General features: G+C 37.7%; 3 protein-coding genes across 4 annotated transcripts; 2 read left to right on the top strand and 1 right to left on the bottom strand.

The window, feature by feature from the left end:
* The first annotated feature begins 30,907 nt into the window (after window positions 1-30,907).
* On the top strand, window positions 30,908-60,782 carry LOC115429900 (sec-independent protein translocase protein TatB). Of its 2 annotated transcripts, XM_030149713.1 has the most exons (10): window positions 30,908-31,051; window positions 31,615-31,782; window positions 33,267-33,392; window positions 34,789-34,827; window positions 34,932-35,011; window positions 35,098-35,194; window positions 35,299-35,385; window positions 39,278-39,646; window positions 41,631-41,715; window positions 60,225-60,782. In XM_030149713.1, exons 1-9 carry the CDS (start codon window positions 31,018-31,020, stop codon window positions 41,681-41,683), a joined length of 1,053 nt encoding a protein of 350 aa, XP_030005573.1. In that variant the 5' UTR covers window positions 30,908-31,017; the 3' UTR covers window positions 41,684-41,715; window positions 60,225-60,782. The 2 variants fall into 2 exon arrangements, with proteins under 2 accessions (XP_030005573.1, XP_030005583.1); XM_030149723.1 differs by lacking the exon at window positions 41,631-41,715.
* Window positions 60,783-69,144: 8,362 nt separating this feature from the next.
* On the top strand, window positions 69,145-123,890 carry frem3 (Fras1 related extracellular matrix 3). The gene is made up of 24 exons (XM_030140714.1): window positions 69,145-74,167; window positions 74,892-74,981; window positions 91,969-92,115; window positions 94,848-95,078; window positions 95,776-95,901; window positions 96,897-97,148; window positions 105,527-105,676; window positions 105,757-105,966; window positions 106,964-107,161; window positions 107,257-107,421; window positions 109,588-109,770; window positions 109,865-109,995; window positions 111,313-111,471; window positions 112,319-112,622; window positions 113,424-113,555; window positions 114,265-114,596; window positions 115,418-115,610; window positions 115,710-115,814; window positions 117,057-117,184; window positions 117,792-117,926; window positions 120,374-120,500; window positions 120,591-120,778; window positions 120,873-121,019; window positions 122,219-123,890. The coding sequence occupies exons 1-24, from the start codon at window positions 69,145-69,147 to the stop codon at window positions 122,798-122,800; spliced, it is 9,438 nt and encodes a 3,145-aa protein (XP_029996574.1). The 3' UTR covers window positions 122,801-123,890.
* On the bottom strand, window positions 123,784-140,824 carry smarca5 (SNF2 related chromatin remodeling ATPase 5). Its single transcript, XM_030140724.1, has 24 exons — window positions 140,557-140,824; window positions 139,834-139,968; window positions 139,577-139,743; window positions 139,092-139,192; window positions 138,872-138,972; window positions 138,589-138,768; window positions 137,313-137,468; window positions 137,063-137,194; window positions 136,816-136,884; window positions 136,607-136,716; window positions 136,276-136,502; window positions 134,983-135,104; window positions 133,533-133,685; window positions 133,279-133,411; window positions 132,989-133,137; window positions 132,520-132,642; window positions 132,309-132,416; window positions 129,447-129,560; window positions 129,195-129,317; window positions 128,959-129,091; window positions 128,748-128,866; window positions 125,583-125,795; window positions 125,370-125,480; window positions 123,784-124,185 (listed from the first exon to the last, which is right to left on the bottom strand). The coding sequence occupies exons 1-24, from the start codon at window positions 140,626-140,628 to the stop codon at window positions 124,120-124,122; spliced, it is 3,117 nt and encodes a 1,038-aa protein (XP_029996584.1). The 5' UTR covers window positions 140,629-140,824; the 3' UTR covers window positions 123,784-124,119.
* Between the last annotated feature and the right edge of the window lie 3,355 nt (window positions 140,825-144,179).

Genomic DNA, 144,179 nt, shown 5'->3' with positions numbered 1-144,179 from the left:
ATAAGAGTTTAATTTTAGAGCTGATATCTATCCATTTTCCATGTTTTCTTGATAATAACCAAAATCACTTCATTTCTTACATCAATATCTATGACATTGTACTGACAAAAACAGTGCTTTTAGGCATTCCATGTTTTCTTTTCTGTCTGTTTTAGTCACATGATACACACAGGAGTTAGTACTTGCTTTTTGATGACTGTTAATGGTCTGTTTCTGATAATAACTTCTGAATTTACTCTGTTTTCATGTAGTAAATGTAGTAAATTCAGTATAGGAAAATACATTATTTACAGTGAAAAATGCAAAATACAGAGGATAATATTGTCATAAATGGTGAAAACTCACTTAAAAAAGATTAAATAGAGAGAAATATTCATCTGGGAACTGACACACTAGTACCACTGGGCCTTAATGAGTTAATTAACCCATAAAGATCCAAACACCCACCATCGAACAAAATCTAAACTGTTTAATACCTGTGGATCCACTAATTCTATCAATCCATGTAAATACTAGGTGTAAAATACAGTTTGTCATCTTGTCATGGTCATCAGATATGACCCATTTGGACGTTCAGAGGCTCCGTAGTGAACGTGGAAACACCATCATCTTCTACAACATTAGTCGCTTTTCCGTTGACCCTCAAATTGTGCAAATAAAACTTGCGCATAAAAATTTACCTGATGGAAAAATGACAATTTCGCCAGAAGTCTCATTTTTCAATTAAAAGTTTTTGCACTGGCAAGAGGTGGTTTTTTGGGCGTAGTGCAAATGGTATATCATGCAAAACTGCAATGGAAAGACCGTTTTTAGCAACGAGTCAGGTGAATTAAAAAAAATGGATGTTGACGTACGTTACAACAAGCGAAGAAGAAGAAGAAACTTGTTGTGGTATGAGTGGACACACCAGGAAACCCATTCATTTTCTAATTTAGTACGATAGAGGGGTAATATATAATAATAATAATGAATACATATCTGTAAATCAACACCATATTTACATTCATCACCATGTTTATGGAATGACTTCTCGTATCATCTCGCGATAATAAATAAACAAATTATCGCATTTGTGATTTAATAGAAAACTGACATTACGCACTTCTGTTTTTTCAACATTTAGTAAATATCGGTAAAGTTTTGCGCAGATGTCCAATGGAAAAGCGACTATTGATTCACCAGTAAAATCCATGGAGTTGGATCAATGACAGTGGATGGAGACACTTGTTTTTATATTGAGTTGTTGATATCTTTGCTGAAAAAGTCACTTTTTCTTCAGTTATCTCTGTTTTTGATGTAATAACCCTCAACTTTAATCCTAGTTTTTATCAACATCTATATCACAGGTGTCAAACATGCGGCCCGGGGGCCAAATCTGGCCCGCCAAAGGTTCCATTCTGGCCTGCAGGATAAAAAAGCAAAACTTAACCTGAACAGTCCAGGTTGTCCAAATCATTTTGGTTCAGGTTCCACATACAGACCAAAGTGATCTCCAGTAAAAATAACAACACAATAACCCATAAATAATGACAACTACAATTTTTTTGTGAAAAATTATGTGGAAAAAATTTAAGTGAAAAAAATAAGATTACACTGTGAAAATATTTACATTTACAAAGCTATTTTTTCCACAATAAAATGCAAATAAATACATACATAAAAACAAAGATGAACAACCCGAAATGTGCAATTTTAACAATATTCTGCCTGTTACTAAATGTTTTGTGCATTTATGGATCCACTGTGATCTGGAGTTGTGTTAATAATAAGAGATGTAATATTGTAGAAACTGTTCAAATTTTAGTTCCAAACTCCAAACTTTGAACAATATTCTGCCTGTTACCAAATGTTTATGTAACACTGTGTGTAAATGTACATGTATAAATAATAAGTCAAGGTATAATATTGTTAAAATTGCACTAATTTTTCAAATGAAATTCCTGTTTTTTCAGGTTATTCACATCTTTTTTGTAAAATGTAAATATTTTCATAATTTAACTGGGGTTTTTTGTACTAAAACAAAAAGAAAAACTTGGATTTGTCATTATTTATAGGTTATTAAGTCATTATTTTACTGGTCTGGCCCGCTTGAGATCAAATTGGGCTAAATATGGCCCCTGAACCAAAATGACTTTGACACCCCTGATCTACATAGTCAGTGAGTTAAATATAGGAAAATACCTGGTTTTCACTTTAAAACAAATGCAAAATACAGAGGATAATATTATAATAAATGGTGATAAAACACTTAAGAAAGGTTAAATACAGACAAAAATTCATCTTTTAATTGCTACAGAAGTAACAATGAGTCTTTATGGGTTCAAGTCATTTCCATACCATTATTTCCTTGTCATTTTCCAGATGTTTATCGCTTTTACAGACATGAATATACATCCATGAAACAAGAAATCTACAAAAGCATAACTAAATTATAATAAAGTATTATGTGTGTAGTAATGGAAAGAATTATGTTGAGGATAAGCACTTTAATACTTGTCATTGTATCAGTAAAGCATGACGGGAGTCCAGTGTTCTATATAAGTAGAGTTTTGATAAATAATATAAATGATAATGAATGACGTGCGTTTTAGATCCAGGACACATGTGGAAAGATCTGGTTTCAGTCGTCTGATGGTCGTACATGTCGACTGTGTATTTTTAAGCGCACATATCAACCCTGATGGCAGTAAGTCAGAGCGCATTGTGTGGTTGTACTCCAGTTAAGAGAAAATCCAGTGGCAGTGACAGGCATAACTTCCACTTAATGATGGATTAAAAGGCTTCAAATGGTAGCTGGAGTTCTTTGGTAATGTTAGGCCTGGTGCGCTACAGCTTTAATCTACTGCACTTGTGGTTTTCTTTAGAAAAGGCCATCCCCTTCTTTGGCACTGGGCATGGATATTTCTTCTTCACTGATCATGTTTGGATCACATTTCATTTGAAGTCTCCCAGAGCTGTTTTTTGGTAGAATACAGATGCAATAAGAAAGGCTTACTGTCAATGCAGCTTAAAGGAATTTACTCCTCTGCTTATATGTTTTTTTTATAGTCATGTATATTGATGCTTCTATGACACTGGGTTCATTTTGGTGCCTGACACTTTGCCAGCTTTTTATTTTTTATTTTTTGACTTACATTTTATTGTTTAATTTTGGAAATTTTACAACACAAACATTTAGAACATAGTGTCAGTTGTCGTCCTGTACATTGTCCACTTTTTCCATCAATCTTTCCATGTTGCTTGTTGTCGTCTTATGATATAAGTAAGTCTCTCCATGTTGTGAATTTCTTCCACAATGTCTCTCCAGTTATTTAGGGTGGGGTGGGGGTTCTCTTTACATAATTTCCATGTGATGGCTTTTTTAGACGCTACCAAGAGGATTTTAATCAAATATTTATCCTTACTTGGTATGTACTTTGCCAGCTTTTTAGACCCAATAATAAGACAAATTTAGACATATTTCCCCCCCAGGATGTACCTAATGATGACCTCAAATAAATGCAAAAAAAAGTATACTTTTGCTCTGAGCCATACAAAAATTAATGAATTTAATAGTAAAATATTGGGGCCTAAAACAGGACCAAAATTGGGACACGAAAAGCTATTGATCTAGAACATGGCTATAAATGGTCCTATATACTGCTATAAATAAAGACATTGTGTTAAATTTGACAATCCTAGTGGTTTTTCTAATCCAGAAATGTAGGTTTTTCATGAATCTCAGTCTCATTCCAGGTTTCGTGTGTAACCCATTGTGTCCACTGGTGTTACATGCAGAACCTGCCCATTTAAACACAAATAAATCGAGAGTGATTTTGCAACAGCGGTTATTTTTGTGAAACACTCTGCCTTGCATAATTAGTTAGATTCCCAAAATGTACCTGTGAGAGAATAAAAAGTCATTTTTACCATGTTACATGTGGGTTTTTGTATAAAAAATAATATAAAAAATATATAAAAATATGTTTCATCTGAAAAATAGTCTTTTGACTTATGAGTCTTATGAGTAATCAGGAAAGCAAACGTCAAAGAGTGTGTGATTTGCTGAATGCCCTCGTCACACCAAAGGAGATTTCAAAAATAGTTGGAGTGTCCATAAAGACTGTTTATAATGGAGAGAAGAGAATGACTATGAGCAAAACTATTACGAGAAAGTCTGGAAGATACTATTAAAGAAGAATGGGAGAAGTTGTCACCTGAATATTGGAGGAACACTTGCGCAAGTTTCAGGAAGCGTGTGAAGGCAGTTATTGAGAAAGAAGGAGGACACATAGAATAAAAACATTTTCTATTATGTACATTTTCTTGTGGCAAATAAATTCTCATGACTTTCAATAAACTAATTGGTCATACACTGTCTTTCAATCCCTGCCTCAAAATATTGTAAATTTTGCTTCACCACCCTGTATATATTTTTAAATAGGCCCAAAGTGCTTCATAACATTAGTCTAGATGTGATTTGAATTTTTAGCCCCATGTTCTGTTTTTATGTACCAGTTTCATAGAAGCACTCAGATGTACTGTATATCTAATACACTGTATGTATATCTAACTCTGTAAAATATTAGCTTTATAAGGTCTTCTCAAACAATCAGCTTTTTTCTTTTGAATATGCTCTAATTTTGGTTTAAAGTCCATAAAATCAATTTATTAAACACAAGGCTTCAATATTCATACCACAGTGTTAAGTGTTCGCTCTGTTATTTGCTCATGCAGAGTGAAAATATGCTGCTTTAATGATGTCAATTTTCCATTTTATTTGTCACAGCTGAGCGGATCCAAATATATTAGCAACGACTATTTTGCTAATATTTTGCAGGGAAAATCAATCAAAGTTGTTAGTGACAACATACTGAATACACTCCCCAGCCAAAAAAAAAAAAAAAAAAAACGTCGCACATGCAATATTTCATTGCACTACCTTTGGTTTTATTACAGGAGACATTCACTGGATTTAAATGAGCAAATAGTTCAGATCCTTCCATGGGTGAGTGCTGCAGTGGTTAACTAGAAAAGCACTCGGAGAGCGCAGACCTCCACCAAGGCAGATCAGTGCCCCCCCCCGATCACCATCAAAATGTAATGATTTGTTCCTTGTGCCAGTATCAACATTTCCTGAAATTTTCATCCAAATCCGTCCTAACTTTTTTAATTATCTTGCACATGGACGGACAGACATACAAACAGACAGACAGACCAACGCCGGCAAAAACATAACCTCCTTGGCGGAGGTAATAATGTGTCAGCTGTAACAGGTTATTTAACTCTAACTGATGCAGTAGGTGTCCTCTCATGTCTTTAGTGTGAAAAAGACTGGACAATGCCAGGACTGATCAGGTTTGTGACAGAATGGTTCAGGGAGAATGAAACATCATTTTCACACATGGATTAGCCTCCGTAAAGTCCAGACTCTAATCTGGGATGTGATGAAGATTTGATGCAGGGGTCCGATTCTAGATCATCAATAATCAGAAATGAATGCAACTATGGATGAAAAAAATATGATGAACCTTAATGTGACACTACAGAAGCATTATGTGGCAAAAAAGATGTCACAGTGAACATCTCCTGTAATCAAATACTGCATGTGTGACTTTTTTTTTGGGCCGGTCAGTGTATAATACCTATTATTTTTGAACAAACTCTTTAATGTGCCCTCATGAATACAGTTAATGAACTTGAGCAGACGTTCTTGTCTGCATGATCTATGCATGTGGAGGACAGAAATGTGTTAAACTTAATGTTAAGGAAGAAGCTGGTGGTCCGTCTGATTGATGCGTTTCTGAATTTAGGCTAAACATATATTTTTCAGAAATCCCCAATACAAACAAAATCAATCACTCGCTGTCACACAAACACCAGTGAAGTGGAACTCTATGATTACACGCTTCTCTTATCTGTGTCCATACGTGACCTATTTTTTTTAAAGGTCATGAATATTCTTTTTACACTAAATAGTGTTACAATCTGTCTTCCTCTTCTGGCCGTATATTTCATTATGGAAATGATGTCAGATTCCACTATTACTGCCATATGCCATATGAGAGCTATCACTTGTGAATGAAAGACCTACCTCTGCCTGTAGCCAGCGGCACATCTGTGCACCTTCTGTGGTGGGCTCTGCCTGTGGTGGGCTTTGCTTGTGCGTGTGGATATAAGCAAGCAGATACACGAAACACACACACACACACACACACACACACACAGTCACAGGTGGGCCCCCAATGTGATAGCAACAACAAACACGTTTTACTGTTTAATGAACAAACTCCATCCCGTGTCAGAGCATATTCCCAGCCACTGATCACATGAACCACATGTACAGACCTAAAGTATTAAGGGTGCCTCAGAGCTGATGGCTGAGCTAATGACCTGATGGATGGTGTGCAATGTGTGTTACAGTAAATGACAATGAGGTCGTACCCTCTAATTTTCATTTTGTACCCCACACAGAGCCAGATCCTACAACACTCACTTTCTCATTCTCTCTCACAAACCCTTGTTTCCATCACTTGTAGGGACATTACACAGATTAAAGAATAAAATACGTAAAAATTACAGGGCTTAATTCAGTGGTTTCCAACCTTTTTTTGGCTCGTGACCCCATTTTAACATCACAAATTTCTGGCAACCCCAGACATTCAAAACAGAGACTTTTTTTTTTTTTTTGCTAAAATTAATTTGTTTTTGATCATGTAATAGTTTGCTATACTATGTTACAAATAAACTTTAATTTTAGATGACATTTAGTCTATATAATGTATATTATTATGGACGGAGGCAGAAAAGCCAGGTGTAGATTACTGCACAAAGTGAGAATTTTATTTTCCTTGGTCAGGATATGTACAGTCAGTCCAGCTTGGATTTACAAGGCTGACAATTAATACTGAACAAACAAGAACTCAAACAAACTATGAATTATGAAAGAGCTGCAGCATCTGAAACCGACCACAATGAACATTTGACAGATAAACAGAACCACAGTGCTTCAGTTTCAGCTTCAGTTTGTCATGTCTTTTGTGGATTGTCTCTGTAAACTCACCAGATATTTTTTTATTAGCAGTTTTTTTTTTTTTTTTCATCAATTAATTGAAATTTCAGGTGATCCCATTTGATTTCCAGGCGACCCAATGTAGGGTTCCGACCCCAAGGTTGAAAAGCACTGGAAAAATTTTTTTAGATGTTGTTTCATGAGATCAAATGTTTTCATCAACTTGAGAGAAATCCTCCTCTTTTTTCAGTCTATCAGTTTCATATAGTCATCAGACGGTGTTGTCACTACCTGATCTGTACCAGAAATCAAATCTCTTTCACAGCGATAATATGTTTCATCATATTCCACTTGATGAAATAGAAGCCTGTAATGATTTCACATTAACTAAATCCATGTTGTTTTTTTTTAAGTCTGTAATATGTGATGCTAATGAAACAGAGGGTTATATTCACTTTGTTCATCAATTCCATTTCCTTTACTGTCATACAGTGCATAGAGCTGGAGCCACAAATGACGAAGCTCTGAAGCTTCGGGTTTTTAAAATACCTTGAAATTTTTAATACTTTCCTTCTAAATCTGACTCACTGCTTTTAGCATAATGACCACCATTAGCCTCTGATAGCCTGTTAATGACAGTTAATAGATTGTTTGAAAAAAGAAGTCAATATATTTTATTTTTGAAAATGGTAAAAACAAAGGTATCCCATTTTTATTCGCCGTTACAAGTTACAGGATATATTCTTCTATTCACTGGTTAAAACAAATTGTATTTCCCATACATACTGAGTGGTGACAGTCTTCTGTGTTGGAAAACACAATAAACACAGGATAAAACTCAAACTAAATTATATGGTGTCACAGAATCATATACTTCTAATTAATACATAACATCGGTAAAGCAACACATTCATCTAGTAGAGAGCGAAGTTATTGATATTTAACCGATGTTTAATGCTGAACTAATGTGTACGTTAGCATAGTATTAAGGGTTGAAAACCTAACGTTAGTGTGTGTTCATGTGTTTATTGTCTGTGAGCGTGCATTGGTAAAGAACATTTGTTTTAGGAATTACAAAGAAATGAAAACCTATTTTTAAAATATTATATCCTCTTAATTTTTTATGATATAATCTAAACATATGTGAGGCTTTAAAACTAACTCACCATTACCATAGGCTGACTCATCTAATGTTCAGATACCATTTGACATCATGTTAGGCTACGTTCAGACAGCAGGTCTTAATGCACAATTCAGATTTTTTGGTGAAATCTGATTTTATTGTGTGCTCGTTCATATTACACATTAAATGCGACTTCTATCAGTTTTGAGTATGAACTGAATGTGACCCTGAAGTGACCCACATGCGCAAAAGAGGTCCTGACGTAATACGTGACCACGCAGGCACGCACTGTGTTTAGGGAAGTAAATGTGTTTTTCCCACCACGTCTCCCGGGATGCAGAATTATGACCTTTGTCGCATTTCAATGATGTAAAGGTCACATAAACGCAAACTGGCCTTTCAACTTGAAGTCGCATTGCAAAATATCGAATATGTATCAGATTTAGGACCACATATGAAAGTGGCCTGGGTCGGATTTGAAAAAATTAGACTTGTGCTGTTCAAACTGTCTTTAACAGATCAGATACAGGTCACAATTGCCTGCAGTCTGAACGTAGCCTTAGTTACCATTACCTGAGCTGTTTTATTAGGATGAAATAACACATAAATAAAACTTTAACACACTATACTTTAAGTAAATCTCATCTTTTTTCTGCATGTTTTCCCTGTCAAATACTTTTCATCTGCAACAGAGAAGAAAACAAGAACTTCCTTGACCCCACGCAACTTCCAAAAACTACATCTTGTGCTATTGTTTTGATTGAGAGACCCCCAGAAACACTGCGCATTTAACCTAACCCTAACTCAAGTCTTCAACCCAACATTTAATGATTTACTGTATGAGGTCCAGCATTGTGGTCCCCACAAAGTTGTCAGACCCCACACCATGAATGGGGACCCAACAAATGCAGAAAATATGCCCCCCACCCACATACACACTTGCCTCCTTAAGGTTTGTATTTGCTCAGGAGTTACTGGAATAGGCCACACTGAAGTCTGGAAGCAGAAAGACATCCAGCCTCACAGCCTGCAGGTCTCACAGTTCCACTGATTAACCTGATGAAGACCAAAGGCTCCAATCACTGTGTGTGCACATACAGTTTGTGTGTGGGCACTGCTGTGTGTGTGTGTGTGTGTGTGTGTGTGTGCGTGTGTGTGTGTGTGTGTGTGTGTGTGAACATGCTTGCGTGTGTCACCAGATGACCACACACACTGTTTGGATGAACTGTTATCATTTGCACATTAGACTCTTGAAAATACTCCAACATCTATTTTGTCCTTCCCTTCTTCTTCATGCTAATCCCACACAAGAAGGCCCACATCAAGGATCTATCAAGTGAAGACAGATACCAGTTGGTATGATCTACAGCTTAGGTGGTACGGTGCAGATGATGGGATGCTGAAAGCACTGGACTCCTTCCAGTGTGTCTGAATCTAAAAACAGCTGGTTGGTAAATGTTCGCTGACAGAAACAGACGTATCCTACACACAACTCTCTCACTTCCAACTTCAGGGCAGCAACCATTGAATACTTTCAAGAGTGATTGTTCTATCTGTTCTTTTTACTGTAAAGTACTGTTTAAAAATCTATAAACACTGGAAAATGAGCACACAGATTACAGCTTTAACTTGCTTTCTTTTTATGAATTGATGACATCTGATTGTATGAAATCAATATATTTTTGTATCACTACATAAATGATTAAAATTGTAATATGTCAGTAGTCGCTTTTCTATTGGACATCTACGCAAAACTTTCCCGATATTTACTAAATGTCGAAAAAACAGAAATGCACAATGTCGGTTTTTCCATTAAATGATTTAATTTTTTATTGCGAGATGACACGAGAAGTCATTCCATAAACATGGTGAGGAATGTAAATATGGTGTTGATTTACAGATATATTCATTGTTATTATATATTACCCCTCTATCTCAGACTAAATTAAAAAATGATTGGATTTCCTGGTGTGTCCACACATACTGCGACATGTTTCTTCTTCTTCTTTGCTTGTTGTAACGTACGTCAACATCCGTTTTTTTAATTCACCTGACTGTACTTGTGATAAAATGTCTTTCCGTTGCAGTTTTGCGTGATATACCATTTGCGCTACGCCCAAAAAACCACCTCTTGCCAGCGCAAAAAACTTTTAATCAAAAAATGAGACTTTTGGCGAAAGTGTCGTTTTTCCATTAGGTAAATTTTTATGCGCAAGTTATATTTGCACAATTTGAGGGTCAACGGAAAAGCGACTATTGTTTGGTGCCTGTCAAAGTGTTAGATTTACAAGACAAATACTTTAATTCAATTCAGATTAAAGACAAATCATCCAGCAGCAGTTTTGATCACAATAATTAATCAGGTAAATGGCTTACTACTTCTACTTCAGGACAAGGAGTTTCGCTTTGATAAATATTGTTGTTAATTTAGTACATGGAGTCTTTAGACAGACAGTACTTTGAGTAAATTTTTCTAATTATGACATTTTGTGTACCAATACAATTCCAAAAGTCATCACGAAACTACAATTTTGTGTTAAACAGTAGTAAAAATTGTAACAGCTCTGCATCCTCTGGCTGACACCACTGTTTACTGCCTATCTGTATAATTCCACTATGCTGCTGACTAACTGGAAACCAATTTTAGACTCGTGTTTACCACACACTAACATTTCCTCTACAGCTTTTTACAATATTGCGCCAGCACTTTCCTTGGCATGTACATTGCATTTTTCTGCCTGCAGGCAACACCTTCCTTTCCCTATTCCCATGCCTAATATGTATTTATATAGGGGTTTCTAATGTTTCACCTCCTCATCAAACAAGATAACAGTGCCAATACTCTAAGCCTTTTAGATTCATCAGCCACACCGGCATCAGCTGAGTGATAAATCCACCCAATAGTGTGTGGGTGGTACAGGCTGTGTTCTCTGGGTGGTCATATTTGTGAATTGCAAAGTCCAATAAAGGTGTGTGTGTATAATTTGCAGGGCATTTTCATCCAGTCTGAAACAGATGAACACACAATGTCCTGAGGTAAGCAGCAGTTGCAGCATTAGATGTTACATTTACAGATTTAACCCATAAAGACCCAGTGTTACTTTAGTGGCAGCTTCCAAATGAATGTTTCTCTCTATTTAACCTATTGTAAAGGGGTCATAGTTTTGCTAAACCCACTTTTATTAGTCTTTGGTTCATTTATTTGTGTATTTGGACCCTAATAGTTCATAAAGTTTGAATTTGAACCCTCCAGGTACTGCAAAGTTATCTTTATATTAATTCCAGCAAAAATTGAGTGGATTTTTACCCCCTGTTTTAATTCCTGCTTAATTTGTTACGTTTTCTAACTAGTTACGTCATGACATTTGCACATTTAAGGGCAAAACTTGTGACAAACATTTCTCTGAGTACGACATAATTGTTTGTCAGCAGCAGCGGTTGTAGTCCATAGTGAAAATATGTCCAAACTTCGAGCCGATTACCTAAAATGTTCACTTGCTGGTTGAACGGGACAGAGCAGCACAGCCAACAACCTGGAGGGGGTGGGGTCATGTGCATTTAAAGGGCCAGCGCTCAAAATGACCTTTCTGGTGTCATTACTCAGAAATAGGGTTGAAAATGGACCTGTGGAGTTGAATTAATGAAGTATTTCAGACCCAAGCATAGCATTTACAGTTTATGTAGACCACAGGGAAATGTTTTAAAATTCATATCATTCCTTTAAGTGAATTATCACCATTTATTATAACTAGTGTGGTGACCCATGGGGAACCAGACGTTCTAGATCCTCTGTTACAGTTTATTCCTTTACTTTCTTTACTTTCTTGGTAAATTCCACGGGCATTTTCAGTTCAGTAACCTCTCAGCTGGCATGTCTGTGTCTGCACATGAAATTGGACACCATGGCAACGTGGCCCTATTGTGTATATGTTGCTAGGTAACCCACTTCAATGATGATTCTATGATTCTGCGCATAGCAACATGATTGGCCACTGGGAGGCTATTGTATTCCAAAATGACTAATATCTCCCAAAATATTGGTCCTATCAACTTGCAGTTTTCACTAGTCTCTTCCTTGAACAAAAACACATAAGTATGCCAAACTGCAGCAGTCAGCTCTTTCTGGATTTTTTGTGATGCCTGAGACACACAGACAGAGTCCACTTCCCTTTTATTATATAGGATATTATCCTCTGTATTTTGTATGTTTCACTCTAAATCATGTATTTTTCTACATTTAACCCTTTCATGCATAAATTATGAAAAAAAAGTATCTATTTTTCTTTTTTAGATTGATTTTATTTCTCATAATTTGGCTAAAGCGGAAATGCATTTAGAAAAAATATGGTTTTATTCAGAAGATATTTAACCTCCTGAGACCCAGGAAAGGACAACTTTGGGCTTTTTTTAATTCAGTAATTGCAGATATTGGAAACATGATGGAACAGTTTTTTCAGATGCATTTTTAAACATGTTTATGAAATATCCTTTGCAGTAGACATTTTTTTTCTTTTGTCTAAAGCTGTGAAACTTGTCCAATGGTGGACAGTAAGCCCATGTCTGGGTCTGAGGAGGTTCACTTTAGCAGATCCCAGATCAGTCCACATTCTCCAACTCAGATGATCCTTTAGTTCATTGTATGTCTGAGGGTCTACACAGACTGAACCCATGTGGTTTGGACTATATTACCTTTAGAACCCTTTGGAATGTCAGTTCAACTATGGGTCCACAAATGAGGACATCATGCATGAAATGGTTAATTTAGATGTTTGTGTAAACTCAAAGTAAAGTCAAAGGTTATTATATCAAAACAGAAAAGAAAAGCGGACTTTTTCAGCAAAATATATAATTAATTGAGCATAAACCAAGCAACCAAACCAACTAATCCGTCCACTCTCATTGATCCAACTCCATGGGTTTTACTGGTGAATCAATGTTGTAGAAGATGACGGTGTTTCCATGTTCACTTCTTAGCCTCTGACTGTCCAAATGGGTCATATCTGATGACCATGAAAAGATGATAAACTGCATTTTACACCAATTATTTACATGTTTTAATAGGATTCATGGATCGACAGGTATTAAACATTTTAGATCAGTAGATGGTTTTGGACACCAGAGGCTGTTTGGGTCTTTATGAGTTAATTATGTACCCCCTGTTGTAGAGTGGTGAAAATGCTGCAGACAACATGCCCATTGTTTCACTGAAGGTTTTCTCAGGATATGAGGGCTCCACTGGTGTCACTGTATGTAACTGCCTTATGGATCAGAGGGAAGTGAGTGACAGAGGGCAGAGGGGAAGAAAGAAAAGAGCGAATGAGTGTTCTGGCTTCTTGACCTCTTAGCATAAGAAGTCTTCTAAGTTCAAACTCCAGTGATTACAAGCTGAGCTGGTATTTAAAGTGGCCCTACTCCCCCCTCCTCGCCTCCCTCCTTCTTCTTCTTCTTCTTCTTCTCCTCCTCCTCCTTCCATCCATTCACTGCAGGCTCGTGTGAGCTGTGTGTGCATGTGTGACAATATCTACAAATTGAATATAAGAGTACATACCACATGAACCTGTGTGTGAGGGTTTAGTGGAGTAGGTGGGCAGGGTCAGGGGTTGCTTTGTGGGGTTCTGGAGCCTCTCCATTGTTCAGGCTAGAGGAGCCAAAGGGGGGGGCTGAAGGGCCAGGGAGTATTGATGCTGAAGGTATTGCCTGCTCAGGGTAGGGGGTTAGCAATAGATGTGTGTGTCTTTAAGTGTGTGTGGAACCCACAAGGGGCGGGAAAGGGAAAGTAATTACAGATGATATAGGACCAAAGGGAGGAAATTGATTAAAGAAAATGGGTGACCAGGAAGTTAGCAGGGATCTTTGTTTCCCCTTCAATTAAACTGAAATGTCTCAGTGGTCTCCCTCTTTAAGCTGCATATGGTGAAACAGGACAGGAGGAGAAAGGGCTGAGAGTGAGGGGGGTAGTGGTGGTGTGTTGGGGGGGGGTTGGAGAGGTGATGTTGATGGATGAACTCCCAGGACTCTGTGTGGACACTGACACCCATGATAGACTGCACCGCATTCACTGTAACCATTTTAAAATGACACTGACTAGTGAGTGTTCGCTAAGGATTTAACAACACATTCACCAAAGGAAAACGTATGCAAATGTTTAATCTCAAGATTTCTCAACAAAAAGAACATATTTAGAAAGTCAGTGGGGTATCAGTTTTAATGGCTCATGGTGGTTTTGGTGTTTTGAGGGAATAGACTGAGGCAGTAATAAGTAAATGTAGGGATAATAGCAGGATTTGGTTTAACCCCTAAAGACCCCGGTGCTACATTTGTGTCAGTTCCCTAATGTATTTTTCTCTATATTGAACCTTTCTTAACCCTGTCATGCATGAACTATGAGAACCTTAAACAATTTTTTTTTTCCTGAGTGTTTTTATTCCTCTTTAGGCATGAAGAAAACAATGTGATTGAATTTTTTTTTTTTTTTTTTTAAATCAACCTGTTTTTCATGGAGTTACAAAAATGTCCACTCAGCTACACCATGAATTTTATTCTTGAAGCAAAGAAACATGTATTTAAAACCCAATATCATAAAGTGATATGAAAACAGTGAAATGAAACCATGTTTAATGCAGCTAATCTGATGTTTTCTCACATTTTAACATATTCTAATACTAGTTATTACTCACTTCATGGAGATAATATGCAAAAAATAAATATTAACGATTGATTTCCACTCAAGAACCAATCAAGAACAGCAAAGTTACAATAATGGTATGAATTGCAGTTTATGAAATGATGTATAAGTGTCCACTGTGTTGGTTGATATGGAACTAAAACAACAAAACTCATGAATATACAAGATTAAAGCTGTAGAGTAACTGTCCACTGTAGTGACAACTATGCATGAAAGGGTTAATTGATTTATCACCATTTATTGTAATATTATCCTCTTTATTTTGTCTTTTTCCAATGAAAAGCTTGTATTTTCCTGTATTTAATTCACTGATCATGTAGATGTTCATAAAAGTTCAGGTTTAGGTTGAGGGTTTGTCACGAAGGGGAAATGAGGACTCAAATGCACAGTACTGAAGGGAAAAAATAACAAGTTTATTTAACAAAAAATGAAAACCAGACAACGAAAAACCTAATACAAAAACTAAAGTAGAGTCCATAGGAAAAAACATACAAAACCTGAGTCAGAGTCCGTGGATGAATATGATCAAATGTCCGGGCTATGGAAAGGAGTGAGGAGTAATGGACCAGCGCTGCATGGCTGCAAACCAAAGCCTTAAATAGGCTGAAGGTAATTGGCTGCAGCCATGCAGCGCCAGCAGGTGAATCTGATGATGAAAATGAAAAGGTGGAGCTGAGGGTCGCACAGGCACAGGTCCATAACCAAAAGGGAGGAGCAAAGAGTCACAAGCACAGATCCTGACAGGACCCCCCCCTCAAGGGACGGCATCCTGACGTCCCCAGAGAAGCGAAAAAGCCCCCACGAAGACCAGGGCATCCTGGAATATAGAAGGGATCCTGGCAAAGGGGCACGAAGAACCACAGGGCAGACGGGCTGAAGCACCTCCCGGTGGGATGGCGTGAAGAGCCTCCGGGCAGACTGGCTGAAGAACCTCAGGGTGAACAGGCTGACGCACCTCCCGGTGAAACGGCGTGAAGAGCCTCCGGGCAAAGAGGGTGAAGCACCTCCCAGTGAAACGGCGTGAAAAGCCTCTGGGCGGACTGGCTGCAGAACCTCAGGGCGAAGAGGGTGAAGCACCTCCCAGTGAAACGGCGTGAAGAGCCTCTGGGCGGACTGGCTGCAGAACCTCAGGGCGAACAGGCTGAAGCACCTCCCGGTGAAGCGGCATGAAGCGCCTCCGGGAAGACTGCTGAAGCACCTCAGGGCAGACTTCCGGACCAGGACGTGGAAAACCTCCAGACCAGGACGTGAGAAACCCTCCGAAACAGGTCAGAAAACCCCCTGGTTCGTGGATCTCCAGGGCTGTGGCAGACAGGACTCTAGCTGGGTTTAGGACATTGACTGGAACTGAATATGACTGGACTAGTGACTCTAACTGAGACAAGACTGACCGGACAAAGACTGGACTACAGACATCGACTGGAATTGGACTGAGACTGGACAGACAGGACTCTGGCTGACTGAGACTGGACAGACAGGACTATGGACTCGGAGACTGGACAGACAGGACTATGGACTCGGAGACTGGACAGACAGGACTATGGACTCGGAGACTGGACAGACAGGACTATGGACTCGGAGACTGGACAGACAGGACTATGGACTCGGAGACTGGACAGACAGGGGAACGGAGACTGGACAGACAGGGGAACGGAGACTGGACAGACAGGGGAACGGAGACTGGACAGACAGGGGAACGGAGACTGGACAGACAGGGGAACGGAGACTGGACAGACAGGGGAACGGAGACTGGACAGACAGGGGAACGGAGACTGGACTGACAGGGGAACGGAGACTGGACTGACAGGGGAACGGAGAGGGAGACACAAAGAGCGAGGCCGAGACGGGGAGACACAAAGAGCGAGGCCGAGACGGGGCTTCAGGAACGCTGCCGGACGGAACCGGACTTCAGGAACGCTGCCGGACGGAACCGGACTTCAGGAACAGACAGGAACAGGCTTTAAAAAACGCTGCGCGAACAGACAGAATCAGATTGCAGGAACGCTGCACGGACAAACTGAATCAGGCTTCAGAAAACGCTGCGCGGCCGGAACCGGACTTCAAGGAGGGGAAACTACCAGACGGCGTACTAGCCTCCAGGTAGTACTGAAAAATACACAGAAAGACAAATACACACGGAGAAATACACACGGAGAAATACACACGGAGAAATACACACGGAGAAATACACACGGAGAAATACACTCAGAAAACGGCACACACGGACAGAGAGAGACAGGGAGGAACGAATAAAACAAGCAGAACAAACAAACTAACATGAACAGGCAGATCAGAGCTAATAAACTCACTCAAACCATTAGACACACGAAGGAAAAGACACAAGAGAAGAACCCGGACCCCACGAAGGCCCAGGTCCCCACATGGAACAGGACACTGGAAACACGAGGCAGGAAACAGACGAGAGACAGAAACGCACCGAAAAAAACAACACGGGAGGAGAGCCCGGACTCAACATGGTCCGGGACCCCACATGACATGGGAACGCCGGTAATACAAGGCAGGAAACAAACAGAGGACAGATACACCGGGAGAACAAACCGGGGTATGCACCCGACGGATCCGGGACCTCCAGAACCAACCGGCACGGAGGAGACCGAGCCGCCAGAGCTGAGGACAAAGGTAAGTCTCAGAAAAGCCGGATATGGGGCAGGGAAGCGCGGAGCGACGGTACAAGGGGAGAACTAAGGAAAGACAAACGAAACCAGGGATGAAAAAACTAAAAACACGAAAAAACGAAAAAACGGGTCCCTTCAGTACCGGCTGAGTCCAGGTATGGCTGGTCCATTCTGTCACGAAGGGGAAATGAGGACTCAAATGCACAGTACTGAAGGGAAAAAATAACAAGTTTATTTAACAAAAAATGAAAACCAGACAACGAAAAACCTAATACAAAAACTAAAGTAGAGTCCATAGGAAAAAACATACAAAACCTGAGTCAGAGTCCGTGGATGAATATGATCAAATGTCCGGGCTATGGAAAGGAGTGAGGAGTAATGGACCAGCGCTGCATGGCTGCAAACCAAAGCCTTAAATAGGCTGAAGGTAATTGGCTGCAGCCATGCAGCGCCAGCAGGTGAATCTGATGATGAAAATGAAAAGGTGGAGCTGAGGGTCGCACAGGCACAGGTCCATAACCAAAAGGGAGGAGCAAAGAGTCACAAGCACAGATCCTGACAGGGTTTTTACATTAGAAACAGAGAAAACTGAAGAAAAAGTGACTTTTTCAAGCGAACATAAACCAAGTGTCATCATTTATCAAAACCCATGGGTTTTACTGGTGAATCAATGTTGAAGAAGATGATGGTGTTTCCACGGTAACTACGGAGCCTCTGAACATCCAAATGGGTCATATCTGATGACCATGAAAAGACGACAAACTGCATTTTAAACCAATTATTTACATGTAATGACAGGATTAGTGGATCAACAGATATTAAACAGTTTAGATCAGTGGATGGTTTTGGTCGCCAGTGGCTGTTTGGGTTTTTATGGGTCAATGACTCAGAGTGGTTTTGGTGTTTTAAGGGAATAATAAGTAAATGTAGGGAACGATAGCAGTGTTTGGTTTAACACAGAAACAATAAGCAAAGATGTGATAGAAAAAATGACTCAGACAAAGCCATATTCTTTTCCTAACCCTAACCAAAGTACTTTTACTGACTAAAACTTGACAGATGTGAACTCTGCTCTCATCCACCCAAACATAACATTAGATTTAATTTGTTTTTTTAACTTTTATTCTGATGGTTAGATATAAAAACTCTTTTTGTTAATATTTGCTGATAACTAATATTTGGAAATACTACCACATATCTACAGAAGCAGCAGAACCATACGACAGCATATTAGGGCCATATAAGAACATAAAAACACTTGTCACTATGAGAATAAAGTCGTAAAATATTGAGATAAAACCCGTAATTTTATGAGAAAAAAGAATCCCAAAAGTCATAATATTATGAGAATTATCTCGATATTTTATGACTTTATTCCCATAGTGACAAGTGGTTTTTTTTTTTTTTTAAGAACTCATCTGAAACAGGAAATTAAGTCCAACTGTAAAATTCTTCCTTTTATTCATTCATGTTCTGGGTGTTGGAGCCTTTAACATCTACCTATGGGTGAAAATTCTTAATTGCCACATCCATTTCATCATGTTTCTTTGCTTTTATCAGAGTTATACACTACGTTTATTTCCATACTGTAAGGAATTATTTATGTTATATGCTTACATTTCATGGCTTTGCATTTTTCCTGAGTTGTGAAGAAAATCTGGTTGGCTAAGTTGGAGCCCAGTTGTCTTATAGTTTAAGTTTCTCATGCACAAAACACAAAAAATAAGACAAACACTGCAGTAAATGTAACTACATTTTAAGAGAAGAATCATTTAATGGGTGTGTCCTTTTGTAAAACCAAAGAACTTACTTTTGTATTGTATTGGTTATATTTTTTTTAATAATGAAAAAAAAAAAAAAAAAATCCAGTATCACACTTTCTGCCTGGAGATGACATTGTGAATTAGCATGGGATTATGGGAATTGTTGTTTACATGAGCATTACCAGTGACTGGACTTGAGTAGACATCACTTTTGCAGATGTGGTAATGTTTATGCACATCATATTTAGAGATTATATTCGCACTAAATCATTCGATTTCATTAAATATTCCCTTCACATCCTGTTAAATGTCACAATAAATGGATATGAGGCGACTAAATACAACAGTTCATTACATCGGAGAAAATGACAGGGACATAGTTGGAAACATTTCATATGATGTAAGTATTCTATCAAGAAACAACAGTCTGTCCTTTCTATATTTTATTGAAGAAATGTTATATATTATAGCATTAAATATTCATGCTGAAATCAGTTCATGCTCTTATTTCTCATTGCAGTTTCGACATCTGTATCATAAACAGTGTTGACACAAAAATGCACTTATTTAGCATTAAGTTCAAAACTAATATACAGTATGTGTGTAATTAGAGGCATGTGGAAAAAAAATACATAAAAATCCAGCTGCTGCTTCAGTGTATCCTCAACCAAACCTTCAGCTCATCACTCTCTAACCCTCTCATTTACTGTTGCCTCTCTGTTACTTGCTTGGCAAATGTGAGTATACAGTATGAATAGTTTTACAAGGCCAACAGGGGAGGGTATGTGTGTCTGTGTGTGAGGGTGGGTGGAGGGGGGTGGGGGTTGGTGCAGGGGGTGGTGGGGGGGCTTAAAGAAAGAGAAAACAGGTTGTCACTGTGGTTGAACAGCAAAATAGCATTTTCTCCCTCGGGCTCAGCCTCCACAGATGTTTCATTCAGGCCCCATGGCAGGGCCACTCTAAAAAGTGCTCCAGCCCCGACACAATTCAGCCCCTTTGTGCGCTGAAGGAGAGAAGCTCAGCCCACTGTTTACTGCTCATCCACCCCCCAACCCTTCTTGTCTAACCCCCCTCCTCATGTTAGCAGGCGGAACAATTGGGGAGGGCCTTGCCCAGAGCTGGGGCGGTGTGGCAGGTCAACAGAATGGGCTGTGAATCCTGTGCCTCTGAATCCTCTGGGTGGGTGGTCCGCCTCTCTCCCCTCTCTGTCTCTCACAAACAGAGAAACACACTCTCCTCATTTCCCCACTCCTCGTTTCTCCTCTCTTCATTTCTTCTCTCCTTTCCTCTCATCTTCCTCTGCTTCTCTTCAATCCTCCTCCTCTCCTCTCTCCTCCCCTCCTCTCTTCTCCTCCTCACCTTCCTCCTCTCTCTCTCTCTCCTCTCTCTCTCCTCCCTCCTGCTCTTCCCCTCCTCCTCTCTCTCTCTCTCTCTCCTCCCTCCTCCTCTTCCCCTCTTCCTCTCTCTCCTCCCTCCTCTCTTCTCCTCCTCTCCTTCTCTCTTCCCCTCTTCTCTTCTCCTCCTCACCTTCCCTCCTCTCTTCTCCTCCTCCTCTTCTCTCCTCCCCTCCTCTCTTCTCCTCCTCTCCTTCTCTTCTCCTCCTCCTCTCTCTCCTCCCTCCTCTCTTCCCCTCTTCTCTCCTCCTCCTCACCTTCCCTCCTCTCTTCTCCTACTCCTCTCCTCCTCTCTTCTCTCCTCCTCCTCACCTTCCCTCCTCCCTCTTCTCTCCTCCTCCTCACCTTCCCTCCTCTCTCCTCCTCCTCCTCCTCCTCCTCCCTCTTCTCTCCTCCTCCTCACCTTCCCTCCTCTCTTCTCCTCCTCCTCCTCCTTTTCCTCTCCTCCTCCTCACCTTCCCTCCTCTCTTCTCCTCCTCCTCCTCCTTTTCCTCCCCTCCTCTCTTCTCCTCCTCCTCCTTTTCCTCCCCTCTTCTCCTCCCTTCCCCTCCACCTCCACCTCCTCCTCCACAAGGCCTGGACTCTGCGATGTGGTTCCATGTGTCCCAGAGGAGGCCGATCAGGGCTCTTTCTTCCAGATTAGCGCACTCACGGTTTCTCGTCACAGTGAACGGGGTCCTGGTCAGGCCAGTGTGCGAGGAGGGGCTTGGGGTGGTCCACGTGGATCCTGCCAGTGACTGGGTGGCAGTTAACACTAATCCTGCTGCTGATTACCACTGGCATGGGGAAATAAACGGTAATAAATGAACCTACAAGGCTGAGCACACATAGCCTTACAACTCCACCCACACATGACACGGAAGCACTTGTACAATAACCCTGCACTGTCAAAAACAAACACAAATTGAAGATACCACTGTCTTTACCAGCTTACAGTAAGACCTCCAACAGCCACCATAGTGCAAACACACATGACGTCTTTTCATGTTGTCCACAGTGTTATGTTTAGAAATCTTCATCACCCCTAACACTGCATCTATCTATAATAACGACTTGTGCATCTCACAAAGGCTTTGTTTCATATTTCCTTTCTTATACATCAGACAGAGAATAATGACACTAAGGTTTAACAATCTGACCTTCAGCGAGAGAAGAGCACAACTGCACCGTGAAGGTCTGTCGTCTTTCCCCTTAGTTACAGCGACATCTAGTGAGCAGCAGATAATACTGACAACAGTGGACGGCTTGGACTAGACTGGCCTACAGGCAAAATCCTTCCAGATTAAAAGAAGTGAAACTTTACCAAACTTGAGTCACAAATAAAGAAAAATTAGGTCAAAAGTAGTTGTCAGCTATAGTTTCAAGATCAATCAATCAATCAAATTTTATTTCCATAGCACCAAATCATAACAAAAGTTATCTCATCACACTTTACATATATCCAAACCAGACTCTCAAGCCAGTTTACGGAATCCAACAGATCAAATGTTTCGGTCAAAATGAAAAAGTTTTTTACTCAACAGGAGTGTTTATCTCTGAGCTACTAGTTCTACTTCAAAACACTGTCTGTACATTACAATATATTCACCTATCAAAGTAGTATAGTGTAAAACCTATAAATAATAAATCTTTTATGTAAATATACATGTATATATTGTATGTAATGAAACTTTATCTTATGTTCTGAAAAAAAAGTCAACCAGCCCTAAAGTCCTATGTCTTCAAATTCATCTTGTCAAAAAATATTTAACTAAACAGATCATTTAAAAAAAAAAAAAAAAACATACATGCATATGAGCAACTACGAATACATATATATGTAAAAGTACCAGTTCAGTAAAAATACTCCATCATAAACAAAAGTCCTGCAGGAGAATCTCCAGTTTTGCAGTGCAACATATATTTATCTCTACTGTTTCTTGGTTGATTGACATGCTTGTTTTTTTATTCTGTATACATATTTATACTTTTTTCTTTTCTTTTAAACTGTTTTGCACTATGCACCACAAGAGAGTTGTCTCTTTTAATTTCGTTGTGCATATGTGTAATGAAAATAGAGGCATTCTATTCTATTCTATTCTAAGTTTTCCCTGATTACTATTATTGATTATATTACATTTTTTCTTGCTTCCTGAGGCACATTTTTGGAAATTAATTCAATTCCCATTCATCCTATTTCTGATTTCCAAAAACCTAAATGTAAATGCATAACTATTCATCTACTCAAATTTTAAATTTTTAGGTAAAAACCACATTCTCCTCTCCAAACCAGCAAAACCAATCTCCTGCTTTCCGATCAGCACACAAATAATGGTGAGATTTGCAATCAAAACATCCTGAATTAAAGTGAAATAAACTAAAACTGAACGAAAAAGTAAACTGTGCAAGAGTACCGAACAAATATGTAAATCGTGAGTGTAGAATGCAGGACAGTGAAATAATATTCCATGTATTTACAGATGAAACAAACACATTTACTCTGCCTCAGCATCCTGTCTGTGGTTGGGAATAGACCACAGATTCTCATCATGGAGTCCATCTCTCCATGTAAATGATCTACATACAGTGTTTTCCTCTGAATGTCTGGATTATAGAGACTACCATGAAGCAGATTTGGCTGCATCCTGTCCACCTTCCCACTTTGACACTGAATATACAAGAACATGTGACACTGAGTTACATGAATGTCATCAAGAACTGTTTCAGTCCTGGCCTCCTCTTCCTCCTCTTTCTCCACCTTCAGGATGTTCCGGGTATAAAATAAGTAAGATGACAAATGTCTCCCTTATCTGGAGCATGGGTCTCAAACGTGCGGCCTGGGGGCCAAATGTGGCCCGCCAAGGTTCCAATCTGGCCCGTGGGATGTTTTTGTGAAGTCAAAAATTCCACATTCTTGAACTGAATCAAGCAAAAAAAAAAAAAAAAAATTAGCTTGAATTAAGGAAAAAACGTTGAATTAAGCAAAAAAAAAAAACAAACAAACCTTCAATTAAGTAAAAAAAAAAAAAAAATTTAATTAAGCCAAAAAAATCTTAAATTTAGCAAAAAATCTTGAATTAAGCAAAAAAAAATCTTGAATTAACAACTTCAATTTTTTTCTTTGTTTTAGTGTAAAAAATAACATTAAATTATGAAAATATTTACATTTACAAACTATCCTTTAACAATAAAAGATGAATAACCTGAACAAATATGAACAACCTGAAATGTCTAAAGAAAATTAAGCACAATGTTAACAATTTTCTGCCTGTTCCTCTGTGTTTAGTGTCTTTGTAGATCCAATCCATAATGCACATATGGAAATGATAAGTTGAGGCATAATATTGTTAAAATTGCACTTATTTTTCTTAAGGAATTTCTTTTTTTTCAGGTTATTCACATCTTTTTGTTTGTATAGTTTATAAAAGTAAGTATTTTCATAATTGTTTTTTTTTTTCTTAACACTAAAACAAACACAAAAATTTGGAGTTGCCATAATTTATAGGTTATTATGTTATTATTTTACTGGTCCAGCCCACTGGAGATCAAATCGGGCTGAATGTGGCCCCTGAAAGAAAATGAGTTTAAGACCCCTGATCTAGAGGGAGTATTTCCGTGTATGATTTATGTGATAATTGTGTTTGAGTTGTTATGGCTTGAGTTAATCATTTTGAGAGCCAGAGGTTTTTTAAGGAATACATGGTGCAGGCAGTGATAAATGAAAGGCTTATATTCAGAGTTTTAGACCAAAAGTTCAATAAATAAATGGGAAACAGGAGAACAGTGTTTGGAATTTAATGCAATGTATCTGTCATTTGGGGGCGGCTAATGGTTTGGGATATTTAGCTAATACAACCAGTAACAGTCTAAATCCAGAGAATTAGCCGAGCAAATGTACACCAATTTAGCCCTAACATCCAGACCACTGACAGGAGAAGTGGTAATAACATATTTCACTGGGTTGGATATACACTGAGTAAAAATAGAAACACCACATATGACACTTCACATTTTTAATGGCATTAGGTTCATTCATTCATTCATTTTCTGAACCTGCTTTATAGTCTCTAGGGTCGCGGGGGTCGCTATCACAGCTACTTATGGGTGAAGGTGGTGTACACCCTGGACGTGTCACCAGTTCATTGCAGAGCTGACATATAGAGACGAACAATCACCAGTCGCTTTTCCATTGACCCTCAAATTGTGCAAATATAACTTGCGCATAAAAATGTACCTAATGGAAAATGATAATTTCACAAAAAGTCTCATTTTTTGATTAAAAGTTTTTGCGCCGGCAAGAGGTGGTTTTTCAGACGTAGCGCAAATGGTATATCACGCAAAACTGCAATGGAAAGACCTTTTTTTGCAACTAGAGTCAGGTGAATTAAAAAAACAGATGTTGACATACGTTACAACAAGTGAAGAAGAAGAAGAAACATGTCGCGGTATGTGTGGACACACCAGGAAACCCAATCATTTTTTAATTTAGTACAAGATAGAGGGGTAATATATAATAATAATGACTATATCTGCAAATCAACACCATATTTACGTTCATCGCCATGTTTATGGAATGACTTCTCGTGTCATCTTGCGATAATAAATAAACAAATCATGGCATTTGTGATTTAATGGAAAAACCGACATTACACACTTCTGTTTTTTTGACATTTAGTAAATATTGGTAAAGTTTTGCGCAGATGTCCAATGGAAAAGCAACTAGTGTCACATTCACGCCTACAGGCAATTTAGATTAACTGATTAACCTACAGGGGTTGGACAAAATAATGGAAACACCTTCACCTCAAGATGATAATGCCCCAATCCATACAGCTAGAATTGTTAAAGAATGGCATGAGGAACATTCTAATGAAGTTGAGCATCTCGTATGGCCGGCACAGTCCCCAGACCTCAACATTATTGAGCATTTATGATCAGTTTTAGAGATCCAAGTAAGACGTCGATTTCCACCGCCATCGTCTCTAAAAGAGTTGGAGGGTATTCTAACTGAAGAATGGCTTAAAATTCCTTTGGAAACAATTCACAAGTTGTATGAATCAATACCTCGGACAATTGAGGCTGTAATTGCCGCAAAAGGCGGACCTACACCATATTAAATTATATTTTGTTGATTTTTTAAGGTGTTTCCATTATTTTGTCCAACCCCTGTATCAGTGCATGTCTTTGGATGGTGGGAGTACCAGCAGAAAACATGCAAACTCCACACAGAAAGGTCCCACCTCCATCGACTGGTGGTGGAATCAAACCCACGACCTTCATGGCGTGAGGCACGAGCGCTATCCACTGCATTAGGTGTCGAAGAATATACTAAATCACACACAGTTTATCTTGTTGATCAGTGTGGTCCATCAGAACACGATAGTGGCATCTGGCATTCAGGGACCTTCATGTGGACACGGTGGGGGTCGGTTGAAAGAAATCACCCCTCGATATCCAGTGTGTCCACCACTGCCTTCCAACAGAGCGACACATCATCTTCTCATCAAGGTGACAAGGTTGTCAAGTGTGGCCTGTGGAATGTTACTCCACTTCCCTTCGAGGGCATCATATCTGCATCAAACATGTCAGTGGCACGTTCTGTCGTGATTTGCGACTTCTGTGTCATAGTGACATCTGATGGAACGTGACACTTTGAGGTGTCCTTTCATTGTCCCCAGTATAAGAAGTACCTGAGCACTGTTAACGCTGTTTGAGCGGCATCTGGACATGTCGCACTTGTGTTGTGGGTGGAATCACTAGACCACTGAGCAAGTGCTCATTCACAGAAATGGACCCAAAGTTTATTTACAAATCAAGAGAATTAACCTTGTTTTACAATAATAAGACATCATGAGCTCATTTTGGGTTGTGCGTCTTGTGTTACACAAATACTAAACATAGGGTGTCTATATTTTTACTCAGTGCATTAGGCAGCAGGTGAACATTTAGTCCTTGAAGATGATTTGTTGGAACAGGAAAAATGAGCAATATAAGGAACTGAGTGACTTAGACCAGGTCCATATTGTAACAGTGATGACTGGGTCAGAGCATTTCTACAACTGCAGGTCTCGTTGGGTGTTCCTGATTTGCAGTGGTTAGTATTGACTAGAAATGGACTAAAGAAGGACATCCCAATCTCAGGACCATTGATCATCAGTGGGAGGTGTTGGACAAATAAATCTGATGCATGGATTTGACCATCACAATTTCTGTTCAGATCCCTACTCTTGCCCATTTTAATAATAATAATGGATTAGATTTATATAGCGCTTTTCTATGGCAGACTGACGGAGGCGTGGCTGCCAATCTGCGCCTATGGTCCCTCCAGCCACCACTGAACATTCACACACATTCATACACCAGTGTGAGTAGCAGCACTGGAGGCAAGGGGGGTAAAGTGTCTTGCCCAAGGACACAACACCACATGGACAGAGCAGGATTCAAACCACCAGCCCTTTGGTTATTGGACGACCCGCTCTACCATCTGAGCCATGGCCGCCCCAACATCTTGTTGTTTCTAACACATCACCTTCCAGGTCTACCTGTTACTTGCTGCCTAATAAATCCCATCCACTGAAAGGTCCCACTGTATTGAGATAATCAACACTAATACCACTCTGCCTGTCAGTGGTCATAATGACTGACTTTTATATTCTAGCCATGGATGACAGATTTGTGAGAAAATACAGGAAGGTACAGTTTGGAGTTTGTTCCTTGGTAAAAACTCATTCTAAATTATCACTATATATGTGGAAAATTACATGATAGTCAAGTTAAGTTGCACTATTACAACCCTGTTACTGCAGACACTTTAAACATAACCGTCAAAAGGTGGCACTATTTCACTATACGAGGGCTGTTCAATAAGATCATGGCCTCACCCAGAAATACTGGTTGTTATAAAACAGGATGTTACATTCTTTCGTGATGGGATAGTGATGCTTGAACATCGATGGACCAAGTGCATTGCTGTAAATGGAGATTATGTTGAAAAATAAAATATAAATTATCAGTCTGTGTTGTTCTGTTCTGGGTGAGGCCATGAACTTATTGAACGGCCCTCGTATGTGGGAATAGCTCCTTGTCGTTTACTTTTGTGACAGAGAGGGTAAAGTCATTAGTGATGTGATCTCTCTTAATCATAAATTATACATTTTGCATTTTCATTAAAGAGTTTTTTTGTTAATTACTAAAAACACAAGTTCCTTAGTCAATGTGTGCCTCCTGGAAATGACATGATATGTGATTCATTCATGGAAGAAGCAAACAGTCAGTAATCTGAGTATCATTATGGATGAATGGAAATATTTCTTGCCTTGCTTTGGAAAACACAAAACACACATTTTTGGGAAATACTGTAACATGCAAGATGGTGGACAGAGTAATAATGAACTATAACCTTCCTTTTCTTCAAGTGATGTGTATTTTCAAATCGCTTCAAAAAGATTAATCATGTTTAAGCAAATGTGAGCCTGATGCTATGCTAATATCTGTCTCTTCTAACAGATGTCATGAGCTGATACACACTTAACAACACAATACAAACCACAGCAGGTTGATATTTTATATAACATTAATCTATTGAATCATTTCTAATGGATTTCTGATGGTTGAGTTTACTGTAATAGCATTTATCTTATTAATCTGACTTCAGTATCAGTTATGGAAAGAAATACTGAACAAAAAACAAATAGGAACCTCCCAAATCTGTGTAAAATCTTCATCTTGAAAGTAACTGATAAATGTAATGGATTATTAAGCACTGTACAGTTTCTATGTCTAAAATGTATTGCAGTGGAAGCATACATAATATTACATTATACAATTAATATACAAGTGGTATAGAAGTACCTCAAATTCATATAGTACAGTTTGTCTTTATAATAATGCCATGATGATTTTTTTCCTATTAATAACTCCTGATGTCAGATTAAGCCATAAAGACCCAAACTGCCAAAAGCATTTACTGATCTAAACTGTTTAGTACCAAAAGCATTTACTGATCTAAACTGTTTAGTACCTGTTCATCCACTAATCCCATCAATACATGTAAATAATTGAGATAAAATGCAGTTTCTCAGCTTTAACCCTATAAAGCCTGAACCATCAAATCATTGACAGAAAAGTTCTTTGAAACTGGAGCCTTTATTGGTCCTTCTGAACAACCCCCCCAAAATGTTTTTTCAAATATCACTTTCCATGTATGAGTTTCAATTTTGTATCATATTTGATACATTGGGTCTCAATGCTCAAATATTATTTTCAAACAAACCAAAACATAATTTAACACAAACATGTCTAACAAATTGGTAATTCCTTTTCAAAACTGGCAAAGTTCTGCCTCCTTCCATATTAATGACAATCTTGTAGTGTCCCTAGAAAGGCCTCTTGTTTTTGATTGATGTTTTTTATTTCTAATATGAATGTGAAAAAGGAAGAACAATTAATAAACAAACAAAACATTTAAGCATAAGACATATAATACATATTCAAAAAAGAGTGAGAAGAAGTATGACTTATAAACTCCCACTCCTTCTCCTTAAATAATGAATAACAATAATAAACTTCCTAGTCTAAACATATCTATACTCTAATGCCTGATATTTACTGTTAAATAATTTTGTTTCTGGCTTTATATTATTACAAACAAATATAATATAATTTACATAAACACATAATACAATAACACATATGTATGTACATACATATACGTACACAGATAAACACACATAAACATGCATGTACATGCTGGTGAATGAATTCCTCCCCCCTGGTGGATTATCCTTGTATTATATATATCTAATTATATACATCAGGTTTTTCAAGACAAAAATATCACACTGATCATGTAGAGGGCTTCAAAACGTATGTATCAAATACGATACGTTTGGCCTTATAGGGTTAAATCATAATCAGATATGACCCATTTGGACATTTAGAGGCTCTGTAGTGACTATGGAAACACTGTCATCTTCTTCTTCAACATTGATTCACCAGTAAAACCCATGGAGTTTGATCAATAACAGTGGACTGACACATTTGTTTTTACATTCAGCTTTTTTATATTTTTGCTGAAAAAGTCTCTTTTTCTTCAATTTTTTTCTGTTTCTGATATAATCACCTTTAAATTTACTTTAAGTTTTCATGAATATCTACATGATCACTAAATTAAATATAGGAAAATACATGATTTTAAAAAAAAAAATACATGATTAAAAAAAATGCAACATACAGAGGATGATATTATTATAAATGGTGATAAATCACTTAAAAAGTGTCTGAGTTCTTTTGAGTCAAGGTTAAAGACTCACCTGCTCACTGCTGCCTTTGACTAAAAGGCTTATTACTTTTGAAATCTTATATTCTCTTTCGAAACTCTGCACTGCAACTCTTACTTTAATACGTGTGTGTTTTTATATTTTTGGATTGTATGTGTTGTTTTCTTGCTTGCTGTTTTTAATCACCTTTTACATGTTTCTTTTATAATGTTTAAATGCATTTCTTTTTCCCTGTCGTTATATTTCAATGTCCTGTGTGAAGTACCTTGAATCGCCTTGTTGCTGAAATGCGCTATACAAATTTTTTTTTAAATTTTTATTTATTTAACCTTTATTTAATCAGGAAAAAGATCCCATTGAGATTAACAACCTCTTTTTCAAGGGAGTCCTGGCCAAGAGACAGCATGAAACACAACACATAGTTACAACATACAATTACCTCATACAGTTACAACAAACAATAATTTACAGGACAATTCAACCTATGAAAAACACGTGCAAGTCATTGAGTTGTTCTCCAGCACTTTGAGTTTGGATTTAAAAGCATTCAGGGAGATCAGTTCAGACAGTTTCCAGTCTTTTAGCAATATATTCCATGTGGACGGGGCAGAGTACACAAATGCCACAAATGCCAATCCCTGCTCTGTACGGGCAAATGGCACAAAAGGAACAAATGCTAAACTTGCTTTGCCTAAAAATGGTTAAATACAGAGAAAAATGCATTTGGACTCTGCCATAAAAGTAGCACTGGGTCTTTATGGGTTAATAGGGTCTACATCTACTTTCTTGTTATGGAGTATTTATGTGTAACTAAAGAGTCTGAATACTTCTTCTATCTTCACCCAGTGCTTTCAGATGTACAGTGAATTAAACAGTAAACATCTCTGTCTGAATTTAGAGAGGTAAAGTTTTCGTGCAACAAGAGGTGAGTCTGAAGCAACGTATCAACTGTGCGTTTCCTCTCTCTCTGGGTGTTAGGGCAACACTGTTGTGGTCGGAGGCGTTGATCCTCTTTTTGGTTCCTTCAGAGCCATGCAACACTTTGAATTATTAAGAGAGAAGAGCGTAACATCTTAAGAGAGCTTTGACAATACAGAGCTTGAAGTTATTTTTTTTTTTTTTTTTTAGCTTTTTCCAAACTGCTCCGGCTACCAAACATAGACCTACAATGCCATCTATGAGCCCTTCATTCTTTATCTTGGGTAAGGTTTGTTTATGTATAACAATATAATGCATCTTATCATGTGTGAATCATCAAGCTAAAAGTGAAAAACAAAAACAAAGACAAAAAAAAAACACTAAATTGTGTTGACAGTCTTTCTGAATGTTGTCTATTTTTTGCTCAAATATTTAAAAAAAAATGATAGCAGTGGATGAAATTATGTTTCTCACATTATAGTTAGGTGAACAGGACCACACCCTTAGTATACATTACATGTTTCCTTAATGGTTTACAGTAGATTGTGTGAGTATTTTCATGTATTTCTTATAATTAATGTCTTTCTTTTATTCTGTGAATGGATTTTAAAATCGCGTTTTATCTCTGATGATTTTAATGTCTTTTTTCCCTTTTATGATTTTAATAGAATTTCAGTATCTTGTGATGTTTTTATGCCTTTGTAAAGCACTTTGACTTACCCTGTGTATAAATAGTGCTATACAAATAAACTTGCCTTGCCATGTAAATGTCATCAAAGTTAATTCTTTAAAGTCATTTTTGTATTTTCTTTGTATAATATTGCGAACCTTGTGTTATTTCCTACAGGTGTGGTTATTGCTTCTGTTCTAGCACAAGAATCAACCACTCTTCCAGATGTTACAACTGTTCCAACAGATATTAACAATAAAACCACCAGCTATATGACCTCAAACACCACCACGAATGAGACCGACATCATGAGCACCACTGGAAGTGACACAACACAGCCAACAAGTGAGACTTAACCCATTAACACCTAAATAACCACAGATGACCACTGATCTAAAACAGTTAGTAACTTTAGACCCATTAACCCTTTCATGCATAATGGTTACTCCAGTGGACAGTTATTTTACAGCTGTTCTCTTGTATACTTTATTTCATGTATATTTTTTATGTATATTATATTTTTATATTTTGTTGTTTTAGTTTCATTTCAGCCAACACTGTGGACGCTTATGCATCATCCCTAACACTGACATTTATACCATTACTGTAACTTTCCTGTTCTTGATAAACCTGCTCTGCACTAACATGTTTGAGTGTAAATCAACTGTTAATTGTTAGACTGTAAATAACACTTTGTTTGTTTGGTTTTTTTTGCATATTATCTCCATGAAGTGAGTAATAATTAGTATTACAATATGTTAAAATGTGAGAAAACATCAGATTAGCAGCATTAAACATGTTTTTATTTCATTGTTTTCATATCATTTTCTGATATTGCGTTTGAAATACTTGTTTCTTTGCTTCAAGAATATAATGCATGGTGTAACATGGACATTTTTGTAAATCCATGAAAAAAACACAACTCAATTGTATTGTTTTTTTTTTTTATGCCTAAGGAAGAATAAAAACACTCAAAAAAAAAAAAAAAAAAAAAAAACCAAAAACTCAACTAAGGTTCTCATAATTAATGCATGAAAGGGTTAAAATGATCAATATATGGAAATAATTGGTGTAAAATACAGTTCGTCGTCTTTTCATGGTCATCAGATATGACCCATTTGGATGTTCAGAGGCTCCGTAGTGAACGTGGAAACACTGTCATCTACAACATTAATTCACCAGTAAAACACATGGCGTTTGATAAATGATAGTGAATGGAGACACCTGTTTTTAAATTCAGTTAATGATGTTTTTTACTGATAAAGTCACGTTTGTTTCACTTTTCTCTGCTTTTGATATAATAATCCTCAAATGTAATCTCAGCATGATGATTGAAGTCCATGATCAGTAAATTAAATACAGGAAAATACCTGATTTTCATTGAAAAAAAGCCTAATACAGAAGATATTATTATAATAAATGGTGATAAATCACTTAAGAAACAGACTGATCTCATGAAATCGTGTTGTATGTCATGCCAGTTTTTACGGCATTTGACGTGCTATACGTACACCTTTTCATCCTCTTGTGTGCTATTCAACGCCATTTGATCTCCGGTTTACATATCCCTAACCGCTAACCCTAACCATTAATTGCGTGGTATTTTACGCGGAAAGCTTATAATGTGTATAGATAACACGCCAATTCAAAGTAGCTTGTTATCTGATGCAATTCATGATATCATGTTGTAAGAAAAAATAGAGGGAAAAATTGATTTGGGAACAGCCGCAGAAGTAGCACTGGGTCTTAATGGATTTAATGTATGTTGGACTGTCCAATAGAATGCCCTCTTTGCTTTCTGGTGGAAATAACATACTTCACTCATTTAGGAGATAGCACCACTGAAGATGTAACTTTGACCACCATGATAGAGCCCACCATGCCCCCCGTCACACCTGAAGTCTCCACCTATCAGACCACAATGACTACCACCACCACATCAACAAAGGCAACCAGTGAGTTAAGACCATGAATATACCCTAATGTGAAGTAAAAACCATAAGCTGATTCAGATTGGAACCAGTTAAAGCTGAAAGCAGTTTTCTAATCATCTTCTTAACACTGTAGACACTGACATCAAATATGTCTTTTTAGCAGGTTTGTCCTTTCAGGTAAAAATGATAAACCCATTTGCACTGAAAAAAAGGAATATCTGACTTGGATAAACTGACTTGAATTTGGAATATTTATCTTGAAAGATCATTTTTGAGATGTATTTACTTATTGAGATTTAATCTTGTGAAGATTATTTGGCTTGTTCCAAAAATTTTCATCTTGAGCTACCCCACATAGATATTGCAACTAATCTTAAGCGATATGTAGAACAAAACAAGCCCCATTGTTGGGGGATGAGTATGGCAGACACAGCAACTGTTTCAAGACATTTTTACTTCCTTTATGCAGTTTGGCCTAAACATACAGCCGCGGAAAAAAATATTAGACCATCAAAAGTCATCAAAAACAATGGTTATGCAATCAAGTACTAACTCCTGTGTGTATCATGTGACTAAAACAGGAAAGAAAACATGGAATGTCTAAAAGCACTGTTTTTGTCAGCACAATGACATAGATATTGAAGTAAGAACTGAAGTGATTTTGGTTATTATCAAGAAAACATGGAAAATGGCTAGATATCAGCTCTGAAATTAAACTCTTATGAGCTATTTTTGTTGTTATCATTATATTTGCCCAAACACACATACCTTTAGTTGTACCAGGCATTAAAATGAACAAGAATGTGCAGAAAACAAGGGGTGGTGTAATAATTTTTTCTGTGACTGTATATATATATTGAGTCATTACATCTTTATAAGACCATATAGACAGACAGACAGACAGACAGACAGACAGACAGACAGACAGACAGACAGACAGATAGATAGACAGACAGATAGATAGATAGATAGATAGATAGATAGATAGATAGATAGATAGATAGATAGATAGATAGATAGATAGATAGATAGATAGATAGATAGATAGATAGATAGATAGATAGATAAAAAATCTTTCTATGAAGACTTCAAACAAGTATATTCTGATTAAAATAAAAAATTTTAGCTTTTTATTATCCTTAGATAATATTTTCTTATTTTAAGAGAACTTGATAAGTGTAATTTTCTTACTGCACTGGCAGATAATTTTACTTGAAATAAGACATTTTAACTCAATAATGAGTTTAATTTTCTTATATTTGTACAGGCCTTTTTTTGCAGTGCATCTGAAGGAGAAAAAAATAAAAATCAGTCTCATTTATACATGATAGACAATACCATATACTGTCCAACAGAATGTAAAAACTGTAAAGATTCAGTAACAAGTTATGACAATATATAACTTTAACCCTTACAGGTCTGGCTCCGAAAACAAAATCTCAGTCAGGTCTCACAGGTGAGCTCAGACAACTGTCTCTGATCTATCGCGTTTCCAGTGATATTATTTTTCAAGTGTGAAGAATGTCTCTCTATAAAACTCTCCTGTTTTTCACCCTAAAGGCGCCATCATCCTCATAGTGATCATCTTAGTAGCTATCTGTTCTTTACTGGCATGCTACTTGGCAAAGAGGAGAGGAAGGGTGAGTTGTCTTCGCTGCTGAACGCACCGTTCTGTGGCATCGTGGGACTAATGTTTGTCTTTCTTTGTATGTTCTTCTTCCTACAGCGTTACTCTGTTGACTTCTCCTCCAGACCTGATGAAGCCAACATCCCCCTCAGTACCGTGGAGCCTGAGGCGTCTGTTGGTGCTGCAGCTCAAAACGGTCAGTTACACTGTTTCAGCCTCCAACAAAACAGCAGACGTTCTAAATTTAAACCAAATCTCAACTGTCTGGTTGTACATCCGAATACTTGTTGATTTTTGCAGGGCTGCAGACCTTTGAAAGTACAGATATCAGTACAAAAGAAGCCCAAGAGCCTGAGGAAAAAGCTGAAGTACAAGAGGAGCAGAAAAGTAAGAATACCACTGAAACTAGGTTTAATCCATTTGTGTGTACTTCTTGGGTATTGCAGCTGACTCCTAAATAACTGGAAGGGCAGGGTACTCATTTTAGCTGTGAATTTTGCGGGCTAATTGTGTTTGATTTTCCTTCCTCTTTTGTGAGATCAGTTAAACTGAGTAAACGGAAGTGCTGTTCATGAAACATTGCTACACTATTTTGACACTTTATACAGTGTGATCACGTTAATCTCCAGATTTCTGCAGACACATTTAACTCTGTTTACAAGTTTCGTCCAAATTTGACATTACTGAATGGTTGATTTATTCCAGGAGTCAAACAACAAGCTGCAACAGATCAATAAATAATTGTCAGAGGTCCTGTGAATTTCGGAAGAACAAAGTCATACACAGCCCCATGTAAGACTTCAGAAATGATTTACATGGATCATACAACATTTTAAGACTTCCAGTGAAACCATTAAACTGTATGTAATGATACACAACTGGCAAAAGAAATTAGAAGTGTAGTCTGCAGTACTCAACATGACCACTTGATGGAAATGGAGGCCAAGTTAGTAAAACATGAGCACCAAGTTAGTAAAACATGAGCATCATGAGGACTTAAGAGCAGCTTATATGTTGTATATATGTTGTCATTGTGCCATGAAGTATCAGTGAAGGAGACCCTCTGTATTTAACAGCTGATCAAAATATTAGTTAGCTAGTTTATTTAGTCATATATGCATTTCAAAATAACAGAAGAAGAGAGAAATAATACAATTTGACTGAAAAAGGCTCAGGCAGAAGTAAAGTGTGTTAATAGATGCCTACTCTACAGCTTAAGCTACACAAAACATGGTGTCAAGTAGAAAAAAAACAAAAAAAACAAAAACATACATAGATATATATAGATTTTTTTTCCAATTACAGCCATTACTCTCAAATATAGATGCATATAATGCTTTTTTGAACATAACAAAGGAAGTACATTGCTTGAGTTTTAAATTAGTACTACTCCACAGTTGAACCCCTTAAAAAGAAGTAACATCTTTTAACTTCTTTTTTAGCCTTTTGTAACATAAATTTGCATCCATCTCTCAACTCATATTTACCTTCAGACACTAAAAAAACTTGTGCACACAATCTGGTAGTGGTTTGTTTTTTGCTTTAAACATGTTTTGCCTTGTTCTACAGGGTGTCCCATAAGTCTCCATACATAGGAGACATAATACATATGGTTCTAACATGTATTTCTTTATAGTTCTTCTTTATAGTTCTTCAGCAGTGGAGGACACGCATTGAAATGTGTTCCCGACAAAATGGCAGTCATATAGAGCATATTATATAAATAAAAATGGTTTATGTCAAGAAACGTTTATTTTTCCTATGTATGGAGACTTAAGGGACACCCTGTATAATAAACCAAGTCTCTAAACTTCAAAACATGAGAATTTAAAAATAATGGATTAGTACGATCATAATATCCCACTTTATTTATGATATGTAGGGCTTGTTTTTGTTGTAAAACAATTTTATCAGTTGTGGTTTTAAACTTTGACAAAGGTTTATTCATTTGGCAGTTTGATTGTTTACATTTGCCAAAAGAATGACAAAACTAAGAGCCCAATGATTTCAAAGGAAAACAATATGTAAATCACAATACTTTAGTCAAATTAATTATATAGGTTGCGTTACATGAGTTACCTAAGTTATATTTTGAAAATGATTCTTATTTGCTGTATATCTGTGGTCATTTCACTATATATACATAAAAGTGTTTTGGTTTAACTTCGAGGTGTTCCCAGGGTGATTTACAAAGCTGCTGTCACGTCTGGGCCTGACTCTGCCCATGGGCCACATTTGACCCTCAGCTCACAAAATGCCCCCCCCCCAAAACAAAAGGGAAAAAGTGGAAGAAACCTGAATAAGATTGTTGCTTTTCCCAGAGCACAGATATCTAATTGGTGTAGGTACATCTACTGCAAGTGAAGACATCCTACTCAACTGTTTTTGCAGAAAAATAGTCCACATTTCTCTTTAAATCTTTATGTTGATATACAGTTAATTTTATTTCACTTGGACGTCTTTGTGCATCACAAGTTCAACCAACTTGAATGTTTTTGACTTGTTTACTTCAGTGACTCAAAGGTGCAGGATGAGATAAGTGCTGAAGAAATTGTTACTGTTGAGTCATTGTGGAGAGTAGAGTCAAAGCATCGCTGTATATGGTTAATATAAGCTTCATCAAGCAACAATAAAACATTAATAACCATTAACTAATGGTTGATCTATGTTTTTTGTAGAGACAGTTGATACTTTTTATTTTTACCCAGCTGAGATGTAGAAATGTAGATCAAAGAAAGAAATATAACACTGACACCAGAGCATAGTGGGAGTTTTTAAATGATTTCTTGCAATTTGAAAGAATAAATGTATAATTTCATGGTTTCAGGGGGTTAACTAAGTTTTAATTGTTTTGTTTCCCTAATTGTCATCCTCTGTTTGAGAACATGCAATTCATAGTTCACATACTTCACCAAAGCTAAACAGCAGTGACTTGACTTTTTTTTAACTCCTTATTTTGCCATAGTTTATTCACTGAGATGTTCATTCCTGAATGAAGCCGAGTTACAGAGTAAAAGGAGAATAAAATTAAGCTTGAAAACTTTTTCATCTGAAAAAAGTTCACTTTTAGACACTGCAGCATATCAATAGGTGATTTTTTTGTGTTAATTTTAACAAATTCTCTCAGTTAATAATCGTGAATGTGTTGTTAACACAAAGATGTGTGAACATACTGTATGTAATAGCAGGACACAACCTTCGGCTGGGTACATTGGGTTAAAAATAGACATAAAACCTTGTCAGTACTATTTTATTCACTATGGACACAATATGTGTAGAGAGCTACACACACAGTAGTTTTATTAAATGTTCTGCAGGTTCCGTCAGTGTGTGCTCCATCCATATCTGTGGAAAATAAACTTCAGAGGACAAGACAACAACTTTTTGGTACCAAGTTATGTCATAGATGTCAGTCTCTTAAAGCGTTCTTATCGTAAAACCACAAACTTTACATTTCCTGGTTATTGTAATATAAATCAACCCGAATTGATAGATTATGTTAATTTCTCAGCTGATACAAGGTTTTTACATGTTTTCCACCAGGTAAGCCTTTCTTTAAATTGAATAACTATTCACACCTTTTTACAAACTCTAACTATAGATCACTTTTCCAGTTTTCTAAACTGATATTTAGGACATGCGTTGACCTATGACAAAGAGTCTCGACATCCTCATAAACCAAACGCTGATTTTCTGAAGGCTGGAATGACGCCTGAGGAGCCATCGTAGTCATGGCAGAATTATGTCTAGAGCGTTCACCTTCCCCTCGGCTTTCCCTCCACCTAACCCCAGGTCAGATAATGATGGGGCCGCCCTGCTTTCCCACAGCCTCCAACAGCTGCATGGCTGTGGCTCATTAGGAACTGGTCAGTAATCAGTCGCCTCATTACCAGCACTGTGGCCCCCTCAAATGCCTTTGGCCAAGATACCCCCCCTCACTGTCAGAAAGAACAAAACTACTTCATGCTATAGGAGTGGAAACATTATTATTGTGTGGCAGCGCAAAAACAGTGAATTTGCAATGTCACTGAAGTTTAGATACTGAAGAGATAAATGTCTCAACAACATTGTGTAATTCATTTATTTCATCAGTTTGAACTTCCTACTGAGTCCTCATGACATGAGTGACTGACTAATATTTTCCAATATGACTCAACAGTCTTTAGTCAGTTTTTACCTCAACAAATTATGCCATGGTTGTAATAAGGTATATGAATTATTAACAACTAACACTCTTGTGAACCACTACAAATGCACTGTTGTTTGTTCTGTTTCACAGCTGAGGCCAATAAACCTACTGTTGAACCCAACGCTGAGTCTGCAGCTCCAGCCCCATCAGCAGCTCCGGCCCCATCAGCAGCTCCGGCCCCATCGGCAGCTCCGGCCCCATCGGCAGATCCAGCCCCATCGGCAGATCCAGCTCCATCGGCAGATCCTGCTCCATCGGCAGATCCTGCTCCATCGGCAGATCCAGCTCCATCGGCAGACGCCCCGGAGAACAAACCCAAAGAGGACGTCATGAAGCAGAGCACTGCTGCACCTGTGGAGGAGCAAACTGATGATGAAGGGTCCGTCTCCAACAAGACCTCAGTGGAATCCCTGAAGGAAACAAACGAGAACAACAGCAACAACATTGACTTGAACAAAGGTTGGTTAAAAAAAACAAAAGTCCCTAGAAAACGTTGACATTCATATTATCTGTATTTACGTCACTCACCAAAGTCACCACCAAATACAAATATGTCATCCCATATTAACCCATAAACACCCAGTGCTACTTTTGTGGTGGTTTGCAAATAATTTTTTCTTTATATTTACCCTTTCTTAAGTGATTTATCACCATTTACTGAAATATTATGCTTTATATTTTGTGTTTTTTCTGTAAAAATCTGGTAATTTTTATATTTAATTCATTGATCATGTAGATGTTCATAAAAGCTCAGAGTAAATTCAAAGGTTATTATATCAGAAACAGAGAAAAGTGAAGAAAAAGTGACTTTTTCAAAAAAATATATCTTCAACTGAACATAAAAGCAAGTGTGTTCATCTACTGTCATCTATCAAACTCCATGGGTTTTACTGGTGACGGTGTTTCCACGGTAACTACAGAGCCTCTGAACGTCCAAATGGGCCATATCTGATGACCATGAAAAGATGACAAACTGTATTTTACAGCAATTATTTACATGTATCAATAGGATTAGTGGACAGGTATTAAACATTTTTGATGGGTAGGTGATTTTGTTCAGCAGTGGCTGTTTGGGTCTTCATGGGTTATTGGTTAACTAGTTCTAACTTAGTGCAATATTTCTCATTTCAACACATTTTCCTCTATGACAAAAAAAGAGAACCTGCAAATATGTTGTTGTAATATTTTCTTAATCACACCTCACAGCAAAGGAACGGCACACTGCATGAAGTGGAAAACACATTATTTGTAAACCAATCATTTCCACAGCCAAACAAAAAACATACATGATTCATAGTAAAAGTATCAGTGTCTGTGTTTGTCTGCATGTAGAATTAAATTGTATAAATTAATGATGTAATCTCAGGAAGCTACAACTGACAAAAGTAATAATTGGGGTGTTTGTGGTACATATGTTGGGTTTTCATCCAAAACATGACAAATGTGACACTTTATTGCTCTGAGAACATGTATTTTTTTATGTTTATTTAAACCCTCAAAGATCCAAAGAATTGCCAGAAACCAAAAGCATTTCTGATATAAAATGTTTAATAACTTTTAAACCATTAATTCTACCAATACACTTTAACAATTCAGTTAAAATGCCGTTTCTCAGCTTTTCAACATCAGATGTCCTTTTTTTATTATTTTACTTTAAGAGGCTCCATAATGTACATGCAAACTGTCATTTCCTGCAACACTGATTCACCAGTGAAACCCATGTGGTTTATGGTTGTAGACACTTGTTTAGTTTAGCTAATGACATATTTTGCTGAAAAAGTCACTTCTTCTTCACTTTCCTCTGTTTACTATAAAATAATTACATTGAATATAGGAAAACACGATTTTCACCGAAAAATACAAAATGGAGAGGACAGTATAATCAATGGTGATAAATAGATGAAAAATTTTAAATGTTAATGTAAAATATGTCAGTTCCTCACTACAGTATTATAATTTATGGTCACTAACACACATACAGTCACGGAAAAAATTATTAGACCATCAAAAGTCATCAAAAATAATGGTTATGCAATTAAGTCCTAACTCCTGTGTGTATCATGTGACTAAAACAGACAGAAAAGAAAACATGGAATGCCTAAAAGTACTGTTTTTGTCAGTACAATGTCATAGCTATTGATGTAAGAACTGAAGTGATTTTGGTTATTATCAAGAAAACATGGAAAATGGATAGATATCAGCTCTGAAATTAAATTCCTATGAGCTACTTTTGTTGTTATCATTATATTTGTCCAAAAAAATGTACCTTTATTTGTACCAGACATTAAAATGAACAAGAAATTGAAGAAAACAAAGGTGGTCTAATAATTTTTTTCGTGACTGTAACATCACCGCTGGAGGATAATGTTTTTTCCATTTTTACCACATTATTCATATTTGCTCTCCACCCACAGTTTCTTCTCACCTTCTTGTCTCTTAACAGATTTGCAAATGAGCACCTTTTTCTGGGAAGTTTCCCTTGACAGTATAGTGTGAAATGTACTTTGTTCCTGATCTTCACAACCATGGTATGTAAGACCAAAACTGCAGCTGCTGTACACCTCAGATGATACAACCAGTCTGCACAAGGACTGGGGGTACTGTGGGATGAAATCACATCGATCAAGATATTAAATTGTGCATGTCTGCATAGTAAATAAATTACATTTATTACCTAACAATCAGTAATTCATTAACCCATAAAGACCCAAACAACCACTGACGACCAAAATCATCAACCAATATAAAACGTTTAATACCTGTTGATCCACTAATCCTAACAATCCATGTCAATAATTGGTGTAAAATACAGTTTGTCATCTTTTCATGGTCATCAGATATGACCCATTTGGACGTTCAGAGGCTCCGTAGTTACCATGGAAACACCGTCATCTTCTACAACATTGATTCACCAGTAAAACCCATGGAGTTGGATCAATGACAGGGGATGGACACATTTGTTTTTATGTTCAGTTAATGATATATTTTGATGAAAAAGTCTATTTTTCTTCATTTTTCTCTGTTTCTGATATTATGACAGTTAACTTTAACCTGAGCTTTTATCAACATCTACATGATCAGTAAATGAAATATGAGAAATTACCTGATTTATATTGAAGAAACACAAAATACAAAATATAGTATAATAATAAATGGTGATAAATCACTTAAGAAAGGTTAAATAGAGAGAGAAATTCATTTGGGAACTGCCACAAAACTCGCACTGGGTCTGCATGGGTTAATGTGCCTCATATTAGTTTGATCTCCCCTCTCTGTGGTAATCTTAATTGGAAATTAACCCTGTAAAGCCTGAACCATTAAATCATTGACAGAAAATTCCAGTTCTTTGAAAGCCTTTACTGGTCTTTCTGAATAACCCCAATTTTTTTTTTTTAAATATCAATTTCCATGTTTCAATTTTGTATCATATTTGATACGTTGGGTCTCACTGCTCAAATATTATTATTTTTGAACAAACAAAAACATAACACAAAAAGTCTAACAAATAGGTAATTCCTTTTCAAAATTGGCAAAGTTCTGCCTCCTTCCTCATTAATTTAATCTTGCAGTGTCACTTGAAAGGCCTCTAGTGAATGAATTCCTCCCCCTGGTGGATTATGTGTGTATTGCATGTATCTAAATGTATACATCAGGTTTTTTAAGAAAAAAAATATCACATTGATCATGTAGAGGGCTTCAAAACTCATGTATCAAATATGATACGTTTGTCATTATAGGGTTAACATTAATTGTGTTTTATCCAGTTAACAGAAAAGATCTTTGTTCTTTTGTGTATTGTAAGCAGCAGAAATATATCTTACACACACCGATTCACTTTTTTTTTTTCACACGAGTAGTAACACAGACCCTCTCTGTCTAATCATCATGTACTTCAGGATGCACAGCCCACATCTGCACCTGCACTCCTTCTCTCTTCCCCTCTACTCAAAAAAAAAAAAAAAACACTCATGACCGGAGCCTGAGGCCTGTGGAATTCACACTGCTCTTAACAGCTGATGATAAGCTCACATCTGAGACACAAACCGCTCAGATACTCTGTGTTACCAGTCATGGATCATTTCCCATGTTTCAACAACACCAGCTTCAGCTTCCCAGCCTTTTCTGTCCCCTCTTTATCTATTCAACCCCATGCCTGGTCACATAGTGAGTGAATGCGGACAATGTTTAGGGATGTAATGTAATAAGGATGTGACTGTAAAACTAGTCACTTTTCCATTGGACATCTGCGCAAAACTTTATCAATATTTACGAAATGTCAAAAAAACAGAAGTGTATAATGTCGGTTTTTCCATTAAATCACAAATGCAATGATTTATTTATTTATTATTGCGAGATGACATGAGAGGTCATTCCATAAACATGGTGATGAACGTAAATATGGTGTTGATTTACAGATATATTCATTATTATTATATATTACCCCTCTATCTCATACTAAATTAAAAAATGATTGGGTTTCCTGGTGTGTCCACTCATACCCACATGTTTCTTCTTCTTCTTCGCTTCTTGTAACGTCCGTCAACACCCGTTTTTTTAATTCACCTGACACTAGTTGCAAAAAAAGGTCTTTCCATTGCAGTTTTGAGTGATATGCCATTTGCGCTATGCCCGAAAAACCACTTCTTGCCAGCGCAAAAACTTTTAATCGAAAAATTAGACTTTTGGTGAAATTGTCATTTTTCCATCAGGTAAATTTTGATGTGCAAGTTATATTTGTGCAATTTGAGGGTCAATGGAAAAGCGACTGCTGATTGACTATCAGAAAATTGTGAAAATATATGAATATAAAAGCCACACACCTGAAGATGATGGAAGTGATGTCACCATATCTGTGTCTGTCCATGATGTGTTCAGAGTCACTGAGGATATCTCTGCAGCTTCAAAATGACCACACAAGCAGCTGAACCAGATTTTCACTTTTTAAATACTCTTTCATCTTGCTCTTAACCAAAAATCGCTCTGGTGTTGCTGACATGTATCACATGTGTTGAAAGATGCAGTCCGTTGAGCTGTTTCACAAAAAAACAAAATTTTTCTTTACTTCCTTTAACACAAACTGCAATTTTCTTGACTTGTTAAGTTATGTTTTAAACTAACATATGTGCAAATGGTCCTACAATTTCCAAAAAGCATTTGTTTCCCTACTGATTGCCCTACATATTTTTCTGAAGTTGAGATGCGTGAGGAACACAGGAAGTGATGAAACTGTCAAAAAAAAGAAGAACCATTTTAATTGTAAATTTGTAAAACTGTCAACGGACTTGGGCTTGTTTTATTAAAGCATTTTTGAGTGAATGACTGAATGAAACAGTTTTGAGACTAATGGAGTTGTTTTTTTATTATGGAAATCAGTACAAAATATATTTGTACTGAACATACATGGATGGATGGATGGATGAATGGATGGATGGATGGATGGATGGACGAATTGACAGATGGATGGAAGGACAGATGGACAGATGGATGGATGGATGGATGGATGGACAGACTGAAGGATGGATGATGATGGATGGATAGATGGATGGATGGACAGACAGACGGACAGATGGATGGATGGAAGAATGGATGGACCAATGGATGGAAGGAAGGACAGATGAATAGATGGATGGATGGACAGACGGAGGAATAAATGGATGGATGAATAGATGAATGGAAGGAAGGAAGGACGGATGGATGAACAGACTGATGGATGGATGGATGGATGGAAGGATGGATGGATGGATGAACGAATGAACGGACGGACGGACAGACGGAGAAATGGATGGATGGACAAATGGATGGACAGATGGATGGATGGACAGACAGAGGAATGGAAGGACAGATGGACAGATGGATGGATGGACAGACTGAAGGATGGATGGATGGAAGGACAGATGGATGGATGAGGGACGGATGGATGGACAGACTGAAGGATGGATGGATGGATGGATGGACAGACAGACGGACAGATGGATGGATGGAAGAATGGATGGACTGATGGATGGAAGGACGGACAGATGAATAGATGGATGGATGGACAGACAGAGGAATAAATGGATGGATGAATAGATGGATGGAAGGAAGGACGGATGGATGAACGGATGGATGGACAGAGGGGTGGATGGAAGGATGGATGGATGGATGAATGAACGAACGGACGGACGGACAGACAGAGAAATGGATGGATGGACAGGTGGATGGATGGACAGATGATGGATGGATGGATGGATGAATGGATGGATGAATGGATGGATGGATGGACGAACAAACGGATGGACAGACGGAGAAATGGATGGATGGACAGATGGATGGATGGACAGACAGAGGAATGGATGGATGGATGGATGGACAGATCCAAATCCAAAAGTCCTCCAAACACTGCAGGTGGACTGATAACTGATTTGAGACTCCATATTTATTTCCATGGTTTATCAGTGACATAAATCCACCCGGTCCCTCACAGACTCATAAACTGTGACTTGCAGAAGTTCAAACCCAGACTCCAATATACACCAATGAGCTCCAGTTGTAAAATCCTGAGGAACACAATAGGAAAACAGGAAATAAAAAAGTGAACTCTTCACTTATTCCCACCTGGTTTAGGTTGTGATGAACAAGCTGGAACTGAAATTGAAAGGAACCGTGCAGCTCTGAGCTGGACAAGAGGTGGCGGGTCATAAACTAAACCGGCGTAATTAGACCTGGGACTTCACTGTGTTATTTTCTAGTCAGAGCTCGGCTTTCATGTTTGATGGTTAATGTTGGAGGAAACCGTCTGTAACGCCTGCGATGTATTTCATGGTGAGGAGGAGGCAAGTGAAGGAGAGGAGAGTGACAGAGTAAGAGTTAACCCATAAACACCCAGAACTACTTCTGTGGCACTTAAAAATATACAGGGTGGGGAAGCAAAATTTATAATGAACATTTAGTTGTTTTTTCTCAGCAGGCACTACGTCAATTGTTTTGAAACCAAACATATATTGATGTCATAATCATACCTAACACTATTATCCATACCTTTTCAGAAACTTTTGCCCATATGAGTAATCAGGAAAGCAAACGTCAAAGAATATGTGATTTGCTGAATGCACTCGTCACACCAAAGGAGATTTTGCGATAAATCTGTCATTTCTGCGGTTCAGAACAGCATCGACAGTGAAGATCTTTTCATCTGAAAAGATCGTTACAAAGGAGGACTTTTTCTTGAACCATGTAATAATTTTCTTGCACCTTTCCAATCTCTTTTCCTTCATAGCTGTTGTCAACAAGTGTTTTGGTGTTCTTGTGTAAAATTTTAACTTCAAATCATATTTTACTGCATTTCTAACGGTCTTGTTGTCTACCTCAAGCTCAATTGCCATTTTTCTCATGGATTTGGTTGGATCCTTTAGGATTTTGGATTTGAGAGCTTTAATAAAAGCTTTGGTACGTTTTTTGTTGCTTCCTCCACTTCCGGACTTTCTGGTAATAGTTTTGTTCATAGTCATTCTCTTCTTTCCATTATAAACAGTTTTTATGGACACTCCAACGATTTTTGAAATCTCCTTTGGTGTGACGAGTGCATTCAGCAAATCACACATTCTTTGACGTTTGCTTTCCTGATTACTCATATGGGCAAAAGTTTCTGAAAAGGTATGGATAATAGTGTTAGGTATGATTATGACATCAATATATGTTTGGTTTCAAAACAACTGACGTAGTGCCTGCTGAGAAAAAACAAGTAAATGTTCATTGTAAATTTTGCTTCCCCACCCTGTACATGTTTCTCTCTATTTAGCTATTCTTAAGTGATATTACCACCATTTATTATAATATTATCCTCTGCATTTTGCATTATTTAACTGAAAATTAGGTATTTTCCTACATTTAATTCACTAATCATGGTTTGTTGTTCAATGTATACACACATTTGACATAACATCCAAGCTCTTTATTCTAAACATTCTAATGATACACTGCAAAAAAAATAAAGGAATATCTGACTTAGATAAACTGACTTGAATTTAGAATATTTATCTTGAAAGATCATTTTTTAGATTTATCTACTTATTGAGAGTTAATCTTGTTAAGATTAATTGAATTGTTCCAAGAATTTTCATCTTGAGCTACCCCTAATTGTAGATATTACAATTAATTTTAGGCAATATTTATAACAAAACAAGCTCCATTGTTGGGGGATGAGTATGGAGGATCACAGCAACTGCTTACCCTCAAGACATTTTTACTTATTTTATGCAGTTTTGTCTATAAGTACATATCTATTGTCATTACATCTTCATAAGATCAGATAGATAGATAGATAGATAGATAGATAGATAGATAGATAGATAGATAGATAGATAGATAGATAGATAGATAGATAGATAGATAGATAGATAGATAGAGATACCATAGATTAAAAAAAAAAATCTTACTATGAGGACTTGAAACAAGTATGTTCTGCTTAAAATAAGAATTTTATCATTCTATAATCCTTAAACGATATTTTCTTTTTTTAAGAAAACTTGATAAGTGCAATTTTCTTACTGCGCTGGCAGATCATATGACTTGAAATAAGACATTTTAACCCAATAATGAGTTTAATTTTCTTATTTTCTACAGGCCTTTTTTTGCAGTGTACTCTTAGGTCATGCTTAATATTTTAACCCTTTCCTGCATGAAATATGAGAACCTTAGTCAGTATAATTTTTTTTTCTAGTGTGTTTTCATTCCTCTTTAGGCATGAAAAAAACAATGCAATTGAAATTTTTTTATGAACTTATTTTTCATGGAGTTAAAAAAATGTCCACTCAGCTGGAATTTTTTTAACTCCATGAAAATGTAAATAATTAGGGTGAAATGCAGTTTTTCATCTTTTCACGGTCATCAGATATGACCCATTTGGACGTTCAGAGGCTCCGTAGTTACCGTGGAAACACCGTCATCTTCTACAACATTGATTCACCAGTAAAACCCATGGAGTTGGATCAATGACAGTGGATGGAGAAATTTGATTAATGATAGATTTGCTGGAAAAAAATCCCTTTTTTTTCTGTTTTTGCTGTTTCTGATTAAATAACCTTTGAATTTACTCTAAGCTTCAGTGAACATCAACATGATCAACAGACTAAATTTAATAAAATACCTACTTTACACTGAAAAACTGCTAAATACAGGGGATAATATAATAATAAATGGTGATAAATACTTAAGAAAGGTTAATAGAGAGAAAAAATCACTTTGGAAGTACCATCAAAGAAGCGCTGGGTCTTTATGGGTTAAATATTAAAAACATTTTATTTCCTAGCCTTTACATGCATGGATTCATGCAGATATTATGCAGGTACTGTTATAGAAGTTCAGGTTAAATTACACTGTAGAATAGCTGGCCACTGTAGTGACCACTACGCATGAAAGGGTTAAAGTAGAAATGCTACATAATAGTTCCTTTGAGATTTTACATACTGCTTTTTTTTTTCTTTTTACTTTTCAGCTTTTCAATCCTTTTCCCCCTCAGTAAACATCATAATTTGTTTGGGCTGTATCACAGGTGTAAATGCATATTTGTGGTGAGTAGGAAGACAATGACACATGTGGTGAATGCAGGATCTTTATCTCTGTAATAACAGTGAGGAGAAGCTTCCTGCTTGAGAGGTTTGATGTGGTTCCCCTCAGACTGGCAGATCCGACATTACATCTGGGCAGCTTTACAGGAGGGAGGGACTGACGGAAAACACAGACACCGACACTCCCCACAAACTGTGAGGAGAAAACAGGTGGTGCAGGCTGGTTCTGCCCCTTCCTCCTTTACATTTTAGTCACAAACTGACAAGTTTTGGCCAAGAAAGTGAAAGATGACAAAATGGAGCAGGTATACGTAGGGAACATTTAGGTGTTTTTTTTATATTAATATCAATTCAAAAACATGTTGTCTTTCATAGAAATTTAATATAAATAAGATTATATTAATATTAACCCATAAAGACCCAGTGCTACTTTTTAGGCTGTTCCCAAATCATTTTTTCTCTCTAACCTTTCTTAAGCAATTTATCACCATTTATTGTAATACTATCCTCTGTATTTTGCGTTTCTTCAATAAAAATCAGGTATTTTCCTATATTTAATTCACTGATCATGTACGTGTTCATAAGAGCTCAGATCAACCCTTTCATGCATAGTGGTCACTATAGTGGACAGATATTCTCCAGCTGTTCTCTTGTATATTCATGGGTTTAGTTGCTTTAGTTCCATGTCCTCCTGTGACCAAGCAATGCATTTTTGTCCTCTGTAGGGGACTAAAGTTTGACAGTTTTAATAATAATTTAAAAAAAATGCTGCTCATTGCTGAGGACATTCCATTAAAAAATAAATAAATGAATATGATTTTAAAAATGTATCTGAAAAAACTGTTGCATTATGCAGTTTCCAATTAAGATGACTGTTTAATGTAAAAAAAAAAAAAAAAAGCTAAAGATTTTCATTTTACTGGATCTCAAGGGATATGAACCAACACAGTGGACACTCATGCATCATCTACACTAACATTCAGACCATTAATGTAACTTTGCTGTTCTTGATAAACCTGATATGCACTAACATTTTTGAATGTAAATCAACTGCTAATTTTCTCAAACAAAAAGGTTTTTTTTTTGCGAATTATCTCCATAACCAGTATTAGAATATGACAAAAAGTGAGAAAACATCAGATTAGCCGCATTAAAAATGTTATTTCATAGTTTTCACACAGTATATCACTTTATGATGATGGGTTTTAAATATATGTGTCTTTGCTTCAAAAATTTAACACATGCCGTCTAGCTGAGTGGACATTTTTGTAACTCCATGAAAAATAGATTCATAAAAAAATTTAATCACACTGTTTTTTTCATGCCTAAAGAAGAATAAAAACACTCAGGAAAAAAATCTTGATTAAGGTTCTCATAACTCATGCATGAAAGGGTTAAAGTTAATTCTCAATTAACTTTTATTTCTGGCCAAAATTCTACAGCACTACTTTTAGGTAGTCAAAATAAGAAAAAAAATCCACCATTTTAGGTTTAGGGTTTAAAACACACGTTCAAAAAAAAAAAAAAAAAAAAAAAAAAAAAGGAAAAAAAATGTAATATTCCGGCAGCTGTGGTGCCAAAAAAATACTGTTAAATAATGGAAAATACCCATCTCATAAAAATACGGTAATTTTCCATAATTAAAATACAGTGTTTTGCCCTAACTTTACATGAGATTTTGCTTTTTTTTTTTACTTTTTAATGTTTAATAAAGAATATTTACATGTATTAAAACAATCAAATTACCTATATATATATATATATATATATATATATATATATATATATATATATATATATATATATATATATATATATATATATATACACATATATATATATATAAATAATTTTCAATGAGACTAAGTTGTACAATCGACTGATAAAAACTGTATTTGGACAGTTTATCAGTGCTTATACATGTAATACATTCACAAAAAAAACATTTATTCAACATTTTTGTTGTGAAACCTCCTGTAAATACACAAGATATTTGTCAATTAACAAGCAAGTCTTGTTAAACTTACGGAACAAATCATTCTTTTGCAGTTAATTGTCAGTAATTTTATCTTGTTTTATTTATTTATTTTTTTTACAGTATTAAACTATAAATTAACAGTTTAATCTCATAAATAGAAAATAGATATTTGTGAAATTACGATACATTTTCAAATGTATTTTAACTGTATTTTTCTGTGAAAAAAGAAAAAAATTCTTTTAAAAAATGGAAATTTTATGATTATTCACAGTTACAGTTTTTTCTGTTATTTAACATTTGACGTGTAAAATCACAGTCTATTTTTGTAATTTCATTGATATTTTCCTGTATCTTAAAAATAAAGGAAAAATCTGTAAAATAAACAGTGAAAATTCTGTTAAATTACAGATTTTTTTTTTTACAGTGTAGTCAGATAAGAATCAAACAAATGTCAGATATGAGCGGCCTAAATGACCTGGGTTTGACAGTTACAGAAGTCACACATAATTTTGCCACTACAGTGATGAAATGATGTCAAATTTTTTGGGAAACCCTGTATAACGTTCACCCCCCCCCTCCTTCCCTGCCGCAAAATTATTTTCAGGTGGGGTGGGGGCACCACGAGGCTCATGATGACGTAAGGGGGCGTTTGTTCAAAAAAGGTTGAGAATCACTGGTTTAAAGGGTTACATTTTTCATGTTGACTTTAGGGGGTTCCACTCTTTCTAACACCCTGTAGATGTAAAAGAAGACACTGTGGCCCAAACAAATGGGGCGAGGACATGAGCAGACGGTTTATGTGAGTGTTTGTTTGAAAACTGAGCCATTTTATGAGGTCACGGTAAAAAAAAAAAGAGCTGAAACATTATCAAAACAGGTCAAACTGATCACACCTGAAGTCAAACCACTGTCCTATGTCATTGCATGTGCAGCTGATACAATGGATGGATGTGATGACGAATGAACACCCTCCTCTTTGTCTACACTGCACATGCACCTCAACTTCCTGTGTCTTTATCCCAACCTTCAATGTATCCTCTTCCTTGACCTGTGGAGGCTTGTGGGTTGAGGTCCTTTCCAAAGGTCACAGGTCAGATAATCTTAATTAAAGGGTACGCAGTGACTCCAAGAAGAATAATGTGGCCTCAATGTCAGAGTCAACTCACTCACATTCTTGGCCTGTCATTGAGCAAGTCTCTGCAGAAATTGGACGTGCAGCGGTTACTGTGATGTTGCAGTTCACACCGGGATACATTTCAACACAGAGGACCACTGCACATGGCAGAACCTGAAAAATGAAAACAATATATGCCGGAAACAAAACAAAAACAAAATACCGGAAGCAGTAAAGTATTTTTCTTTCATATTTATACACGCGGCCTCTATTCACAATGGGTTATTCTGACATCTTTTATCAACTGTAACCCATAAAGACCCAAATATCCACCAGTGACCAAAAGCATCTACTGATTTAAGCTGTTTAGTACCCGTTAACCCACTAATTCTATCAATACATGTAAATAATTGTTGTAAAATACAGTTTGTCATCTTTTCATGGTCATCAGATATGACCCATTTGGACGTTCAGAGGCTCCATAGTGAACGTGGAAACACCGTCATCTTCTACAACATTGATGCACCAGTAAAACCCACGGAGTTTGATAACTGACAGTGAATGGAGACACTTGTTTTAATGTTCAGTTACTGATATATTTTGCTGAAAAAGTCACTTTTTCTTTACTTTTCTCTGTTTCTGATACAATAACCTTTGAATTTACTCTGAGCTTTTATGAACATCTACGTGATCAATGAATTAAATATTAAAAAATACCTATTTTTTTTTGCTTGGTTTATATTCAGTTAATAATATATTTTACTGAAAAAGTCACTTTTCTCTGTTTTTGTTATGATAACCCTCAAATGCACTGCAAAAATCGAAATCTTACTAAGTGTATTTTTCTTATTTCTAGTCAAAATATCTCATCACATCACACTTAAAACTAGAAAAGCACTTAGAGAGTGCAGACCTCCACCAAGGCAGATCAGTGCCCCCCACCCCACCCCCCAGTTCACCACCAAAATTTAATCATTAGTTCCTTGTGCCAGAATCAACATTTCCTGAAATTTTCATCCAAATCTGTCCATAACTTTTTGAGTTATTTTTCACACGGACAGACAGACAAACCAAAAACAAGCAAAAACATAACCTCCTTGGTGGAGGTAATACGACATAATCACCTAAAGAGTAACTTTTCAGTGAGATATAAGAAGTTATTTTTAGACAAGAAATCTTACCAAGATAATTTTCACTTGTTCCATTGGCAGATTTTTTTGCTTAATTCAAGATTTTTTTTTTTTGCTCAATTCAAGCAAAAAAAAATCTGCCAATGGGACAAATGAAAATTATCTTGGTAAGACTTCTTGAAATAAGATTTTCAAGATCTATTGTCGAAAACTAAGTCCTTATATGTCACTGAAAAGTTACTCTTTAGGTGATTATGTCTTATTTTAAGTGTGATGAGATATTTTGACGAGAAATGAGAAAAATACACAAAGTAAGATTTTGATTTTTGCAGTGGGTAATTTCAGTATGATGATTGAAGTACCTGATCAGTAAATTTAACATAGGAAAATATCAGATTTTTACTGAAAAAAATGCAAAAATGAGAAGAAAATATTATGATAAATGGTAATCCTTTAAGAAAGGTTGAACAGAGAGAAATAAAATCATTTGGGAACTGCCACAGAAGTAGCACCGGGTCTTTATAGTTTAACATCTTTCAATCCCTCCTCATTTTACTTTAAAGCAGTGTACTGTTTTACAGTTGCACCTTAAATTGTTGCACTAATTTTACAACAAGCGTGTCACATTTTCTGGATTGCTCCTTTGTACTCTGACCTCAATAGGTAGCCTGCAAAACATTTATAGAGCTTAATTTAGGGGTGCATGTTTCACATCGTTACACCATACTACATGTCTTTCAACAAAGGAAAGCAGTAGAGAGGGTAACACAGTGAAAACAATTTGTAGAGAACACAAATATAGAGTTAGCCCTCAGTAAATATATCAGCAGTTGTACTTGGGGAGCCGCGCTGAATATTCAGACTGCAGATCCTTTGAAATCTGGTTTGATTGACATCTGTCACGCGACTTGGGGCACTTTTCACTTTCCTTGTTGCCCTCTGTAAAGACGAAACACCTGTAGAAGTAATTTAGAAGAGACAGCTTGCTTCAGTTCAGGTGTTTATCTTCAATCATCAGTAGCCGAGTGTGTTTTGGAAACAAATATTAATAACGCAAAAGAAATGATCATGTGCATTAAACACTGCACACCACAACTATATCAAAACCTGGTAATCACAGGAAAAGGTTGACAGATGTTGAAAATGTTCATGTTTTTAAATATGTGGGCACTTACATGGATTGTTGGCATAATTTTACTGATAACATATGATGATGCAGAAGGACTTAAAGGAGTGATATTTTGCTTTTTTTCTGATGGAATTATGCATTTTAAAACATTTCCCTGTGGTCTACATAAACTGTAAATGCTATGCTTGGGTCTGAATTCTTCATTAACTCAACTCCACAGGTCCATCTTCAACCCTATTTTTGAGTAATGACACGAGAAATGTAGTTTTGAGCGCTGGCCCTTTAAATGCACATGACCCCACCCCGTCTAGGTTGTTGACTGTCCACTCTGTCCCATTCAGCCACTTTTGTTTGTTAATACACCCAACACCTGAACATTTTAGCTAATCGGCTCGAAGTCTGGACATATTTTCAGACCTTATATGTGCAAATGTCGTGACGTAACTACTTATAGACATAACAAATTAAGAAGAAATTGAAACAGGTTGGAGAAATCCTCTTAATTTTTGACAGAAATAATATAAAGATAGCTTTGCAGCATCTGGGGGGTTCAAATTCAAACTTTTTGAACTATTAGGGTCCAAATACACAAATAAATGTACCAAAGACTAATAAAAGTGGGTTTAACACAATATGACCCCTTTAAGGGTGAGTCAGAAAATTTTTGAAATGGTATGAAAGAATATGGTAGAAAGCATCTCATTTTCAGGGCATCATGGCAGCTTGGAACTGTCCAGAATGATAAGTACTACTATCAGGGCGGCTGTGGCTCAGTTGGTAGAGGGGGTCGTCCAATGACTGAAGGGTGGGTGGTTCGAATCCTGCCTCTGACTATCCACATGTCAAAGTGGATCAATATGAGGCTTTGTAAAGCACTTTAAGCACCATAAAGGTGTGGAAAAGTATGTAAGTATTTACCATTGTTAAAATACAGCCACACATGCAGCTAAGCATCAAAACCTACCAGTTAGCAGTCTAATCCAATGATGTTTATGACTCTGAACATCCACAAAATTCTATGATTTTGTACCAAGTACAATTAAGGTGCTGAAATGGATTATATACCTCTGATGGATTAACATGTATTTTGAACCCAAAGTGTTATGCTTTTTACCATCTTCATTATTGCTAATTTTGATTTCATGCATATTCTCTCTTTGTGTGGAACCAATAACGTGGACAATAAAATTAACCTAACCTAACCAACAATAAATAGACAGACAGACAGACAGGCAGGCAGACAGGCAGGCAGGCAGGCAGGCAGGCAGGCAGACAGACAGACAGACAGACAGACAGACCCTTTTATTGGTTCATCGTAAGATTTTAGGAACATTTTGCCTGCCAAATTAGAGCTTCAATTTGCTAAAGTTAACCCATAAAGACTCAGAGCTGCTTTTATGACAGTTCCCAAATGATTTTTTTCTCTATATTTAACCTTTCTTAAGTGATTTATGACCATTTATTGTCATATTATCCTCTGTATTTTGCATTTTTTCAGTGTAAATGATGTATTTTCCTGTATTTTATTTACTGATCACACAAGTGTTCATTAAAACTCAGAGTAAAATTGAGGTTTATTATATCGAAAACTGAAGAAAAAGTGACTTTTTAATCAAAACATATGACTAACTAAATATAAAACAAGCATCTCCATCCACTGTAATTTGTCAAACCCCATTGATTTTTTACTGGTGAATCAATGTTGTAGATGATGGTGTTTCCACATTCACTACGGAGCCTCTGAACGTCCAAATGGGTCATATCTGATGACCATGAAAAGATGACAAACTGCATTTTACACCAATTATTTACATGTATTGATAGGATTAGTGGATCAACAGGTATTAAACAGTTTAAATCAGTAGATGGTTTTGGTCACCGGTGGCAGTTTGGGTTTTTATGGGTCAATGACTCAGAGTGGTTCTGGTGTTTTGAGGAAATAATAAGTAAATGTAGGGAACGATAGCAGTGTTTGGTTTAATACAGAAACAATAAGCAAAGATGTGATAGAAAAAATGACTCATTGTACATTCATTAATATTGAAACAAAGTCATATTCTTTTCCTAACCTTAACCAAAGCCCTTTTACTGACTAAAACTTGACAGATGTGAACTCTGCTCTCATCCACCCAAACATAACATTAGATTTACTTTGTTTGTGGAAATGTACAATAGCAAACTTTTATTCTGATGGCTAGATATGAAAACTCTTTTTGTTAATATTTGCTGATAACTAATATTTGGAAATACTACCACATATCTACAGAAGCAGCAGAACCATACGACAGCATATTAGAGCCATAAAAGAACATAAAAACACTTGTCACTACGAGAATAAAACCCGGTAATTTTTCATGTATTGATAGGATTAGTGGATCAATAGTTTACAAACATTTTACAACAGTAGACAATTTTGTTCGATCGTGGATGTTTGGGTCTTTATGGGTTAAGTTACAGTAGTTAAGTTACAAAAACAAGATTGTCGAATGATATTGTGATGTAAATGTTTAATGGAGTTAGGGATAGCAGTAGCTCATTTCTCACCTTTATTCCTCTTTGTCTAAACATGGCCGTTTCTGTCTTCAAAAAAACCAATGGGAGATGTTCTGTCCACTTCTTATATACAGTCTATGGCAGTGTTTTTCAACCTTGGGGTCAGGACCCCACGTGGGGTAGCCTGGAATTCAAACGGGGTCGCCTGAAATTTCTAGTATTTGATAAAAAAAAAGACAAAAAAGCTTACTAATAAAAACATATGTTGAGTTGAGAGAGACAATCCCAATACATAAAAGACATGACAAACTCTGAAGCTGAAGCTGAACCACTGTGGTACTGTTTATCTTTCAAATGTTCACTGTGGTCAGTTTCAGATGCTGCAGCTCTTTCACAATTCATAGTTTGAGTTCTTGTTTGTTCAGTATTATTTGTCAGCCTTGTAAATACAAGCTGGACTGACTGTACATATCCTGACCAAGGAAAACAAAATTCTCACTTTGTGCAGTAATCTACACCTGGCTTTTCTGCCTCTGTCCATAATAATATACATTATATAGACTAAATGTCATCTAAAATTAATGCATATTTGCAACATAGTATAGCAAACTGTTACATGATCAAAAAAAATAATAATTTTAGCAACAAAAAAAAAGTCTCTGTTTTGAATGTCTGGGGTCATCAGAAATTTGTGATGTTAAAATGGGGTCACGAGCCAAAAAAGGTTGGGAACCACTGGTCGAAGGTTTTTTTTTTTTATTATCTGAAAATTCAGATTCAATGCTACTTTAGAAAAGGTGAAGCCTGCAATAAGTCACAGCTGTTTGCATGACCTAGTTCCTGTTGAAGTGACCTGCCACTCCCCCACAGTGTAAAGCCCTGTGAGTCCACAGTTTTAAGGCCAGTTTCTTCTCCTGTTGTCCACTGTTGGCCCATTTACAAATTCCTGGCTTGGCTTTTTGCAGTTGGCAGGGCTACTATGATCAGGAGGCCTGCTGACAGACGGACGCTCATTCACCTGCTGGTATCGCCTCCGGCATCGGCTCCACATTCCACGGGTGGTGTCAAACTGTCAGAGTCGCACCATGGCTTTATTACATCTCTGTCTCTCATCATTATTAACACGAGGTTAATAGCAGCCTCAAAAAGTGGAATCTCTCAGACGATGCTGGATGAAAGTTCCTAAAATGTTGAACCTTTAGTTTCCTTTCTTGTGATGTGAGGACATATTTGATGTAGAAACATTTATGTGGAAACAACGAAGAATTGTTGCAAAATCTGAGCCTTGAAACAGCAAATTTAATCAGTAAATTCACCACTCAGTAGGGAGAGCAAGATAAATGATGGGACTGTACTAAGAGAAAAATGCAAAGAGGATACACTTCATCAATGCCACAAGTCCTTATCAGTCACTACTAGGGAATTTTCTGTCTACAGATTAACCTTAACCCTGACCTTAGTCTATATCAGTCGTAACTAGCTATTTTTTACTTTGCTACAAACTGCTTCCACACTGTCAATGTCTATAGTCCACAGAGCTGTGAGTCCCAGTGCAGAAAACTGATTTATGTACACAGTTATGGCTATGACAAAAGAGTTGAAAGCATGTTATTTAAAAGTTCAATATGTAACTTTGCACATTTGTGCTTTGAGCTGGTCATTTGTAGATGTTAGCGGACTTATTTTCTAAAGCCATGCTATTGTTTTTTTTGCACACTGTTGCAGTTGTTGTTGTAGAGGAGCAGAAGAGAGATGAGGATTTTCATGTAAGAACATAAAAATTGCTGCTCAAAGTTTTTATAAAGGATGTAAGCAACAGACTTTAGGTAGATAATGTAAAAAAAAGAAAAAAAAAAAAAAGCTGATTGTAAATCATTAAATAACATTTTTTCCATAAATAAAAAATTATCACAATGAGGAAAATATGTATAGAAAGTGGCATGAGCCTACAGTTTATCCCACTGGTTTTAGGCTTCGGTTTTCTGCATCATTTGGCCTACTTGTATTAGATGGAGGTGACACTGGAGGTGAGGTGTGTATTCCACGGCTAAAACTGAACCTATTGGGGAAAGCAACATGACATTTTTCTCAGTGTCACACAGTATAACTTTAGGTGAAGCAATATTAAAAAGGACAAAGAAAAATCATCCATGATAAGTATTTATGGTGCAGGAAGTAGAGTGGATCGTCCAATAACCGAAGGGGTGGTGGTTCAAATCCTGTCATATGCTGTTGTGTTTTTGGGCAAGACACTTCACACACCGGTGTATGAATGTTTGGTGGTGGTCGGAGGGGCTGTTTGGTGTGAACTGGCAAACAAGGGGCGACACATGCTGTTTATCACCACCAGAGTGTGAATGTGAAAGCGGATTAAAAATGGATCAATAGGTACCTTGAAAAATCCTATAGAAATCAAATCCATTATTGAAACAGAATAATATTAACTTTCTTTGAGCTATACTTCTGCATATTTGCTTCTTTTTAATGTTCCACTGGTGGGAACTTAACCTTGGAGTAGTGAATCTATTTAATCTATCAAAGTGTGATGTATTTTTATCAACTCCACTTGTTTCTTTGTCTTGTTAAGAGCTCCAATAAAATCATTTGTCACCAATATAAGTGCACAAATGTTGCTTTTAGTGACACATGTCTCGCAAATGATTGTAGTGATAATGTTCTAGTGGTGACAACAAAACAAGAAATTAACAAATACCAAGCAGTCTCTGAGATTAAATGATACTGAGTATGATTTAAGTGATGTATTGTTTCTGACTGTTATGGTTATAATGGTGTGGAGAACATTTAGCATTTAGCACAGTCATCTAACCCAAATGAGTGTCATTGTTTTACCTGAATGGCATTTATAAGTTTTTTCATTTGCAGGTGAGTGAGAAGGATTGAACATCCTTTTGGTGGGATCCAGTTGAGCATTTCTTCCACACTCCTAAATCCCCCTTGGTATGCCCAGTCTTTCAGCAGCCAGGTTTCACTATAGTGGCCAACCGGCCTCCACAGATCCCTATCTATCCCTGTGGCTCAACTCAGCACTGCCGTATAGACTAAGATCACTGTGAAGTCTTACCTGCAACATGAGCCTCTGGACTCATATTACTGCTCTAAAACTAAACTCTTTTATATTGGATGCAGTTCAGATTAACTCAGGTCAAATTTGAGACTATGGGGTTTGTGGGAACAAAATAACCCCCTGCGTCATACAATGGGGTTAAAATGATTGCCAATACATCAGTAAGCTCTAAAGCTCCTTGAAAGCATCTTCAGGAAGCAACAGATCAAAACAATGAACAACAGAATGGCATCTTCCAAGTAGTATGTATTTAGACAAATATTTGGATGAATCCAGATCAAAACTATACAAGTGCTGCTGTCACGTCACCCTCAGGGACTACACTGGTTTGCAGGCGTTCACTAGTTAAACATAAATCACTTCAATGGATGTGGAGCAGGATTATGTCAGCTATTCTTTCCCTCAAACAGATGTTTCTCCACAGAGGTTAAAGGTCATGGCAAAGGCCACATAAACTTGGCCAAAGCAGACGTTAAAAGTGGAAAAAGCAGGTGATTCCAGGACGCGTGACTGTGAGTTAAGATCAATTCATTGTTCTGTACCATTTTTTTCCTATCTTTCAGACTGAAGAAAAGTCTCATAAACTCAAGTGGTGGCGGTGGACGAGGACGCCTCTGTTCACACTGTGGGACGATGCCTTTGCCTGTGGACTGAATGATGGAAGCTAATTTGTTATTGTCACAGCAGCTTTGTCCAAGTTCAACTGCAGCTCAGCTCAACCTTTTGCTAACTTTACTGAGAAAAGAATTCACATGGGGAAAAATGACATTAAGTCTGGTAGAAGTTGTTATTAGTGCTGCTTTAATTAATTGTGAATAATTGTTTGCTGTTATGTTTTACAGTTAACCCATGAAGACCCACTGCTACTTCTGTGGCATTTCCAAAATATTGTTTTCTCTATATTTAGCTTTTCTTCTGTGATTTATTTCCAATTATTATAACATCATCCTCTGTATTTTATGGTTTTTCTGTGAATATCACATGAATATCACATATTTCTAATTTACTGATCACTGTAGATGTTCATTAAAGCTCAGATTACAGTTGAGGGTTATTATATCAAAAACAGACAAAACTGCAAAAAAATGTGACTTTTTCCGCAAAATATATCATTAACTGAACATAAACCTAGTGTCTCCATCCACTGTCATTGATCCAACTCCATGGGTTTTATTGGTGAATCAATGTTGTAGAGGATGACGGTGTTTCCACATTCACTACGGAGCCTCTGAACGTCCAAACGGATCATATCTGATGACCATGAAAAGATAAATAACTGTATTTTACACCAATTATTTACATGTTTTGATAGGATTAGTGGATCAACAGGTATTAAACATTTCAGATCAGTAGATGGTTTTGATCATTGGTGATCATTGTTTGGGTCTTTATGGGTTAATGTAAATACAAGCATTACCCTTTGTATATACAGTATAGTATTCTATCCCAATCATTTGGCCAAAACTAGTTTTTACTCATGCTATAAAGCATCTTGCCTTTTCCACATTCAAATGTATTCATTCATTCATTCATCTTCTGAACCCGCTTTATCCTCACTAGGGTTGTGGGAGGTGCTGGAGTCTATCCCAGCGACCTATGGGCAAAGGTGAGGTACACCCTTGATGAGTCACTAGTTCATCACAGGGTTGTCATATAGAGACAAATCACACTCACATTCAAACCTATGGGCAAGTTTAGAGTGACTAATTAACCTACTGTATTAGTGCATGTCTTTAGATGGTGGGAGGAAGCCCACACAAACACGGGGAGAATCATACAAATGTATATTTCTGTTCATTTCAGATTATGGTAATCCCTTGTATTCAGATTCAGATATTTTATTCATGCACTGAGAAAGAAAAAAATATTATATCCTCCTGAGACCCAGCAATGCATTTTTGTCCTCTGTAGGGGACAGAAGTTTGAGAGTTTTACTCAAAAAATGCTGTCCATTGCAAAGGACATTCAGTAAATAAACAAACAAACAAACAAACAAACAAACAAATAAATAAATAAGAATAATTGAAAAAATGTATCTGAAAAAATGGTTGCATTATGCAGGTTCCAATCAAGACAACTGTTTAATGTAAAAAAGCAAAAGATTTTCACTTTAAGGGGTCTCAGGAGGATAAGAGCAGTTTACTACAGATGTACATGAAAGGGAACCCCAAAGAAGCAAGAGTTCTTTTAGACAGGGGACCCAAGTAACCGGCAACATCTTCAGCCACATTATATTAAATATAATATAACATGATATGGTATAAGATATGTTCAAGTGTCTATTTAGGATGACAAAACACTTCTGTTCAATATGAAATGATGAATTTTCCATGGTTTTCTCATTCACAACCTGCCCATCACTGCAGAAGTATCAATCTTAACATTTTCCCTGTGAAAGATGCTAAAATGTAAACTGTAAGGTTGAATGTTTTTAGATTAAGTTATTCATTTTTCATATGTATGCAGTTTATTATCAACAAATCAATGTGTCTCAAGCTTCTATGAACAGTAGCTGCTCTGTAAATACAGACTAAAATATTTGCATGAATTAATGTATATTTGCTCCTGTAACAGGCTGACCAGCATGTTTAAGTTGGTTAAACCATATCTCCCTTATGTCTCCCACTGATGTACCAACTGTTCTTTAGATCGTCCCCGACCTGTTTTACTATAAGTGCAAACATGGGCTCCAGGTGCAAACACATTTAGTTCAAAGTGACAGTGTTAAAAGACAGGAATCCCCTGACACTGTGCACACATTCCTGGATCAGTAGCCACTTTCTCCTTTTGGCAAGGTTGTCGAATTGTAAAAAAACATGTAGTGAGGTGGTCAGTGCTCATTACATCTCAGAAATGGATGACGTTCAGCGTAAATATGGTTTTGTGTTGTTATTTGTTGAAAAATGTTCACAATAAAGCATTACTGCTCAGTAAAGCTCAGTTAACTACTGTTTGAGTTTTGGCTCATCACCGGGGGAATAGCCAATAAATATAAATATAAATATAGATAAATATAGATTGCTTCCTGTTTAATTTTACGAGGCATATAATATTTTTATAATTTCCATCTACAGTGGTGTGTTGCCTGGTGTTTGGGTCTGATCCAGATTCTATATCCAGCCTGTTTCCATGGGCTTCCGCTCTCCTTTAACGACAAGTGATAGCACCGGCCTATATCAATCTAGCCACAGGATGCTTTAATCCACCATTAAGCAGATGAAATGTTGCCCTGGGCCTGTGGTGGAGCAGGAGCGGTTCTAAAATTTGTGTGCATAAGTAACCCCCTCAAACCTGACCGCAGTCATGGACACCCAGCACCAAATCACTGGCTGCAGCAGAACACAAACCTCTTCCTTCTCGCAACTGGATCCAAATGTCTCAGGTCTCAGTATCCTCTATTTATACGCTGTGTATATTTACAACAGGCCGGATGATTAGGATGGTGGCGCGTAGCGCGCGAGCAAAGAGAATGTCCTCGGCTATTCTAAGAAAACAAGGAGTTTATCAGCCTCTGTGATGTCAAAGCTGAACCTGTCAGAGCCGCTGTCCTGAACTACTTCTCACATTCTGCTGCTGATCTTTTCAAAATGTGTTTAATAACCTTTATGCAATAAGACTGTTTCACTAAGATTACCACCTTTTTTGCAACAAGTATTTGAAATAAATGTATCATTTGCAAAAATGATAGTAAACGGTTCTTTGTTCAAATGAACCAGTGGCGATTTCTCATAGACTGCAAGGGAAGCCCGACTTCCCCTAAAATTACGAAAATTAAATGGTTAAATATTTACAGTTGTGTTGACATTTCATTGACTACAAATGTGTTAGAACACGTTCATCTCACAGATGAGTTCGTTCAGAATCAGCTTTATCACAAACCAACGGACTCGATGTTGTTCACTTCTCATACATTCCCGTTGCGCTGTTTTCTCATTCGATCTCTGCTCAGTGCATTTGCCCGTAGACACCGGGCATCTATGGGCTTCAATGGGACTGAGTGGAACAGTTTTTTTCATTGCCTCAAAACTGGACGGTAATTGGATAAATGCCACGATGTTGTCCCGCCCACGGACGCCGGACGTCTCTGGGGGTGAATGGAGCTGTGGGCGGAGCTAAGCTGCGCTGGATGCCAGAAACCCCTCGTGCTGATTGGAGGATCAGCCGAAAGGCTGGATCCCGTTTGATTGACAGCTGTTTTCAGATCTACTCCTTCACTGACACAGTTCAGTTTAATACCGTCGCACATTCTGCTGTGAAAGAGAGAGAAACCACTACGAAATTACTCGTTCATTTCTTGCATTGTAAATAAAACACACTCATTGTACTTCCATGTTTCAATTTAACATAATTTCAGCATTTTCTTGTTTCAGTTCCATAATTTAATCATTTCTTGTTCGAGTTTAATATCGTTTTGTAGATAGTTAAATCAGTCAAACTGTCGGCTAGGTCGGAGTGAAAGGTGCATCTCTTGTTTAAAAAGGCTGAAGTCTTACACCCACAACACAATGGGCCAAGGCAGTCTAAGCAGCCCAGCTCTGCTGGACATTGAGACGACACTGGTCAAGTCCCTGGAAAAGGAAAAGAGGCCTACTTGGTATGATAAGGTCACTGACCATTTTCTTTAAAAGGAACGGAGGGCCGAATGTATGTTTAAATAACTTGACAATTTTTTTTAAATGTAAGCCGACAATGAGCATCCCCTCTCTGAAGAACAAGTAGCCACCACTGAAATGAATCGATGTGAAGGTGTCACAGATCATTCATTATATTTACAAAATCAACACTCATGGAAATGATAACACTGAAAGTAACTTAGAAGTCCTTGCTCAGATAACAGTCAGGAGCTATGCATTGTTTCTTGTCTCTAGCTCTATTGTCACTATTAATTAAAGACAAAATAAAAGGAGAAATTTACAAAAAAAAAAATAGAGAATTTCATTAGACAAGGATACACATCACCATGATCATCAACAGAGGAGGATATCTCAGCATAGACGAGCAGACCCATGATGCATTTCTTGTCCTCAAAACATTTTCTTCTATTCTGTATTTTCTTATAATGTGCCTTACTTTCCTCAAAGCCTCCTTGAATATCCATGTAACTAAAGACTGAACTCCAGTGACATCAATGTGTCTATCCAGCAGCGTTAAAGCAGACTTCTACCTGTATTTGACCTTCGTCCACACACACACACACACACTGATGACAATACACATCTTCAAGTGTCCCGCACAGCTGGATGTAGTGCTCAGAAGTTTTATGAATAGTTGAGATGTGAACAAGTGATAAGTGTTAAGGACATGCTCAGAATGTGAAGAATGATCAGTTAAATTGTTGCTTTCTTCAAGGGAAAACATCCATTATAGTTTCTGTCAACAAGCAAAGCTGTGGAATGTGTTAATAGTATATTAAATCATATTTCCCTGTTGTCTTTGTAGGTCATTTCGTTATTTTCATTATTGTTACTAAATGCTATACATATCTGTCTATGGCAGGGGTTCCCACAGTGGGGTACGGTACTTGGAAGAAGCCCAGAGTGTACTTGAAATTTTTTTTGAAAAATACATTACATAAGTCATCATGTACCAAATACAAAATAAAAAATAAGAATTAATGCTGAAATATAAAACACAATAAATACATTCATATAATAGTTTTATTATCAATTGTCTTATTTAAGCTTTGGTAACATTTTAAGAACATTTCTATTTTATATTATTTAGAATGAGTTTATTTGAGTAGCAAAGTAATTATTTTTGTTGATGAAAGGTTCATTTATTAATTAATGACCAATTTATTTATTTTTCTTATCAATGAAAGAGGGCACTTTACGTTTTGCACACAAAATGTACTATAAAAATGTGGGGTTTTTTTTATATATTACAGTTAAATATATGTTTTTTGTTTACAAAATTTTGAAAATAGAAACAGACACCTTTGGCACAGGAACAAATTTTTCATAATTTTTTTCATTTAAAAATGCTGAAGCAAGAGTTGGAGGTACTTGGCTAAAAAAAAAAAGTATATTTCAGGGGGTACTCCACTGTAAAAAGTTTGAGAACCACCGCACTACGGCATAATATAATCTAATACCAGTTCATCTTAAAAGAAGCTCTGAAAACCAAAAAGAACAAGCTTTCTGAGTAATCTGAATACAACTATTTGCTGAAGCGCTTAATTTGTTGGATTTGACTGGGGCTTGATCCCGACTGATGAAAAAAAAACTGCAGAAAAAAGCAAATCCTGCTGCTGTCTGGGTGGCTGTTGGGGATACACTTAGGCTTTGTTTTCCATCTATCATGAGGTCATTACTGCCTGCTGTCATCATGAGCTGCCCCCTGGATGAAGAGTTGATCCTGGGCAGAGGGGCCCGCATGGCATCGACCCAAATGTTCCCCTTCTGTTTACCTCTGACACTCATTAAAGGCATGTCATGTCTCTAATGTCTAAATTAGACAAAGACAACCTAATGGCCTCATGAATGTGTGGCTGCAGCATTAAAACAGCTGCATGCATTAGTAGAATTTTCCCCTCCCTTGTAGCTGGAGAGTTGTATTTTTTCTTTCATGCTCATTGGTTCTTTCGAGGAGGTTTAAGATCCATACACAAATGAGGTGCTGTTTAGCTGGAAGGTCGTGATATTTTACTGTACACTTCTTCACCGTGGGAGGAATGTGAGTGAAATCCAGGAGTAACAGAGTATAAAAAGACCGGTGTGTTTGTTTCTATAGTTACACCCTGTGGTGAGTGCTCCCCTTTTTATTTCGGGCTGGCCAAGTGAGGAGGGCAAGGTTTATTTAGAGGATGCAATGAAAAGTGTGATACAGAATGCTTGGATGTAAATGGCATTTCTGCTATTTGACCCACACTTAAGTAAGGTTGCTGAATGCGTCACAGTGTTTTCCTAAAAGCATTATCATCTCCAATAAACAGAGGGACATTTACGGAGTAATAACTTGAATTAAAACTATTTAATTAATTTCCAAAAGGTATCCTTCTGCATTGTATAATGAGAAGATCTTTAGCTCAACCGGTATTGTGAGAAGCCTTTAAAACTATGTCGTATTTGTTTATATTGACAAATGACATTAGCTATAAGAGGGAATTTTTTTAAAATGCAATGACCTCCAGTAATGCCATCAGAAATGTCCCCAACAACAAAACTTCAAAAGAATGTACCGTGCGAAAATGTGGCACATGGATCGCTTCATCAAGTGTCAAGCCCAACTTAAAAAGATGATCCATAAAAGGCTACTAGGTATTTTTATCTTAACATGACCTTGTGCACCATACTGAGTACACATTCTCACTGCATCCAGTGTAACTGCTTGATTCGTCCATACTATGTTTTGTCAGAGTGACAGCAGGAGAGGCCAGCATTTATTCAGCATTTCCTTCATACCTTACATGAAACATATTTCCCTGTTTTTATATGTTAACCCATGAAGTCCCTGTGCAGCTTTTGTGGCAGTTTTCAAATGATTTTTTTCTCTATTTGTAACCTTTCATAAGTGATATATCACCATTTACTCTGATATCATGCTCTGTATTTTGCATTTGTAAGTGAAAATCAGGTATTTTCCTGTATTTTATGTACCGATTATGTAAATGTTCATTAAAGCTCAGATTAAAGTTGGTTATTATATCCAAAACAGAAAAAACTAAAGAAAAAGCTTCATTTTTCTGCTAAATATATTGTTAACTGAACATAAAATAAGTGTTCCCATCCACTGTCACTGATCCAACTCCATGGGTTTTACTGGTGAATCAATGTTGACAGTGACAGTGTTTTCACATTCACTACTTTGCCTCTGAACGTCCAAATGGGTCATATCTGATGATCATGAAAAGATGACAAACTGTATTTTACACCAATTATTTACATGTTTTGATAAAACTAGTGGATTAACAGGTATTAAACAGTTTAAATCAGTAGATGCTTTTGGTCACTGCTGGATATTTGGGTCTTTTGGGTTAAAGAGCCTGTCGTTTCTACAATCGTGGCCAAATCATATAAACGTCATGTTATTTATTTAGCTTACTGTTTATTGTTCTTATTTGTTGTTGCTTTTAACTGTACAGATTTTTATGTTTTTAATCTATTCTTGTATTTTATTCTTTTATTTAGGTTTTATGTATTCTCCTGTATATTTATTTATTTTTTCTTTCTTTCTTTTTTTTTTTTTTTTTAACAGTTGTTCTATGTCTTTTAATCTACTCTTGTATTTTACTGTGTTATTTTGGTTTTTATTTATTTTTCTGTACAGCACTTTGGTCCACTGTGATTGTTTTAAAGTGCTTTACAAATAAAGTTGGATTGGATCGGATTTAGTTATCTCGTGGTTATATAATGTCTTCAATTTGAGAAGTATCTCAGGATTATACCTCTTGTATTGTGCTTTTGCATGTGTGACACCAACCAGAGACATCCACCTGTCCTGCCAGCTGATTGTAGGTTATTATCCTTCAGTGTGAGACAAAGGGCTGCTCCGGTGCCGAGGCGTCCCATTGGTTTGACCTCTGCCTTAAGAACAAAACAATCATCTCAGAAACTTGCACAGACATGTTACTTACATTAATTCTGTTCTTGTTTTTTGACATCACATTGTTGTCCATGATCCCATATGAATAAATAAGACTTGTACAAATTACATTTTAACTGAAGAATCATTTCAATAAATTCTATGAATGAGACTTAGCTTGCGATTTAGACTTTTATGAGTCTGACATGGGAGATTTCTGACCATATTTACATAGTTTCTATAATAAAAGACTATTGCGACACAGCATATAGAGAAGATGACTTCAAAGATACTTAAAACAATATGGAAAAATATATAAGAAACATATAGGAAAGCATATAGTTATGCATTAGAGTACACTGATTCCATGCACATGGAAACAGAAATGTACATCGTGCACATTAAATCAGATAGCAAACTGACTGCAATTCTTATTAAATCAAGGAAATATTATGTTCTTATGTTTAACAGAATTCTTCATAAAAGTTGTAGAAATAGTGCATAATATTGATCTGTTTAATTCTATCGCAAACAGCTTTAGACATTGACTGTCTGATCAAACAGGTTCCACAGTATTACATCGAATCACTCAGCAGTGATTTCATCCCAAACTCTTTTTCTGTGAGAGAAGGGACAGAGGGTGAGTGTTGGTTGGGGGAGCACTTTCCCAGTCTTGTCCAATGGTTTTTCTTAAATTAGGCATGGGGGCTGGAGGCTCCCTCCCTGTGCTGACAGAAGGAGGAGCCTGTGCCTGTCACTGTCTACTGTTTCATTATTACCTGCACAGCCCTACAGCATTTACCACACTTGTGTCTCTGTGTGGCCACATAGAAACACAGACAGAGGAACACAGAGGAGAGGCCCAAACCACCACCTGAATTTCCTTTTTTTTTTTTTTTTTTTCCTTTAAGAGAGGGATCTGCCTTTTGACTTTTAATTGCAAGACAACTGGCAGTGGACATGGCTGGTTGTCTGCAAAGTTCCAAACTTTGTAAAACGCAGACTCTTTTGACAGTGCTGCTTCTTGCATCTGCTCTGAGTTTTGTTTCAGTAGATGCAGAGCCGTTTAACCCAGCTCACCTGTATCGTCACAGATCTGGACCTGATGAAGACAGTATCATCGTTGCCAACAATGGGATCAGAGTACCATTAGGAAGGTCTGTATTTCTGGACCCTGTGAATGACCTGGTAACAGAAGTGGAGCCAGGTGACCGATGCCATATCACAGTTCTGGATAATGACCCACTGGCCCAGAAACCTGGGATGCTAACCCCTAAAAAGTTCCCCTGCTCATTTGGACCAGATGAAGTGAAATACACTCATTTTGGATCTCGGAGTCCCAGCAAGGACCGTGTCAAGCTGCAGCTTCGTTACGACTCCCAAACCGACACAGTTATCATCCCTTTCATGCTTGAAGTGGAGGTCGTTTTCCAGCAACTTGAAATCCTCACCAGGAATATGCCCATTAATGTAGAGAAGCTCAATGGTGACAGTAACCCTATTGACAAAAAAGGTCTGGAGTTTTCATACGAGGATGGCGTTACTCAGTGTAAGATTACCACTCTGGTCGGCGCTGGAGGTCTTCCCAGGTATGGCACTCTTATGAATAACCCCAACAATGGCCAAATGATTGACTGTGATGATTTTGTGAAACAGGGCATTTTCTACAAGCACACAGCTAAAACCAAATCACCAAACAGAGACTATATTCCTATGATGGTAGAGCTACAGGATAATGATGGCAACGCTATCATGCAAGAGCATTTCCAAATGATGGTTCGAATCAGAGAGGGTGCAGAAAATACCGCTCCTAAACCCAGTTTTGTATCCATGATGATGATGGAGATTGATCAGTTTGTGATGACAGCTATTACAAGTGATATGCTGGCAGCTGAAGATGTTGAATCTGACCCTGATGATTTAATTTTCAACATTACTTCACCATTGGATCCACAACAGGGTTATATTATCAGCACAGATGATCAAAATCTGCCTATCACCTCCTTTTATCAGAGAGACATCAAAGATCTGAAAATAGCCTATAAGCCACCCTCAGAGGACTCAGAAGTAGAGAGGATTTTCCAGCTAGAGTTTGAAATTGTAGACACTGATGGTGCTGTGTCTGATCCATTTGCTTTTATGATTGTGGTGAAGCCTATGAATACCTTGGCTCCGGTGGCTACCAAAAATACTGGGCAGCTATTGTTTGAAGGGCAGTCCAGAGCGCTCTCCAGCTCCCAGAATTTAGAGATTAGTGACGAGGACAACCTGGAGGATGTAAGAATCACTGTTGTTGATGGATTAAAGCATGGAGACCTGACCGTGCTTGGCTCTCGTAGGAAATTCTTTACACCTGCTGATCTCGACGCAGGCATTGTCATTTACCAGCATGATGGCACCGATACCTACAGTGACAACATTATTTTCAGAATGACTGATGGCAGTAATGAAGTGGAGTTTTTATTCCCCATAACTATTGCTCCCACTGATGACGAGCCTCCTATTATTAATGCTAACACTGGGCTGGTACTGTTCAAAAATGAAGTGATGCAGATCTCTCCCTTTATTTTGAGTGCCACAGATATTGATTCAGAAGACTCCACCATTAAGTTTATCTTGGAAGCTCCTTACTCCAATGTAGGAGAGCTCCTGCTGAGACAAGTTGAGCCTCCTTCTGATCCATCACTCTGGAAATTCAGTGAGACAGATGAAATGTTTGAGCAGGTGGTGACTGAATGGTTTCAGCAGGATATTCTTGATGGAAAGCTGTTTTGTCGTCACATTGGGCAACATAGCACCACCACTGTTATTGATCAGTTTGTGTTCCGTGTTCAGGATGATAATGACCCTCCGAATCAATCAGGGGAGCACATTTTTACAATCAAAATCCATCCTGTCGATGACCTGCCCCCAGAGCTTTGCCCTGGCACCACTCTACACATGACAGTCCAAGAGTATGAGCTGACCCATTTTAAGAAGAAATTCTTGTGTTATACTGATCTAGATTCAGAGGACAGGGACCTGAAGTACACCATTACAAAGCCTCCAACCGACACTGATGAGAACAACCCAGCCCCCTTGGGTGAAATCGTATTGACTGACAACCCTGACACTGTAATTACAGAGTTCACACAGGCTCAGGTTAATCACCACAAAGTAGCTTACAAGCCCCCAGACCAGGAGCTTGGCATCACTCCAAAAGTGGCTCAGTTCACATTCATTGTGGAAGACACTGCTGGAAACACTGCAGATGGATTATTCACTATTTTTCTTCAACCTGTTGACAACAAACCTCCAATAATCACCCACACTGGATTCACTGTCATGGAAAGAAGTGTATATATCATTACTAGGAAGGAGCTGCATGCCACTGACACAGATACAGATGATGAAAACATCATCTTCACTGTGGTCCAGATTCCTCGATACGGCCAACTTCAGTACTTGGGAATCGACATGACAAACGGTGAAACATTTGTGCTGGAAGATATTGCAAATGGCCGCCTAACTTACATCCATGGTGGAGAGGAATCTCTTAGTGATTCCATTAAGCTGGAAGTCAGTGATGGTTTCCATGAGGTGCCAATTACTATTAAGATCACCATTGATCCAGTTGATGATGAGACCCCCACAATTATGCTCCCAGATGGCCTTCTCGGTGCCTCGATTGATGTACTGGAGAATGGAGCCACAGAAATCACAAGCAATGTCATACAGGGCCGTGATGAAGACACAGATGATCTCATGCTCACTTTTATTGTTGAAGAGCCTCCTAAGCTGGGTGAGATCCTGGTGAACGGTGCTCCTGCTGAAAGATTTACCCAGGCGGACATCATTAATGGGGTGGTGGTGTATGCTCACACATCTGGTGAAATTGGGCCAATCAAAGAACACGACTCATTCAATCTGACTCTGTCTGATATGTCGGATCAGTGGGTGGTTGGCGGTAACAAGGTTCAAGGTGTGACAGTTCACGTCACAATCCTTCCAGTCGACAGCATCTCACCTGTTGTCAGTGTTGGAGAACAATTTGTTGTGATAGAAGGGAAGAAGAATGTCATAACTCTGGATCACATTCAAGCTGAGGATATTGACACAGATAATGATGACATCCTTTGCACCATCATTGTTCAACCTACATCTGGCTATGTGGAGAACATCTCACCAGCTGCAGGATCAGAGAAATCCAGAGCAGGGACAGCTATCACTGCTTTCAGCATTAAAGACATTGCCCTTGGTCATATCTACTATGTGCAAAGCATCCATAAAGGTGTTGAACCAGTAGAAGATCGTTTCACTTTCCGCTGCTCAGATGGTATTAACTTCTCAGAACGTCACTTTTTCCCGATAGTCATCATTCCAGCCAATGACGAGAAGCCTGAGATTTTTATCCGTGAGTTTTTGGTAATGGAGGGCATGAGTCTGGTCATCGACACACCAATTCTAAATGCTGCAGATGCTGACATTCCTGGAGATGAGCTACACTTTGAGATAATAAAAAATCCCAAGCATGGTACAATAGTTCAGCAGCTCAACACTGGTACCATCCCTGTGACTAAGTTTGACTTGGAGCAAATCAAAGAGGCATCCAATATTGTCTATGAACATGATGACTCTGAGACCAAAGAAGACAGCTTTGAAATCAGACTCTCAGATGGGAAACACACAGTGGAAAAAACAGTTCTTATCATGGTTATTCCTGTTGATGACGAGACACCGAGGATGGCTATAAATGATGGGCTTGATGTTGAGATCGGAGAAACAAAAGTCATCAGTAACAAGGTTTTGAAAGCCACAGATCTTGACTCTGAAGACAAAGAGCTCATTTATGTAGTGCGTTACGGCCCTGGACAAGGTTACCTTCAGCGAATTAGCAAATTTGGTGATGTTTTAGGTAACATTACCCTCGGGATGAACTTCACACAGGATGAAATCGACAAACAGCTCATCCAATATGTACACACCGGCCAGGAAGGAATCCGTGACCTGCTAAAGTTTGACGTCACAGATGGCATTAACCCACTTATTGACCGCTACTTTTATATCAACATTGGAAGTATTGATATGGTCTTTCCAGATGTTATTAACAAAGGTGTGACTCTCAAAGAAGGAGGGAAAGTAACTCTTACCACCGACCTTCTCAGCACCACAGACATCAACAGTCCGGATGAATACCTCAGTTTTAGCATCACGCGAGCCCCTAGTAGAGGCCATCTAGAGAGCACAGACCACCCAGGTGTTCCCATTTCCACCTTCACACAATTGCAACTTGCTGGCAACAAAATCTATTACATCCACACTTCTGATGATGAAATGAAAATGGACAGCTTTGAGTTTGAAGTGACAGATGGGTATAATCCAGTCTTTCGTACCTTTAGAGTATCCATCACTGATGTAGATAACAAGAAGCCTGTTCTGACCATCAACAAACTATTTGTTGAAGAAGGCGAAAACAAACTCATCACACCATTTGAGTTAACAGCTGAGGATAGGGACACACCAGACAACTTGTTGCGCTTCATTGTCACTCAGGTTCCAGTGCATGGGCAGCTGCTTTTCAACAATACTCGATCAATCATAACTTTCACCAAACAGGACCTCAATGAGAACCTTATTAGTTATAAACACGATGGCACTGAAAGCAATGAAGACAGCTTTTCATTTACTGTTACTGATGGCACACATAATGACTTCTATGTCTTCCCTGACACCGTGTACGAGACACGCAAACCTCAAATGATGACCATCCATATCAACACAGTAGACAACGGTGTTCCCCAGATCGTGGTTAACAAAGCTGCTGCCTCACTTAAAGTCCTCCAAACCGGCCACCTGGGTTTCCTGATCACGAGCAAGGTGCTTCGATCAGAGGACCGGGACAGTAACCAGAAGGTCCTGAAGTACACTGTGTCTGAGACTCCTCTACATGGCTTTATCATGAACACAGCCCTGGGCAATGACAGCATCGAGACCTTCACACAGGGTAAGAAAATACTGAATCTCTTAATGAAAAAAATCAACACTAGACCAATGAGTAGCAAATTTTTGTGTTGAGAATAAATTAAATACATAACTGTATAATTGTAACATAACAGCAGTTCACTTGTAGCATTATTATTTTTGCATTTTTACAGTTTTCAGCTTGCAACTTTACTTTTTTAGTTTACACATTGAACAGCTCATGGCGAAACACTTTGAGTCCTGATACTTTAGATACTTATAAGTATCTTAAATGACAGTGTCGACAGTTACAATGGTGGTCATTTTTAATATGAAGTAGCTTCCTCCACTTGAGTGACATACTGTAAACAAAACATGATAATTTATGTAAAAGGTCATATAGCACGTCAGCAAACATCCCACAAGTACAATGCAGTTGTAACTTTGCAGATGTAGATATAGATCAAATATTCACGCTTTTGCTCTGGTTTATGCTCCAGAAAAAAAAAAAAAGGCCTTAAGTTGCACCATGTTTGCTAACTAGTTACTACTGACACTGTAAGACTGATATTTGGGGCTGACCACATAGCAAGAGTAGGTTTATTTTAACAGTTGTGAAGGTTTCACATTTCTTCTGGACTCATATCACTTTAATTGCAGCCTAAAGGGTGAAACTAAAACCGTGTAAAAGCAGCTTAGACGCCACAGTTATCGTACCTGAAGTTGTCAACTAACACTCTGTTTCTCTATATTTGTCATACCAACAGCTGATATCGATGACATGAAGATCTGTTATGTGTTGTTGGATGGAAGCAACGCCACAAGTGACATCTTCTACTTCACTGTTGAAGATAATGGTAGGAAAAGTTTAATTTTTCATTTTTTTATGAATTCACATCAAACAAAGTCCATTACTGGGGGAGTCATCCGCTCAAGGGTTTTCCCCAGACTTTATCTGTCTTGTAACGGCTTCTTAAAATTTAGACTTCCTGCTTTCTGTCAATCCCCGACGTGTTTGCATCACAAAGACTTAAGGCAGTTGGCCATGACTGACACCGAGTTTAGAGCCGCCATCTCTTTTCGCCCCACTGGAAAGGGTAGCAGGTTTAAAGGCAGGGGTCAAAGGGGACTTAAGCCAAACACTGACTATGGGTCTGTAAAAGTGAAAGAGGTGGGACTATGACATGCGCGAAACTTTATTGTTAATGAACAATAGGTTCCTTTCCTTCAGGGTACTTTTCAGGGCTTCCACATGACCCCTTTCATCATGTCTTTAAAGTGAAATATGAGCAGAAATGTGTGATAAGATATTTGCTTTATCCTCTTGAAATGAGTCTCACACAAATCATAACCTTCAAAATATTTCTCGTTCACTTGCAAGTGTGTGAGATTTGCGTTAAAAACATACCAGCTAGCATAATTTAGAGATTAAAATACACTGTAAAAAAAATCCAGTTGTGTTTACAGAATAAAACTGGCAGCTGTGATGACCAGCACAATACTGTAAAAAAACACATCAAATGGTAAACATATTTACAGAGTAACATGCAGATTTAACATTGGATTTCAGTGATATTTACATGTTTAAAATGTTAAATTTGCTTTTTTATTACTTTTTCATTAAAAAAAAAAAAAAGTATGAAAATAGGCTGTTTTTCAATATTATGGTTTTGCAATTTAAAGGACACCACATTGTTTTTCAATTTACAGTTTTATTTTCTCTAAACAATAGAAATACATTATTTCTACAAACAAATCTGGTTTTGTTAACATACTCTTCCTGTAAAAACTGCAGCTATATTTGATTTAATTGTTAACACAAAAATCTTTTCAAATAAACAACTTTGCATTGTATTTTCACTTACAGTTTTTTTATGTTGCAATTTTACAACTTGTTGGTGTTGATTCTTTTTTAACAATTATTACCTCCGCCAAGGAGGTTATGTTTTTGCCAGGGTTTGTTTGTTTGTTTGTTTGTCTGTTTGTTTGTCTGTCCGTTAGTGTGCAACATAACTCAAAAAGTTATGGACAGATTTTGATTAAATTTTCAGGGTTTGTTGGAAATGGGATAAGGAAGAAATGATTAAATTTTGGTGGTGATTGGGGGTGGGGGGGCCCATGGGGGGGCCCATTTCCAACAAACCCTGAAAATTTCATCAAAATCTGTCCATAACTTTTTGAGTTATGTTGCACACTAACAGACAGACAAACAAACAAACAAACCCTGGCAAAAACATAACCTCCTTGGCGTGGGGGGGACCCACAGGGGGGGCCACTGATCAGCCTTGGCGGAGGTCTGCGCTCTCCGAGTGCTTCTAGTTTTGAATAGTTGTCATAGAGATTGCAGTTTTAAAATGTAAAATGTCCGCTGAAATGTCAATCGTATCTTTATGTCTTACATAAATGTCCTCCTTTCCAGAAATATCTGCATACTTTTTCTTGTTTATCCTGAGGAATTCTCTTAAATGAGGTGATGCGTGATTGTGAAGTAACAGTATAATGTATGCATTCTGTGGGTTGTCTCCTCTAACATGGCTACAGATTGACTTGAGCAGCATTATAAATATAGTAAAAGCAATAAAGAGGAACAGGTGGTCTTTGCTGCTTCGGCATCAGCTGTAAAAATACAAAAAAAATGTTTAGGAAATGTCAGGGAAAGTTAAGTCTGTAATTATGCTGGTTTGAGGGTGGTGTGACTAATAACACTATCATCAAGGCTATTGAGAAGGCAGGACTGGTAGATCTGTTTGCCTAATTACTGTCTTTTGTAAGCAAAGTCAAGCCTCATAATTAGCCTCAACTGAAAGAACTTAAAGCCCAATAATTAACTCTTTCCTCAGAATCAAAGGGAACTAAATGATAATTAATGTTTTATGAGAGTTAGTAGTGTTTGCATTATTTTTCTTTATTACTGATTCAATACTGTTAATGACACTTATTTAGGTTACATGTAGTATCTGCTGGTTATCACAGGAGTGTAGCTTTATGGCCAAGAAGGGAACACGAGGCCTTCAATTAGCTCAACAGTCCTTTTTCTGTTTGCTTTCCCACTTTGTTTAAGCCCCCAGCCAACTCAGCTGAACCAGGTGCAGCGGTGCAGGCTGAGACATAAAACAAAGCTACGGTTCACATGTAAAGGCCACGAACTGGGCCCCCTTTATCTCACACCAGAACTTATATGTAATTAATGGCACACACAAATTAAGAGCATTTAATAGAAAAAACAAACAAACATAGGTAATCACACGTTCTCACACCTAACACAACACTAATGAACACCAAATTACAAAAAGATCAAATAACGCATTAAAGGTGAATGGACTGCTAATGTTAAGCGTTGAAGAGGTCTGAAGGGGGGTGGGGGGGTGATATCCTGGACACGCAGGGACATGCAGTTGGAGAGCACACTGATGGTCACTTTATCTGTTTTAAGATCTAAGTAGAGCTTTTAAATCTAAGTAATGTTTGTGTGAAAACAAACCTCTGCAGAGATTTGTGTTTAGATTACCCTCAAAGATAATTAGCATCCTTAAATGACAAATTTATGTTTAATTTACTCTGGTTAGAAAGTGTTAAAGGTAAACTTCTTTTCTGTTCTCTATCATCACGAAGAACATTCCAATTTGATAGACTGAAAAAATGTAGAATTGGGTGTTGTAAAGTAATGATTTGTCCCTCCCTCTCTATTATCACTATGGCCATTCCAAACCTCTTCAGATAATTGTAGCACTGTTTTAACGGTACCTTTAGTTCAGAAATACCAACTGAAATGCACTGATGGGGGCAGCTGCTCAAAGGTCTTAGCAGCCTTTAAACGATACCTGCCACTACATGCACTGATGCTTCTGCAGGAGTGGGCTGAGAATACTGACACACACACACACACAGTCTGACAAATTTACTCAGCATATTCTCATGGGTCTTATAGGCTTAAATGTTTCATGTATCTACAGCATGTCTGTGCAAGTCTGTTTATGTATCTCCAAACACTGGTACAAGATCTCAATCAGAGACGCGAGGTATAATTGTGTATAATGAAGTAGCACTCAGCATGTGTGGTCAGTCAGGCACAGCTGAAGTGTGGGTCTTGTAATTGTGTAACAAGTGTGTCTCAGTTGGAGGTCAGAAGTGGACACTCCGTTTCACACCAGGAGTCTTAGTGTCGACCTGCTGGTCAGCAGCTACATTCCTAGACTCAGAGTTAGTGTTGGTCTGTCAAGTCTGGACCCATCGCTGTCTTCTTATCTTCTCACCTTTTTCCAGAAACATGCGGTCCCTTAATAAATCAGTTAAAGCTGAAGCACACCAAAAGAAATATATAACAGTTTTAAAATATTAACCCTTTAAACCCTAAGCCTAAAATTCTCCGCCTGGACTTTTTTTTTTTTTTATTTTGATTAACTGAAAGGTTAGAAAATATGCAGAGACTGAGTCCATTTGCCCATTTTTCCAGACCACTTTATTTTCCAGATTTTTCAAAATCTAGCCATCATTTACAATTTACTGCATGTTACAATTCTGCTAAAACAGCTTCTTCTCCAGCTTCTAGTACAGGTGTGAGTGAAATTACCATAATGACCCAATAAAACCTATGAAGTGCAACACTTCAGGTTTCAGAAATCGTTGGAATTTTTCCAATTGTACAAACAGTGAAAGAGTTACAGCCATCCAAACTGCATATGCACAGGGTGTGTCAGCGATGACATGTCAGGTTTTAAAGAGTTAATAGAAATTGTAGAAAAAATAATGTAAATATAAATTATGCACATTTATGAACTTTCTAAATTGTGTTGTAGAAGGACGTTACAGTATGTGAATGAGTTTAACTATGTGACCCCCATGATCTGATTACAAAGATGTTTATCTCTGAAATAGATAACTCTCGTCTAGTCTTACAGATAAACGGGCTGATAAATGGACTGAACAGAACTATTTGACCCCTTGGTCCTATTAAAACACTGCTCAACAAAGCTTTTCTTGTAAAATGTGTCCGACCAAATGTCCAGACCTATGAGAAGAAACCTTTTATTTCATTCCATCCATCCCCTGATGTATCCTAATAAACGGCACATGCAGTGCATGAGTTGTCAGTATGTGTTAAACATAAAATTTACAACTGTTACTGTGCCAGTGACCTCAGACTGCAGGTCAGTCTGGGTTATTCTCTTGGTTTACTGGGAATTTCTATTAGAAAAGCAATAACACGCAAGTGACCAGGTCAGAAACTCCCTCCAGCCATTCACAGTGGATACTGTGGCAATAAATACTTGGTTTTACTAGTGGATACAGATCTCACAAATATCCTTGTCCATAAAGACCCACAGAGGAGTAAACTCTCACACATCTTGAGATATCATCAGACATCTCAAAATGTCCGGACTAAATCCTAAATATTTGAGAATAATCATAAGTATGTTCATTTACAATCGAATACGCCCAAGCACACTGTACTGTTGGATTATTTGTACTCAGTGTTCTCAATAATGTCTCCCGAAGTAGTGTAGAATCCTTACTTTTTATGCTAACAGGCTAATATTTATGTTTAGCTAAGCCACTAATGTAGCTTGCCAACACATAGAAAAGCTATTATTATGGCTTTACAAGTCCTACAATGTTTTACTGCAGATGCCATACAACAAACAGTCCGTGTACAGACCTTTGAGTCTGAAAAGTAAAGTTGTGGAACTGAGTCTCTGTTTCTGTGTTTATCTCTGTAGATGTAGGAGCTAACTTATGGTTACAGTCACCCTGTCAGTCCTTTAACAAACTTGTAAATTGACATGACAGCAGGTTATATGTCAGCTCACAAGGTCTGCCCTCTTGAATATGAACAAAAACATTCTGTCAGGCGTGTGTAGTCTGCTGTACTCTGAGATGAAGATGACTAACACAGAACACTCCAACTTCTAAATTAGTGCAGATGTTGCCAGTGGTGTGAAACACATTGCATCAGGCTATAAATATGAACAGTCTGTCAAATATTCACCATCAGAGACAGGTGAAGAGTTTGATAACTTTATGTGGCAGCGTGCAACTAAATTCAACCACGAGTCTTAGTCGAATAATTTGTAAAAATGCTGCTTGATAATTTGGTTGGAAGACAATATAATTTGTCTTCTCTTTTCCATGGTGAAAAGTTTTTGGTACAGTTAACATGGTTGATTGAAAATATGTCAGATTCAGATGGTCAACATGTCATGTTTTGCCCATGTGATTTTTAAAGTAGTGGTCCTCATGGAACATGTATATGTATATGTAAGTGTGTGTATATGTATACTGCATATATGTATATGGTTGTGAATATATATATGTGTGTGTATGTGTGTGTGTGTGTGTGTCTGTGTGTGTGTGTACATATTACTGGTGTTTAGACTAAGGGATGAGAGCTAATAAGCTATGCTATATGACTCTTTTTCGCTTTTCCTTTTTTTGAGTGTATTATTTTTTGCTTCCTTGAATTTTCATTTCTATATTATGTTGTGCAAAAAAGTCAATTAGTAGCAATCAGGAAGCTTGTACCATTTCCATATTCGAAATAAATCAACTAAAAAAAACCCAAAAAAACCCCCTGCATATTCTTTTAGTTCAAGAAAGCATCAAATTTCACTTTTCTACTAATTAAACTAAAGAGAAAAAAAAGAGTCTTTATATTCAGAGAAGATGAATCAGTCTCTGCTTTCCCAACACTATACATCTGCAGCTCTGGAGAAGAATCATAGAGCTGGTTGGTTCCAGTGTTATGCGATCATTCCGAGTTGGGAGAGGAATGCACTTCCTTGGAGACTCCAGACTCCAAGTCCACAGACAGAGCTGGGCCTGGAAGTAAAGTGGTATCCCGACCAGACAGGTGTGTACGTGAGAGGGAAGGCTCCAGGGGGATCCCCTTTCAAAGCCCTTCGTCACCCCACTCCCAGCTCTGCAGAAATCCAACCCAATCTCAGATAGCCCCATAACCCACAGACTTCCACTGGCTGCTCTTAGGAGGGCACATCCCTAGAGAGTGCAATGATACTGACGAAGAAAAGTCAACGCAAAAGAGCTAAGACGGTAGTTAAATGATTATCCATCAGTTTGTCTCAACGCTGTTAATGTTTTCTGCCAAACGGCACGACTGTATGCAGACTGACACGGCCATGTTACACCCTGACTTCCTAACAGTGTTTTGGGATCTTACATGTCACCCGTGTCAACAGTCACCAGGAGATTTACTGGTTAATGGAGCCACAGCCGGGGCCCCCTGCTACTTGAAGAAGCCAAGGCCTTTCCATCCCCCCTCCACCTCACCTAACTCTGTTCACACTCTTCCTCCTTCCCCTCCTCCTTCAGGGTGTTAATATTCTTTTTCTTTTGTAAGTTTACCTTTTAACCTAATTTTTCACCTGTTTTCCCCCCTTGGTTTCAACTTACTTCATTCTACCACACACTTAGTTCTCACATGACCGTTTTTTGATGGTATTCTGTCTCTGTTTCTCTTTTTGCCCTAATTCTTGAGTGTTGATTTATGGTGGTAGGAGGGCTGCAGGGTGGGGAGTTATGATGTATGGCTGCAGTGGTTATTCTTATCTGCTCTCATATGGCAAAGCTGTCACTTCATCCAGTCAAGCTGTTGTTGAGTTACCCTCACTCCTTTTCTTTTTTGTTCTTTTCTTGTTAGCTTCCTTCATAACTTTCAATATGATTTACGCTATGATTCATATTTAGATGAGATGAAAATCCAAAAATACATCCGACTTCATGCTCATAGTGGTCATGTTCAATAACTTACTTTTCTTGGCTGGAAGTAGCATTTTTTTTATTAAATAAATCTTTTTTAAAGATGTAGATGCATGCAAAACATTGATAGTTTTAAACAAATATCAAGATGTCAAAAAGAAAAATTGTCCAATCAAATAAATTAACATAATGCAAGGGTTTACAAACACACAAAAGAAAAAAAAAATTGATTAAAATATTAAAGATATAGAGAAAAGAAAATACAACAGAGAGCAAATTCAGTCCATTTTGAAGAGTTGTTCATCTTATGAATTGTGAGGTTTTTTGACAATTTCTAGTGAGTGGATACATTTTTCAAATTCAGTCATAAAGACTTTAAAGTTTGGGAGTGTTTTGGCATTTTTACTTTTGTGTATGTGGAATTTACCCAATAAACTGATCGGATTAAGTATAAATTCAAGATTACACATCATGTTCAAAGTATATAATTACATTTTGAGATGTTAAAACTATATTTTTATTACATTTAGATACAATAAAGTTTTCAATTTTAGACCAAAAGTTAGAAGTTCCACATTTGTTATTGTGTTATTAGATTTCTCTATTGTGACACATGCATCTGTGTCATCATGTAGCAAGAAAGTGGTGAAGAGGATGTGAACCTGTCAAAATAAGATTTGCAACATCCTGCAAAGATTGGCTGTCCTGAAATCGTGATCTAGCCCCTGTAATGTGTCGATTTACAGCACATGCTGCTGCTGTCCGGAAGGAATGATAAGTTATTTATACATGTAATCATGCAGCATTCCTGACATGAATATTTTGGAACGCATAGAGGAAGCTAAATGGAGAATTCACTGTCAGAAAAAAAATATTATTCCTCTGTCACAGATTGAAAACAAAGGTGAAAAGTTTGAGAATTTTAAATATTTATTCTCATCAACTTTTGACACCTCCCTCATAAAACAGGTTTTAAATAATTCCCTGATATTTAAATACCAATCATAGCTGACAGGAAGCTCTCAGTATTTATATCAACAGGATGATTAATGGGGAAATGTAATAATGGCGATGCTTGTCACTTGATGAGGATATTCTTAGAAGGTTGCTCTAACTTGCATCATGCTGTAAAACGTCAAAGCCCTTTCTCTCCAATGATATCTCATGCCTGACCCACTATCCGACTGCATCTATGTATGGAGCAGCGTGGCTGTGTAAATGTGAGCCCATGAAAAATGTGCTGAGGAAGTTGGTTGGTACAGGGAAAATCCAAAGCTGTTAAATCCTGCATATGTTTTAACAGTGCTTTGTTGGCAGAGTGTAGCTAAATGATACTTTATATTTCAACATGATCGTTAATATGCCGAGTCATCGTCATGTCAGTGTCAGTGATATTCAGGTAAATATTGTACACAAATACACGCATGAGCCACTGATGTGATTTGCAGCTCTAGGTGACGTCCGGCAGCTTTTAATGACAGTCTGGAAAGAATCCAGTTGAAGCTCCTTAACCCAGAAAGACCCAAACGACCAAAACCATCTACTGATCAAAACTGTTTAATACATGTTGATCCAATAATTCTATCAATACATGGAAACAACTGGTGTAAAATACAGTTTGTCATCCTTTCATGGTCACCAGATATGACCCATTTGGATGTTCAGAGGCTCTGTAGTTACCATGGAAACACTGTCATTTTCTACAACATTGATTCACCAGTAAAACCCATGGTGTTTGATAAATGCAAATGGACGGAGACACTTGGTTTATGTTCAGTTAATTATATATTTTTGCTGAAAAAGACACTTTTCTTCAGTTTTCTCTATTTCTGATATAAGAACCCCCAACTTTAATCTGAGATTTATTGAGAATCTACATGATCAGTAAACTAAATATAGGAAAATAATGTATTTTCACAAAAAAAAAAAAAAAAAGCAAAATGCAGAGGATAATATTATAATAAATATTGATAAAACATTTAAGAAAGGTTAAATATGGAGAAAAATTAATTTTTGTAAGTGCCACAAAAGTAACACTGGGTCTTTATGGGTTAAATAAAAGATGAAAATAACAGAGGTGAGGGGTTTGTGTCACAATTTTAAGGAAAGTCCCACTTGATTCTGTCATTTCTGTTTCTGATATAATAACCCTCAACTTTAATCTGAACTTTAAAGAACATCTACGTGATCAGTGAATTAAATAGAGGAAAGTACCTGATTTTCACTGTAAAAACACACAATACATAGGATAATATTATAATTAATGTTGAAAAAGCACTTAAGAAAAGTTAAATATAAAGGAAAAAACTATATTGGAGCTGCCATTTAAGTAGCACTGGGTCTTTATGGGTTAAAGAGGAAAACACCACCATACTTCTTTAATATTCACCCCATGCCTCTGTCAGTCATTGACATTAATCACTTCACAGCAGGGACGTGTAGAAATACGCAAAGCCAATAAAACTTTTCATCCCAGCAGAAATTATGATGATTGCTAGTTTGGAAAGCTAATGGAAATATGAGCTTCACCAGGCTGCTACTGTGTGTGTTAGATTTGATAGGCAGACTAATATAGAATATGTGTCATAAAAATTTTACAATCACAACCATTAATCATGAGACAGCCGCTATATTTGCAGCTTTTTCTCTCTCTCTCTTTTTGACCAAAGTTAAACCATGTATCTCTGAACCCCCTACCCGGCATTTTTATTATTTCTTGATATGTGGAGACTCATGCCAGCTCCAGCCCTCAGTGTCTGACAGCATGTACAAAAGGAGTCAGAGAAAGGGAGATTCCCTTCTCTTACAATGTGGAGGCATGCCATGGTGGTAGATTTGGCCCACCCAGACTGCAGCCTGCTGTCCCTCTCAGTTGTTCATCCCCTCGGTGAACAAAGCCGACACAGGGAAGAAGGGGAACATGGGAGGGGGGGTGCAGAGTACAGCTGTCACTCTGCTCCACATAACATGGGAGATTGGCGGGAAGGAAGGTTTTGTGGGACACAGGGAGACACACTGACAAAGACAGAGATCTTTGCTTTGATCTTCTTGAAAGGGGCCAGAAAACAAGTCTGGTTGTGTAGCTTTGTTACGTGTGAGAAGACTGAGGAAGCTGAATTCAAGTTTGTCATGTTAATTGTGCAGTATCGTCACATTCCTGCATGAAAATATCTACAAATGAAACGGTGCACGTTATATATTTTGTTGACTTATTTTTTACATTACATGAAAAGCTCAAACTCAGAAAATTATGTATTTTATTCAGTCATATTCAATAGCATCCTATCTTCTGTATAAGGAAACAGTAAACTGCAACTGCACATCAGGACAGGGCCATTTTATTGATATATATTCCAATATTAATCCAGGTTAATACAATGTGCAACTAATGATTTATGTTAGTCACTGACCTAATGTGTAAGGTAATGTAATGCTAAAAGTAGTGATGTCAAACGATTAAAATTCTTAATCAGATTAATCACTGGGTTGCTGTGGATGAATTTCAATTAATCACGATTAAATATAATTCATATATCAACAACATATATGTGCTTAATGTGTTTGTCGCAAGCTGGGCGACACGTTAGCCAAAGTGCTAGCAGAATCCCTGACTAATGTATGCTTCATATAATATGGTATTTTCAGCTGGAAGTGTTTCGGTGAAAACAAAACTCCTTCCTGCAAAGTGTGTATTATACTTTATGTCGGTCGACTGTTCCGTCTTGTTTTTTTTGTCTTCATATTTCCATCCAGAGGGCCAACCTGCTGTTTAGTGTCTTCCATCTTTATGTGTTGGTTCTGCTGCCTGTCACTAGCAGATCAACTGCCTACTTGTTCATGTGCGATGCTAATTCTACTTGGACAAACTGCCCCAAATGCGTTGGCAGAGACGTTCAGAATCATTCTGCACTGCAGATGGGTTACTTGCATTCAAATTTTTAATCAGATTAATCATGATGATGGTTTAATCTGCGTTGACAGCCCTAGTTAAAAGTAAATTATCCCGAAGTAAATTGACTCATCTAATGTTAAATGAGAAGTTAACATTATGCTAGCTAACATTACTTGCAGCTATTTCATTAGGATACCATAACATGAATACAAGACACTAAACATAATGGGAATAAAACTTTAACACATTATCTTGTCTATAAACTACAGTTGGGAATCGTAGTTGTAAGGCCGATACAATACGCATCTTGATACAATACGCATCTCGATACAGCATATCCGATGTCTATCCGATGTCATCTACGATGTGTTACGATACAATTCTCATCCAAATGATGATACAGAACAATTAAGAACATTATGATTCAAGACATTCAGTCTGGTAAAAAAAAAATATGCAGTGCAATTCAATGAGCTTGATTATTTATCAAATATGACCATGATTTTTGTGCAATTTCAGAACACGTGCCTCACATACAGTCACATGAAAAAGTTTGGACTTTGTTTCCAAAGTCGTTTCTCTGCATGTTTCTAACACTCAACTTCTTGCCCATTCGCCGAATCAATTTGTAATGTAATGTATTTGTAATGTAGGTAATTCAGTAAAAGGTTCTGTCACTTTAAGAGACACCTGCAAAAGGTATTCTGGGATGCACTGTTAGATATGTATGTCACTGTTTAAGGAAGTATCTCCAGTATGTACGGCAGTATTCAATGCAGTTGATATAGTAAGAAGTACATGTTCAGAAACCACATGTCGTCACCTCCCGTCTATGTCTGGTCAGATTCAGATACAGACATTACAGTATTCATTTAGGTACTCGTGCCACAGTGCATCCACAGAGCTCAGACTGTTAGTGTACAGTGTACAGATCCACAATTCTGAGGCACACGCTAACATGGGTCTGAAGAAATGAATAATTTTACCTAAATAAAGAGCAACACTTTTAAATGCAAGTAAAAAGATATTCTATTGAACAGACCAAATTTTATCTATACAAATATTCAGTAACCGATGCATCGCGATATCATTCCAAACTTTTCATTCACTGGCAGGTTCTCTACCGGTGCAGTCAGATTGTGCACACGGGTGTGGGCGTATCGATACATATCAGATAATCTTCTCATCCCTAATATATTGCACATTATATCAGATAGATTTTCATCAGCAATGAAGGTAAAATCAACAACTCCAATGATCCCAGTGTATTTCACTAAATCGTCAAAATAAACTTTTGTCATTATTACTGAAAGACCCCTCACTATATGTTTTTGTAATGATATTCACTTATTCTGTGTGTAACAACTAAATAATACTTTATCCAAATTCTAACTAAATATGGACTTTTAAATGGTATGTGGCAAAAGATGCAGTATTTGATTTAAAATCCACTGTGTGTGCATACGTAAGTGAATGTTTCTGCCTCATTCAGAAAACTGGCTCTCTGTCTCACTCCTTCAAATGATGCTGGAACCTGGAGCTGCCTGATGCCAAAACAGAGGCAGCTTTTTGTCTTGGCTGTGTTCATTTGATAATCCTTGATGATAGCCACGGACTAAGCCTCTTCTCGTATCAGCTCCAAATAGGGCTCGCTGCCAGGACACACTTTCTGCTGCTCAGAAACAATTTGATAATTGTAGTGTGTCAAAGACTTTCTTTTTTTGTAGCTCTACATCAGGCTGGAACGAGGAGTTTTCCAGTGTAGATGAGGATTTGATTCCCTCTCATTAAAGTCATTAAAGACATGTGAAGCAGAGCAGACTGATGGAAAGGCTTATCAGGCAGACGTTTGTCCAAATACAGTCACATAGCCGTATAGTCTCCTAACAAAATGCAATCTAAATTGATCTTTTTTATGCATGTACTGTATCAACGCTTGAAGAATGTGGAGAGAGCAAAGACAGACATGATACATGTTTCCTGTATTTTTAGCCGTGACTGTTGGAAACCTGAGCATGGCTGAGGGTAATGGTGCCCACTGGGTGCTGCTGCCCCATTTCTGCTGTCATTAACCAAGACATAGGCTTCAGTATCTGCAGGCATGTGTCTGTGTGCGCAGGCCAAGCTGCAATTAACACTCAGTTTAATCAAAAAATAACAACGCCTTTAGTTTGTGAGGAAGATGAATGGAATCCGTCCTGCATATTCAGCATCATAACACATATATATGAGCTTCTGTCACTTATTTACATATAATTATAACGTGTTTTTGTTTACATGCCCACCAGCAAATGGTGCTTTATTGTTGTATTTAAGAAGGTCAAGGCTGAGCTGTTTCTGATGCTCAACTGCTTATTTTTGAGGAGCAGATTTTAGAGTTCTGAAGTTTTCACTAGTCTTTCACTTATATTTACTTTTTCAGTTTATTGTGAATTAAGGTGATTATTTCTTTCTAGGATACTCAATAGGAATACTCTGAAATTTTTTTTAGCATTTATTTATTTATTTATTTATTTATTTTTAACATCTGCAATTGCACATTGTCATTTTATGCAACCTTAAATGTTTTTTTTTGTTTTTTTTTTACTTCTCTCTCTTTCCTTCTTTCTTTTTCTCTGCTAAAAGCCTGACTAAGGACTGGAGATGGAAACTAGCAATAGTTATAATCTCTTTTTGTGAATCATCAGTTACTACAGCTTGTTTATAACAGGTAGAAGTTATACTATATAATTTGCATTCTCCCTATCAAATAAACTTAATGAATAAATCAATTCAAAATTTAAGCTTTAATGTGTTATTGGAGGACCTAACAAGACTTTATTACTTTTGTGATTTTTTTTAATGTATTGTTATGTAGAAAATCAACGTCAATGAAGTTACCATATTTGGTTCCTTACCCATAAGTGGCAAAAAAAAATAAAAATAAAAATAAAAAAATAAAATACAAAGTTTACATACTTATACAAGAAAAACACATGTAAGGTGAAAAGAACATGTATTTTAAAACACTAGAACATCACTTTTAGAACATTAGATCAACATAAGTGCTGTTCCAGACCCCTGTCCACACCCACATTATCCCTTTGAACATCATTCCTTACATTAGCACCATTATTTCATGGTACCTAACAAAGCAGGTATACTCACACTTCATGCAGAGGTGGACCTTACAGACACTGAAGACCACATTGGACATGATTGTTTCCTCACTGTCCTCATTGTAACGGTTGCTGTCGCTGTCTTGTAATGTATTTGGAAATGGCCAAAAATAGTCACTTGACCGATAAAGGGTTATATAAGTTTCAGTCTGTTTATAATTTTATTCTCATTTTGACAAATTTTTCTTAAAGTTGTTTTTAACTTTGGTGCTGATTTTCTTTTTTTTCTGGCATTATTAAGAAGACTTTGTTTCCTTATTTATTAAAAGTCAAAAGACATTATATTCTTGTACACCATGAACCATGTTAAAAGCATTTTTATTTTTACCCTGTGTCTTTTTACTCTATTTTATTGCGTTTTATCTTGCTTTAAATGCTTTTGACCTGCTGTTTTCATATTCTATCATATTTTTTGAAAGTTGCTAGCAAAATAAAGTGTATACTATTATTATTATTATTATTATTATTGTTGCTATTATGAATAGTAGTTGTAGTAGTAGTAATAGTATAGCACCTCAAGCAAATCTTTAAATGGTATACATAAAATATAAGATGATTTTACCTGTTATTCTCCAACATATTAGTTTGTTTTCATAGGAGGCATACAGTTTTTGTTGCACATGTTGAGCTGAAGTGATCTGTTTAATAAAAAAAATTTTAAAAAATGCTGCTTTTGACTAGGCAGCATTTTTTTTTTTTCACCACAGTGTGTCTATCGTCACATTTACAGATAATTAATGGAAGTAGAGATATGTCTCAGAGATATTAATCCGTAAAATCCACTTGTTGCTATTGTTTTGATCTAAATGTCTTTTGTCTTGGTGAGCATTATTTGTCCATGTTGTGACTCTGTGTGGTTTGGCTTCAGTTTTGACATGTGGGTTGGAGGAAGTGGCCCCCTTCCCATCCTAGATACCCTCACTCAACCCCCCAGTGTTTTCATTCTCCCCGGTCACATAGCAGAAAAACAGCAGCCATTTTCCTCGCAAAGGCGGAGCTGAGCTTACTGCTGGTGTATTGTGAAGACAAGTAGAGGCGTTTTTTACTATTGTTCTCTTTGTCCAGGTCGGCTTTATGCCACAATTTTTCCCCCTGACTGTATCACATCCTTGAGCTATGATTTAAAAGTTAGCCTACTGTGTAAAAACTGTAAAAACCTCCCTTTATATAAGGGACCCAATAAAGTGCCCTCACTCCTCTAAGCATCTTTAGCAGCGTTAGGTCAACAGAGTCGCTGTCACTGTGAGCAGTCATGCAAGATTAAAGAGCCACAACCCTCTGTAACCTCCCTGATCCAAGAAATCCACTGAGTTTGACCCATTTTACATCTTAAGTCCCCAGAGCTTTCACTGGACGATGAGACATTTGGATGCTTTGCCGCAAAAAAAAAAAAAAAAAAAAAAAAAAGATTCAGATTATCTCACAGATCCCGACATCTTAAATATCTCCCAAGGAGCCAGCATCAAGTCAGTGACCATGACTGAGCTGACAGCTTTCGTTTGAGGGATTACATGAGTCATGAGATAGTATGGATTAAGACTTATGGATGTGGATCAGCGGCAGGTGACTGTGAGCTTTTAGATGGTTCATGTTGAGTGCTTTGATGAGATGTGTGCAGGTTCTCTCACAGATAATAAGACCTTTTCACAGCACACATTTGGGCTTATCACAGCAGGAAAAACACAGGTGATCTAATGACATTAATGATGGATCTGTTCCATTCAAGAGTCCCGGAAAGCCGTGCCTCTGAGCCAGAATGCACAAACCCAAACCCTGAAACTGATGCATCTCCATGGAATGCAGCAATTGGGAATTAAAGTAATTACATCTGCTCATTTTCTGCCATAATGAGTCAAAATGTCTGCAGTGAAAAAGGTCTGTAGAAAGGTAGAGCACGTACAAAACTATTGTCCTTTTAACCACTGTATCTATCTGTCTGTTTGTCCATCCGTCTATCTATCTATCTATCTGTCCGTCCGTCCGTCCATCCATCCATCTATCCATCCATCCATTCATCATGGTCATCAGATATGACCCATTTGGATGTTCAGAGGCTCCGTAGTGAATGTGGAAACACCGTCATCTTCTACAACATTAATTCACCAGTAAAACCCATGGAGTTTGATCAATGACAGTGGATGGAGATGCTTGTTTTATATCTGGTTAATCATATATTTTGATTAAAAAGTGACTTTTTCTTTGGTTTTCTCTGTTTTTGATATAATAACCCTCAATTTTACTCTGAGCTTTAATGAACATCTGTATGATCAGTAAATTAAATACAGGAAAATACATCATTTACACTGAAAAGATGCAAAATACAGAGGATAATATTACAACAAATGGTCATAAATCACTTAAGAAAGGTTAAAAATAGAGAAAATATCCTTTGGGAACTGTCATAAAAGTAGCACTGGGTCTTTATGGGTTAACTTTAGCAAATCAAAGCTCTCACTTGGCAGGCAAAATGTTCCTAAAATCTTATTAAGATGAACCAATAAAAGGGTCAAATTTAACAGATGAGATCCAAATGACACCTGAGACACAAGTATTTAGTAATTCTCCAGGGAAGTTCTCTATCTATCTATCTATCTATCTATCTATCTATCTATCTATCTATCTATCTATCTATCTATCTATCTATCTATCTATCTATCTATCTATCTATCTATCTATCTATCTATCTATCTATCTATCTATCTATCTATCTATCTATCTATCTATCTATCATCCTTTGGAGGCCATGACAAAAATAGTTCTAAGTCTTTAAGGCTTTATAAAATAATAAAACAGCATTGAAAATAGATGATAAACTGAATTCAAACCTAAAATGACTGTGAACAAGAGGAAATCCAAAATAAGTCTGCTTCTGTTGAGGCCCAGTGATGTGAGGTTTAGGGAAGTCCAGGTATTAAGTTATCATGTTACCCTTCCAAAATTAAAATCCCCACCTGATTCCTTTTTATCCTTGAGCTCTGAGCAGTTTGTATGCCTCAGTGGCTCATAACAGATTGTTTCCTTTTTGTACTGCACCGTGAAAGGAACTTGAATAAAGCACTTTTTCTCTTTCTCGCTCTTCAGGTGGAAATAAACTGAAGCCTCAGCCATTCCGGCTCAACTGGGCGTGGATCTCTCTGGAGAGGGAGTATTATTTAGTGGATGAGGACGCCAAATTTCTGGAGGTGACACTCAAACGCAGAGGCTACCTCGGGGAAACCTCCTTCATCAGTAAGTGTCATGAAACCGACATGCTTTTCACAGTGGCGGCTGGTGAAATTATTTTTTGGTGGAGCACAGTATTCAAGTCAGCTTTCGGATGTGCTATAACCACATATCCCCACTAGGGTACGCCAAAGCACATGCACCACTATTTTAAAATATTAATTTAAATAAAACTAAAAATGCACAGCATGTTTTTTCAGTTGTTTATTTTTTATATGTAAATTTTACCCGTCTATCCTTCAAGCATACACATTTTTCCATGACTATTGTTTATTGTCAGGCACATCCCTGACAAGTGTCTTTTCGACTAATAGTATGGACAATGCATTTAGACCAGGGGCGAAGGTAGTACAAATAGATCGCATGGCATTAAAGCAGTGGTTCCCAACCTGTTTTGGTTCATGACCCCATTTTAACATCACAAATGACCCCAGACATTCAAAACAGAGACTTTTTTTTTTTGCTAAAATTATTTTGTTTTTGATCATGTACTAGTTTGCTATACTATATTGCAAATAAACATTAATTTTAGACGACATTTAGTCTATATAATGTACATTATTATGGACGGAGACAAAAAAAGCCAGGTGTAGATTACTGCACAAAGTGAGAATTTTATTTTCCTTGGTCAGGATATGTACAGTCAGTCCAGCTTGGATTTACAAGGCTGACAATTAATACTGAACAAACAATAACTCAAATTATGAATTATGAAAGAGCCGCAGCATCTGAAACTGACCACAATGAACATTTGAAAGATAAACAGTACCACAGTGCTTCAGTTTCAGCTTCACAGTTTGTCATGTCTTTTATGTGATTGTGATTGTCTCTCTCAACTCACAATAATTTTTTTATTAGTAAGTTTTTTATCTTTTATTTTCATCAGTTACTAGAAATTTCAGGCGACCCCGTTCGAAGTTTATTTGTGGTGGTGTCTCATCTTTTATTTATATTATTTTTAATCACATTGGCTCTTAATTCTTGTGATGTTCTTGCATATTTTAGTATGGATTTAGGGTTGTGCAATAGTCTTATTTACTTATCTGTTGGTGCTGTACACTGTCCCATGCTTCAGGATGCCATGTCATAGTATGGTTAGTGTTATTTATTGGTGTCATGTGTTTGTACTGTGATGTCTTTTTGTTTTGTACTGTGTTTTTTGTGTGGTGTTACATTTCCCTTGCACTGCTGCCCACAGCCAACTTCCCCTTGGGGGCAATAAAGTATATCTTATCTTATCTTATCTTAATCTTATCTTAAAGGGGGAACCTTGGGTGCAGATTGTTTTGCCCCAAACAGGAAACACGACTTGACTACTCACTAAACAACCAAAAACACTTTTAACCTACACTTGAATGCAGATTATACATGATACTTACAGGCTGTATCATGTATAGCTTGGTTATTTATATTAATGTTTTTGTGAGATTATTTTATGTGACTCCTATTGGAACGGTGCCCTAGCTGCCTCTATTGATAAGCCACTACTGGTTTTTCATTATGTTTTGGATTTAGGTGACTGGATTTAATTATACATTTCTATTTTGAAGATGATTTGCGCACACTTTCTACTGAAAATAATGAGTAATTCTTTGCATCCTTTAAGATTATGCCACTAGACAACATGCCTTATTACAATGGTATCTTGAAGATTTACGGCCCATTTAATTACTCCCTTCTTCTGTATTCTCTTATCACCATGCCATTTTAAAGGCTGCACTTGCCATAAAGCATCAACATAACTCACTCGTTTAACGCCTGTGCAGATTCCTGTAAGGACACAGGACACTTCCAGTTTACTCCTGAAGTTACACCGACAGTAACAGCGTGGTCACATCCTAAATGCTGCAGAGCCTTTGTCCTCTTGTTTGACTGGCACTCCATTTTCTGTCTCTGTAAACAAAAAAAGAAGAAGGTCTAATCAAAAGTATGCCTAACCTTTTCCAGGACAGTCCGCAAGGAAATGTCATCATACTGCTCGTGTTGGCATCATGTACAACAGATTAAACATGTGTTACCATGTGTGTTTATTCCTCTGTTTTAATAGATGCATGAGACTTGTATAGACATCCTGTAAACTCATATGATATGTTGAAATATGTTGATGTATTCTGTATTCATGTCAGAGTCATTATGGTTTCTTATTAGAAATTCCCATTACTTCTTATTTCTATTTCATCTTTCAGTTTTATTTTCTAGTTCAGTTATGTTTTATATGTGTTCAAGTAGTTTTATTTATCTTTATTTGTTGTTCTTATCTTGGAGGAATTGAATAGTTTACACTGATTTTGTTTTTGTGTTGCTTTCATTTTTTTCTCATATTTATGAGAAAATGTTTTATTTGTAGAGGCACAAAGCCCTTTTATTCTTGGGCATCATGAACCATTAACACTAGGGAATAATGAACAGTAACCTTTTTTTTTGTGTAGTTTTATTGTATACATGTTATTTCAAAGTGTTTCACTACATAGTGCAATTTTCTAATCTGATTTACATTTTTTGGATTCCGTTTATATTTTCATCCAGCTAAATTTAAAAGAATATGCTGTTTTGCTATTTATATAATTATTATTTATGTGCTTGTTTAGTCATAGTCAGTTCATTACTGATAATTATAGCAGTGGTGTTCTTCTTAATATGTAAATTATGATTTGACTTGACTACATGACGGATTATCAGTACTCTGGCATTGATAAAAATAAAACCTTGTAATAAACATGAACATGTCACTCCCACAGGTATCGCCACCAAGGATGGTACAGCTGAAAAAGACAAAGACTTCCGTGGCAAAGCCCAGAAGCAGGTTCAGTTCAACCCCGGCCAGACCACAGCCACCTGGAAGGTGAAGATCTTTACTGACCAGGAGTTTGAGACGTCAGAGACCTTTGAGATCCAGCTGTCAGACCCAGTCATGGCTGTGCTGGAGTTTCCCGACACCGCCATAGTGGAGATTGTGGACCCTGGAGATGGTAAGACCTTCATATGTCGGTCATCAGAATAAAATTAGAGCTGTAGCTATTGATTAATTTTGTAATTGACAGCGATCTATTGATTTGATTCGATTAAACAATTATGTGAACAGGTGAAAAATTAGTAAAAATATGAAAATAAATGTCTGAAAATGACAAACATGTATATGTATGTGTGTGTGTGTGTGTGTGTGTATATATATATATATATAAAACAAGTCAAATGACATCTACAAAAAGTATTTGCACTGCAGTCTTCAGTAAATTTGTATCCAACTTACTAACTTTCTATCAACTTAAGATAGAACTAACATACAACTACAAAAAATAGACAGATTTTTTTTAATATTTGTGCTTAAAAGTTTAAAGAAGTAATTGATGAAAAGTGAGCATATAGACTTTTTCTGCCTGCATCTGATCTACGCTCCATGTTGTTTGTGTTGATCCTGGCGTCTTAAGCGTCACAATAAGCGTCCGTGTGAAACACAACAGCATAACTGATGTGTATCAGCAGCAAAATCAAAAAGATGAAGGAAAATTGTAATTCAGTCATTTTTTTTTTAAAATCGATTCAACTCAATTTATTGATTAATTGACTCAAATCTAAATAAAATACAGCTTCTATTATTAAAAGATTCTCAGTGAGTCAATTTCTTATGCATTGTTACTCATCCTCTTGGTTTTTCTTCCTAAACAGAGTCAACTGTGTTCATTCCTCAAGCTGAGTACAAGATTGAGGAGGATGTGGGGGAGTTGCTGGTGCCGGTCCGTCGTTCAGGAGATGCCAGTCAGGAGCTCATGGTTGTTTGTTACACTCAGCAAGGTATGACTGATGGAAATTTATGCACATTCCAATCCGAAACACTTAGGAGTCCCTGGATGCACCTTTGCATCAAATCTCAACTGATTTAAGATGGCGTATCAGCAGAAGGAGCTTCGCTGAGTCTGCATTTCAACTTGCGCTTAAAATGCAAATGTCAAAGTAATACTGGGAAGTCAATTGTGTTGAAAGGCCAAATAAAAGCAGACTTAAAATACACAATAAAAACATAATATTTCAGTAATATAGACAGTAAAAACATTCTTTCAAAGGGAAGTGCTTGCATGAAAAAAAAAAGAAAACAAAAACCATGTCACCACATTTGGTGGAAAGGTTACATCAGCCAATTAGATGTGTGGTATCTTGTGACACCAGATTGTTTATATAAATAGATGTGGTTTTCTGAGTTGTAAAAATGGTTCATTGAAGATGCTTGTGGCATCACATTGCGACACCAGATTGTTTTGTAAGGCATTGTCTGCATTTTTATGTAAATAGTTATATGTAACTTTGTTATTTGCTAAATTTGTGATTATTTTTTCAAAGTTCATTTTAAGTTGTAAAAAAGACTTCATTCAACATGTTTTTGGTGAAAAACAGTCAAGAATCTAACTTTTTCCTACTCGGATATCATGTGTATTGTGTGATTTTAGGCTCAGTGTTTTAATACAGCATGTCAAATAAAAAAAAAAGCTGTGAACTCACACAGGTGAGGTTGTACTTGCTACCTAACATGACAAGATAAACAGTTTTAGAATGAGAAACATAAAGGTAAAATCAAAAACATTCCAAAAACTGCCAAAATACACTCAGACTCCTAAGGGCTACAGAAATATATTTGGCATCAGTATTGACAGAAAAATGTCTGATGCTGATATTTATTTAAATTATCATTATGTCTTAAGTGTGTGTGTGGCATATGCACTTTGGTGTTAATATCCTCAAATAAACTAATACAGTTTCATCTCATATCCTCCTTGTATTCTATATTTCTTCAGCTACAGCCACTGGTACCATACCCAGTACTGTGCTGTCCTACTCCGACTACATCACCCGACCGGAGGATCACACCAGCGTTCTGCGTTTTGACAAAGACGAGCGAGAGAAACACTGTCGCATCATAATCATTGATGACTCCCTGTATGAGGAGGAGGAGAGCTTCAATGTGAGCCTCAGTATGGCCATGGGTGGTCAGGTGGGCGCCAACTACCCCTCTGCTAAAGTTACCATCCTGGCAGACAGCGACGACGGTGAGTAGAGCAGCACTGGGTTAATACTCACACACACACAAAAGAGGAATGCACTCATTACAGTTCTGCATTTTCATTATATCAGTTATATTAGTTTTTATTTCAGTTTAGTTTTAAAGGAGTGATGTTTTGCTTTTTTAAATGGAATTATGCATTTTAAAACATTTCCCTGTGGTCTACATAAACTGTAAATGCTATGCTTGGGTTTGAATTCTTTATTTTTGAGCGCTGGCCCTTTAAATGCACATGAGCCACTTCGCGCCCCACCTCCTCCAGGTTGTCGGCTGTGCTGCTCTGTCCTGTTCAACCAACAACTGAACATAAATCAACATAATTGTAAATCGTAATCAGCTTGAAGTTTGGACATATTTTCAGAATGGACTACAACTGCTGCTGCTGTCAAACAGCTGTAGTGTATTCGGAGGAATGTTCATCGGAAGTCTTGACCTTATACGTGCAAATGTTGCGACTTAACTAGTTATAGATGTAACAAATTAAGCAGAAATTAAAACGGGTTATAGAAATCCACTCCAAAATGAATATAAAGATAGCTTTGCAGCACCTGGAGGGTTCTAATTCAAGCTTTTTGAACTAATAGGGTCACACAAATAAATGTACCAAAGACTAATAAAAGAGGGTTTAGCAAAATACGACCTCTTTAAAACAAGTGTGCAGTAAGAAGAAAGAATTAACACACTTTACTTTTCGTTTTAGTGATTTGGGTTTTCATCTATTATAAAGAAAACCCTGATTTACAGAAGCTGATGAAGGTAGAAGACATGATATCAAATATGATTCACAAAAGCAGCGCTGATTAGCCCATAAAGACCCAGTGTTACTTTATGGCAGTTCCCAAATGAATTTTTCTCTATTTTTAATATTTCTTAAGTGATTTATCACTATTTCTTATGTTATCCTCTGTATTTTGTATTTTTTCAGTGTAAATCATGTATTTTCCTACATTTAATTCACTGATCATGTAGATGTTCATTAAATTTCAGAGTAAATTCTAAGGTTATTATACCAAAACAGAGAAAACTGAAGAAAAAGTGACTTTTTAAGCAAAATATATCATTAACTAAACATAAAATAAGTGTGTCTATCCACTGTCACTGATCCAACTCCATGGGTTTTACAGGCGAATCAATGTTGTAGAAGATGATGGTGTTTCCACATTCACTACAGAGCCTCTGAATCGTCCAAACGGGTCATATCTGATGACCATGAAAAGATGACAAACTTCATTTTACGCCAATTATTTACATGTATTGATAGAATTAGTGGATCAACAGGTATTAAATAGTGTAGATCAATAGATGGTTTTGGTCGATGATGGATTTTTGGGTCTTATGGGTTAAAGGTCATATATTGTGTAAAGCCATTTTATTTTAGCAAACCATGAAACATTAACAGGCAAACAAAAACAATATTGATTTAGGTGCAAATCTGAACAGTTTTAGTTAGTGCTGATTACTCATTGTATTTTTTTTTCCCACTTTTGTGTTTTCATGTTTGCAAGTCAATACTAGTTTTGCTAATACAAGTAAATCAAGTATTAAGTACATTTGCTATACTTGCATTATCATTTCTTCCACTTCTGTTTTATGTGCTTTTCTATTTATTTATTCATTACAAGCTTTAAAAATATTATTTTCTACTTATAGGCAAGTTCCTGAAATTTATGTTTTGTGTCTTTTAAGCCACTGTAACATCTTAGCTGGATTTCTCACAGTGAGAGATGAGGCTAATATGCACTGATAATCCTCCAAAGGTTCAGACTGCACCAAAACCACAGTCGCCAAACCCAAAGCCCTGGGTAGTGTACCTGCATTATTGGCTTTGCAGCGTTTTTCAAGTCTGTTCTATCTCTACGCCTGAGTCTGTCTACTCTGTTTACATACTGTGCTTCATTTATCCACCATGTCAGTCTGTCTGTCTGTCTGAGGGTTAGAAACAGGACGACAATAGACAGGTGACTGGGTGGGGGTGGGGAGGGTGCTCGGTGGATGTTACGCTGCTCTGGGGTCTGTGCTTGACAGATAAAAGGACTTTAAACCCCCGTCCTCACTGGCATTCAGAGGAGCTCAGGGGAAACAGAGGGCATCCTTTTGTCTGTAGCGACCAAAAGGCAGGTGGTGGAGAAAGAAGGACTGAAAATGACTGGCATGTTTTCATCCCGGCCCAGAACGACTACATTTGCACATTTAACTTGAGAATAAACACAGATGTAAAGCAGCAAAAGGTGATTGATCAAAAGGACATGTCTGAACAAATTGTAGAGATTGTACAGTCACGGAAAAAATTATTAGACCACCCCTTGTTTTCTTCAATTTCTTCTTCATTTTAATGCCTGGTACAACTAAAGGTACATTTGCTTGGACAAATATAATGATAACAACTAAAATAGCTCATAAGAGTTTAACTCTTAGGGGTCTGAGCCAATTTTGTCATTTTGGAGTACTTTTGATTTTGCCTTTATATACTATATAAAGAAATGTTTAATATACCCATGTTTGGTATCTTTTTTTTCAGCACAACTTAATCTATCTCATCTGCTTATTATTTTTTCACTTCAACCTACTAGATCAACACAAAAGGACAAAAAACACACAAAAAATATAAAATCCTACTTGAAAAATTTATTTAATTTATTGCATAAATAACACAAAGATGCATTACAAACCTTTTCAAAGACTTTAAAAGTGATTACTGGTTCCAACTACCAGGTCTATAAAATCAAAATTGTAATAAATTAATATATTTCACATAAAAGCATATCTTTACATAAGCGTTTCCTCTGGATTTCTCACCCCCCACCCTCACCGGTAATGCTAATGCAGTTTATGGATTAGAATCCGCAGATTTGGACAGTTTTTTTTCCCATTTGAAAAAGGACAAAAAATGACGACGATATGGTCAGAAATATAACCCCCCCACCACCACCTCATTTTCATACTTTCACTCATGTTTGTTTTCTCCGGGTTCAAACCGTCATATCTCCGGTTGTATTTGTTCTATCAACATCAAATAAAAAGTAGGAGTGTTTCAAGTCCGCACTTTCAAATGCAGTTCTCCCCAGTGGTCTACGTGACCGATTTTCGATGCTTCAACGTGTTGAATATGTCATGTGATTGAGTCATGGGGCCGAGACCGTGGACCCCGTCTGTGGAAGGGTTAATTTCAGAGTTGATATCCAGCTATTTTCCATGTTTTTCTTGATAATAACCAAAATCACTTCAGTTCTTACATCAATATCTATGTCATTGTACTGACAAAAACAGTGCTTTTAGGCCTTTCATATTTTCTTTTCTGTCTGTTTTAGTCACATGATACACACAGGAGTTAGTACTTGATTGCATAACCATTGTTTTTGATGGCTTTTGATGGTCTAATAATTTTTTCCTCAACTGTAGGTGGAAGCATTCTTAAATCCCACATGGTTTTACACAAGGTCTCTCTTGTGTACTATCCCACTTTTCTTTCACTCACATTACTCTCCTATCTCGGTCACCTTTCACTGAGGCTAATTTCTTGGCCGTGGTAGTTGTATAGTGACAGACCTGCACACAGAGAAAACATGCAATTTGTAACTAGAGCACAATTGAACTCTATGTATAAATAATCAGTGTGCATTCCCAGACTCCTCCGTGCAAACCTCTATTGTGGTTCTACTTCTTGGTGGGTCCTGAAGTAACACCCCACCATAAATCCAGCTCTGTGTGTGTGTGTGTTTTTGGGTATGTGTATGCAGTCTGGACTCTTGCCAGGATCAGGCCTCTATTGTTACTCTATTTGTCTGACTCTTCCTCCCACTGATCTTTACGGTTGCCCTGTTGGCACTGACTTCCTTGTCCAACACCATGTCTGTACTAAATACCAGAGAGTGAATGTGATTGAAAGTTGTCCAGAAATCCTTTTTTCAGCATCAGCTGTGTGTAGCATCCATCAACTTTTAAATAAACTCAAGCTCTGACATTTCTAATTATTGTCAAATAACTGAGAGCAACATTACAGAGAAAAGAGAAAGAACGTATACTTTATTATGTATCTGCAAATAATAGAAATACTGACTCTTAAATAAAATATTAATGAATCACAAACTAAAATAGAAATGACTGAGAATTACTAAAATAGAAAATATAGAGAAATATGTTTAGATTTAATTTTTCAGTTTATTTGTCTCAAAGGAAATACACTGACATACATATAGTGTCACTTTTTTATGTTTGGTTGCGCATGTGTTGTAATGAAAAATATGTTTTAAAATGGTATGATGTTTTAGTCTTTAATTATGTGATATTTTTTCTGACCTTTCTGAATCTCACCTTTGACACCTCACAAAAAATATTTCCCTAGATTTAGATCCCTTGAAAAAAAAAAGTTACAAATAAACTACTTCATCTAAACTAAATTAACAAACTCCCAAAAGTTAATTCACCTGTGAGACAATGATGTGATAAATTTGGAAGTGGTTATTACTTAACAATAGTGTGATTTACAATTAGATTAAAGCTACCAGTGTGACACTAACTAACATTAACTAAATCAGGCTACTAGTCAAAACCAGTGACATTCATTTATTAAAAATAGACCAAATATTTTATGTGTTTTGAACATAAACTGAAAGGCTTTTGACATAAGGTTAATATGACTAATATTAACTACTATCATAAACTAGTAATTCAGAATAAATTGACACTATAAGCCTAGAGCTACAACTTTACTAATGATTTAACCATTGTTAAGGACAGCCACATTGGCAGAGCAAAGTCAAGGGGGGAGCCACTTTTAATATATCACTCCGTGCGTTTACATAACAGCTTTTATTCCTGGTTTAATCTGATTAAAGGTTAGATCCTATTTAAGATGCCCATGTAAACACCTTATTCCAGTTGAAAAAGAATAGTTTGGATTAAATTTAAACCTGAATAAAGTCACTGGTTTAACCCCCTTTTAATTCTGATCTAAATTATTCCTCGGACATGTAAACCCTTTATTCCGTTTGGACTTTATTCCTGCAATTTTGCACATTCTCGTCTTGTCCTGTCATGATGACGCTAGTGATGGGACTTTTGGCTCTTTGAAGCGAGCCATTCAATCAGGAGCCGTTCACTGAAAAGAGCTGTTCAAAAGACTGGCTCTTTTATGGTTTTTGCATTATTTTGAAACACCAGTGTTTTAATTACTAAATAAGGTACATGTGATGATTGACATTACATTTTAAAGGTGTTTAATTGGTGCGGCAGTAAATATTATCTTACCGTAAAAAAGAATAGTTAGTTCAAATGTGTGGGCTAAATACATGACATGAGAGGTGACATTAGGCAAATGTTGGAATTTGACAAGAAACATCACGGTACATTATGTGGACTAGTCTGTAGCCTAAAAATGAAGAAGAAAATAAAACATTTTCTTATGAAATAACATTTTTCTTTGGCTCATTATTCACAGGTGGTCACTCACTCATTCTCAAACTTTTCTCTGGTTTCGACCAGTGTTCCAGCTCCGTCTCCTCCAGTATGCTCACCTCACGCTTCAAACTGTTGTTTTTTGCTAACTTCTCTCCATGAGACATGCACAAGCACTCTTTTTTTCTGCTCAAACATTCTCCTCCTGCCCAGTGCCTCCCCAGTGACGCTAAATTGACAGGCAATCGGACACTCCCTCCTTAAAAAAAAAAAATTAAATAAATAGAAATAAATGAATGGCTCTTTACAAAGACTCGGTTCCCATCGTTCATTTCAAAGAGCCGTTCAAAAGATTCGATTCGTTCGCGAACGTCACATCACTAGATGATGCACACATTCTGCGGTGGCGGAAGAATATACACTGCAGTATAGTCAATCCAAACAGTTCCAGTGGGCTATTCTGATGGGATCTACCGGCCTCTAAAATCCTGTATCAATAGTTCTCCACTTGTGTTTTTATTAATTCATTTGTCATGCACTAATGAGTTCGATAAGTGGCCAAATCAGTTTGCACTGCAGTGCACCGATTGCCTTGTTCTCGCAGCCCTTCCGTTAGCTTAGCTTAGCCTAGTTTAGCATAATCACTTCATTCCTATGGTCAGATGTAGCCAGGGTTTTATAGGTGATTTGTAGTATTTTATGAGTGATTTTGTGAAATTCAATTCTCCCTAATCGTTACTTTAGTCCGGTGGGGTCAATATGATCACAAATTGAGGCTCAAATCATGGCCATGTGACTTACTGCAGTAAGAAAATCTTGGGAAATAAAAACTAATGCAAAGCTAAAACGGTAAAGCAAAGCTAATTTAGCGCATGCATCCCTTCCAACAAAAACATTTTCCAACTTCCGTCAACACAACAGTCCGAAGATTGTATGACTGCTGTAAGTTGCGGATCTAAAGAAATAATTAGGGAGAATCGAATTTCAGAAAATCACTTACAAAAGACAACAAATCACCTTTAAAAAACTGGCTACATGTGACCATGGGAATGCAGTGACTATGCTAAGCTAAGCTAACAGAAGGGCTGTGAGAACAAGGCAACGTGAGCACTGCAGCGCAAACCCTTTTACTCACTTATCTACCTTATTAATACCTCGTGTAAACCTTTATTCGGATTTAACATTTCCATGTAAACAGAAGAGAAAATACTTTAGTTCCGAATTAATTTCTTCTGGAAAAATAAATTGGATTTAAAAAAAAAAAAAAAAAAAACCATCATGTAACCGTACCCACTATGTCAAATCACCCAGAAAAATGAGCATTTCTACAAGTAAAAAGGAGAAACAACACAGCTAATACTTTTTCAATTAATATCACACATTATTTACCTTAATACTGGGATGAACGGAAGTGGGCATGCATGTCCTCGACTTTCTTCATGTTGTATTTGTAGTTTATTGTCCGTTTTTGATCAGAAATCGGTCCATTTCGTGTCCTGTGTATATCAAGCTAGCTATCAGAAGATGAGAGCTCGCGCTGCTATCTGCACTGCCAACACAGAGGAGCGTAAACAATGACGGAAGCGCACTATGTTGCCATGTTTGACAGTTACCCCCTTCTTGAAAACATTCATTGAGATGAAAGGATACATTTAATGTGGGAGTTTGCATGTTTGTCACGTAGTGTTAGTTGTACATTTATAGCAGAATATTATTTTAGTATTGGCTGTGTTATCATATTGTTCTAAGTTACCACACAAGCCGCGAGCCGCACGCGCAGGAACCGTGCAGTATGACTGTCAAGTGTGTGGATTAAAGCTAGCAAAGGTAAATGTTCTCAACACTAGTAACATCAGCTACATTAAGTTAGTGGCTCCAGCAACTACTCTGCTACTCTGACACTACAGTTTATGGAAACTATATTTATCTCTTTTACCTGAAGTACTGGAATATTTCATTTTTAGGTTGAATATGAGTGATTTTAATTCTTAACTAAAAGTAGCTAATATTAGCTAGTATTAGCAAACAAGCTAATAATAATAGCCTATAACTACACCTTTTTGCTGGATAACAGTCACCAAATAACATTGATATTATGATGTAATGGTGTGATAAGAATGGCAGAGGTCACTGTTTAACAATAGTGTGACAAATAAACAAGAAAACTGAGTTATCAAAGTGTCAAACAGTGAGTTTGCCAACACTAGCTACCATTAGCCACATCAAGCTAGGGGTCAAAACAGGGTCTTGAGCCTGTTAATGTGGCCAGTGTTAGCTCGTGTTAGGACAATGGACATTTGTCATGAGCAGTAGGAGTGTATGGGGCTGAATCCTCTATCAGCTCATCTTTAAGAGTACTGGCTGGGCAGAATGTGATGAAAACAAGCTTTATACATAAGTGAAGAGAGATAAATTGATGTGTCCCAGAGGTCTGAATTCTTGGCCTCTGTCTTTGCAAAGTGGTGGGTTGTCTGTTCCGCCCCCTCTTTTTGAGTGCTTATCAGCTGCTCTATCATCAGAAACCAGGAACATCCCTCTGCTAATGCCACATTTTGCATGCACACACATGCACACACCTTATTCTTCAGGTGTACTCTCAGCCCTTTGGCGTTGAGTTCAGACAAAGCTGTCTGTATTTAGATGAAGGTTAAAGGAGGGCAGGATAAGAGGGATGACAGCTCTCTTCCTGTCCTGAGTCAAGAATGGGAAAATGAAACAGTTGATTCAGCCGTTCGTGTGAGTCTGTCCCTGAAGCTGATGTTGTCTAAATATAATGCTTCAACTGGGATCGATTAGAAGCTTATGTTTCTCTGTTGTACTGCAATAGAGATAGATTTTGACAAAAACCAAAGCAGCATTATAATAATACAGAGTTGTGTGTTTTACTTTTGCCAATACTTGTCTATTAAAGCATACTTACCAAGGGCAATGTTAGAAGTCTTCCCTAACCCATTGTTTCCAACCCTACAGAGCCCTCATTGTATTTCGGGGAACCTGAGTATGTTGTGGATGAGAGTTCAGGCTACGTTGAGGTAAAGGTCTGGAGAACCGGGACTGATCTGTCCAAGACCGCAACCGTCACCGTTCGCTCCAGGAAGAGTGACCCTGTCTCTGCAGAAGGTACCATCCGATCATCTGACAGCATTGAGTCATGATGTTAAATCACAGTCTAACCTTCAGACTTTATCTTTGTGTTGCAGCTGGATTGGACTATGTAGGCATCAGCCGCAATCTGGACTTTGCCCCTGGAGTGACGATGCAGACATTTAGGGTGACCATCCTGGATGACCTGGGTCAGCCAGAGCTAGAGGGACCAGAGACCTTTGATCTGGTTTTACGGATGCCCATGAATGCAGTTTTGGGGGAACCTAGCAAGACCACCATCACCATCAATGACACCATCACTGACTGTGAGTGTCACACAAATTACAATCATTTATGACAATACCCACAGTGATTTATGTTTTAAAACTGGTGTGAATATGAATCTTTTCATAGTTATTTTTAAATAACCTACATGACATATACTTACATATTGGCTCTCTAGTAATGTTTATAAAAACACCAACTAAAGGTTCAATATGGAAGGTGGTACTTGCATAAAGTTTGTGTAGAAGTCTGTTTTGTGCTTGGAGCTGGCTGTTTTTAAACTTGATTTCCTCCCTAATCACTATCTTGGGTACCCATGTTCCTGATAACAGACTTGAGTTGAATTATTTGAAGAAACCCTTATGTTTGCTCCTAAATTCTTTAATGTCTACAGCTGCAATAGTGTGCAATACTAGCATCGGATGAATAAAAAAAGACATGAGGATGCTCCCCAAAAATAGCTGATCTTCTTATTCATGTTCTATGGGATGGTGAGGCATTTGTCAATGTCCAGCTCTGGATAGATCACCTTGAGCCCATTGCTTAAATAAAAATAAAAGATGACATTCAGTTAAGGCAATATTCACCACATTATTCAGAATATTGCAATTCTGCTATGAGCACATGTGTAAAACTCAATCTTTAGCTACAGTCCAAACTGACGCATGTTTCATTGTCATATCATTATACTATGAAGGCATCCTACCAAATATTACTGGATTGCTTACAAACAGGGGTTCAACATGTCTTGTGCTGCTTCCACATGGTTAAGCCCAAGCATAAGCCCAATATAAGATAGTTTTCTCTCATTAAATATTATACATTATATATAATGCATATTATACATGCATATGCATATTATACAAACATTTGTATTAATATGTGCATGTATATATATATATATATATATATACACACACACACACACACACACATTAAAACACAATTAGCTCAAGCAGTGTGTACACTATGTACTAGACTAATATGATAAGTACAATGAATATACATGAATATGACTGTTGTCTTTTGGTCTTTCAGTGCCAAAGGTTCAGTTTAAGGAGAAAAGCTATAAAGTGGATGAATCTGATGGAGAAGTAGCAGCCATCATTTATCGCAGTGGAGACATTAACCTGAAGTCGACGGTACGCTGTTACACTCGCCAAGGCTCTGCTCAGGTCATGATGGATTACACCGAAAGGCCCAACACCGACGCATCAGTCATCACTTTCCTACCAGGTGGGATGTAGCTCTTACACTTTCATATCTGCATAATACATAACCTGTTCTTGTTTTTCGTGTTCGATACAGCCTTCTGCATGTTTATTCCACAGGTGAGAGCGAGAAGCCATGTGTGGTCAGTCTGGTGGACGACTCCATCCATGAGGACGATGAGGAGTTTCGCCTGGTGCTGGGAATGCCAAAGAGCAAGTCTCCATATGGAGCCTCGGTGGGGGAACAGAAGGAAGCGCTGGTCACTGTGACCGATGACAAAGACAGTATGTGTGTTTTTGACATGAATAATGTTTAATGAAATATTAGTGAAAACACTACAAGTAAAAGTTCTGCATTCAATACCTGAGGATGAATAGAAGTAGTCATTGTGCAGAATTAACCAGTAATTTTATAATAGTGAAACACTGGTCCCTTACAGTGTTGTTATGTTACTATTATATGTAATGTTTTTAAATTTACTTCTATATAAACATATGTTAGAGATGATTAGGGCTGAACTTGTTGAAGCTTCCATATACAGTCACAGAAAAAAATCATTAGACCACCCCTTGTTTTCTTCACTTTCTAGTTCATTTTAATGTCTGGTACAACTAAAGATACATTTGTTTGGACAAATATAATGAAAAGAACAAAAATAGCTCACAAAAGTTTAATTTAAGAGCTGATATCTGGACATTTTTCATGGTTTTCTTGGTAATAACCAAAATCAGTTAAGTACTTACATCAATATCTATGGCATTGTACTGACAAAAACAGTGCTTTTAGGCATTACATGTTTTCTTTTCTGTCTATTCTACTCACATGATACACACAGGAGTTAGTACTTGATTGCATAACCATTGTTTTTGATGACTTTTGATGGTCTAATAATTTTTTCTGCAACTGTATACTAGACCATATCTTTGTAGTGTCACTGTTACATGAGAACCATGTATCTCTAAAGAGACTCAAAAAACAGTCTCTAAAAAGCTTCGGAGAGCTCACGAAAACCAGGCCTATTTTCAGTTTTGGATCAGTGGGATTTACAGTTAATCAAGAGACTTTTGAGTTTAGTTAATTCAACCCATAAAGACACAGGACTGTTTTTGTGATGACATCCAAATGGATTTTTCTCAACAATTAAGCGTTACCAAGCGATTCATCACCATTCATTATAATACTATCAACTGCATTTTTCCAGTGAAAATCATGTATTTTCCTATATTTACTGACCATGTAGTTATTAATAAAAGCTCAGATTATAAATAGAGGGAGTTGAAAAAAACTTGACTTTTTCAGCAAAATATAACATTAATTATACATAAAAACAAGCTTCTTCAACCACTACCATTTATTAAACTACATGTGTTTTAATGATGAATCAATGTTGCAGAAGATGACAGTGTTTCCACAGTCATGACAGAAACAAAAAAGACATCTGACACTGATGAAAAGATGACCAAATGCATTTTAGCTGAATTATTTCACTGTATTGCTGCGATTGGTGGTTAAAAATTTGTGAAATATTTTGGATCAGTAGTTGCTTTTGGGTTTTTGAGGGTTAAGAAGGAGAAGTACACTGATGGCAGTTTATGAAAGAACACTTTATGTGGTGATGGGGTTGAAAAATTGTAATTTGAGAGAAATAAAAGAAAGAATGTAGAGGAGAAAAAAGTACAGTTGCACTTATAGTACATTTATACCTTGGTTATACTGAACCCATAAATACCCAGTGCTACTTTTGTGTCACTTCCCAGATGAAATGTTCTCTATATTTAACCTTTTTTAAATGATTTATCACCATTTATTATAATATTATCCTCTGTATTTTGCATTTTATCAGTATGAATCGGGTATTTAATTTACTGATCATGAAGATGTTCATTAAAGCTCAAATTAAAGTTGAGGGTTATTATATCAAAAACAGAAAATGGGAGAAAAAGTGACTTTTTCAGTAAAATATATCATTAACTGAACATAAACCAAGCATCTCCATCTGCTTTCATTGATCCAACTCCATGGGTTTTACTGGTGAATCAATGTTGTAGAAGATGACAGTATCTCCATGGTAACTACAGAGCCTCTGAACATCCAAATGGGTCATATCTGATGACAATGAAAAGAAGATAAACTGCATTTTACACCAATTATTTACATGGATTGGTGGGATTAGTGAATCAACAGGTATTAAACAGTTTAGATCAGTAGATGCTTTTGGTTGCTGATGGATGTTTGGGTTTTTATGGGTTAAAGCGTTTCCCTCATTTGCAGTTCTTAAGTGCAGTACTTCACATAAAGTATGTAGTAGTTATATTTCATCACTGCCAATATCAGTACAACAGCAGACATTTAACCCTGTTTCCTATTAACTTTGCTGTATTTTATGTAACCCCTGTTTTTGAGGTACATTTGTGTTAAAAACATGTTTTCTAATTTGTTTTCTCCTGCAGAGTCCATCATCCGTTTCTCTGAGATCAAGTTTAGTGTGCGTGAACCCCAGGTTAAAGGAAACCTGGCAATTGTGAAGATACCTATCCTGCGTCTTGGTGACACCTCAAAGGTGTCAGTGGTGAGGGTGCACACCAAGGATGGCTCTGCAACCTCTGGAGAGGACTACAACCCACTGTCAGAGGGTAAAAGCATGGCTTCAAATGTACCTCTTGGTTGGTATATAAATCCACAGGAGGGGGTCTTTACGTGTCTCACTCATCCGTCCATGTGTGTTAGATGTGGAGTTTAAGGAGGGCGAGAAGGAGCACTTTGTGGAGATTGAGATCCTGTACGACGGCCAGAGAGAGATGCGAGAGGCCTTCACCGTCCACATGAAGCCAGACGACAACATGGTGGCCGAAGTGCAGGTGAGACAAAAAACCCACATGTCACTCACATGCAGACACACAAACCCAAATAAACCACCGGTCCTGTACGTGCACAGGTACAGTATTGCATTCCAACACACGTGAGCATGCGCCGTGTCATGTCAGTATGTGTTAAAATAGCCACGCAGCAGCTGGCGTTGCTGTCAGCGCGACTGAACCACAGTTTTATAAAAAGCTTGTCCCTCTGGAACGAGATGCTGCAGGGAATGTCCCATCAGAAACAAACAGTAGATGGACCTATAAACAGAACTGTGACATTCTCCCCATACAGACTCCATTAGGCATGAACTGCTTCGTGGACAGAAATAAGTTACCTCCAGCTAAATTGTTTTACCCTTTAACTGCAGATGAAAGAGGGATTAACTGAACAACATAACGTGCAGTCTAACCCTGTACCAAAGATAAACCCGAGCCTAACTCTAACCCCGACCCCAGAAAACATTTATATTTTTAAACACAGATGATAGCATTAAATATTTTAGGTTAATTGAAGATGAAAATGAAACTATAAGATCAGTCTAGATTTCTTGAAATAAGAAAAATATGCAGCTTTAGAAAACTTAGAAAACTCTTTAAAGGATTGGTATAGCAATCATTCCAATCTCTTAGCCTTTTTGCTCTTTTTCCTTTGTTAATTTGACTGCATGATCTGAAAACTGGACTTAAACTGGATTAAATAAAGGGATTCCCACAGAATCCTGAAGTTTCCTGCAAACCTAAACAAACATAACTAAACAAAGTCATTCGTTTTACTTTCTTTTTACTTCTTACTTATGTCATTAGCCTCATCATTAGCTTGAGATGACAGACATTATACTGAAGAGAATTAACACTGACATTTTTAAAAAGACATTTTTTTTAAAAAAGACATTTTTAAAGTAAATTTTGTTTGCAAAATATAAACTGAAAAGTGCCCTCTTTCATTGACATGAAAAATAAATAAATTGGTTCTTAATTAATAAATGAACCATTCATCAACAAAAAATAATTACTTAGCTACTCAAACTCATTTTGAATAATATAAAAGAAAATGTTCTTAAAATGTTACCAAAGTTTAAACAAGATGATTGACAATAAAACTTTTATAAGAATGTATTTATTATGTTTTATATTTTAGCATTAATTCTCATTATTTATTTTGTATTCAGTACATGATTACTTATTTAATGTATTTTCCCAAAAAAATTTCAAGTACCCCCTGGGCTTCTTCCAAGTACCGCTTGGGGTACGCATACCCCACTTTGGGAACCCCTGGTTTAAACGAAGATCTAACAATGACTTTCCTGTTGTCACCAGATGAACAAAGCCATTGTATACATTGAAGAGATGGACAGTGTGGCGGACGTTACCTTCCCTGCTGTGCCTCAGGTGGTTTCCCTGCTCATGTATGACGACACAGCTAAAACCAAAGACAAGCCCCACCCACCCAATGGATATCCTGTTGTGTGTGTGACGGTGAGTTGGATGCAGCTGACATCCACATATCATTAACTTCTTCTATTTGTACACCCACTCCCCCCCACCCCCCAAAGGCGAGGCAAGGGGTATTGTTTTGGTTTGTTTCTATATTGGTTTGTTAATACTTTAGCAGCAAAACTATTGGTTGAATTCATACCAAATTGGTTTTTGATTACCAGTGACCCAGAATAGCTGTCACTACGTTTTAGGAAAAGTAGGTCAAAGTTCAAATTTTTTTATGAATTTTTAAAATCTTTTTTCTCCCATTTACTTATAATGGCCGAAATTTGTCTATGCTGTCTATGTCTATGATGACATCAGCACATGCATAGACATGATGACATCAGCTGAATCGATGCTAAAATAAACTACAAAAGGTGCGAGGGCGAGGTTTGTTTTGCCCGGCACCACTTGTTTTGTATTTTGTTTTTAGAAATAATACTCTCCATCATCTGAAAAAAAAAGATCAATATGCACCTTAAGTCTGTTCTACACAGTCTTTCTACCTGTGTACCTGTCTTCTGTTGTTTTCTTTATTTTTTTTATCAGACATGTAAATATATAACCCCCGCCACTCCTGTTTCCATTTCACTGCACTGGATATACTGTGAATATATTGTTTATTTTCCTACTTAAGATCTTTTTTTAATCAGTGCCCTAATTTTATGTTTACACTGCACTGTTTTCACTGGTTATACTGTGTATATATTGCTTATGTTTTCTATTTAGATCTTTTTTAATAAGTGCCCTGTCTTTTATACATCTTCAAGTCATGCTGCTCATATGTGCCTTAAATTGCCCCCTGAGAATGAATAAAGTTTTCTGAATCTGTCATCTCCTTCAGGCCTGCAACCCAAAGTATCATGACTTTGACAAAACCGGTTCCATCTGCGCTGTGGAGAACATCAATGACACTCTGACCCAGTACCGCTGGCTGGTCAGCGCCCCCACCGGCTCTGACGGAGTGACCAGCCCCATGAGGGAGGTGGACACCAACACTTTCTTTACCAACACCAAATCCATCACCTTGGATTCGATTTACTTCCAGGCCGGCTCCAGGGTTCAGTGTGCAGCCCGGGCCTTCAATGCCAACGGAGACGCGGGTCTGGAGCTGTCCAGCCCCATCACTGTGATCAGCAAAGACGAAGGTGAGGGGAGACGCTCACCATCTCCAAAGAGAGGGTGTTTGACCTTTCTTAGATCAGGTAGATGAAGAGGGTGAAGAGAGAGTAGGGGGATGACAATAGACCTGAACTCAGGCCCCTTCAATCAGGCCTATGTGGGCTGAACCCCCACAGCCCCCCATCCGAGGGGCAGTTTTTACCCTGTGTCCATCCTATCCCACTCCCCCAATGACCTGCACCAAAACTGTTTAAATGCACTATTAGGGACTGTCGTGGAATAACCTCATATGCACTTTATTTACTACACATTTACTGTTTTTTTTATTTTTTACAGGACTTGACCAATAAGTTACCTCAGCTATCAATAGTTTATTTTATTTTGTTTTAACATGTAACTGTTAATGTGTGGCTGGATGGATGTGTAATTTATATTTATGTGGGAAAACACATTTTTCTCATTAAATGATTGTGAAAATGTAATTTATTCATGACAGGTAAAATGTAACTTGGATTCAAAGGTGATCACTAATGTGTATAAATAGGAATAAAAAGAGGAATGTGTCTGAAAACGAGATTATTCTAATTTAGTAGACAAGTGTATGTGAGAACATGCAATAACAACATTCTGTTCAATTCAGTTTGCTTGAACCAAAGGTCAAAGGGCAGAGGATGTTGTATACATTACGCATATGTGATTTATAAGAACAAGATTTTATATATTTTATAACCTGAAGTTGAACTGAATGAAGTAGGACTGTGTGAGGAAATCAGCAGGATTAGGTTCATTTTGGAGGCGATCGGTCTAACCTGTGGTCCTCTTTGCAGGTATGTGTCAGCCTCGGATCCCAGATACTGTTGGAGCTGAACCCTTCTCGGCTAAGATCCGCTACACCGGCTCAGATGACCCGGACTTCCCCAATCTTATCAAACTGACTGTCAACATGCCCCATATGGATGGTGAGCAGTAAAAAAAAAAAAAAACACAACACCTGCTCATTAACCCTTAAACAACGGCAGTCTCTCCGGCGCTACATTTTGCACTTTGCAGCATTCAGATTACTGTAACTCCTAAACTGTTTATGCTATCCACAAAATTCAAACGGCATCAGAAAGCTGAGATTCCGAGCTTTCCAACACTATATAACACTTTACAGCGGCAATGTTAGCTTCTATTACAAGTAGAAAGGAACGGCTTCAGACACTTCCACACAGGCTAAAAAGCGCCTGGAAATAACAAAAAATATGAAGCCATAATATGGATACTGAATGTTCAAGACCAAAAAGCATAATTGAGCGAATGTAAAATAGTTGAAAGTTTATTTCTGCAATCTTAAAAAAATTTGTTATGGACATTTACATTTAATTTCTGATAATAAATATACTAAAAACTTCAAGTCTGTTTTTTTATTTTTTTTATTTTTTTTTTACCAAAACACACTGTTTTAAGCATTTATTATTTATATTAATGATAATTAATGGCAATATATTGAAAGTTAAGTTCTTCCTGAAAACAAAGGTGCAAAACTGGCAAAAAACACATTTTCTGACATTTTTATTGCAAAGAAAACATGAAGACACTTAGGCGGCCTGTCATAATGGCAGTCTTAAAAGCATTAAAGTGTTTTGATTTCAGGTGTAACAAGAAGAGCCTATTGTTTCTCGACAGGTATGTTACCAGTCATCTCCACGAGACCCCTGTCCAACTTCGAGCTGACCCTGAGTCCCGATGGTACACGTGTGGGAAACCACCGCTGCTCCAACCTGCTGGACTTCAACGAGATCCAAACGGGACACGGCTTCATCACCGACGCCACCAAGAACCCTGAGATCATTGGCGAAACGTCTCCGTACCAGTACAGTATGACCATGCGCTCAGCCAACTCCCTGCGCTTTTACCGGAACCTCAACTTAGAGGCCTGTCTTTGGGAGTTCACCAGCTACTACGACATGTCAGAGCTGCTGAATGACTGCGGAGGCTCCATCGGCACTGACGGACAGGTATGACCAGCAGTATTCAAAAGTTTGGATCTTATTATGTACTTTTGCTTTCACATTCACTTAGAAACTACTGGATAAATCCTTGCTTTTGTTTAGTTTTCTTTAGTTTATTGTTAGTTTTAGTCTTTTTTCATCAGAATTAGAATTCTTTAATAATTCCAGACGGAAATTATTGGGTGTTAAAGTTGCTCCATTCAAATATAATAAAAGTAGCAGGAAAGAAATGATCAATACAACAAAAAAGAAAAAATATACATCTATTATATATGTAAAGCTCTAAATATACAAACATACATAGCTCTGAAGACATATACCAAATATAAATATTAAAACTCTCTATTAAGACACAATTAGAACAGCAATTTGTATAATATATGCAAGATATTATTAATATGGTAATTAAGGAAATATACATAAATAAGTAGACATATTAGGTATTCATCAGCGGTGGGATTCAAAAAGATGTTACATAATAAAAACTCAAAATATCGCAATAACGCAAAATATCACATCATATAGAAAATGAATGTCAAGTCACTGGTTTTGGGTGCATTCTGTTAGCTTAGGTTATCTTACCACATAGATTTCCATACATTTCCACTAGCAAATACTCACTCTTTATCTCTTTTACTGCGGAGCTTACACAAAATTTTCACAACTTTTAACCTGTATCCACTGGACCCCCTGCAAATACTGGGCCCCATGAATTTGTCATGTTTACCCCGCTTCATGGCACCCCAGCTCCCAGTGGTGAAGGACCAAACAGAGGCAGATCTGCTGCAGGAACATGGAAACTCATTGTCTTCATCCTTTCCATTTAGGTTCTGAACCTGGTCCAGTCCTACGTCACCCTGCGCGTTCCTCTCTTCGTGTCATACGTTTTCCACTCACCGGTAGCCGTGGGGGGTTGGCAGCACTTTGACCTGCAGTCGGAGCTCAAACTCACCTTTGTGTACGATACAGCGATTCTGTGGCAGGACGGCATCGGGAGCCCACCTGAGGCTGAGCTTCAAGGTACGTAGTCAGACCAACGGTGCTGCGTTTTGTACGTTACTGAAGGAAGTATGAAAGCATGTCAACATCAGTGTGAGACGTCTGTGTGTGTTCGTACAGGAGCGATGTACCCCACCAGTATGAGGATAAACGAGGAGGGTCGTCTGGTGGTCAACTTCAAGACCGAGGCTCGCTTCAGGGGACAGTTTGTTATGTCTCATCCAGGTATGGGAGTGGTCTACACACACACACTCACACACACACACACACCCTTTACACATTTAACCCACCCAGTGAGGTCATTCTGTACAGCAGCTGCTATTGGATTACCCAATGGCCCACATCCTGTCTACATCTATTTCTGGAGCCCCACATTAGGGGTCCTTCCTGTGTGAAAGTGCCAGAGGTCATTTCAGCAAATGTCAAAATGACCCTGTAGGGTTTACCGTTGGAATGAACAATGTAAAACTGGGGTGTCAAACTCACTTTCGTTCAGGGGCCACATACAGCCTAATGTGATATGAAGTGGGCCGCACCAGTAAAATTATATAAATGATAGAATAAGAACTTATAAATAATGTCAACTCCAAAGTTTTCTCTAGGTTTATGAGTGAAAAAAAGAATTTAGTCTGATATGTGTAGGATTTTTGAGCTACTGTTGGGATCTGACATAGGAATTTAGGATAAGTAGAAGGATGGGGTAAGGGGGCGGGAGATTATAAATTAAACTTCATCCTGCTCCTTTTCGAATGCTTTCCTTTCTTTTATATAAATGTTTTGTGGTTCAGTTTTAACGTTATATTCGAAATAAATAAACAAGCAAACAAAAAAAGTCAAATTCCATACTGAAAATGTTTACGTCTACGAACTGTACTTGAACATAACATGAACAAATATGAACAACCTGAAAATTCTTTTAAAAAGGAGTGCAATTTTAACAATATTACACCTTAGTTTATAATTTATACATGTGTATCACAACTTACAAATCACAGTGGATCTACAAATACACAAAGCATTTAGTAACAGGCAGAATATTGGTAAGATTACACACACTACTCTTATAACATTTCAGGTTCTTCATATTTTGCTCTGGTTATTCACATTTTTTGTAAAAATGTCTGTAAATGTAAACATTTTTGTGTAATTTTACTTTTTTATAACTAAAACAAAGAGAAAGATTTGCAGTTTTTATTATTTATAGCTTATTATGATAGTATTTTACTGGTCTGACCCACTTTAGATTGATATGACGTAAAATGATTTTAACATCCTTGATTGTTAATGTCTTCAGTGCAATTTTTTGCATTTCACAAAATCATCCCACGGGCCGGATTGAACCCTTTGACGGGCCGGTTTTGGACCCCGTGCCACATGTTTGACACCTATGACGTAAAAGGTCACTCTATAAATAAAAATAGTACTTTTGGTTTTGCACATTTAAGACTTAGGACTGTGTCTTTTCAGGGACAAGTGTGTCGTCCATGGTGATGTGTGCTGACCACCCCGGGCTGACGTTCACCCTCGCCCTGGTCAGGACTGAACCCACGTACAACCAGCCCATGCAGCAGTGGAGTATTGTCTCAGACTTTGCCGTGAGTTCACATTATCCTGAAGTGAATTAACCCTTTACAGGTCACTCATAGAAATACTGTGAAATTCAAAATTTTATCCTTAGTGTGTTATTGGAGGACATAACCAGACTTTATTACTTTTGTGAAATTTTTCAAAATTTTTTATTGTTATGTAGAAAGTCATGGTTAATCACATATTTGGTTCCTTACCCATAAGTGGCAAAAAAAAAAAAATCCAAGAAGTATATGTAAAATATACAAGATAAAAACACATGTAAGGTGAAAAGAACCTCACTTTTAGAACATTAGACAAACATAAGTGCTGATCCAGACCCCTGTCCACATCCACATTATCCCGTTGAACTTCATTCCTTACATTAGTACCATTACTTCATGGTACCTAACAAAGCAGGTCCACTCACTGTTCATGCAGAGGTGGACCTGACAGACCCTGTAGACCACATTGGACCTGAAATTGTTGACTCACTGTCCTCACTGTAAATGTTGCTGCCACTGTTTTGTAATGCATGTGGAAATCACCAAAAATAGTCACTTGCCAGATAAAGGGTTGAAATAATCTCATGTTACACAACCTGAATGACCTGTTGTTTATTTGTGTGATGTGTAGGTGCGTGATTACTCTGGAACCTACACAGTGAAGTTAGTCCCCTGCATTGCTTCACCCAACGGCGAGTTCAGCATCCCTCCCATCTGCCACCCACGAGAGCCTCTCACCTTTGACATGGACATACGTTTCCAGCAGGTAAAACTGGTTTAGTTTCCACTCAGCTTTTTTCGTTTGGGCTGCCAGATTAAAAAAAATTGTCAGAAAGATGACTTATATCAGGGGTTAGGGATGGGAATCAAGAACCAGTTCTTTTTGAGAACCGGTTCCCAATGGTTTGATTCCTTGGAATCGTTTGCCTGCCTGCTTAACAATTCTGCTTATCGATTCTGCCTTTGTTGCGCGTGTGTGATGACGTCACGCGTCTGCTGCATTGTTTATGGTCAGAATACAGCCAACATGGCTTTGAGGCAGAAACGCTCCAAAAAGACGACACCAGGTCCACTTGTAACACTTGCAAAGCATCCATTTCTTCAAAAGGGGGAAATTCCTCCAATATATTCAAACATTTTTCCACATAGCATGTGACTCATTTACGGGAATACCACGTATTTGATGCGCTACTCGCTTGTCAATCCAGCAGCAGGGCAAACATTTGGCCGGTTCTGGTGTGGGCAACAAATATCCTGCCCCCTCAAATAAACATTTACGAAGGTTGAGGAAAGGAAATTAGGCGCACAACAACGGGAGACATAGAGGAATTAGTAAAGCGTCTTAAATTTCACTTTCACTGTACGCCCCCCCCCCCAAACCAGGCCCGGTGTCATCTCTTATTATTTTTTGTGTATACTGTGTATGTTATATTTTCCGTGCAGAGATGGAAATATAAAAGACAGTTGATGCAAACACACCCATTTGTACTCTTTTATTCCCTCACCCAATGAGAATTGATAAGAGAATCGAATTGATAAGCAAAATCAATAATGAAATTGGAATCATTAAATTCTTATCGATTCCCATCCCTATCAGGGGTGCCAAACATGCAGCCCGTGGGCCAAAACCGGCCACCCAGAAGGTTCCAATCTGGCCCACAAGATGAATTTGGGAAGTGCAAAAATGACATTGAACATATTAATAATCAATGATGTTGAATTCCTTTTATTGCAGGAGCCACATACAGACCAATGTGATCTCAAGTAAAATAATAACATAATAACCTATAAATAATGACAACTCTGAATTTTTCTTTGTTTTGGTGCCAAAAAATAACATTAAATCAGGAAAATATTTACATTTATATACTATCCTTTAACAATAAAATGTGAATAACCTGAACAAATATGAACAGCCTGAAATGTCTAAAGAAAATTAAGTGCAATTTGAACAATATTCGGCCTGTTACTAAATGTTTGTGTATTTGTAGATCCACTGTAATCTGTCGTAATATAAAAGATGTAATATTGTAGAAATTGTTATTTTAGTTTCAAATTCCAAAGTCCAAAATTTTAACAATATTATGCCTGTTACCAAATGTTTGTGACATTGTGTGAAATGCACATGTATAAATGGTAAGTTGAGGCATAATATTATTAAAATTGCCCTTACTTTTTTTTTTTAGGTTATTCACATCTTTTTGTGCATGTAAATATTTTCATAATTTAATGGGGTTTTTTTTCCACATTAAAACAAAGAGAAACATTTTGTCATTATTTATAGGTTATTATGATGTTATTTTACTGGTCTGGTACATTTGAGATCAAATTGGGCTGAATGTGCCCCCTGAAATAAAATGAGTTTGACACCCCTGATTTACATATAACGTACATACCAGACATGAATCACTAAATAAAACAAATACTATTTAGGACTTTAGCAGATATACACATCTAATGACTAAAAATATTTAAAAGGTAACTTTACAATATGGAATGAAAGTTGAAATATGTGGAAATAACTTTAACCCATAAAGATCCAGTGCTACTTTTATGACAGTTCCCAAATGATTATTTATTCTCTCTCTCTATTTAACCTTTCTTAAATGATTTATCACCATTTATTTAATATTATCCTCTGTATTTTACTTTATTTCAGTGAAAATCATATATTTTCCTATATTTAATTTACTGATCATGTAGATATTCATAAAAACTCAGATTAAAGTTGAGGCTAGAATATTTAGCTAGAAAAGTTGACTTTTCTAGCTAAATATTCCAATAACTGAACATAAACCAGTGTCTCCATCCACAGTCATTTATTAAAACTCCATGGGTTTTACTGGTGAATTAATGTTGTAGAAGATGATGGTGTTTCCATGTTCACCACGGAGCCTCTGAACATCCAAATCATCATATCTGATGACCATGAAAAGACGTCAAACTGTATTTTACACCAATTATTTATATGTATTGATAGGATTAATGGATCAACAGGTATTAAACAGTTTATGTCAGTGGATGCTTTTGGTCCCCAGTGGATGTTTGGGTCTTTATGGGTTAAAACAACCACAGTATGACTGAGTTCCAGATAGTTTCTTGAGTTGACTTCGATGACAACACTCCCTCTTTTTCTACCTGTGCTGAAAATCTCTTAGCTGAATCAGCTGCCTCCTCTGTTCGCTGTATTTGAACCCTGGTTTCATCCTCCAGGTGAGCGACCCTGTAGCAGCAGAGTTCAGCCTCAACACTCAGATGTTCCTGTTGTCCAAGAAGGAGCTGTGGCTGTCTGACGGCTCCATGGGCTTCGGAGAAGGAAGTGACACTGCTTTTTCAGAGGGTATTACAACACTGCCACCCCGTGGATGTTAGTGGACATTACTTTGAGTGAAGAAAACCAAGTCCCACATACATTTCCTCTGTCCTTCAGGCTCTACTATCTATGGTCGTGTGATGGTGGACCCGGTCCAGAACCTGGGGGATTCCTTCTCTTGTAGTATTGAGAAGGTTTTCCTCTGCACCGGAGCCGATGGCTACGTTCCCAAGTACAACCCGACCAACAAGGAGTACGGCTGCCTGGCAGACTCTCCTTCTCTGCTCTACAGGTTTAAGATACTGGTGAGTTGAACTGCTCGGAGGGAAACATCTAAAGCCCATAATATTGTATTGGTGTAAATGTTCTGATATGTGTGTGTGTGTTCTTCATCGATAGGACAAAGCTCAACCGGAGACACAGGCCACAGCGTTTGGGGACGTTGCCTTTAAAGCCACATTGGCTCAGGACACACCTGGAGCTTTACCTTTGGTCAAACAGCCTGGAACTGATGGATTCACACTCTCCTCATCTCCTCTGTTCCACGTCTGTACATTTTTAAATAAATATTATTTCGCCTTACTCTGAGAACATACATACTGACTTCAATAATGCACTAAGTTTACAAATTTGCACTGCATTCAATCACCTACTCTCTCATTCATTCTTGTAAAGACATTGAGGGAAAGCTTAATTTTCACTAGTGCTAAGGTACATAAAAATGACACACTTATGGCAACAGACACATTAGCAACTTTTTTGGCAACTTTTACACATTGTGTAAACGTTTGAATTTGAACCCTCCAGGTGCTGCAAAGCTATCTTTATATTCATTTTGGCAAAAATCGAGTGGATTTCTACAAACGATTTCAATTCCTTCTTAATTTGTTATGTCTAGAACTAGTTACATCACAACACTTGCACATATAAGGTCAAGACTTCTGACGAACATTTCTCAGAGTACGACATAATTGTTTACCAGCAGCAGTGGTTGTAGTCCATACTGGAAATATGTCCAAACTTTGAGCAAATTACCTAAAATGTTTAGTTGTTGGTTGTATTAATGAACACAAGTGGCTGAACGGGACAGAGCAGCACAGTCAACAACCTGGAGGGGGCGGGGTCATGTGCATTTAAAGGGCCAGCGCTCAAAACAACCTTTCTGGTGTCATTAGTCAGAAATAGGGTTGAAGATGGACCTGTGGAGTTGAACTAATGAAGAATTCAGACCCAAGCAGAGCATTTACAGTTTATGTAGACCACAGAGAAATGTTTTAAAATGCATAATTCCATTTAAAAAGCAAAATATCACTCCTTTAAGATTCCAAAACACAGGATAAGATGTTGATACCCTTTGTGCGAGCATGTACAAAAGTTCATTGGTGGATGTTGGAAAGTTGAACCACAACCAGGAGGCTTGCGTCCAGCCCAGGACCAGCTCAGGGAACAGGACGTACCCCCAGGGCAGGCAGGGGGGGCCGTATCATCAGCAGTGGAATTTAAAGAATGAAATAAATAAAAATAAGAAATTAACTTGAAACAAGATAAAATTGGTATGTTCTTGGTATCTTGGTATGAACCAAATAATATGCTGTGTATTTTTTGACATTAGTTCCATATTGTGAGATCATGATTGGTAACTTTTCTGGGCTCTTCTGTCATAAAAACGTGCACTTATTAAACTGTAACATGCTTCCATGCAGTAGATTTGAGGCTGAGGCTCATGCAGGTGTTTTTCTGTCCAGGTGGCTGCTGGTCGAGAATGGTTCATCCACACCATTTATACTGTCCGCTCCAGAGAAAACGCCAACCGTAACATTGGGAAGCGCAGTGTGGAGTACCTATACCACAGCGTGTCGTCTATGGAGGAGCCCCACAGCTCTGACGTGGCCCCCAGCCGCCACCGCCGCGCCGCCCCCTCTTTCTCCGGCCCCGCTCTGGCTCAGGAGATCGGCATCGAAAACAACCGGGGCACCAACATCCAACACATCGCTCTGGACCGAGCAGACCGTATGGTGGTCAGCCAGCGCCAGCCCTGGTCCCCCGGCCGGGACAGGGAGCGGGACCCCCTGCTGGAGCGCCCCCTGCTGGAGAGCTCAGGCAGGGACCCGGCTGACTCCTCCACACTGCCCATGTTGGTGGGACTGGCAGGGCTGGTCCTCCTCATCTGCCTCATCGCCACCATCGTCATTCTGCTGCTGAGGCGTAAGAAGAGGGAGAAGGAGAGCCACTTCCCTCCTTATGCCTCTTCCTCCTCCTCCGCCTACAACGGCTACAGCCACAGCTCGGCTCGCATGTGGAGCAGCTCAGACAGCTCTGAGGTGTAGACGTGCACCGCCGTCCCCTTCCACAGACGATGATAGTCTCCATCACCATTGTGCCTTCAACACCTGTAACACAAGCACTGAATAGAGCCCAGTACATCCTGAGGACAGCACACGTTATGTCAGTGCTCGGGGCCTGAAATGTAGAGAACACGGCGGAGGTTTCTGAAATTCAGAGCCACTTTAAAAAAATGACCTGCTTTATTGGACGTCAGGTTGTAAAATATTGCTGTTTGCAAATGCATGAAAGAAACCCAACTTAGTAAATGGCATTTAGACATTTTTCCACTCCAGTAAAAGTCAGCCGTATTGAAATTTCAACAAATATTGTTCCTCCTTTAAAGGTAGTTTACCATGTTTTTAATACTATAATTCACTGTTTATTTTTGTTGTTGAGAGTAGCGTATGCATTGAATGGTAGTTGAAGCTGACCTTGAATGATAATGTGATTAATGTTTGTTATTTCACTGTTGTGCTTTAAAAAGCCTGCAGTATACGTACATGCCCACTGCTTAGTAATAATACCAATATGGTGTCATTGAAAGGGATTGTAAATGTCTTTTTTTTTTTTTTTTTTGAGAATGCAATTTGTTTTTTTTATTTTACTTTTTACAGTAAAGTATGGGTGCAATCAGATGCAAAACAATCTGTGTACATATCGATGTAGGACTGTGGAAACAAAGGTATTAATACACCCTGGTGAAACTTGAAAAACAATGAACCACTCATCAAGCCCTGAAAATAAACAAATGCAGTATCGAAATTAGAATTATTCTACATATGACAGTATGTTTTCATGTGTCAATTATTATTAGGCTTACTTTTGTTACAGTTTGAGGAGTCTGGATGTTTGTACACTACCACTGCCAAATATAAATGTCCTTTTTTGAAATTTTTCACAGTGCACACTTTTTTTTTTCTTTTATAGAAAATGGGAAATTTATTTGTGATGTTCAAAAAGACATTTTCTACTTCACATAGAAAGATAAAAGAACACAGGTTTTATTAAAAATAAAAAAGGGTACATGTTTCAAGCAATGGAATGTGGTACAACCAACAGGCATAAATACATTTATTTCAATTAAGTACTGGAAAAAAAAAAAAAGGACTAGCAAACAAAACTAAATCAGCACAGCTGCAGTGTTTAGAAGTGACAACAAGGTTTGTAAAGGGGCACTTCTAAAACCTAATACAACCACATCAGTCCATTGGAGGGTTTTACACAGTACGTTATCACAGCCTGCAAAACAAACACGGGCACTAGGACTAATGACACTGGAGCTGGCTGCCGCTCAAAAATGCACTGGAGATTCAAGTTCACTTTACAACTTGAGCTTTTTTCTGCGTCCACGACCATCTGGAGTTCCCTCAGACTTCCGCTTCTGGGCCTGAAACAGAGAATAAAATCTATTTTAATATCTTTCTTTTAAACTGACAAAAAATGATCTAAAACCAACAAAATTATTCAGTTTTTTGTACAGTGTATATTTGTGTTGAAACAGTAATTAAAACCAAAACATAACTAAAAAACTATATATATTGAAATCAAGTAAGACATAGTTTTGACAGATGCAGGTATCTGAAATCATGCCAGAAACCCTTCATAAACATAAGTTTTTCTACTTTAGACTAGGGGTGTCAAACATGTGGCTCAGGGGCCAAATGTGGCCCCCTGAATGGTCCAATCCAACCTGTGGAATGAATTTGTGAAATGCAAAAATTACTCTCTAAGATACTAATCATTTTAGCTCAGGTTCCACGTACAGACCAATTCAAACTCAAGTGGGTCAGTCAGTAAAATACTGTCATAATAACCTGTAAATGCATCTTTACACACATTTTTCCCCTTTGTAAATGTAAATATTTTCATGTAATTTTCCTGTATTTACATTGAAACAATCATTTCACAAAAAACATGGACAACCTGAACAAATATGAACAGCCTGAAATATCTCAACAGAAGTGGAATATTCTAGTGGAATATTATACTAATATTCTGCCTGTTACTAACTGTTTAGTTTATTTGTAGATCCACTGTGATCTGTAGGTTCTAATACGTAACTAGTGTGTGTAAATAATAAACTGAGGCAGAATATTGTTAAAATTGCACTTATTTTTCTGAAGAACTTTTAGGTTAGGATCATGTTATTCACCCCTAGTAGCCTGAAAGGGAGTGAGAAGAAATAAAAGTTATTTACTCCCACCCCCAGATTCACTTTTACATTGTACGGTTGCAGTTGTATCAGAGAAATTAGTTAAACATGCATTCTATTTGAGAGACTTTGGGGCAAAAGACTGAGTTGAAATTTATGGATTGGGTTGACGTCTCCCTTTGGAATGAGTGGGTAAGTTCTGGTGTTCGTCTCCTAAAGGGGGCGGACCGTAGAGAAACCCAAATGACAGATACAGGACAGCATGTCCAGTGAAGCATGTTGTTTCATCACTGGAAATGTTTGAGTAAATATTAAATACATGTAACAACAGAATCTAAATGGATAAACACAGGCCTTTTATTGTGAAACTGTGTGTAGACTGAACGGTGTGTTCGGTGTCGTTCATATTGTGGACTTACTGAACCGCTCTTTGGGCCTCGTTTCTTCTTCTCCGCCTTCTCTCTCTCCTCCAGCTCCATGTTCTCCCTTTCGATCAGTGTAATCAGGGTGTTACATCGCCTCTGGAGCTCCTGCACAACCGACCGCAGAACGTCCGTTATATTCAGGACATCAAGTACAAAAACAAGTATGTGAAATCGCAGATCTAACTGGGAAAAGCTGACGACACTCACCATTGCTGTCCTGGATTTGAGGAACCAGTCGAAGCGGAACTGGGGCGAGTTGCGGATGCACTGACGCAGCTCGTCGTACACGCTCTCTTTGTCGAAGCCGAGCTTGTGAAGCATGCAGATAAGGAAGCGGTCTTCCTCCTCTGTGTAGTTCTTGCCTTTGTTGGTGCCGTAGGAGATACGGAGCTGGTGGAAGGGAGCCTTGTAGCGACCGATCTGAAGAAGGAGATGAGGAAAAGGATCAAGGGACTAGTTAAAGTGTACCTGTACTGGTCATGGTTACGACATTAGATGTGCTTTGTAGCAAGAGAGGCACAAATTCAGAAAAAAAAAAAAAGTTAAAAATTTAAAAAAAAAAGAAAAAATCACCATAAATGCACCACACTAGGGATGTCCCGATTGGTATCAGCTGCTGATCTGGCATTTTTTAGAAGATTGGATTGGATTAAGTCATGAGATTGGACCATTCTGGACCCGGTTCTAGGGCTGGGGTAAATACATGTCCTGCCCCCTCAAATTAAAATTTCCGAAGGTAAGGCAAAGCTGCACAACACCAGGAGGCTTAGAGGAACTGGTAAAGCGTCTATGAGTTTCAATTTCACTCTGCGCGGATACACATTCTGAGGTCCGGTTGTGATGTGCAAGTATTTTTCAACCCGCGGGCTTTTGTGGAAGTATTTGACCTGCCCCAGCCCACCCCACAAGGAACCCGCTTCACATCACCGAACACACCTCCATATAATACCTGGATGGACCTGTCTATAGACACACTACAGCAGTGGCAAACAAGGTTCTCATTTGTCCCACAGTATGAATTTGGAAAGTGCAAAAACTATACTGAAGTTATGAAGAGTTAAAGGTGTCATAGTTGTTTTAGTTCAGGTTCCACATTCAGCCCAACTGTGATCTACAGTAAAATCATATAATAACCTACAAATAATGACTCAGAATTTAAATAAAAATTTCTTTGTAAAAAGTCTGTATCTGATCAGTATTGGATTGGTATCGGCAAAACTAATCCCAAAAAAAAAATTGAAACAGAAGGGAAAAAATCCTGATCAGGACATCACTACACCACATTGGTAGGGGTGTGTATTGGCAAGAATCTGGTGATATGATACAAATCACAATACTAGGATCACGATACGATATATCACGATACTTTTAAAAAGGCAATTTTTTTGTTTGTTTCTTTTTTTAAGATTATTTCCTGGAAGAATTGAATTACACCAGAATATGGACAAATACTTAACACATTTTTATTTGATCAGAACAGGATCTAATGTTATATCACAACATTTGTCTAATTCTCCTGGTTTCCACAGGAACTACCATCTGCCTCTCAGACAGAAAAAAGTGCTTTTAGGATGCTTCAAATAACCATTACTTAATAAAACCGTGTTAAATAATAATAAATAAAATATAAACAAAAAAGAAAAACAAAAATTAACCTCCCCCATATCTCCATTTGAATAAATACCTAAAAATATCGATACAGTACTTTTTAATATCGATACAATATTGTGAAATGAAATATCACGATATATTGCAGAACCGACATTTTCTTACACCCCTACACACTGGACCTTTTTATTACATGAATTAAGGGCGGGGGTAGAACCTATGGGAGCAGCCATTACCGGTCGTAAGTGACATACCATCGTTGATTCCGGGTGATGGAGTGTGAGTAAACAAGCAGCAGTCAGAGAGCGAGATTGAGTGGAAAGCATGTGTTCACGCTTGTTTGTGCAGCCGTGAGCTCAGCACTTTGCCACTGTCCTAGAGACACGACCCAGCACTGGCCGATAATGTGTCATCTTAGACTGGTGTCTGCTGCACGGGTTCAGTGACCAGTCCATCACAGCCCAGGGAATCAGAGAGTACTACGAGTCTGAATCACTATCAGTGTTGGAACAGCCCATGAAGGAGGCAACATGTCTGACCATGACTGACTGACGGAGCAGCGACTTTGTACTCCTGACAGAAGCGCTAGAATTATACGTGATCTTTTGAAATAGCCAACAATGAAAAATTCTCTAAACATACCCTTTGAGTGAAATGATAAAAACAATTTCAGGATCAGAGTTCAGTGTTTAATACAGCGATAAATCAATATTGGTAATTACAGGGTTCCTACAGGTTTCTAAAAGTTAAATCTAAGACTTTTTAAGACTTTCTTAAGACTACTTAGAGCAGAATTTAATGCCTATTTCATGGCCATACTAGCAAAAATTTGTGACTCTTAGAATTTAGGAAAATGTATTTAATTACTCCAATGCCTCGATTCCCACTGTTCCGAGTCATTTCTCATGGGGGAGGGGGCTGCAAAGTTAGCAATAACTGTTTCCTAATTTAAATATAAGTTGTTGGGTTGGAACTACAACTGCACAATATATCGTTTGAGCATCGTCTTCACAATGTACGTGTGCGCAGTAGTCACATCACAGATTCTGCAATGTAGGAGGCAAATGAACTTGATGTGTTCCCATCCAAGTTCAACCTGGGTACCCGACACACACTGCACACAACGATCCACCAATCATAATCATTCTTAATCAGTTTGCCGATGCAGACCTCGCCCCTGCACATGGAGTGAGTCGCTGATAACAATATTGAAAAATGAGCAACGAACAAGAGAAAATCACCGAAAACAAAGACTTGGTGCCAAAAAGAAAAGCAACATCAGTTATCTGGAATTATTTCAGCTACAAGAAGGATGAAACTGAAACACGTGTTCTGTGTTGACAGTGCCTTCCACCTGTCGCCACAACGAGAGGAAACAACTAATTTGTTTGACCATTTATGTCACCAGCACACAGCTATTATATCCTCCTGAGTAGTTTTTCATATCGCAATATATATCGCTGGGTTAAAAAACATCGCAATGTCAGGTTTTTCCAATATCGTACAGCCCTTGTTGGAACGGGTGGAACTGAGTCGACCAACGTTACTTTCTTTGCAGCTTGGACACTTCACAGTCACATTTAAACACAATACAGCCAACATAACTTAATACACACCATATCAAATTTAATACCTTTTAAAGACTTTTTTAAGATATTAAATGCAGATTTGTAAATTCAAGACTTTTCAGACTTTTTAAGACCCCACAGGAACCCTGTACTTAGGCAGTTCCAACCACAAATGAACCACATGACAGCTGGCTACCTTTGAGTCCAGTGCTTTCTTGATGCTAATCCTCCTCTGAATCCTGGCCTCTCCCCTCTCGATCTGGGCCATGATCTTCTCAATGTCCTGCAGCTCGTTGCAGCGCTCCCAGAACACAGCTGGAGGAACACACATGAATATCAACCACAGACATACATACAAACCACAAACGTCAAGTTCACCTCTGGATTAAGGGGCAGTTAGTCCCTACCAGAATATTCCATGACTTCCTCTGGAGTTTTGCCCTCGACCTCTCGGGCGATGTTCTCAATGTCATCTCGTCCCCACTTCTCATTGGCTTTGATGAACTGGTTGAAGTCACGTTTGTTCCAAATAGTGAATCCCTACAAATAAAGGACAGTTTGTGAACATGTGCACAAACATTCAGATACACAATGCTTGTTGATTTGCAGACTTTAGTTTGTACTGACACAGAACAGTCAGTACCTGTTGTAAGAGGTTCTCCTTCTCCTCCAGTTCCTCCTCTGTCAGTGCCTCTGCCTCGTCGATCTTTGCCTGCTCCTCCTTCTGGACCTGGGCTGAGTTTGGCATATCTGGATTACGTGGGACCTAAAAGAAGAGGACCCAGATGGATTTGGACACGTATCTACAGACATTATTGTGCTGGAGAAGTCTAGACAGAAAAGCAGTATCACTGTCCTCTGAAATAAAAAAAAAAAAAAAAACAAGTCTGTGTACCTTATAGCCTATAGTCTTTCTGTAGAACAGAATTTCCTTTTCTAGCAGCTCAAACAGACGTGGAGGGAAGAACTGGAAGTCCTGCACGTTTGGCTGCTTAGGAGGACGAGGAGCCTGAAAAAAAAAAGTTGAAAAATAGTGTTATGACAGACATCATACAGACTTAAACAGGATAGCGTGACATCTTTTACATGAGGTTTATGCAGGTTTCAATGAGTTAAGACGGAATTTAAGATCTGTCCATACTGGCACATACACTACAAACAAAAAGTTAAGAATATTTCTTTTGTTTTGTCATTTTTGCCATTTGTAAATAAAACTATGTCTGGTCATTAAAAAATGTGTTTCAATTCAATTCACACACAAAAAAGTAAAAAGCGCTGTGCAAGAATCCCAACCGTAAAAAAACAGCCCAAAAATTAAAAATATCCTCAACTTTTTGTTTGTAGCGTAGGTTGGTATTGTAATGGCAAAATTACTTATATCCATATATATTCATACATATTTTCATATATTTCATATATCATATAGGCTTCTAACTCTATTTCAGATATATTCATGTCACTGTGTATTATAGAGCAGTTTTGACCTCTTTTGTGTTTTGTCCAGAGTAGAAGGCCAAACCAACATTTCTCACAGGGGTCTTATCTCTAAGTTCCTGACACTAACCAAAACACTTTCGACACATCATAATTTTGTCATGGGAGACAGAAGACTACATTGTGATTTGTATTTTTGGGTTCAGACCATCTCAGTCTCTTGTCTGAGTGATATCTCTTTCTATGGAGCTCCAGATAAAGTGATTTCTTTGACACTGAACGCTTGAACTGACCCTTCTTTTTTGAAGACGAATTAGTTGAGTATTATTTTTCCATAACAATTGGTGTCAGAAGTGGGACAGCTGAAGATCCGCCATGTGACACTCGAAGGGGTCGGACAGGTTAGCCACCAAGAATCCACAATCTACAGGTTCTCCTCTACCTCACTGAAAATCTTAAGAGACGAGAGGGTCTGACGCCTGGAGTGAAACTGGTCGACTTCACGTCTATTCAACGAACTCAATACTCTACTTCCTCGTCTGAAGGGTGAGATGTATTTTTACCAATTATTCAACTGAAGTATTTGCTTATTAATTAAACTGAAAAAAGAAAAATTTGAATTAAAGTAAATTAAATGTATAATAATCAGTGGTTACTGATGTGGCTGATGTGTGTTCATGAGCCAAAGCTGAAGAATCCAGATACCAGTTAACCAAGGTTTTACATTATACTTTACTGTGAGAACACAACAAACATTTGTCAGAGCAGAACATTCACAGATCTGAGGCTGACCACGCTGGCCACCCACAGTGTCTGAACAATACAATGTGCCTTTGGTCTAGACACCACACTGCTGTATTACTGCCCTCTACTGGCTGTGACATTCATATTACAGATAAGGTAGTAGTCAGTAGTAACTACACCGAGATCTCTAACCATTTCTATGTTATAAGCCATCAAAATACGGCCTATTATAAGTAAAGGCAAATATGTAATATTTCAAAAATTTGTCAAAAATTCAAAAATGAAAATTTCTCTAAACTGTGAACAAACTTTGTGGACATTATCCCAAGAAAGCTACAGACAAAATTTGAAATTAGCTTCTTAGGGTCCATTCCTCCTCCATATGTTCACAACATTCTTTAATTCAACTCAAGATCTTACATAGATTGCACTTCTTTAAAGCTACACGTGCAAAAATATTCTCTGACTTAAACCCCATCTGCGACCGGTGCAAACAGGCCCCAGCATCAATACACCACATGTTATGGTCCTGCTCCAAGCTTGTCCCTGTCTGGAACTCTTTCTTTGATTTCATTTCCAGGGCATATGGGTGCTGTACTCAGCCATCTCCCCTTGCTGCTATTTTTGGTCTCATTTCATGCACAGATGACTCAATCCCTCCAGCTAACCTACAAAAAAATTGTGGCCTTTTCATCTTTACTAACTAGACGTACTATTCTTTTCAAATGGAAGGACTCATCACCTCCAACACACCATCAATGGATCAGAGACATCATGCATAACTCTGTCAACAAATTTAACAAAATATGGGAGCCTGTTTTACACTATGTGAATATGTTATCTGGCCTGGAACTTTAAATACATTATAGTTGTTTATATTGTGATTAACCTCTTTATTTATTTATTTTCTTTCCTTAAATGTACCAGAATGCACTGTCTTGACTGTCTTGTTATGCGTGTTTTGTTTGTATTACCTTTTTTTTCTCTGTTTTTTTGTTTGTTTGTCATGCCTGGTGTCAATCTTTGTATTATGAATGCATTACTTGAAATTATAAGTGTTATATTTGTTAAATGTTGAAAAGTCCTACAAATAAAGTTAAAAAAAAAAAAAAGAGAAACAAATTTTAAATTAATCTGACCAGTAGTTTCATTGCTAATGAAGACGAAGTCAATGCTGGACACAGCGCTTTCACAATAGCTCATGACCTATTGACAATTTTATGGCAAAACAGAGCAGAGGATATTGCAGAATATCAACTACGATGAATCTCTAAATGTGAACACAAATTGAGTCGTGGCAGGCGTTTGCTGGATTTTTGCAGCAGGCTTTATGATTTTCAGAGTTCCCACACGACTTGCCTTGATACACAAGTTTCCTAATTGGAGTTTTCATTCACAAGATGCACCAGCCTTTAAATTTATTATCAAAAAAACACTAAATTCAACCCATTTTAAATCCTGTCAAAACATTTTGAGGCCTTCAACTCAGATAAGTGAATTTGAGACTTCTGTAAAGGGCTCAGAAACCCTGTTGCCACCTGGTGCCGTCCATGTCTAGCGTTTGGTAGTTCAGACCTACCTTGGGCGCTTTAGGCTCACTGACTCTCAGAGCTTCTCTGAAGTAGGCGTCCACGGCATAATTAGCTTTCCTTTCTCTCTTGGGCGGCTCAATCCAGTTGGTAATGACCTGAAAATGAAGGGAAGACAGAACAAGGTAAATGCTCAACGGGTCATGTTTCTGAAACGATGCAATCAAAGAGTAATGTTGGCGAGCTGGCAGGTATTTGTACCTTTTTCTTTTCTCTGTAGTCCTCTCCTTCGAATGTGTACACGCTGCTGTTCTCTGTGTCCATGGTGAAGTTTCTCAGAGAGCTTTCACCCAGGGAAGACAGCTTCTCCTTCATCTCCATAGTCTGGCATGGGGTCAGGTGTAAATGTTGATATCATTAAGAATTCCTACATTTCATTGAGTGTAATTTACATAGAACAGAAATATACTGCTGTACATGCACCCCCATATTCACTGTTACTGCGCATTGTGAAATATTGTGCATACTCAGAGGATTACTTTATTATATTTTAGCATATTTTATAGTAGCTTTTATTCTATTCTATTTAGCTTTTGTATATTAAATGTTTTTATTTAATATTTTATCTTATTTCATCCGAAAAACACCGAGATCTGAGTGACTATTTCATTTTATCACATCTATTGATTGAATGACAATAAAGCTGAGTCTAAAATATGTCGTTTCTCACCTTCCTTTCACCTCTCTCCAGAATAGCGTCGATGTCATCGTCTGTGATCTCGCTCTCTTTGGATGCAAACACATGTGTGGCGCCATGCCGGATGATGGACAGCATCTCATCTTTTCCCAGTTTGTTTGCACTTGGGTCTACAAGTCGACCTGTTAAGCAAAGCAGTAAAAAATGTGTTAATCTAATCTTTAATCATTCTGTTTGCTGTAAGGTGTAAGAAATGCTGAGAAATTAACACACAAGCTGTAATAGCCGCACGGATGTAATGCTAAACATGAGGGATGAAATACCTTGCTGGATGACGATGGAGTCCAGACGCAGCTTCATCTCAGCCCTCTCCACAATCCTCTCCTCTACTGTGTTTTCGGTGATGAAACGGAACACGCGTACCTGTTTCTGCTGACCAATCCTGTGAGCTCGGTCCTGAAATGAAACGGGAAGCAGGATTTGTCAGATAGCGTGCCTGTGAAACTACCACCAGTGTCGAAGGTCTCATTTTAAACGATACATGTGACAGGTTTTCCAGGTAGGTCTACATACTCACCATAGCCTGAAGATCGACTTGAGGGTTCCAGTCTGAATCATACAGAATGACCACGTCGGCTGTAGCCAGGTTGATACCCAGTCCACCAGCTCGGGTGCTCAACATGAAGATAAACTTAGAGCTGTTGGGCTCATTGTATGCATTGATAGAGATCTGAAAATACACACACAGATACGTGAAATGAGTCAATTTTACTAAATTAATAATACAGTTTTTGGTGAAAAAGAAACGTTACTCTGTCAAAAATAGGACCAATGGCTAGTGATGTCCCGATCTGGATTTTTCTGCTTCTGATCTGATTTTTTGGGGGGGATTAGTTTTGCCGATACCAATCCAATACTGATCCAATATGGACTTTTTACAATTAAACTTTTTTTTAAAATTTGGAGTCATTATTTACAGATTATTATACTGTTATTTTACTTGAGGCTGAATGTGGAACTTGAACTAAAACAACTATAACACCTTTGACTCTTAATAACTTTAGTATAATTTTTGCACTTTCCAAATCCACACTGTGGACAAATTAGAACCTTATATTTTCTACTGCTGTAGTCGGTCTATGGACAGGTCCGTCCAGGTATTATATGGGGGTGTGTTCGTTGCTGTGCGCTAGTGATGTGAAGCGGGTTATTCACAGGTCGGGTTGGGTGGGTCAAATAATTCAACATAAGCCCCGCAGGTTGAAAAAATCCGACTCGCGCATCACAACTGGACCTCAGAATGAGTACAAGCGCCGAGTGACAGTGAAATTCAGACACTTTACTAGGTCCTCTAAACCTCCCATTGTTGTGCAGCTTTTCCCTACCTCCAGAAACTTTCATTTGAGGGGACAGGACCTTTGCTCCCCCCCAACCCCCCTTCCCAAACCGGGCGCGGATCGGCCCGATCTCGTGACTAAATCCAATCCAATCTTCTAACAAATGCCAGCTCGGCAGCCGATACTGATCTGTAGATCCAATCGGGATATCCCTACCAATGGCCCTGTATGTCACCAGCATGTTCTATCAAGAATCAGTAACTTGAATTTTTGAGGTTGTCAGGTTCTGATGCTATGTTACAATCCTGTGGTCATGATGCAGGAGGTCAATCTCCCAATAGAAGTGGGTGGTGCTTTCACTGGAGAAGAACTCAACTAATTAAATGAAAGTCCATATAAGACTTCCTATCAGTGCTCAATAGTACCTATACTGATATCTCTAACCATTTCCATGTTGTAAGCCATCAAAATATGGACCATAATAAGTAAAGGCACATTTGTAACATTTCAAAAATTCGTCAAAATTGAAATTTCTCACAACTGTGAACAAACTTGAACCCAATCAGTAGTTTTGTCAAAGAAGTTTGAAGAAATTGCTAACAAAGACGACACCAGACACAGCGCCTTCAGAATAACTCATGGCCTATGATGCCACAGAGCTAACACCTGAAACATATTCAATCTGCTGACCTGTCTCTCCTCGTGTGGCGTCTGACCATCCAGTCGACAGTATCCATAGTTCCTCCACATGCAGTAGTCCTCCAAGATGTCCAGCACCCTAGTCATCTGACTGAAGATGAGCACACGAGAGCCTGGAAACACAAAAAGAAGGGAGGCGTCAGTTTACCTTTTTATTACTTCGGACATCAAATGACTGCACAAACAAACAACAAATAAATGAATAAATAAATACAATACAAAGAAAGTAATACAGCTACTAACAACCCCAATATTCTTCAACCTCTTCAGATTATTTACCTATAACCTATGTCATGGATGCCAAACTCATTTTAGTTCAAGGGCCACATTCAGCCCCATTTGATCTCCAGTGGGCTGGACCAGTAAAATAATGGTATAATAGCCTATAAATAATGACAACTTCAATCTATTCTCCGTGTTTTACAGCAATAAAACTACATTAAATTATGAAAATATTTACATTTATAAACTATCCAAACAAAAAGAGGTGAATAACCTGGGAAGAAAAAAAAAGTGCAATTCTAAGAAAATTATGTCTCAACTTATCAATTATACATTATGCATTACAGATCAGATCTACAAAGACAAACATTTAGCAACAGGAGGAATATTGTTAAAATTGCACTTAATTTTCTTCAGACATTTCAGGTTATTAATAATTGTTCAGGTTACTCATATTTTATTGTTAAAGGATAGTTTATTCATGTAAATATTTCCATAATTTAACAGGGGTTGTCATTATTTGTAGGCATAATACAATTGTTTTTCTTTCTTCACATTAAACCAAGAAGAAAGTGGAGTCATTACAGGTTATTATATCATTATTTTACTTGAGATCACAATTGGGCTGTATGAGACCCCTGACCATTGACTGTTTCCTTCTATCTGTCTATCTATTGTATAATTGTTGTACTTTGCAACTTCATTCCTCAGGCTGGATTGGAACCTCTAGGGGGCCAGATTTGGCCCGGGGGCTGCATATTTGACACCCCTGGTCTTGAGTCTAAAACGTGGTTCTGCAGAAATTGTCCCCAGTGTAAGGAGTGTCTGAGGATTGTCAACACTGTATGAGCAGCGTCTGGACATGTCACACCTGTGTTGTGGGTGGAATCACTGGATCGCTGAGCAAATGTTCACTCGCAGAGATAGACACAAAGTTTTACAATTCTTAGAAACCATGAGCTCATTCTGGCCTGCATGTCTCGTGTTACACAAATACTATACATGGGGCTTTGATATTTTTGTTCAGTGTACATGAGTTATTTCTTGGGACCGTCAACAAACCTTGCTCCTTCATCTTGGGCAGCAGCTTATCCAGCACCACCATCTTGCCGCTGTTCACCACCAGGTGGAGGTCAGTAGTGTATGGTGGCCCGGGCTCCGCCCCATCGAAAAGGTACGGATGGTTGCAGCATTTCCTCAGCTGCATGAGGACGTTCAGCAGACGCATCTTGTCCATCTTACCAGCTGAATTCAGGATGTCGATGTCCTTCATCAGAATCTTTGTGTACCTGAGGAGGTATCATTTATGTGATTAGTTACCTGCTGTAGATTTGCAGAATCCCCAACTTTTGTAGAATGTGTATTTAAGTCCTGCCTGACTGAAGATACTTACCACTCTCGTTGCATCTTACTCAGGCCTACGTACATTTTGATCTCTTTTTTTGGAAGCAGGGTCTTTTCTACGTCAGCTTTAATACGACGTAGCAAGAAAGGACGCAACACCTGAACAAAAAGTAAAATTGGACATCAAAATGTGCTACAACCCTAATATTTCAAAACTTCAAATTAGGATCAGGGACATTAAATACATTGAATACATACAGTGTGAAGACGTTCAACCAACTTCTGATCACCCAAACAGTTGTTTGTGTCAAACCACGAATCAAAATCCTTTAGGGGAAAGAAAAATAGAAAAATGAGAAGTTTTTTAACATAAAATTCCTTCTTCCAATTAAAACAGATTATAGAACTGTCACAGTAAACACATTTCACCTTCCAATGTAAACCTGAGAGCACAGTTTGGAAATGCACCCTCTACTAATTTCCATCATTTTAAAACAAATCTTACTTCTGATGAGTTGAAGACGTCAGGCAGCAGGAAGTTGAGCAGAGCCCACAGCTCATGGAGATTATTTTGCAGGGGAGTTCCAGTCAGCAGCAAACGATTGGTGGTCTTGAATTCTCGCACAATTTCTGACAACTACAGGAAATAAAGTGGATCTTCAGTCTTAGCTAAATCAAACAGTACGAGCAACTTTCAGGGGTCAGAAGAGACCCGGTTAAAAACCAGTTCACACCATTAGATTTCAGTGTCTAACCTTTGATTTCTCATTCTTGATCCTGTGAGCTTCATCAATGACCAGATATCTCCAGTTGAACTTCTTGAAGACTGCCTTTTCGATGATGAGCATTTCATAAGATGTGACGCATACATCCCATTCTCCTGGCAGCAGAACATCCCTGATCAGGGCAGTCTGAAATTATAGGGAAATGATTTAGGATTAGTTTAAAACCCACTATATTGTTTTTTTTGTCTTGCTAATACAGAAACCAAAAACCAAGCATAACTGACACAGAGGAACAAATTAAAAACTGCAACGAAATTTGGTTTTGTATACACTTTGTGCATACCTGAATGACAATATAGTTTGTCTAAGTCTAAAAACCAAACATGATACACGAAGCATGATTTAAGGAAGAGAAACTCTTTATACCAGTGTTTTTCAACCTTGGGGTCGTAACTCCACATGGGGTTGCCTGAAATTTCTAGTAATTGATAAATAAATAAATAAAAACTTACTAATAAAAAATATATGGTGAGTTGACAGAGACGATCACAATCCATAAAAGACATGACAAACTCTGAAGCGGGACCTGAAGCACTGTGGTACTGTTTATCTTTTAAATGTTCATTGTGGTTGGTTTAAGATGCTGCAGCGCTTTCATAATTCATAGTTTTATTGTTTTTTCTGCATTAATTTGCAGCCTTGTAAATCCAAGCAGGACTGACTGTACATATCCTGACCAAGGAAAATCAAATTCTCATTTTGTGCAGTAATCTCCACCTGGCTTTTCTGCCTCCGTCCATAATAATATACATTATATAGCCTAAATGTTTAATAAAATTAACGTTTATTTGCAACATAATATAGCAAACTATTACATGATCAAAAACAAATTAATTTTAGCAAAAAAAAAGTCTCTGTATTGAATGTCTGGGGTCGCCAGAAATTTGTAATGTTAAAATGTGGTCACAAGCCAAAAAAGGTTGGGAACCACTGATTTATACTGTATGTTAGCCTGAGCAAAAGTAGGTTCAGCTTAACACACTTCTCACAAATCAAACTACGTAGTAAAGTTACTCTCCATTAGCTTAGTTGAGGCCTTCTGTGCTATTATGCAACTCAAAATGCATGTTGTCCATGTAGACAACCCTTTCTTGCATTTTTAATCAGTCTTGATAATATCAAAAACAAAAACAAAACAAAACTGACACAGAGGAACAAATGAATAAAAACTAGATTTGTGGAAAAAAACCAAGCATGAAGCACATACAAACATTTTCAGATGACCATATGATCTCTGATGCCTTACCCTCTCATCCCTGCCTCCTATCAGGCAGACAGCTCGAAGGGAAGGCACCCATCGCTTGAATTCATTCATCCAGTTATAGAGGGTGGATTTGGGGACAAGAACCATGTGTGGACCAGGGATGTTTCTGTAGTGCTTCATGTAACCCAGCAAGGAGATGGTCTGGAGAGTCTTCCCCAAACCCTGAGAAAGACCAGCAGGAGTGTGTGAGGCATAGTGAAATGAGGAACCAAATCAACCCTTAAACATGTAATAATAAACATTCAGTGCATGACAAAGTACAAACCATTTCATCAGCCAGGATACCGTTGATTCCATTCTCATACAAAGAGATGAGCCAGTTCAGACCACGGACCTGATAATCCCTCATTTTTCCCGTTTTAATGTCTGCATTAAAGACAAACAACCACATACTCATTATGTCTGTTCATCATATGACATTTAGGTCAGGCCTGTGCTTAACATGTAACACCCTGGAGCTTCAGAAAACTGTCTTTAGCACTTACAAGACGGAGATTCGTCAAAGCGAGTGCAGACATTGGTCGTCTTAGTGCTCTCATTCAGAAGCTCTTCATCTTCCTCTTGTTCTGTGCGGCGATGTCGGGTGCTGTCAAACACAAATGCAAAAATGATTGATCAAATTACAAGCCCTGACGCAGTATTTGCACTGACTGTGACATTCTGGCCCGATACAGATGTACACAAAATAATGACTAAATTGGTCAGCACAGTAGCCTATGCTCATACAGATATTATAGTGCTTTTTTGGGGGGGAGGGATTAATTAGTTATTACCTTCTTGTACTGGGGAAATCAGAAAGAAAGAAAAGAAATTGGAGGGAAAAAAAGCTAGAAAAGTAATTTCTAAAAAAAAAAAAAAAAAAGATAAACATCTGCCACATCAGTGAAATATCATCTTATCTGCGGATCGCTGATGTCAGTAAAGATTGATACAGATGTTCCGAGCATCCCTAAAATAAACCTGTACTCACTCTCCAGCAGAGAGCAGATTCTGTTTCTCATCTTTCTTGATGCGGGGACGTCCTGGTTTCATCTTCAGAGGCGAAGTTGGAGTCTTCTGTGCTGCTGGTTGGATGAAATGTGCAAACAGCTCCGTTTGCTTCAACAGGTACTCAAATCTGTTGGTCCGATCTGTTTGCTACACACCAATGGACAGAGGCTTGATTAGTCATTTATCCAAAAAAGAGAGTTTTGCTATGTTTTGTAAGCTTTGAAAATAACTTCTTACCACTTTCTCTTCATATCCTGGCGCAGATTCTTTCGTTTTGGATGAGGAGGGGGAGGAGGAAGAGGACCCATCCTGTCCATCAGGTCCTGCCTCTGAGGAGGACTCTTTTCCAGCATCTGAACAGTCAGACTTCTCCTAAGCAGAAAGAGGCAGAATTTTAAGCTCAAAAATCAGGAAATACATATACTGGTTAAGTTTTTCTTTCAATTTATCCAGTGGCAGGCAGCGCTGCAGCATCTCCTATTGGTCATGGCTGCACTATTCCTCTGAAAACAAAGACGCAGTCCGGACGGGGACACATGAACTGGCTACTCTTGGTTGGCGTTAGCGTGTTGGTCAAAAAGCCGGGTCACATTTACAGTCTCTTCACTCAGCAGGATAATCTACTGGGGATTTGAGGAGTTCTGTGTGCTCCGTGAGAGGCTAGCGGGGCTAAGCTAACAGTAGAGGGCTTATAAAACGATGTGGCCTCGTTGCTGCTGCTCCTGTAACGTTAGGGGACGGAGCCGCTGTTGTCATGAGCTAATGCTAACGCCACAGCTAGCTAACCTAACTAGCTCAACAGCCCACATCAACGTTGACAAAATGAAAGTTTAACCTAGCGGAATTAGAAGCCCAACTAGAAGACTGACTGGGGTTTTCATAGTTTTTGACCGGTGGGGCATGTTTTCAGAGACGTAACCCATGTTGAGAGCAGACAAAGCCTGTTTGGACTCATCTTACCTCCGTTCCTCCGGCTTCTTCAACTTCAGTCTGCTCTTCCCGCTGTTCCTCGCAGTTTGCGCTTTCGGACATTTTTAACCAATTTCCTCTTCTATCCAAATGTTCAGTCCGTTAACAGATGTCTAATGTAATCCTCTGTGAGAGCCGTGGAAGATTTCCTGGATTTTACCTCGGTAAGTGGGCACTATCCTGTTGTTTATAATGAAAGACACACTGGTTTGTCACCGGGAGCACGTTCGCGCTAGCAAGATTTTTGTCGGGCACCCGCGTTCACAGAGCGGTACCCGGTCTATACGAGATATCGCGAGATTAGAGTGCGATACGTTCGTAGACTGTCGGAAATGTTGTAATTTCCATACTGCAGACTCTTCATGTACATTGAACTTTCAACACATTTTATTTGGCCAATCACAAATTGATAAAATGACTCCAGAAAAAATATATATTATCAACCTTTTGATTATTTTTGCCAAATTTCACATTCATTGTTCCAAATTTGCACATCAACGTCCAAACATTACTGTTTTCAAAGCCCTTTTTTCCAATTATGTGGACAATTTGAGGAACAGAATCAATTCTAAAGCAAATAAAACAAAACAAAAAAAGTCAAGTGTATAATCTTATTTAATTTTGTATAATTCATATTTATACCTCGAGCAATTTTTATTATTTATTTTTATTTATTTTTTTCCTAATGTTTTTACTTAGATAGATAGATAGATAGATAGATAGATAGATAGATAGATAGATAGATAGATAGATAGATAGATAGATAGATAGATAGATAGATAGATAGATAGATAGATAGATACTTTATTGATCCTTTGCAGGAAATTGCTTTGTTACAACAGCAGCAGTACAAGAAGAAAAACACTCTGACCCATCGCATGAACATCCCACAAACAGCCATCAATAGAACAAATAAATAATAAACAGAATAAAAGATATATATATATATATATATATATATATATATATATATACATACACACACACACACACACACACACATATATATATATATATGTACAATACAAGTAATGTATATAATACAATAACCTAAAACACCTAACACACCTAAGTATGCACAGCATACAATAATAATTTATCACACAGCAATATTACAAAGTCTAATAGCAGCAGGCAGGAAGGACCTCCTACTGCGTTCAGTCTTGGACCGAGGGGGTATCAGTCTGTGGCTGAAGGTGCTCTCTCTGAACACCTCAAGATGGTGCAATGGGTGAGATGCGTTCTTCAAAATAGAGTCCAGTTTCCTGAGCATTCTCACCCCAGCCACTTGCTGAACTGTTTCCAGTCCAGTCCCAATGATGGAGCTCGCTTTCTTAATGAGTTTGTTCAGTCTGTTTCTGTCAGAAATGCGAGCTCCCTCTCCCCAACACACCACACCAAAAAAAAAGGGCACCAGCCACCACAGTGTGGTAGAAGCTGCACAGAAGAGGTTTGGAGATCTTGAAAGACTTTAATCTCCATAGGAAATAAAGTCTACTTTGCCCCTTCTTGTGCAGAGTCTCCATATGACAGGACCAGTCCAACTTGTTGTCCAGTTGGACTCCATGGAACCTGTAACTGGAGACAGCTTCAACCTCTGTGTCATGAATGGTGACTGGCACCAGTCTGGACCTCTTCCTCCTAAAGTCCAAAACCATTTCCTTGGTCTTGGAAATGTTCAGTTGGAGGTGGTTGAGATCACACCAGTCCACAAAGTCCTTGACCAGGCCCCTGTACTCCCCCTCCTCCTCTCCTCTGATACAACCGACAACTGCTGAGTCATCAGAAAATTTCTGAAGAAAGCAGCTGTCTGAGTTGTATTGGAAGTCTGATGTGAACAGAGTGAAGAGGAAGGGGGACAGAACAGTTCCTTGTGGTGCTCCAGTGTTGCACAGGACCTTTCCTGAGACACAGTTCTGCAGTCTCACATACCGTGGTCTGCAGGTCAGGTAGTCCATGATCCAGGAGACCATCCATGACTCCACCTGCATCTCTCTCAGCTTCACACCAAGCAGCCCTGGCTGGATCGTGTTGAAGGCACTTGAAAAGTTGAAGAACATGATCCTCACAGCTGCATCCGAGGGGTCCAGGTGTGCTTGGGCCCTCTGTAACATGTGGATGAGAGCATCATCCACACCGATGTTAGGCTGGTATGCAAACTGTAGAGGATCCATGTGCACCCTCACACTGGGACTTAGACAGGAGAGGACCAGCCTTTCAAGTGTCTTCATTATGTGTGAAGTGAGGGCTACTACTACTACTTACATGTATTCCTATATATTTGTAAAATATTCTGGGAATTATGAAACTTTCTACCCTTGTTTGATGTATATTATTATGTATGTATACTGTTAAATGTTCATTGTTCAAATAAAAAATAAATAAATAAATAAATTCCATACTGCAGCGCACATAGTCCATGATACTGGTCTATGAGTAGGCCTACAATGCCTCCAGAATAAAAGTAGTGAAACTTTACAAAGTTTTAGTTACTAATAATTAAAAAAAAAAAAAAAAAAACATGAATTCAAAAATAATGGTTGGCTGCAGATTCTATGATGCAGTCTTTGATCAAAATGTGAAATTCTGAGAATTTCTGAGACAATGGGTTTTACTCATATGGAATGTTAGTGTCAGAGCTACAATACCTTTTTTTGTTATTGAAGAATGCATTTATTGTTCAACAATAGAACATACAAAAAAATATGAATATAACAAGAATATACAGAACAAAAAAAGAGACAAAAATACAAAATATAAATAAATAAATTAAAGAAAATAATGATGAAAATCCAACACTAAGTAAAAATACAGTCAGAAAAGGGGAGAAAAATATAACAATGTGAAGCAGCAGATAAATTTACTCAAGGTAATTATAGTAGAACTGCAGAGCTGATAAGCATTAAATTTGATACGTTTTAGAGACTCAAAATTAATTTTTAGTTCAGTTAAAAATAATTAAAATAATGGGGATGTTTTGGACATTTTAACTTTATGTATATGAAATTTGCCCAGAAGAATGAACAGATTGAGCTACCAGATCTACCTCAAAACTATGTCTGCACATTATCATACATTCTATTTACAGGTTCTTTGTAGAGAAAGATTTATGAATCTATTGTACACTATAAATGTACATAAATCAATAGATATGTGTAATACATGATAAACATGTTAAACAGCAGCTACATGGCACTTTTGTCATTTGTTGTCCAATTTATCTTATTAAAGTTTGTAACATTTTGCACATTTAATTTCTGAGGCAGATAATTTCCAAAAAATTGTAGACAGGTGTATTTAGCTGGGGATAGAACATATGTTTGAGGGTGTATCGTCACCTGAAACAGTGAAGATGGCCAAGCTGGACTATGGGCCTAAAAATTAATTTATACAGGTGAATTTTTCAAAAATACAAATGTAGGTATGTTATGACTAAACACTGTCTAAACCATTAGATGAACTGAAAATTTTGAGTGACTTACTGATTCAAGATTCAAGAAGTTTATTGTCATAGACACAGCAGTACTGAACAATGAAATTTTTACTTTGCGAGTTCCCTTCACACGACTAAACAATTAAAGTAAACTAAAAAGAAATAAAGTAAATAAACTGTA

Source organism: Sphaeramia orbicularis, chromosome 1 (assembly GCF_902148855.1).
Source record: "Sphaeramia orbicularis chromosome 1, fSphaOr1.1, whole genome shotgun sequence".
Classification (NCBI taxonomy): Eukaryota; Metazoa; Chordata; class Actinopteri; order Kurtiformes; family Apogonidae; genus Sphaeramia; species Sphaeramia orbicularis.
This window is presented reverse-complemented; position numbering and strand designations above follow the sequence as displayed.

Coding starts and splice junctions, on each gene's coding strand:
- smarca5 (XM_030140724.1), bottom strand. CDS start 140,628: ATGTCCGAAAGCGCAAACTGCGAGGAACAGCGGGAAGAGCAGACTGAA. Junction 136,717..136,815: donor TGGTTGAACGTCTTCACACT/GTATGTATTCAA, acceptor CTTTTTGTTCAG/GTGTTGCGTCCTTTCTTGCT. Junction 129,092..129,194: donor AGGAGAACCTCTTACAACAG/GTACTGACTGTT, acceptor CTTTATTTGTAG/GGATTCACTATTTGGAACAA.
- frem3 (XM_030140714.1), top strand. CDS start 69,145: ATGGCTGGTTGTCTGCAAAGTTCCAAACTTTGTAAAACGCAGACTCTT. Junction 109,996..111,312: donor ACATGGTGGCCGAAGTGCAG/GTGAGACAAAAA, acceptor TGTTGTCACCAG/ATGAACAAAGCCATTGTATA. Junction 114,597..115,417: donor CCATCGGCACTGACGGACAG/GTATGACCAGCA, acceptor CTTTCCATTTAG/GTTCTGAACCTGGTCCAGTC.
- LOC115429900 (XM_030149713.1), top strand. CDS start 31,018: ATGCCATCTATGAGCCCTTCATTCTTTATCTTGG. Junction 31,783..33,266: donor TGACACAACACAGCCAACAA/GTGAGACTTAAC, acceptor TCACTCATTTAG/GAGATAGCACCACTGAAGAT. Junction 39,647..41,630: donor CAACATTGACTTGAACAAAG/GTTGGTTAAAAA, acceptor GTCTCTTAACAG/ATTTGCAAATGAGCACCTTT.